Source organism: Thamnophis sirtalis, unplaced genomic scaffold (genome assembly GCF_051295495.1).
Source record: "Thamnophis sirtalis isolate CommonGarterSnake01/CBP01778 unplaced genomic scaffold, rThaSir2_p1.2 scaffold_11, whole genome shotgun sequence".
NCBI classification, from domain to species: domain Eukaryota; kingdom Metazoa; phylum Chordata; class Lepidosauria; order Squamata; family Natricidae; genus Thamnophis; species Thamnophis sirtalis.
The window spans coordinates 21,901,371-22,023,892 of NW_028261391.1; the positions used below are offsets into that span (position 1 = coordinate 21,901,371).

Consider the following 122,522-nt stretch of genomic DNA (forward strand, 5'->3'; position numbering starts at 1 on the left):
TAGGAAAAAAAAGAACTCGGGGGTTCTGGAACATTCAGTTTTGCTTAGATAACATTAAGGAGTTGACAATAATAGATCAGATAGGTGAATGCCAAATTGGTAGAGAGATGGAGAAGTAAAGGTGTGGGAGATGACAGTTCTAAAAAGAAACATAGACTATATCCCATTTTTATTTGATTTACTCACCAAAACAAATAAGCTCTTGAAGGATATCAATGTGGCCCAGGAGGACAGACAAAAATATTTTTTAATAAGAATATTTTATTGGGCTAGTAAGGGTGACCCTTGGTTGAAAGGCGTAACACTTTGGCACAAAACATTCAGGGCCATATGTATATTTTTAGTGGCAATTATAAATTGTCTGTACATGAGCATGTTCACACAGAAATCAGGAATGGACTTTAAAATGGGACCTAGTTTATAAACCTTGTTTATAGTATTTAATAATGAATGTTTTAATATATTTATTGGATTTTATTAAAATAAGGGTTGTATGCCATCCAGAGTCACTTTTGTGAAATAGATGATCATACAAATTTGGTTAGATGGATAGCCAGATAGATAGGATAGATAAATAGATATAAATGATAGATAGATGATAGATATAGCTACAGATAGTTATCTGATAGATAGATTATAGGATATGGATATGGATATAGGGGATGGATAGATTATAGGTAGGTAGGTACTAGGTAGGTAGGTAGGTAGGTAGGTAGGTAGGTAGCTAGATAGATAGCTAGCTAGCTAGCTAGCTAGCTAGATAGATAGATAGATATAGATAGATAGAGGTAATGGATAGACAGACAGACAGACAGATAGATAGATAGATAGGATAGATAAATAGGTATAGATGATAGATGATATATATAGCTACAGATAGATATCTGATAGATAGATGATGGATAGATTGTAGGTCGGTAGGTAGATAGAAAGATAGATAGGTGTAATAGATAGATAGAAAGACAACTATTGCATTCAGCCTATGTGGTCACTAGAAGTCCAGGACAACTTGATGGTGCATAATCAATCAATCGTATTCAAGATTTCGGCTATGTAAAAGTCTAACTAAAAAGTCTGATCCTTGCTACAGGATCAATTCAGAAGGCACTTACTGAAAATCATGTGTTCTGAATATACATAAAGAACTCTGAAAGAGAAGCCCACAGCAACCGCACAATGTGTTTCCTGAGTAGAAACAATACTGTGGTTGCAACCAGCAGATTTCCAACATAAAAAGAAATCCAACAAACTGAAAGGGTTATTGAGAGCATCCAGAAGACATAATTTATTCTGCGGGATAATTTGGGCATCTTCAGAAACACCACAGAGGTGCTAAATGTAGTTTCATTACAGATTCATCTTGGTTCTAGCATGGCTTTATTGAAATTAGTGACGTAAGTGGATGTTTATTTTTTTCAAACCAGATAAAAATCGATGAGGTAACCAGTTCAGTTGATTTCATGTCAGCTTTAATTTATTGTATCAACTTTGCTAGTTTAGCTTAATATATTGTGATAAGAGCTTCATTTTATAAAGTGTGCTCCTCCCCCCCCCAAAAAGTTGGTGTTTTCCTCTTGTGGTTCACAAATGTTTGGAAGAACGGAACTTGAGAAGAAACTTCAGTAGGTAATAGTGGAAAAGACCTGGGGAAGACACGGTGATTATAAACCAAGATTGCTTTCACCAAGCTTACTTTTGAGTTTATTAAGCTGCATATGTACTGAAACCTTTGGAAACCACTAGTGCATTTAAATTCACATGACTGAAAGAATACTTGGAAGATGATGAGAGAAAGCAGTTTGATCCCAAGAAATTTCAGCACAAGAGCTTAGGCTTAGGTTTAGGAACATGAGCTATGCAATATCAGTTTAGAGCCGTCTTTCTCAACCTCAGCAACTTAAAGATGTGTAGACATCAACACCCAGAATTCCCCAGCCAGACTGGGGAATTCTGGGAGTTGATATCTACACATCTTAAGATCCATGCTGGGCTTGTCTTCTGAAAAAGAGAAGGAGGAAATAGAGCTAGAGACATCTAGAAATACAGGTAGTTTTTAACAGGTAGACCACAACTGAGCCCAAAATTTGTGTTGTTAAGTGAGATATTTGTTAAATGACTCAGAACCATTTTGAAAAATCTTCAGGGTTGCCACAGCAACCCTGGAGCTGCTGAGGGAACATGAGTGGGGAGATAGTGATAACGGGGAATTGTAGCCAAAATAACATTCTTTCCTGTCGGAGCCAAGAACGTCCCCCACCAGGTGTTTGGAAGAAGTGGACCAAAGGCAGCAGGAGGAGGACTGTGACCTGATTGGACCATGTGATGCATGTATGACCTAGGGGCAAGACCTTTGGGTTTTGATTTGGGTGGGGAAAACCTCGGGTTCTTCAGAGTCAGATTTTCACGAGCTGTGCCAATAGGACGTTCCTAATAAATTGTGTTGAGGGGACTTCAGGCCTCAGAGTTTTGATTTCGTTGGGTCCATTACTTGGAACCCTGACACTAACCCAACTTCAACAGGATGAGAGGTGCCATAGGTGGGTAGAGGAGTGGCTTTTGGACGGCTAGTACAGGCTGTGCATGAGTGGGCAGTACAACAGTTGGAAGAAAAAAGAAGAAGGTCAGGCTATTAGAGGTTTGAGCAATATCCATTTTTTTTCAGTGCTGCCACAATTTCAGATCATCACTAAATGAATGGACATAAGATGAGAACAAGCTGTAGTGGGGTTGAATAGTATACATAGTTTTAGTATAGATGTTTTTCCTTCTTATAATTGTGGCACACTGAGCCAATATTCATTTATGCATCATGACCCCCAGTCTTACTGTTGCTACCTGCCAAATTTGTCACAAGGTAGGACACATTCAATGTTTGGAAAAATAATATTAAAACTTATGGCCAACAGAGTCTGCAAGATCAGATTCGGGTGAAACTACAGTATTTCACTACGGTATTTCAATCCCCACAGACCTCCCTTGGGAACTTAACTAAATACAGGTTTCCTCACTTGCCAATTGCAGTTGGGACTGGCACTTCCTTCAGTGAGCAAGTGAAACGTATCAAAAAGCTGAATCCAGAAAAAAAAGGTTGACAGTTGTATGAACTAGCCTTTTCCGGGTAAAGGGAAGAGAAACCAAAAGAGAATTTTTTTTCATCATTTAGGGATAATATATTTATAATGTGCTGTGGAGCATAACAATCATAGATTACCAGTATTTGAAAGAGGTTGCCCAATAACGTAATATTTGAATTCCCTGACATTTACGCCTGTTCATCTATAGCAGTGGCATGTTTTCCCCAATATTAATTTCTGTAGGTGTAGAGAGCAAAGGAACCTCTTCCCCTCTCACTTGTTTCAACTGCTTGGAGGAAGTGAGAAAGTTCCACTGGGCCCTACGAATTACTTGTTGTGGTTTTGACTCATATTTGCCTGTAAATTGCTGAACATGTGCCTCTACTTTCCTTTCATTTTCAAGAGAAATGAAAAGCTTAAAATTGCAGTTTCATTTTTCTTCTTTTAGCAACAAAACAAAGAATGTCATTTCAAGTAATGGCTTTACAACCAGAGTGGTGGTTAAGGTATTGTACTAACAGCAGTGAGACTTGGATTCTGGTTAAGTCATATAATTTCACTGGGTAGTTTTGGAAAGCTGTTCTCTCTCAGTCCAGCACAAGAGTTTAGGCTTAGGTTTAGGAACATAAGCTATGCAGTATCAGTTTAGAGGCGTCTTTGTCAGCCTCAGCAACTTAAAGATGTTTGGTCATCAATTTTCAGAATTCCCCAGGTTGGCTAAGGAATTCAGGGAATTGATGTCTACACATCTTAAGGTCCATGCTGGGCTTATCTTCTGAAAAAGAGGAGGAGGAAGTTGAGCTAGAGATATCTAGGGAATACAGGTAGTCCTCAACTTACGACCACAACTGAGCCCAAAATTTCTGTTGTTATGTGAGATATTTGTTAAGTGAATTTTGCCCCATTTTATGACCTTTCTTGCCTCAGTTGTTAAGTGAATCCCCGCAGTAGATAATTTAGTAACCCTCTTGTTAAGTGAAACTGCCTTCCCCATTGTCTTTGCTTATCAGAAGTTGGCCAAAAGTGATCACATGATCTTGGGACACAGCAATGGTCACTAATATGAACCAGCTGCCAAGTGTCTGAATTTTGACCACATGATTATGGGGGTGCTGGAAACGTCATAACTGAAAAAATAGTCATGTGACTTTTTTCAGTACCATTGTAACTTTGAATGGTCACTAAACAAACTGTTGTAAGTCGAGGAGGGTTGCTTCACAGAGTCGATTTTATAGGGACAAATAGGTGGAGGGAGCACCAAGATCATCAAGATGGCTTCATGCCTAAAACAGGATTAGAACTCACAGTGCCCTGATGATGTTACCTAGTTGGGGTAATGAAACGTCTGCAAGAAAACAAGCTCACAGAACACCAAGGACTCCTCATTTCAACCCTGAGCTACAAATATTTTCCTTTATTAGTACTCACAGTCTCTCAGTTTCTAGCCAGGTATACCAAACCTGGCTATACCCAACTGGTTCGCTTTTATATATGTTAACTTATTTATTCATTTTTCTTAGCTCCCTTCGGCTTACTCTGCCTTTCTCCTTTTTCTTGTCATCAAAACAGAAGTGTTATACTGTTCTGGTGAAAGTTCTCTCTTTGTATATGCACAGTTACAAAAGGGACAGAGCTTATGTTGTAATAGAGCAACTCTGCTTTCTTCATTTGCACCCTGTGTCTCTCCCATAGTGATGCTTCTTCCTGAAAGACTATTAGTATGAAGAGCATCTACATGGGTACCAGATTATTTTCTAAAACAAAAGATTGTAAAGTTCACCTTGCACATTGGACTATGCATTGAAGCTGTGCATACATACATACACACAGTCTCATATGACCTGCTATTTAATGATAAGATACTTGCTCAGGCCTGTCATCAGTTAAATAGCTTATTAACATCTTGAAAAAACATTCCTCCAAATAAAAGTGTTCTATTAATATTTGTTAAAAAAAATCAGTATACTTTATTAGCAGTAACAATGATGAACACATACCTTAAGCACAGGGGTGGGTTCCTGCCAGTTCTAACCTCTTCTATAGAAGAGGTTCCACAAATCTACAGTGCCGTTTAGAACTGATTCCTGCTCCTTCCCCCCGCCTGTCCACACATCATCAAGATAAAGAGCGAGAGGAGGGATTCTGGGAGTTGAAGTCCACAAGTCTTAAAGCTGTCAAGTTTGAACACCCTTGGGTTTTTTTCTAAAGGGTTAGCGGTGCAAGGGTCTTGTAACTTGACAGCTTTAAGACTTGTACACTTCAATGCCAGAGTTCCTGAGCCAACATGACTGGAGGAGGAATTCTGGGAGTTGAAGTCCACAAGTCTTAAAGCTGTCAAGTTTGAACACTGCTGGTTTTTTTTCTAAAGGGTTAAGGGTGCAAGGGTCTTGTAACTTGACAGCTTTAAGACTTGTGTGCTTCAAATGCCAGAGTTTCTGAGCCAACATTTTGGTTGCTAAGCAAGAACGTTGTTAAGTGAGTTGTATCACATTTTATAAGTTGGCCACGCCCACCCAGTCACATGACTGCCAAGCCACTCCCACTCGGTCACATGGCCAGCAAGCCACTCCCACAAAGCAGGCCACACCTACGGAAGAGGTTCTAGAAAAATTTGAAACCCACCACTGCTTAAACACATATATGACATATCTATATCGTGTCAGTTCTTAGATTTCTATAACCCTCTATCACTTATAATTCTCTCCCCTAAAAACACTGCTTGCAAAGTAAATAGACATTTAGTACCTGTGCTATTTGCTCGTACACAGAGAATGCACACATACGTATTCATTTTAGCCAACAACCAGACAGGACTCCCTTTGATTCAATGAAACTGTTGGGAAATATGAGCAAAATGCAAACTACATTGTTCAGTCACCTAAAAATGAAGGAAGCCCTGGGATTTTATTTGCAATTACACTTGCCACTGTGCAGACTATGATGCAATTTACTCATTTTGTCTGAATCATCAAGGCAATGTTGCTTGTGCTGCAAACACAGCTGCAGGCTGTGCTTATAAACGTTTCAATTTTAGCTCTCACACTTAATTTCAAAGCACTCTATAAACATAGTGGCTTTTTTAAAAACAAAAACACTGCTAAGATCAAAACGTTCTGTAAAAATTCATAAATTAAGCAGTGAATGAAGGACTGTTTATTTGTTTGCTCTAAAGTGAGATTGTTTCAATTATTTCTGTTAGAAGACTTCCCTTTGTAGTGCATCCAGATGATAATATCTCCATTCTCTTTGAATATTGAATATTATCAGTATCAGCATTTTTATATATGTTATCTGTTTTGGCGTCACTAATCCTTTATAAATAAATGTATCATCCAATTTTAATTACAAAATGTCTTGAGTATAGTATTTAAAGATCTCGGTTTCCTGTCCTGCATAGAAAAATGGGGGCTAATACATTAATAAAAGTCTTAACCTGAATGAAAATTTGAGGTATTTTAGATTTATAGCAGAATATGGCAAGTCATTCTGTTTATTCCTCTGAAACATGCTATTATGGAGCAAGACAGTATCCCTCCAATTTTGCAGATTCTTAGCCACTGTTGTTGATCTGTAGGGAAGTGTTACATTTCTAAGCCTAATTTGAATTTGGCATGCAAACATTCATTTTGCATTAAGATAATTCTCTTTGTGGATTAAAAATGAAATAATAATATGAAGCGTTAAGGGAAAGGAAATAGTTACAAAATGGCAATAAAAATAAATTTCTAACTGTAGAGTAATTGCTAAACACAGCAGTGCCTTCCTTCAAAACTCAAAAAAAGGGAGTCCATCGGTAATACAGAAAATGTGTAGTTTAGATTTTAACTATTTTAGGTTAATGTTTTCTCACCATGTTTTCTTGTAGATGTTTTATGCTAGGTAGCACCATCAGTACCCGAGGGGGGAAGTGAAATTTGATGCTGATTTAGATATAGCTGCTTGTGCTGTCAGTCTTGGTTAGAGCATGAGTTCTTCCTTATTAACTTCTTAATTAGGGTCTTGTTTTTTTTTCTTGATTGTTTATCTGATGCTGGCTTCCTACTTACCTGGGCAGTTGGCTATGACGGAAGATGAGCTCTGGGCTCTTTTCTCATCTTTCTTGGTTTATTAATTGCATCTTCTCAAAAATGTGTGGATGGGGTCTGTTGATGGTCATTTGTTTGAATGCCAATTTCCAGGGGAATTCTCTGGCATTTTGGGATTTGGCCTGATATAAAATTTCAACAGTTTCCCAGTGAAAAGTGTATTGAGTGCATTAACTTTAGGAATTTTCATTATGTCTTCTTGTCTGCCAGTTGGTGTTTGCAAACATGCTCTGCTAACCTTCTACTTTCTGTCCTATATCTATATAGTAGCTGTCAAAGAATGCTAGACTTACAGAATACAAAGCAACAACAACAACAACAACAACAACAAATCTCCTTGCAGACAGCAGAAGTGGGGGGAAAATCTTCATCAGTGTATTAACTGCTGTGTTGGATTTCTTTCAGATACAGTAGGCCTTTGTAACAGATTCACACTAGATGATAGCATCTAACAAATTGTAGCTGTTCTTGGAACCTGAACAAGGTTAATCCAGATGTGACTAGGATGGGAGACGTCTTGGAAATTCTACAGCTGTGGAGTTCTTGGTGCTCTTGATATAAAGATTCTATGGCAAGCTTCTGGATAAAATCGGCAATATTAACAACCATAGGCAATTCACTATGGACTGAAAATTTAGGAGCCTGGAGGGACTTTGAGAGAGTGGCAAGAATGACTAATACCACTAATTGATGGATATGTGGGTATCTTTCAACAGAATCAGGAAATGGAATGGCATTAGAAGGTATTCCCCTTAGTCGGGAATAGGAAAACATTTAACAATTAATAATTGCTCATAGTTACACAGGACTATCAAAGAGTTTCACCTAAAATGCTACTTGCTTAGAAAAGCCCTGAGACAATTAATAGAACTGAAATGTATCAACTCTGGGGATGTGTTGGATAGCTAAAGCAAGATTGTTTTTATTTCTAAACCAAAATATGATCTGGCAACCAGCCCCCCCCCCCCCCCCCCCGAGGTTGGTTATCCATGCCTCTTGTTCTTATGTGGGTGACAAGTCTTAAAAATTCTACCTCATAATTAGCATGGTACATGCAGTTTGGGTTTTGTGGTGTCAAGTTCCTGATATTCTTGATTCCACTGGTGGCGCAGTGGTGAGAATGCAAAATTGCAGGCTAACTCTGCCCACAGTCTGGAGTTCAATCCTGACAGGCTGAAGGTTGACTCAGCCTTTCATCCTCCCAAGCTCCATAAAATGAGGACCCAGATTGTTGTAGGGGCAATATGCTGTTGTTTGTAAACCACTCCGAATGTTCTGTAAAACACTATGGAGTGGTATACAAGTCTAAGTATTATTGCTATTGCTATGAATACCAGCAGAAAGTTTAGGAATCAAAAATCGGTCACAGGAAAAACACCCCAATAAGCTCATCTTATAGCACTAAATAGAGAAATCACTGGCCAAGCACTAATATTACTTGTGGGTATGTTAAATTACAAAAACATTTTAGCATTAGGAAAGTGGACTAAAAACATGTTCCACAGAGCCATGATAGAAACAACTCAGCATTTGGAGCATTTGGCTCATCAGATATTTACCTTTGGGATTGGCTGACATCTTGGCTTCCTAATTTTGGCTGACTAAAGTCTTCATTTTTGCTTCTAGTTTTCCTTGTATGCTTCAGGATAGTTTAGCTGCTGCTGTATCCAAAGTTTACCCTTTATAACTGCCAGTTGAAGTACTCTGCTTCAAAAGCCAAATGGTATTGAACTCTTTCACTGTTAACCATGATCCAAATGACTTTTTGGCCTTTCAACAACCATCACAACGAGAGCTATGACTCCATGCAAATCAAGTCTGAAAGGAGGGAGGATGATAAAATAGCCTATTTAGCTAAATTTAAGACAGGATGTTTCTTCAAATTTGATGCAGCCAGCTTGTGAGAAGAGAAAAGGACTAAGACACTAATCTCAGGGAAACAACAACAAATTCTAAATTAGAATTCTAAAAGGGTGATAGGTAGTAAAAATACATGAAAGTAAAATTGCGAGGAAATTGTTAGACTAAAAGAACACGGAATCTGAGAAAGCTGTCAGGATAATGAGATACTTTCCATGGGATAGAGGTAAATAGAAAACAAGGTAATTGCAGATCTCTATAGTGGGAACTATAGAGTAATGGAGGGAGCAGAAAGACAATAAAATATCTGAGAACCAATGATTTTTGACTGTATATTCCCTTAAGCAGACATGCTTTATAAGAATTGTACAAAGGGAACTTTCTTTGAAATGGGCAACATACTTAGTTTGGAATCTATTCTTAAGCGTCAATTATTCTGTATAGAATAAAGCTTTGCAAACATTTATACATCTGGTGTAATTTCAATTGGGTGAAGCACACCAGGCTAAGAACCCTCAACCTTTCTGGGACAATACTCTGAACTTGATTGTTTGCTTGCATTACCCAGCTAGGTAAAAATCAGTGATAATGGGATTTGCCTCCTGTTTATATATAGTAGTTTATCCAGATTGTGTTGGTAGGGAAGTTGTTTTCTTCTTGGTAGTTTCTAGATTAGTACATTATATTTTCTGCTTCATTGTCTTGTGTTCATCTTTGCATATCTGGGTGTTGGCTGCTAGAGTGGATGTTTTGTTTGCTTCTTAGATTTATCTTTTGAGGTGTGTAAATGTGGTTTCAACACACACTCACACTGATGATGTGGAATAATGAACATCTGCAAGGAAACAACCAAACTCAGATAGCACCAAAGACTCCACAGTTCAGCCTTGGATTACAGACATTCTTATATTGGAAATTTTAGAACTGTTAGCGAGTTTTGGAAGAAAGAAATAGCAAAACATTTCTGCCACACTGGCTCCAAAGTCACAAAAACCATCACTATCACCATTTTAATCTTTTTAAAGAAAAAATGCAGTGGGACAGCCCAAAGACCATGCTACTATCTAAACGAGGGGAAAGGTTTTTTCTTTAAACTAACAATATTTTATTGCTTTTATTCTTTTTATTTATTTAACCATTCTATTCCTGCTGAAGAAAATTAAATACCTTAAATAAATTAAGGTTTTATAAAATTAATACTTTATTGCCTTTACTATTTTTTACATATTTAGTTGTTTGCTAGACATTTTGACCATTCTTATTCCTGCTGGAGAAAATTAAATAGCTATAATATCCTGAATATCTTGGAATTGAATCTAATCATCTTTACCAATGAAAGCAGTGAAATATTAACACGTATATGCTGAACAATAAGTAAAATCAAGAGAAATAATGATAAAAATCCTGTCTATTTATTCTTCAGTTATTAAAAATCCCAAACTGGAATTTAGAAACAGAACTTGAAAAGAATCCTTTCTGTCTTCTTCAGGAATAAAATAATCTGAATGAATTCCTGCCTTCACTATCTCCTTCTGAAGAGTCTGGTTGCTCTTCAACAGATTAATTTTCAAAAAGGGATGAGCAAGAAAAGAAATTACAACAGACTTTATGGCTAGGCAATCCTTATTGACTGTACAAGTAGTAATATCTATCTCTCGAATATTGAACATCTATAAAACAAAGTGTGAGCTTTGTAATAACAGCTTTTGAAATTTTTGTGCAGAGTGATGCAGATAAGTTAGCAGCTCTCACATAAGCTCAAAACATTAGTGCTAAGAAAAAGTCAATAGGCCATGATTAGTGAGGGAAAACAAATTAGTGGAGCAAAACAAATCAAGATAGGTAAGATGATGATCAAATACAGAGAGAGACTTTCCCTCATACTCTTAAACACAACCACATTATTTACGCTACTCAAATTGTCTTACACATTGTACAGTGGATGCTGACTCACTGGAAAAGTTGTTGTTCTACCTCATCCTTCCAACAATTAGTGTGAATCTTTCTATCAGATCATTTAGGCATATTCTAATTTTGTGCAGCAGGCAAAACAGGATTATTATCACCATTTAGTCTGTAGTGATTCAAAATCTCCCAGGTATTCTTACTTTTCAATCATATCTACCTCCATCTTTACTAACTGCTACTAAGGAGTGCTCCTCTGTGCTTAAGGATGATTAATTATAATTTTTTTTCCTGCAGAATTGTTGGGGACAGGGAGATGCAGATTTAAGATACATTTGGATGTTATATTGAATCACGAATTCAATTAGTTCTAGCTTGAGTCCCAAAGCTCAAATTTAGCATTCCTAAATTTAATAATTCTAATCCAGAAATTTTAGTTGTCTCCAATTTCAGAATATGAAGTAGCCAAAGTGAGCACTGGGGCCTCCTTACACAACCAGTCATTTCAATGCATTCTGCTCTTTCTTTTATTCGTCTCTTCTCCCTTCATCTATCTTTTGTTAAACTATTCTTTCCATTGGTTTTGAGTCTTACAAACATGCTTATGTTATGTGTGCTGCTTGTCTAACAACTCTGGACTTGATCCTTCTCTTTATTCTATCTTCTCCCAGGGTCTTTTTCCTGTATCTGAAGTTCTTGAAAGAATAGTTCTTTCTTCTATCTTCACTTTTCTGCCAAAAATCTTATAGATCTAATTCAAACAGATTTTTATGCAAGATACTCTGTGGGGTTATTGAAGTAGGCCTGCCTTCTGAGACTTACCAAGTGTAGCTTCCTTACAAATGGGACTTGCAGCATGCCTCTTTTGCCAGATCTGATATGGCAGATGTAATTGGGGAGAGTGTTGTCTCAAATAATCTGAACTCCATGCCATGAAAGATTTTAAAAGTCAAAACCAGCACTTTGAATTGCATCTGGAAGCAAATTGGCAAGCATTGCAGCTCATCGATCAGAGGTGTAACATGTATTCTTCTAGAGGCATGCATAACTGCCTATGTGGCTGCATTTTGCACAGGCTGCAGCTTCTAGATTCTCTTTAAGGACACCCCATGTAAAAGCACACTAAGAAGTGACTTACGCACATCCCTCTGACTAGGAATGTGTGCAATTGGTGTACCACATGAAGTGGTGTAAAAGCCTTCCTAGCTGTAATTGCCACCTGATTTTTTAGTAGGAGTTATGAGATGAGGAAGGTTCAATATTGCACTGAGGTATGTCTGAGGCAGTGCCAACCCATCCAGCACCAAAGATGGCAGCGTCCTTAAACTGGCAGGTCCCAAAACTCAAAACCTGTCTTGACATTGCTCAGCTGAAACCTGTTGTTCCTCATCCAGACCCTAACAGCTTCCAGACACTAGGAGAAGACACTCACAACTTAACTTATAGTGCCAGGGGCAGAGATATATTACTGCCAACCCAGATATGTAGTCAAGAATCTCTGACAGAGTTTGCTGTGCAGCAGGGAGGTGTGTAAAAATAAGATTCTACATTTAGGCAAGAAAAACAAAATGCACAGGTACAGTATATGTGGTACCTTGCTCAACTGTGAGAGGGATCTTGGAATCCTAGTGGACAACCATTTAAATATGAGCCAGCAGCGTACAGCAGCTGCCAAAAAAGACAACACAGTTCTTGGCTGCATAAACAGAGGGATAGAATCAAGATCAGTGTTAATACCACGTTATAATGTCTTGGTAAGGCCACACTTGGAATACTGCATTCAGTTTTGGTCTCCACAATGTAAAAAATATGTGGAGACTCTAGAAAGAGTGCAGAGAAGAGCAACAAAGATGATTAGGGGACTGGAGGCTAAAACATATGAAGAACAGTTGCAGGAACTGGGTATGTCTAGTTTAATGAAAAGAAGGATTAGGGGAGACATGATAGCAGTGTTCCAATATCTCAGGGACTGCCACAAAGAAGAGGGGGTCAAGCTACTCTCCAAAGCACCTGAGGGTAGAACAAGAAGCAATGGGTGGAAACTAATCAAGGAGAGAAGCAACTTAGAACTGAGGAGAAATTTCCTCACAGTTAGAACAATTAATCAGTGGAAAAACTTACCTCCAGAAGTTGTGAATGCTCCAACACTGGAAGTTTTCAAGATGATGTTGGACAACCATTTGTCTGAAATGGTATCGGTTTTCCTGTCTAGGCAGCGGGTTGGACTAGAAGACCTCCAATGTCCCTTCCAACTCTGTTATTCTATTCTAGTGTGATGGAATGTAGTCTGGTTTTCCAGGAAAGATGGGCTGCTTTCCAGAAGACAGAGGCATGGAATTTGTAAAGTTTGGTAAGCTAAACCAAAGGAAAATGGCTAAAATGGCTCTGCCCCAGCTATTCCTAGAATACCTCTATAGTTCTGCAAATAGTTGGTTTAGTTTAGCAAGTTGTGTATAAGTAAAGACAATTGAGGGCAAAAGAAGAAGGGGATGACAGAAAATGACGTGGCTGGATGGAGTCACCAAAGCAGTTGGCCTGAGCTTAAATGGACTCCAGAGGATGGTAGAGGACAGGAAGACCTGGAGGAACGTTGTTCGTGGGGTCGCAATGGGTCGGACACGACTTTGCAACCAACAACAACAAAAGACAATAAGGAGACTACTCATAAGAAATCCCATGTGCCATTTTTGGTGCTTGGGGCTGACATCACCTTTGCCAAACTAAAGCAACTATTTGCATAACTACAGATATACCCTGGGAATAGCTAGGCATAAGCCATTTTAACTCTCTTCCTGCCGACCAAGCTTTCCAAGCTAAACCGTCTCTTTGCCCTCTAGGAAGCAGCTCCCCCCTCTTGGGAATCCAGATTACATTCCACTACAGGCTGATATAAACAGCAACAATCTCTCAACTGATCCCTAGAGCCTAACAGAGTCTCACATCTGGTGACCTGCAGAGCAGTATCCATGGGGATCCTGAATGACTATTGCCACACCCTCACTCCTACTCTGGGGTTTTAAAGCAACCTGAACATATCTTTGAAAGGGCTACTTTTCTTCCCGAGCTCAGCTAGATCTCAGTAATGCCTGCCAGGCCCTTGACAACTAGATTGGAGATGAGGGAGGTTTATTACAGTACAATCTGGCATTTGAAAGCAGAAATTGAGCCTCTGAAGGTTTGCTGGCTGGATATGGGCTGAGACGAGAAAGCTGGCCTGCAAAACTGGTGTAAGACAATAGTTCTACATTCCTCGAGAGTGCTTCACTCTTTGTCTCCCACCGAATCTCCCGATGCCAGTTACCAATCATCATACATGGCTCTCCCCTATTGGATGAAAGACAGTACCATTCTCCAATCCACGGCATCCAGTTCCAGAAGTTGGAGAGCTTTCACTGTCCTCTAATACATTCATCTCTGGGAGAAGAAGACGACATCCTGAAGGGCTTATGAATTGTCAGCACCACCCAGCAAACCATCTTCTCTTCCACTTGCAAGCACACTCACAACACTCATATACATAAGGATCTGTCCTTTATTGATCTCACCAGTTGGTTAAGGGATCTCTTCTATTCACACCCAGGTAACCAATCCTTTCTTCTGGCTCTTAACCAGAGCAGAGAGAACAGGCTATAGGGAAACTCACAGTCCAACAATCATAGGCATTAGCCAGTAGATGGAATCCAGAAAAACATCCTTGCCTCCATAAAAATCCTCAGGGATGTCCAGCAAGGAAAAAGCTGTCTGAGTCTGCAGGGAGAGAGGTATCTGTAGCAGAAAAACTACACAACATAAACCCACCGCAAAGTCTGCGAACAAGCAGCGAATGTGGCAACTAGCAAGATATAACGAAAAGCAGAAAAGCAACTGAGATAAATTGTGGAGTAGTTCTGTAATTATGGAAGTATAAATGTGTAATTGTAATGGCTGAATACACAATTAAGACTTTTATATTTCAGAAAACTAATGAACATCTTTCAACAGCTCAACACTTCAAATTCTTTTTTTTCCCCTTTGCATTTCATTTTGATTTTTCCCGTTTTTTCTTCTGTTTTTGTTTTGTTTTTTTCAGTTAAGTTTGTTTGCTTTATGCATACAATATTTCCTTATTGTTATGTATTAGTAACCAGTGCTATCAGTTGTAATGTCTTATAAAGCTCTATAAATAATTTATAAAAGCTGCCCTATCAAGTGTGCTATTGAGCCATAAATTCAAAATTTCTTTATTTATTTATTAATTAGACTTAGACTTTCAGCCCTCTCTAAGCGGTTTACAAATTTTTTAGCAAATTGAGTCAGCAACTTGCCCCCACAGTCTGGGTCCTCATTTCACCTCGGAAGGATGGAAGGCTGAGTCGACCTGGAGCCGGTGAGATTTGAACCGCTGAACTGCAGATCACAGTTAAGCAGCAATATTACTTTAATTATTCAACTTACAAGATCTTTTTTGCTAAGTTTAAACCTAACAATTTGCCTACCACATCGTGGTGTGGAGACAATAACTTGGTCCTTAACACCAATAAGACCAAGGAGCTTATAATGGACTATAGAAGGAATAGATTAGACATTCAACCCTTGGTTATCAATGAGATTAAGTGGAGCAAATGACTAGTTTTTAAGTTTCTGGGTGTTATCATAAAAGAGGACCTGGCCTGGGGCGCTCACATTGCAGCACTGGTCAAGAGGGCCCAGCAGAGATTATACTACCTGAGACTTCTCAGGAAAACAACAACTGAATGAAAAACTGCTGGTGACCTATCACTTCACCATAGAGAATATTTTAACTTACTGCACCTGTGTATGGTTTGTCAATTGCACAGTGGCAGATAGGACAGCTCTCCAGAGGGTTAATGTCATTGCCCAGAGGATCATTGGTAGCCTTCTTCCCTCTTTGGAAGAGCTTTATAGCTCCTGCTGCCTTAAGAAAATTTAAAGCATTCTTAAAGATCCATTTCATCCCCGGCACCCCTTTTTTTTAACTATTATCATCTGGCAGATGGTACAGGATAATAAAAACAAGGACAAATAGGCAGAAAAACAGCTTCTATCCCAAATCAGTAACTATACTGAATTCTATTATATAGTGCAATATTAAAGTAATATCGGGGGTTTTCAATTCAAGTGTATAGAATATGAAGGATGTTTGTGTGTGTGTTTTTTTTTAATGCATAATGAACACCGAAGACGGCATTTAATTTTGTTGTAAAAGGTGCAAACTAAACTAAACTAAAACCATTGTGTGTGCCCAATGAATGCAGAGTAACAAAATGCAAATATTTAAAATGATAACTGCACAGACATTTTTTTGGGGGTAATGAAAATAATATGATGAAATATGTACCATTTAAGTCATCACATTGTTCCCACTAATGAACAAGAAGGCATCGTATGAAAGAAATTTTAGTTTTTATTTTACATATTTATACATAAAACTTTTAAGGTAACTCTTTCAACCCAACTGCATGTTAAATAGCACATCTAAAAATTAACTTTCGGTAGTCAACATTCACAAAATGTTGAAAACTGAGTAATGTAATATATATATATATTACATATTACTGAAAGCTACAAGTTCACTACGAGGCAGGCATGTATGTTTTTTTCTTTTACTTGTATAGCACCTTCAAATTACAGTCTCATTTGTTTAAAACTACGGTGAAATGATAAAAAGTAGTCAATGGTAAAATACTGTTTTAACTTAAAAGTCTCTAAATAAACAAAAATAAAAGTTAAACTATCCTCCTCCTTCTTTTCATGTTTGCAATGTTTATAAGTATTGTACATTTTGTTCTACAGTAAGATTATTGAAATGTCCAATATTTAGTGGCACAAGTAAAAAAAAACCTAAACCAACAGCAAATAAATTTAAAAAAAAAGCAATTAGGCCAGTCACTGGACATAAAGCTTCAGATAGCAGGGAGCAATTCACCAAGCACTCTTGTGCATCCACCATTGTTTTGAGGAGGGATTCGTGCAGGGTTCCTAGTGCTTGGCAGATTGTGCCCAGAATCAATGGCTAACACTGATTTTCTTGTGTGCCAGGTGTGGAACATCAGTGCTTGTACAACAACAGAAGCAAATAAGTTCAAGTCTGTTTTTTTAGCTGGATGGCGTCCCATTTTATTTTGTTGGCATTTTCTCAGTCATGTGCTTCTGCTGACTTTCAGCATGTCTGGAGAGAAATGGAGAAAGCTATGTTATTGCGTAGAATCACAACAAGAAATACCCCCCCCCCCACTTTTAAGGTAAAACCTCCACCCAGAAGAATCATCTTGGGATAGGAAAGACAAAGAAGTTAGTTTAGTCTTATATTTATAAATTTAATACATTTATAATATAAGACTACTGATTACTTTAAAATGTGTGTGTGTTGACGCACATTTTATTTTAGAAGGGTAAAGAGAAAACAAGTTTTTACTTTCTTCCTCCGGAGATTAATCTTGTTAAGATTCATAGTCTGGAACATCCCTTCATAGTCTAGAACAGTGTTTCTCAACCTTGGCAACTTGAAGATGTCTGGACTTCAACTCCCAGAATTCCCCCCAGCGAATGCTGGCTGAAGTCCAGACATCTTGAAGTTGAAGTCCAGACATCTTGAAGTCCAGACATCTTCAAGTTGCCAAGGTTGAGAAACACTGGTCTAGAACAAAAGTGGGGACTCATTGCCCTTTGTGAACTTCAACTCCTCAGCCAGCCATGATGTGTGTAAAGGTTCTGACTAACAAACCCAAGTAAAGAAGAACTCTGAGGCCAAGCACTTCCTCAAATAACTTCTTTATTGGGTAAATAATATCAACACACTTGAAGGAAAGCCAACTCTTGAGTTTTCCCATGCTTACAGTATAGTTAAAATCAGTAATGAGTCCTTCGCCCCAGTGTCATTAGTCACATTGGCCAATTAGGTTGGCGGGCTTCTCAGGTATTTGTCTCCTCCTTCCTCCATTGCCCAGGAGATGACCTTTGTTTCTCACAAGAAAGCTCTATGTTGTATCTAGTAATATATTTCAAACTCCTCCTCCCTCCCATACAATGTGGCAACTTTGAACCAGTAAAATGGCTTCTGCCAGGTTCAGTTTGGTGTTGACGTTGAGCCAACTATGCTGCTGGCTCGGGAATTCTGGACTTAAAATACACAAGTCATAAAAGGTAAAAGGGCCATGGTTCCTGTTGGGAATATACTCCTAGTGCCAATATCTATCTATCTGGTCGTCGTTGCTTTAAATGAGTGGATGTACTTAACACTGTAATTAACTTTACTATAAGAAGGCGTCAAGAGAGCTCACTCTCACTCTCTCTGCTTGTCCTATGCTTGATGACTGGAATGTGAACTGCGACTGTAAGCTATTATTTGTTCTTTGAATTGTGTTTGGACTAATATCTACTATCTACTATGACTGCCTGTGAAGCAATTTATCAGTAGTAAAGCTACTTGTTTTTACTAGCAGTGTCTGAAACTCTATTCATGTGTTTCTACTAGCAACATTCTTTCTCTCTAGCTGCAACATTTCGCTGCACTACTTTCTGTCTCCCAACCGAGATACCCTAACATTTCCCCACCCCCTGATCTAAAAGAATACCACTGCTAAACCAAATGCAATAAAACCACCAATAATGTGTAGAAGAACACGCGAAAGAAACAAGCATAGAGTAGCACAGTAATAACCTGCCTGAAAGAAACCGGGGAAATCCATATTAAAATTCTTTCCTCTTCAATCTTTCTGACTTCTCTCAGCTTAGGGTTCACAGAGGGTAGATAGGAGAGATAACACCAAGGTGTTGTCTCGGATTTCACTTGTCCTTGATGTACTTTGCGTTACATCTGCCAAATTAAAACTCATCCCAACTGCCCTTCCTCTCCAAGAAGATGAGAACATAGAACTGCTTTCTTGGGACTTGCATAATCTTTGTCATCACAAAAAGGGTAGGAATCATTTTTTTAAACTTTTGGTTTCTTTTGTCTAAACCAATTTAAGAGCTGCTTTGGTGCTGTATGAGCACGTTGGACCATTTCATACTTTATTTCATCTATGAGGCAACTCTCTCGACCTTTTATCCCATCAGTGATAAAATCCAAAGCAAATACTGGGTCCTTTTCTTCCTCACTAACAATAGCCTACTTATGGTACTTGTCAAAATTACCAGCACGGTAGTAATAGTGGCTGTTCCACAATTTTTTCCCTCCAATAAATACATTTATGGCAGAAATAATGTTAGGCCTGGTACTTTTTGCTGCCAAGGAAGCGACTACCAGGAAATACACAGAAATTGTGGGTGTACAGCCTGGCTCCCAAACATTTTGTACAAGAGAGCATAAACATCAGCACTTTTTCCTCAACAACAGGGGAGAACAATTTGTGGCTCCAGAGCTGTACCTATCCTCAGATAATTTCAGGGGTTTTCTCTAGAGGAGTGATGTCAAATCGAGGCCTCCTGGGCTGGGTGCATCGTGCACAGGGAAAATTCCGCGAAGGGAAAAAGCATTGTGAAACGTCACATGACGGCAACACGATGAGGCGGGTTTGACACCCGTGTTCTATAGTTATTCAAAGTTTGGATTTTGTCGTCATTTTGAATATAAAATAAAAATTAATTCATGGGAATTATTGCGCTAACCATAGTTTCTTTCTTTACTAGCCCCTCTTTCCCTTTCATGATTGAACAAATGTTAGAATACTTTCACTGAAAGAGACACAAAAAGAAAAAAAAATCTATAAAAATAATTATTAAGTCTGATGTTGGCTGGAGAATTCTGGGAGTTTAAGTCTACACTCCTTAAAGTTTAGGGAACATTGTTTTAGAGCTTTAACTGTCTGGAAAATTCTTACACCATATTGGAAAACATACAACTGTAGCTTAAGGCTGCATTTTGCACTCTTTTTTAAGGAGTAGCTCCCCAATAATCAAGATTGCCCCAAGCCAAATATTTAGAAATTGTGTCAGGAAGCATCCTCCTACCATAATTGAACTGATACTCCTTATCACAGCTACATCTTACTCATTTGATTATTTTGGAAATGTAGCTGATAAGAAAAATGTATTTTCTATCATCTGTCTACATCCACCCACCTCCATGCTTTGGAAATCCAGAATGTTTTGTTATCGGTTTGGGAAGTGTGTTCAAAGATACCGATGATAAAACTGTATTGCGTATATATTGCTTAAAAATGTATGAGTAATATACATTTTGTATGCTAGTACTGGCAATAACGTATCCTGATTTGATCTCAAAATATGTCATGAATCAGGGATTCACACTCCTATGCTGCTGGATTGTAGTTATGGGCATAGCCATAAGGGAAGCCAAACATTTGGGAATAGTGTCAAGAGGCATACTATTAGACATACTTGTGCAGATGTACTCCTTATTGCAGTCACATTTTGCTCATGTTGGAGGGAGGACAGATAAGAAACATACATTACAGGTAGTGCTTTAGGTCAAGGGGTGTCAAACTGGATTTCTTCAAGGGCCGGATCAGCACTATAGTTCTCCGCGGGTGGGGGGGGGACAGGATGGACACCTTCTGCAACACTCTGCCGGCCAAAACAGGGCATGGGGATGCCCGTGCCCTGTTTTGGCTGGCAGAGTTTTGCAGGAGGCTTTTCAGGCTACAAGGCCCCCCCCCAGCCCCCGTTTTGATTGCCAGAAGCACTGCAAGCCAGTCCTTTGCTATTTTCAGGCCGGTCCCATGGGCCAGATTTAAGCACCCTGCGACCCAGATCCACCCCAAGGACCTTGAGTGTGACACCCCTGCTTTAGGTAGAACAGTAATGGAATCTGCCTATCACAATCGTAACTTGTGCCAATTGTAAAGTGAGTTGGTCATATGACCAACTTGACTTTATGACCCTTTTTGTGATGGTGGTGACGAAGTGAATGACTGCAGCTGTAAAGGAAATGGATGAATTGCCATGGGCACAGTTTTGCTAAAAACCAGAAGTAAACTTTGGCAAAACTATCATAAAATGTGATCATATGACTGCAGGAAATGGTCATAAATGCAGTCCAGTTGCCAAATGCCAAAAATGCAGTCGGGGGGAGTGACCATGGTTCCCACAACCATCAGAACTTCAAATCCAAGTCAGAAGTACTCTGCTAAGTAACCAGTTGTTAATTTAGCACTACCTGTATTCATAGCTTTATCTAAGATTTTGATATATTGTTGAGTTTGGATGTTTTCACATCTTTTTCAGCTAATTTTTAGGAAACAATTTGCAAGATTAAATCAAATTGGACAATTATTTTCATATTTATTTATTAAAATATTGCAGCTGCCAAAAACATCAGGAAAAGGTCTCTTCCACTCCCTATTATCTAATCATTTTAAGTGACACTTAAACACTAGATTAAGTGTTCCAGCTCACAAATCTGATGCTTTAATAACTTGTGGCCTAATAATGTTAGCTTCCCTGACCTGCTTAGTCAACCAGTACCTTGATAGGCACCTATGTTTCTAAGTCTTAAATGTGGTTTTTTCCCCAAAGGACAACTGAACTTTCTTGGTGTTTTCTCTGAAAATGTTTTGCTTCTCATCTAAGAAGCATCTTCAATTGAACTGAAGATGAGGCTTCTTCAGTTGAAGAGAAGAAGCTTCTTGGCTGAGAAACAAAACATTTGCAAAGAAAATACCAAGAAAGTCCAGTTGCCTTTTAGAAAAATCACCTTTGGGATAACCATGGCCTGGATGAATTGAGAATCTGCATGGACTCTGCTTCTAAGCTTCCAGTTTTGCCATACTGAGTTTCTATAAGAGCAGAGTTAAGCAATTGTGAATAAATATCTCTCCTGCAAACTTCCAGATTCAACAGGGAGTAATAGATGCTACTAGAGTATAGACCAGTGTTGATGAACTGTTTAGGCACCGAGTGCCCAAAGTGTGCATGTGCATCCAAACAGCAAGGTGCGGGTGCATGCATGCCTGTGGCCCACACATGGGTGCGCGTACCATGCATGCACAGCAGAGACCTGAAACCAGCTGGCTGGTGTGGCAGAGACCTGAAACAGAGTTGGGGTGGCTGTGCGTGTGCCCACAAAGAGGGCTCTGTGTGCCATCTCTGGCACATGTGCCATATGTTCACCACCACTGGTATAGATGTAGATGTCTATATAAATGCTCCTGTATCATTTTTATCCATAATCTTTGAATAGGTTACACTTTCAGGTCCAAACAAGACAAGAGAAAAAGGCGTCATTATAAAGTTATATAGTCTTTGTCTTAATTTACATAGTAGCAATTGCCATCTAAATTTTAACTCTCTAATGGGAAGTTGCTTTTTTTCCAGAAGCTATAAGGAATAAAAGGGCAATTCTATTGAGATTGTAACAAGGAAATAGTTAAACAACTCTTTCCATGCAGCTATTCTTTTAAAAGTAAAATCTTAGAACTTGATATTTGCTACAAACCATTAAAATATTTCCAGTGATATGCTTAATGTCTGTCCAGTTTTGTCCTTTGTAGCCACATGTGTTTTTATCGCTGAGCAAAAATGCATTTCCTAATTTTGTCCATAGAGGGCATGCAATTATTTCTGTAGGTGCTATCCATTCCCTTTCTTACTATGTATCTGACTCTTTCTTCAACTTCAGGAAAACCCATAATGGAGAATGCATAACTATTATAATAAAAACTATAAACATGTTAATGAAAATACTCAATTTTGAAACAGTGCAGTCTAATCTTTCCAGAAGCCTATGGATGAGGACCATTCAATGATTAAGTGCTGCAAAAATTGCCGAGAGAATATGATGTGTACTCACCGTATTTTACCGATAAGGCTCAAAAAGACATGAAACATTAATATGCTTCAGTCGTTCATCTCTAACCTGGCATTCTTCTGGTTATATTTCTATTATGATTCTCAGATATCCTGACTATGCATATTAGGAGAGCTGCAGTTTCAACAACTTTGAAGGACACTTCAAAAATTGGTAAAAACTAGCTTAGATATTTCATTGCCTATAAAATGTGCCCTTGCAAGTATTGACTGAGTTCAGATGGATTCAACTTCATAATGAATGTCTTGATGAATCGAAATAAATCTATATTTCATTTTTTTTTCAATATTCACAATTAAAACACATCAGCCCAAAGTTTTGAGAACTTTGGAAATTATATATTTGAAAAGCATTTGGGTTAAAATAGGATGCGTCTATCTTCACAATTTGAAATGATTTTTCACTCCTTCAGATCTTTATGAAACTTAAGGTTCAAAACTTCCTAAGTTCTCAGGCTACTATGTATAAAATTATTGGCTAGAAATATTGGAAAGGGCGGTGTGTGTGTGTGTTTGAGAGAACAAGGGCTGATCTAAATGCATTTGTCAAATTAGTAATCTCTAAATCACTCCTAAATTGTTATAAATTAAGATTGTTTACAATCTAAACATTGGATCCATCAAAAAGATTGTGTGGTTGAATAATCAATGTCATGACATCATAAATAAGCACTGAAGATACTGTGTGAATTTCATGGAATTTTGAAGATGTTAGATCAGTGGTAGAACACACATTACATGGAAGAAAGTTAAAAGAAAGGCAGACTAGCATATTTTGCTGTGAAATTACTAGAGACTTTCTTAATGAGACAATCTGGGAAACATGAAAGTAATTGGAGCAAAGGACAACAAAGGGTTTACAAAAGGGGAAAAGAAGGTGAATATTGCATGAGGAAGGGACGGATTAGAGAGATCTGGATAAACAGAGCTTTTCATTATATTTTACCTTGTCTGTAGCAATGGTGCTAAATTATCATGGCATTGATAGGGGGCCACACTGTAAGAGAAATATTTCAGAAAAAAAAAACAGTTGGGTTTGCTTTGGCTCAGAGTTAAGTCTTGGTTTATAGATGATTAATTCTTCTTTTTTAGAATTAAAATCTATTAAAAGTTGAGGTGAAAAATTCAGCCAGAGCAAAATTAATCAATTTCAAGTCATTGTATGCATCTATTGGCAAAAAACTATTAATTAATCACAGAAACGCAAGATGTATTTTGAATAATATAATTTGTAAACTTCCCTAACATATCTACAGCACCACCCCCCCCCAAAAAATTATATCCTCTATTTATTTGATTCGTTGATAAATACATGTTGGTGCTATTACTTGAGCTTTCCTCTTTAATCAACTCAGAAGGGGGGGGGGAGATAAAGCTACATTCAGAAACTTAACGCCATTGATCTTCCAGGCTATTTTGATTGATTTTGCTCCCTCAAGTCAAAAAGTACAAAGTCATTTTCTATGGCCAACCATGGTTCCATTCTTTAAATAATTAACAGAAGCCTTCTGGTTGGATGTAAAATTCATTAGTAAATATATGTCAACTAGCCCATGAAGCAAGAAGTAGGAAACAACGGAACTACATGACCTTTTTAAAAAGATGATTTAGGGTTCATCCTCAAGTCCTGTTACCTATGGCATAGATGACCCACTGTTTTTGGAGTTATGCCCTCATAAGGCAGCCTACGTGTTATTCCCAACTTAATGCAAAAGGATCTAAATCAGGGCTGTCAAACTGGATTTCTTTGAGGGGCAGATCAGCATTGTAATTCTCTGTGGGCCAATGGGGGGGAGGGGAGAAGGAGACGGGACAGATGCCTCCTGCAGCACTCTGCCGGCCAAAGTAGGACATGGAGGGGATGCCCCTGAATGGTCTCCTGTAGCACTTTACCAGCCAAAACATGGTGGAGGGGAGGTCTCTGTGTGGCCTGTTTTTGGCTGGCAGAGTGTTGCAGGAGGCTGTGGAGGCCAAAAATGGCCTGCGGGGGGGCGAGGGGATGCATGTAGCCCGTTCTGGCCAGCAGAGGCACCGCAGGCCAGTCCTTTGATATATTTCTGGTTGCCACCGATCACAGCTATTGACTGAAAGCACTGCTCTCTCTTGCAGCACTTATTCCTTTGGTATATTTGGGATATACTGGGGTGAAATTCACAAAGAGTTTTCAGTTTCTTCTTTGGGCCCAAGCAAAAGGAAGCTCAGAAAACTGGTGTCCAAAAATAGCCCAGCTGACTGACTGAAAAGGTAGACGATGAACCTCAGATAAAGTGGATGGAGCTCTTTTTGGTATGTGTAACCATAGCTTGTGTAAATTGCTTCACACTGCACTCCTCTTTTGCTCTATTGACCTGGCAGCCAAGACACTCAAAAACCATGATTAGAAACAGCCTGGGTTTTAAGTTCTGGCTTTTTAAAGCAGTTCTTCAGAACTTTACACAGTTCCTAGGCACATGGATTGTTAAAGGGAAGACTTGCTTCTGCAAATCTGAGTCACACTGGATGACTCTGACTCATCACTTCAGCTAACCAAGAGGCAGCTAAAGCCTTCATCCTAGGCACCCACTATACTTCCTCGAGCCTGTCTTCCACATCTCCAGGAGAGTGACTGGGGAAGCCCTGGAGAAGCTGGTTGGGAGGAGACGCAATGTTAAGGGATCCTTCTAATTGCTGCTCATAAACCACAAACCCATAAATAACTCGTAAATCCATAAATAACTAAATAACTTATAAATAACATAAATAACTCATAAATCCACAAACCCCCATAATTTTAACTTAAGACTGTCCACTCTTGACCTCACCCCATTCCTAAGAGGTCTGTAAGGGATGTGCATAAGCGCACCAGCGTGTCTACCATCCCTGTCCTGTTGTCTCCATTTATTTGTACTCATATTTATGTTTATACTTATACCTGTTATTTTTTATATCTTTGACAAACTAAATAAAAATAAATAAATAAAATTGTCTCGTGATAAAAATGGAATAACTTGATAACTTGCAATCCCCAATATTGCACAGATTAGAGTTTAACAGTCCAGGCAGCAGAAGTATAACACACTTTTCTAACAACTCGAGAATGCATATTAATGCAACTGTGATAAAGAGCCCTTAGCAAGATGCAGCAAAGTTAGTGGGGGGAAAAAACAATAGCTTTTTTGAGAAAAGGATGTGGAAGAAGAATAAACCAACAACATTTGGCATTCTAGTTAAGATGAACATCTCAAAACAGACTCTAAATAAAGAAGTGGCTATACCTGCGCTGGAAGCAATTCTCTGACAACTTTTACTATTTCCCTGGCAACAAGATCTTCCCAAAGCAAAGGAGAGACAGAAACTGACAGAACTATCACACTAGAAGCAACTAGAGGAAATACAAAGTGTTGGATTCTAAATGACAAATTGATTCAATGATTCAAGAAGCTCCATTAATAACCAGATAGGGAAATCTAAATCACAGACAATTGTTTGATCGGCAAAATCATCTTCTGATTTTAAAGGACAAAGCCACCCGCATAAAATCAACACAAAATCAAGTACTAGTCTGGTTAAAAGTAAAGTAGCAAAATGAACCAACCAACCCAGAATCAAAAACCCTACCAACAGTAATGACACTCTTTCCCAAACCAGATTAGTTTTCAATGTTCTAAACATTCATTCCAGGAGAAAAGAGGGCAGGTTATTTATCCAAACGCCATTTTCTATCCGAGGAGAAATGGCAGGAGGGTTTTTTTTTGTTGCGTGCTTCAGCCAAATTTGTTTGGTATGAACTGAAGGTTAAGCATTGCAGCTTAAAGAAAGAGGAGTTTTTTAAAAAAAAAAAATTAACCCCCTCCTCCCCTGGAAATTATTCCTTCCCATTTTATTTATTCAGCATCTGCCCTGAATAAGAATTCTGGAGAAATAAAGCCACTGCATGTTACTTTATGATATTGGTTTGTAAAATAAAATAGAAGCAAGGAGCCAAATAAGCATGACATGTGATAGCATCATGGTGCAGGGTTCATCATTTTGATGAAATCTTGGCTTGCTGTGAACGTCCCTGTTGTGTAGTCCTAAAAAATAAGCCATTTCAACCTGGGAACTCATAGGTCTTAGAGATTTTTTGTACATCTTTTGGGATATGATCCAAGCGTTGATGAGACAATAGTTTGAGGAATTCAGAACATTTCCTCCCACCCAAGGTAGCAGTGACAGGTCATTGCCCCATCAAATGGTTTTCATATAGGCCTTATCAACAGAACTTAATAGACAGTGATACTAACCTGGTCAAGTCTTCAATGTCTACCAGCATTGCATCCTGCTCTGTGTGCAATTCATCTCGAATAAGCAGCAGTTGCACCAATTCTTCATTCAAACCTGATTTTGAAAAAAAAGAAAGGGGGGGGGGAAATGGAATTTAATTAATTCTTTTCTAACATTTTGGATACTTTTAGCCACTGTGAGACAGACGTTTGATATCTCCTTCCAAAACAATATAATGGTTTCCATTAGTTTTTTGGCTTGCATATAAATTAGGAAGGATGTGAAGTCATGTTTCTAGGAATAGCAGGTAGCAAAATATTGAAATAATACTGTTGCAGGTCTCATGGGATAATCAAGGACAAATTTTAGAAGCCGCACAGGATCTTAAAATGTTAAGTTGACAGGCAGTCTATGGAACATCTGGCCTTTCCTCAACTGAACGAACTGATGGAAAATCCTCACGACTGGATGTCTAAGGGACTAAAGCTGCGTTTGCCATCAGCAGATTGCCAAGGCCAGAAGCTGCATTATCTAAGAGGTCATGCCCTCCAATTGTGTTGGGACTAAATGTCTTGTGTTTTAATGCCAACCCATCTGGAGCATCACATGATAGGAAAGACTGATGTAAGATGCAGCCCTGGCTCTACTGATACATGAAAGCAGCTATTGTTCTTACCATAACAGCTACTGATGTCATGTTAGAAGAAAACAACTAAAATGAATTCTTCACTCTCTAATTAGATAAAGGCCTCACAGTGTTTGTCAACCTGTTGTCCTCCATACGTATGTGTCAGGACTATAACTAATGTTGGCAAGTTGCAGCGTCACCAGGAGGTGAATGCTTGCTTGCTTGCTTGTTTATTTATTTATTTATTTGCTGCCCAGCCAAAACAATGTGTCTCTGGGTGGCATACCAGATAAAAACAAACAACGAAAGAAAGAAAACCATGTAGCACTAAAACATACAAAATTAAAACATACGCAACAAATTCTCCATGACAAATTGACCCATTCTTCAGGGTCAGAGTAGGAAATAAAAGTGACAGAAAGAACACAATGGCAAATCATTAATCCAACCCAAAAGCTCAATTTGACCCCAAATTGTCTTTTACTCCCAGAAAAACCCCCAAGCTCTTTCATACAGGACTGGAAAAAAAAACACAAATGTATTTCTAGCCTAGAATTCATGTTTTGTTTGGGGACACCTGCACTGTCTCCCATCATCCCATTAACTTGCATAATCTATTCTCCACTTTAGGTGAGAATATTAATCTCAATTTATTAATTGTCAGTTTATTCAGCTGGGGATGCTGAAGAACCCTGTGGAAGTCTATATGCAAATTACAAAATAACAATTAGCAATAGCAATAGCAGTTCGATTTATATACCGCTTCATAGGGCTTTCAGCCCTCTCTAAGCGGTTTACAGAGTCAGCATATTGCCCCCACAGTCTGGGTCCTCATTTTACCCACCTCGGAAGGATGGAAGGCTGAGTCAACCTTGAGCCGGTGAGATTGAACCGCCGAACTGCAGATAACAGTCAGCTGAAGTGGCCTGCAGTACTGCACTCTAACCACTGTGCCACCTCAGCTCTCAGGTTCTCAGGCTACTGGTAGACACATGGTGTCCAATCATAAGATATATTCTTATCTAGTACATCATTATAATCTTGCCATGGGGCCCATGGAACCTAATATACAGTACTTTGACCTTAAAATACTGTGAATAATAGTTAGACAAAGAAAAAAGGCAGAAGAAGTATTTTCCACTTACTTTCTATCTGTGAATGTAGATCATTGACTATCACTTGTAGTTGCCCAATTGTCATATCTCTCAGGTCTGTGGGTTTTAAACTTCTTTTCATCAAGCATTCACTTATATGAGGCATATGTGGCAGCTAAAAATAACATTAAAACATTTAAGGCATGTATTAGTTTGAGCAGCACACTCTTTGTTTGCAATAATCAACTTCCTATGTCAAAATAGTAGCAGTAACATTGATATTTTTAAAAATATTATATTAATGTGCCTTGGACAATGCACATGTATCCTTGACTTACAACATTCATCTAGTAACCATTCAAAGTTACAATGGCACTGAAGAAAATGATTTATGATTATTTTTCACACTTACAACCATTACATCTCCATAGCCACATGATCACAATTCAGGAGTTTGGCAACTGGCATGGGTTTATGAAGATTGAAATGTCCCGGGGTCATGTGATCAGCTTTTGGGCTTTCTAATAAGCCAAGTCAATGGGGAAGCCAGATTTACTTAATAACCGTGTGACTAACTTAACAACTGCAATGATTTAAATTACTTGTAGCAACTGTTGCAAGAAAGGTTGTAAAATGGGGCAAAACTCACTTAACAACTGTTTTGTTTAGCCACATAATTTTTGGGCTCAGTTGTGATAATAAGTCAAAGGACTACCTGTATAATTTCTTGATTCTTTACCAGTGTACAGAATATATAGTTTTATAGAATTCTTTATTGCCCAAGTGTGATTGGACATGTTAGGAATATAATCTAATGGTTGGGTTGGCAATATATAAATCATATAGCAATGCTGTACCTGTTTCTTTAAATCATACTGTAAAATGTGATTGGTTGCTATTTTCCTCAATTGGCTGTAAGAGGGAGCCAGAATGACTGTTAGCTCTCTGTTTTGTTAGATGCTGGGCTGATCTGATCTGAGTGTTTTGGAAGCTGGCTGTTAGAAAGTGCCGTGAGCTATTGTAAGTTTTGCAACTGCTAGCAAACTTTGAGTTCTGAACTGATTATATGATACTGGACTATGTTATTTGGATTATCCCTTAACTGAAAGACATTGATGACTGACTGTCTTATCCATGTATGACTTGGACTGTTTGATGGACTCTGATACCTCTATTTCCACGAAAGTAAAAGCCTATTTAAACTGCAGTGTCTCTGTATGCTGGTTTGTGTGTTCTCCAACACAACTCTCACAACGCTTCTCTGAACGCACTCGCTGTCCCCACGGGGAGCTTACCTAACAGGACACACAAAGAATTTGTCTCCAGTGCATAATAGAATAGAATAGGGTAACAGAATTGGAAGGGACCTTGGAGATCTTCTAATCCAACACCATGCTTAGGCAGGAAATCCTATGCCCTTGATGGCGAATCTATGGCATGCATGCTAAAACTGCATATTGATGCCATTCACACTTGCAGCAGAATCTTATGGTACTGTACTTAATGAACCATACAATTTTAGATTGGATAGGGAAGAGAATCCCTTCTATGAAACAGGAAAATGTAAAACATAAACATCCAATATGGCAAAACTGGCATGGGCAAGACAAGTTTGAAGGGTTGGAAAATGTTATCTTCATTATCCCCTTTGTCTCACCACTTTTGTTCGATACCTAAAAGGCCAGCATTACTACAAGTAGTCTTTGACTTACAATGTGTTGCTTAGCGAATTTTTCAAAGTTATCATGTACCCTGATAAAGAGACTTATGACCTGGATTTGAATGTCTGCTCCCTGTTACATGAATATCCCACATTTGCGGATATGTGCAGTGCCCCATGATCACCTGACGCAATGGGACCTCGGGTCTCAAACAGCTCAGACCACAAACAATTTGGGTGCCGACCGAAAAATCTGTTAAATGTTTCACTAATGTCACGAACACATCCTCGGGTGCCGAATAAACAGCCACAGCAATTTCCCCTTCCGTGCTGTTTGTTTTGTGTGCATGCATGCGCAGTCAGTCTTGCTTCTGGTCATGACCGAGTCGGGTGCCGACCGAAATCCTGGAAAGGATTACGGTCGGCACCCGAGGTCCCACTGTATTCTGATATATGAAATACAAGTGAAATGCAGATGGTTCTAGAATTACAACAGCAATTGGAACCAATATTTCCATTACTAAATTATGTAGTCATAAAACACAACATCATTTGACCATGCTGCTTAGCACTGGCAATCCTCATTGCCATTTTAAACTGAGGGTCGTGTATCATTAAGTGTGGGCTACTGAGGGAGCAGGAGAGATTTAACAGGAATAACTTGTAATCTTCTTTGCTGGGTTCCCCATTGGCTTTGCTTGTGGGAAACTGGCAGGGAAGGTTACAAATTGTGATCATATGACTACAGTGTGTGGCAACCATTGCACATGAAATCTGATTACTAGGAGCCCTGAATGTGATCACATGACTACAGGGAACTTGCAACATTGTGTACTGCTTGTAAATTCCTCCTATTCAGTGCTTTTGTAACTATGAATGGCTGCTGAACAAATGGCTGTAACTCGAAGAATAACCGTACGTTATTTTTTAAAACATATTCTAGGTCTACCAAAAACAACCCATGCACTTTAATTTATAAATGCTTCCCTCCACAAAGTGGGTAACCCCTAAAATGCAAGGAAATGAAAAGCATGACTTTTTATGGGATACATACAAGATCAGCTACTGGAGATTTTTTCCTATTCTGTTTTTCCACCTCTACTTGCATTTTGGCCATTGGCTTTGCCATCGCCAGAGCCATTTTGGCTTCGGCTTGAAGTTTCTTTTGTCTTGTGAGAAAATCCATATCATCCAAGGATTCAGATTCCTCCTCAGTAGTATCTCTGTCAGAATAGGAAGAGCTCTGCTTGCTCTAAAAAAACAAAGCAAATGTAAATCAACACGTCTCTTTCAAGATCCCACCTACTGATATAAAAAAAAGGGGATTGCCTCACTTTGTAATTACTCAATATATACACAAGCCATGAATTGATGTAGTTAATATAAGTGAGCAGCACTATTATATATGTGTTTATGTTCGTGTAAATGCACTAAGTTATCTTTGGCAAGAGGTAACAAGTCGTTTGAGTTTTTTTTATCTCTGCCATCTTTGTTCTGTTTTTGTTTAGGAATTGTTTATCTTCCTTTAAGATCTTTTCTTGTTCAAGGTGTTTAAAGTTTAACCATCTGTAAGCTGCCTACAGTTCTGGGAATCAGGCAGCACATAAATAAATGAATAGCTAGAACTACATTCTTCCATAGCATTCACATCATCTTATAATTCGTGATGGATTGCAGTGGGTAGGGCCACATCAGAGAAAATCAACAGGGCCAGGAAGTACATGGGAGTCACATCCAAAATGAAAGTCCCATGTTTTATTGAGAAATTTAATCATAAAGGAAAAGTATTGAATATTATTTAACATACTTAAATGTCAGTCAAATTTATCCAGCATATTGTACATCTCTATTCTAGCTTAGAGCAGAGTTCCCCAACATTTCTGGCTTTTTGGACTGGCGGTGAAGGAGGGGGGGAATGGTTTGTGGAAGTGGCCAGCAAACATGTGTACAGCTCGATTTGTGTCAGTGGCATGCATGCGTTTTTACTGCTCACGCAAATGGAGTGCACACATACACTCAACTGCTGCTCGTTCAAGTGAGGATATATGTGCGCTCGCTCTCAGCCTTTTTTGCGGCCCAGTTGCAAACCCCTCATGGCCCCTGGTTGGGGACCCCTGGCTTAGAGAGCTGTATAAGGCCTCTCTGTTGCCCATTACGGTTTCAAAACATTATTAGGACTGGATTATGGACAAACCAGGCCACTCAAGAGCAGCTGTCCTTGCCATGCATGTAATTTACAGTGAAAATTGATGCCACTAAAAATATATATTTGTTATCTTTTATACTGGTATTTCTCAATCTCTTTTAATATATGTAGACTTTTAACACCCAGAATTCTCTAGCAAGCAACTGTGGGAGTTGAAGCTCATATATCTTAAAAGACACTAAAGCCAAGCAACATGATTTTACATGCTCAAACTAAATATACCCCAATGCCTCGAATAAAGTCAGTTTGCCAAAAAAACATATTGCATTAAAAGTATATTAAAACAATGATGGAAGAAAGTGGTTTTCCCATCCCAACGTTTCTGAAGGATCTACAGGTACTTATCAGATCAACAGCAACACTCACCATAGGAGATAAAGGAGTATCTAGACTAGTTTCAGTCTTGCTGTCATCAGCATCACTATCTTTGTCACTTCCACTGTCATTGACAAAACAAATTTGTAAATTCATCCCACTCTGTAACCTTGAAAAGAAAGAGGAAAAGTGATAGCTATCATTTTCTGCAGGGATACGAGATGCATTTAATCACTGCAAAGTGGATTAAAAGTGGAGTTAAACAGGATTATTTCTAATCTTAAATGTTTATACTCAAAAGCTACATAATTACTGCTCATACATTTAAATAAAATCCAATTGAAGACTGATTAACTTATAAGAAATTGCTAAAAAGATTAGATTGGAACAATTATTAAGGAACAAATCTATAACAAAAGACTTTTAGTTCCAGATATTATTCCTTTTCCTGACATCTGTTATCAATGATTATTAAATCAAATCAAAACTTTATTACAGGCAAAGGCCAGCACAGGAAGGAAAAATACAGTTTCTAATTATAAAAGTTAAAAATTTAACAAATATAGAAACCATAAAAATGAATATATGTCTAACTAAATCTACTCATCATTATACAAAATTCAACTGATCAAATACACATTAAGACTGGTTTGAAATCTATAGTTTTAGTTGTAGATACTATATCTTTTCCCGATATCTAGCTGAATCAGTACAGTAGTTCTAGATTTATGGCCACAATGGAGCCGAGAATTTATGTTGCCATCAAGACATTTGTTAAATGAAGTTTTGCCCCATTTTATGACTTTTCTTTGTTGTTAAGTGAATCACTGCAGTTGTTAAGGTGAGTCCGGCTTTCCCACCGACTTTGCTTAACAGAAGGTTGCAACAGGTGGTCACAAGATCCTGGGATACTGCAGTAGTCATAAATAGGAGTCAATTGCCAAGCATTCTGAATTTTGATCACATGACCATGGGGACGCTGCTGAAGTCCTAAGTGTGAAAAAAAGGTCATGTCACATTTTTTTAGTGTTGTTGTAACTTGGAATGGTCATTAAGTGAACTGTTGTAAGTCGAGGACTATCTGTAGTTATAATACGGTGAAGTCAGCAATTGAAATGCAGGGAAAGAAGTTAGAATAAATGTCACCATGCTCTGTAAAATTATCATCTTGGATAGAGATGGGTATTGGACAGGCAACATTTGAACTTTTAAATTTTATCGTCGTCCACACACCATACTCTAAAAAGTAGGAAAAAGAAGTGAGCAAGACAGTGATTAAACTAAATATGAGTAGTTTCCCATGTATTAATATTTTTTTCATGTCATATTACAAAATGAATTTTCAGGATTCACTGATGTTTTACAGGATTAAGTATGTGTGTTTATCAAAAGGAAGAATGCTGACTTAAATACTTAGACATAAAAATAAGAGGAAAATATATTGCACAAATGTTTATAATTAGAAACATAGCTGCAATATAAAATAATGTGGGATTTCAAACAATGAGAAGACTAATCTGTTTGGTTTCAAGGGAAATCTGAAAAAAAATGATGAGTTGTAAAAAAACGTAAATGTTTATTTGTCAATAATCTACAATAATAATATAATTATTATAATCTGTTTTATAAACTGGGAAAAACTAATATGACATGTATAATTCTTAGTAGTCTGAGTGGTGTAATTCTAATATTAAGAGTTAAGCTTTTAAAGTCTGTTTACAGGTTAATTTAAAAACTGATTTTAATATCCCTTTGATTGTAAAGCACATTTCCTTTTAAAGGTTTCTTTTAAATCCTTTTAAAGATTTTAACTTGCAGCTTTACAATCAGCACTGAAATTGAAGTTCAACACATTTAGAGAGAAAAAGCAGGGAAGGGAAGTAAAATGCCAAAATCATGCCTTAAGCACCTCCAGGAAAACTAAAATAATTTACTAGATGACCATATCAAATACATCACCAGGCCATAGATAAGCTAAACCTGGAATGTTAAATAATTTTGACCCAAGGAAAGTAGAAATTACAATGGTGCTGAAAACTATTTACCTGTAGCAATAATAAAAAATACAATCGCTTCTTTTTTAGACACATACATAAATGCTTCAGCCAATTTAAACCATTCCTGAGATCAGCCACAAGATGGCCTGTAGTACTTTCTGCAATTTGCAGCATTGATTTATGATGCATGGAATCTACATTCATATTAAAGGATGTACATTTAAAATTCAACCATCAGACATCTATTTGTGTTTATAGAGGCACACAGGTTTAGCAGGTCTGCTAAAACACTATTAACTTGCATGTGAGGCAAAAATAAAGCAACATTTTTTTAAAAGACATATTTCAATACTCCATGGTGCTGGCCTACTACAAAACAATTGCTCCACAAAAGTGTTTTTTGTGGTCTTATCTTTCTGGATATCTGGACTTCTCTTCAGCCTTGTCACAATAAATCCTGAATTGTGTGATGTCAAGCCATAAAACAATTAAGTACAATTTACAGCCACAGATCCATAGGTTGCATAGAAAGGCATGCTTTTTCCAGGCAAACATGTAATATTCATGTAGGAATCATAATTTATAGGAAAATTATTCCAAATTTATTCTTTCATTAAGAACTTGAAATACGACAGACAATGAAAGTAATCACCAAGCAAAGACATAATAAGCATATGCTTTGATTTATATTGTTCCTTGATAGCTCCCCCCTCACCCCAAGATTTAATTTTGTATTACTCTTCATGCAAAAGGAGAGTAAAATATTACTTTCCATTTACTTTAATGCTTCTTTGGATGCATTATTAATATGTAATATATAATGAATAATTATATGCATATTTTTATGCTATGCCCTTTTCTGCTGAACAAGGTTTCCAATGGATATTAAATCTAAAATTTAAGCCTTAGGGCATAAATTACAGATACCCAGGAACTGTTTGTCCCTTTCTTCTAGCATTGTTTGTAAAGGGAAATACCATAGGCTAATTCGTAACTTTTTTTTGCGTGAGGCATAATATCCCTGACAAATGTGTAAGCACATTCTTAATTCCAGGTATGAAGTAAGGCAATTTAAGGACTTATCTGTAGTCCTAGTTACATTTACCTGGGAATAAACTCAAAGTTTAATAGCAATTAGTTTTGAATAAGTCCACCTCTTGAATCAGTCCTTGAAAAGCCTATGTAGTTTGACATTCTGCATAACACAGTCACTATCAGGAAATTCACAATGATGAAATGAGGTCGTGGTCCTCTCTCTGTTTTTTTTTCTTCCTAAAGCTGTGTTTCTGGAGGCACCATATCTTTTGGAGTATAAGACGCACCCAGGTTTTGAAGAGGCATTTTTTTTAAAAAAAAGTAGGTAGGTAGATATATATAGAGAGAGAGGGAAAGAAAGAGAGAGAAATACAGTAGGTAGGTAAGGACAGAGAGAGAGAGTAGTTAGGTCGATAGGTAGAGGGATAGAGAGAGAGAGAAATAGAGAGAGAAATACAGTAGATAGGTAGGGAGAGAGAGAGAGTGTAGGTAGATTGGTAGGTAGAAGGATAAAGAAAAATAGAGAGAATACAGTAGATAGGTAGGGGGAGAGAGAGTGTGAGAGAGTAGGTAGGTAGAGGGAGGAGAGAGAAATACAGTAGATAGGTAGGGAGAGAGAGAGAGTAGGTAGGTAGGTAGATGTTTCCAGGTGTATTTATCCATGTGTTGGAGAAGGAAATCGCTGACAACCTATAGCACCTAAAACTTTGTTTCTGCTGGCACAGCACTTGACCAATGTAATTCTCATCAATCCCTCTAACTAAACAGCTTTCTGAAAGGAAAAAAAAAGTTTTTGCACTCTGCAAACCTCCCCAAAATGGTCTGTTTTTCACAAAAACGGGCCTGTTTTTTTTTTTTTTAAAGGCATGAATAGTCTTGGGGAGGCTTGCAGAGGGCTTCTGGGCGGGGCGCCCCCCCCCAAACAAGCAAAAACGTTTTGTTTTGTTGTCAAAAAATTTCATGCATAGCCTTACGCAGGCTTATAGAGTGCTCCTGGGGGCTGGGGGACAAAATTGAGCAAAAACCATCCTGTTTTCCGCTCATTTCTGCTCTCCCCAGCCCCCAGGAGCTCTCTGAAAGCTTCCATAAGGCTATGCACGGCCAGTTTGGTGAAGGGGGCGGGCCTTCAGGAGGCAAAAAATGCTGTATTTGGTGTATAAGACACATCCAGATTTTCAGCCTCTTTTTAGAGGAAAAAAGATGTGTCTTATACTTACAGTACCGTATAAGTATATACTTATACTTATACGGTACTAGCAGGAGAAATAGCATTTGCAGATCTAGTCTCCATGTATTTTTCTAGTCCCCATTTAAAACTTACTTGGGGACATCATCAGCTCTAACTTTTACACTTCAATTAATTGTTCCATTATACTGCCAATTACAGAATATCTTGTCTGGCACTTTCATACCATGACATACAAGTGTTTTTTTGTAATAGCATAAAGCAGAACTGGGATTCTTGTCTATATTGTCCAACATCTTGCTACCTGAGCTTGTTTCAGAGGCAAGGAGACATGTCCCTCCCAAATAATTGTGCCTGAGTATTTAACATGGTTTATAATTTACTTATTAAAATATTTGTTTTCCATATGCTTTGAAACCTCTGCGTTATTAAAAAAATACCCATTAAAAACACAAATCAACAATAGCCTAAAAAGTAGAAAGACAGCAGAAAAAAAGTCATAAAATAGTCTTCCAAGCTATTTTTAATAATCTATTTTAAAAGAAAAGCAAGTAAATAAATAAATAACACAAGCACATTGTGGCACAATTATATGTAAAACATTGCAATCTAAAATGCTTTCTGCTTTTGCTAATTATATGAAGCTGCCAAATATAAAGGGTAAACATTTAGTAACAGAAAATTATAAAACAAAATATAATCATTGAATTACTTTTTGGTTTCTTGCTCTAGAGTGTCAAACTCAAGGTCCGTGGGCTGGATCCCGCTTGTGGGATGCTTAGATCTGGCCCACAGGGTCATCGTGGAAACAACAAAGAACCGGCCCGTGTGCCTCTACCAGCGAAAATGGAGCATGCCCCCCCCCGCATGTCCCCCAGCTCCATTTTCACTGACAGAAGGCTACAGGAGGCCATCCAGGCCAAAAGCTTCACCGCCGACCACCGTTTTGACTGGCAGACAGCTAGCATAACAAACTTAAACAAAACGAAGGGATAAATGTTTCCCCTTTCGCATTTGATCATGCAAAAAGGGACAGGAAAGGAGAAAGAGAAGGAAACAAGATTATAATGAGAGGGAGGAAGGGTCTGAGGAAAGTCCTACCTTAGCACTTGGCCACAACTGGTGCTCTCGACAAGAGTGATATCGTGCTGGCCATGTCTACCCTGGCCACACCCACCCCAGTTCCCCCCGAGGTCAAACATAACCCTGATGTTGCCCTGAATGAAATCGAGTTTGACACTCCTGCTCTAGAGGAATCCCTGAAACTTGGAGAAATCTAGTTTTAACTCTAGAAACATTCTAGCTTTCCTGGAATAGTAAGAGCCTATACAAGTTACCATCTGGTCCTGACTGATCCTTTGAATCTTTCTCAAGCAGATGCAACCTACTTAGATTTAGATGATGGGAACACAGCTCTTCGACAGTAGTGTCTGGGGAAGATTTCTTGCAACATTTTGTGGTAACAGAAAAAAAACACACACCCAAGAATTGTATCAAGGCTCCAGATTGCTATTTATGGGATTAGATTGAATTAAGTCCACCACAGTAGACAATCCTTGTAAATTCTTCACGTCCTGCATTATTATATCACAACCTAAATATCATTGATTACACAGCAAAGCAAATATATAATAATACAATGTCAAAAGCCTTGCGACCTACGTTGGGAGTTCAATTTATATCAGGACTTAATGTTCCGAATATTTTTAGAGCTTTAAATATTGCATGATTAATAAAATATGCTACTGACATTATTTTTAAAATATTTATATCTTGTCTCTCAACCTCAAAATGGCTTCTGGAAAAGAATAGAAAGGCATATATTTTCCAACACATATTAAAGAAAGTCAGACCCGATGTCTGGAAAACCTTCACATTTATCAAAGTGAAGACATAGATGACATTTGCACAGTTCCACAAATACCACCAGAAATGAAAGAAGTGGAAATGCTCAAAAAATGGAGCTCAAATACCTGATACGGATCGCTTCGCAAAGCCAACATTATGGATTTCTCAAAGCACAAGCTGAAGCTTTATGGTATGGACTCTACCATGCTTTAAACTCTTACGTGCTGAAATGTGTTAAAACGGGAAATGTGCCAAATACTCACCGAGAAGAAAGGCTTGGCTTGCCACTTTTACTACAACTTGTATAAATTCCTGGGCCATCATCAAAGAAACTTCCGAGTGCCAGTTTTTGCCTGATAGATTCTCTTTCATTTTTTTGCGCCTAAGGGGAAAAAATAGATAATCAAGCTACTGATAACAAACCACATTCCTCCTGCGCATTTTTAAAGTTCTATAACCATCAGAAGTCATAACTTATAATTTAAAATGAGAGACACCAGAGCTGTTGCAGACACAAAACACGCTTATTCCCACTGTATTTAGCAAATGCTGACTAAATGTAAAAGTATGTCTAAGTGTTCTACAGCTAGAAATGCGAAGGGACAGAAAAAAGTGGAAAATATTCATTTTTCATTCATTGGGGGTTCTTCAGCCCCCCCACCATTTTTTTAAAATGAAAAAAGTTAGGAAAGAGTAAAAAAAAATCCCTGAAGTAAATATTTTATTTTAGAATAATGAAGGCAGTAAAAGGCGATGTTTAGATTTCACTCTCTTTTGTTGTCCCAAAATGTTTTATCATTACTTGTAATAGTAATGGTACTTGTATCTGTTCTATGTAACTCACTGAACATCTTTTTGTGTCTGGGCTGATCGTATCAATAAGCAATTGGTCATAAGTCAAGAACTACCTGTATACCATTGGTGTATATTAACAATTCATGTCCAACTCCACTGATTGTTATATGCAAGGCAGGACTTATTTCAAAAATTTCCCTTGCACTGTATCAAAAGCCTTTTCTGCATTCAACAAAATCACCACTGATTTTAACATATAGGCAGAATATTAATTAACAATCTAATATAAAAAAGTACTCCTCATCCAGAGATGGGTTTATTCTGGTTTGGCCTGGATCAGGCAAACTGGTAGTAGTGACAGTGGGAGGCTCCGCCCATCCACCTGGATGCTTCTGCGTATGCGTAGAAAAGCACCCAAACCAGTAGTAAAAAAATTGGCAACCGACCACTGTTCTCATCTCTTTATAAAATGATCTTGGTTAGGATGGATTATACCATATGTAATCTACATGCTAGCATCACCGTCACGATAAGCTTACATACTCAGAAATAACCTCACCCGCTTTGAAAATTACTATTACAATTAACTGGGGGGGAAAAATGGAAAAAACACATTTTAAAAGGTTTTATTATGGACCTCCAGAAAATAACTCAACATATGTCTTATAATGCTCAATGAGATACTAATCTGTATTAAGAGCTTTCCCAATTTACATTAGTGTCATCTATGATTTCTTCATGACATAAACGCACAGCTTAATACAGGGAACAATTATGCATAATTTTAGGAAAAGCTACATTATGAAATATATTACTTTACTCCTAAATTTTTGTTTGATTAATATACCATTAGCAATAGCAATAGCAGTTAGACTTATATACCGCTTCATAGGGCTTTCAGCCCTTTCTAAGCGGTTTATAGAGTCACAGTCTGGGTCCTCATTTTACCCACCTTGGAAGGATGGAAGGCTGAGTCAACCCTGAGCCGGTGAGATTTGAACCGCTGAACTGCAGATAGCAGTCAGCTGAAGTGGCCTGCAGTACTGCACTCTACCCATTGCACCACCTCGGCTCTGCGCCACCATTATAATTATAGTTAACAAAAATCTTAAAAACCCAGTTTAAAGCACTGATGACATTCTCTAGTTGAGTAATGAATGTCTGTAAGCTCAGAGAACTCCAAGCACTAAACAGTTCAACCCTGAGATACATATATGCAAAATGAGGGAGCCCTTCTCCCTCCATCTCTTTTGTTTTAAACTGCTTCTTTGCTGCTGGTTTTTTGCAAGTGTTTTAAGTGCATTTTGGAGGACCACTGTAGGTACAAATGGGGAATTTACAGCAAAAAAAAAAAGTTCAGGATCCCATTCCAGAGAAGAATACAGAGTATAGAATAACAGAGTTGGAAGGGACCCTGGACGTTTTCTAATCTGAACTCTTGCCCAAACAGTAGACCTATACCATTCCAAATAAATGGCTGTCCAATATCTTCTTTAAAACCGCCTCCAATGTTAGAACAATCATAACTTCTGAAGGCAAGCCATTCCACTAATTAATTGTTCTCACTGTCAGAAAATTTCTTCTTAGCTTAAATTGGATTTCTTGTTGACAAGTTTCCATCCATCATTTCTTGTCAGATGCTTTGGAGAATACGTTGTCCTCCTCTTTTTGTGACATTAGTAATATATTAGTTCTCTGTATAGCCCAATGTACTTTCCTACTTAGCCTTTAGACCAGGTAAGCGAAAGTAAGTCCTGTGCTCAGCCGAAGGGTAGGGGCCGGCAGGTGGGATGATGTGGGTGGGGCAGTCTCGTGGTCATGCACGGATCAGATTAATGGCTTCGGCGGGCCGTAATTTGAAGACCCCTGCTTTAGAGAAATGCTGTGACTGCAGGACTCACAAAATCACTCACATTCTCCTTGCCAAATTAATATTTGGGATACATTTTCATTATAAAATAAATGAACCTAAGTATTATTTGAATAGAAAGAGACAAAAATTATCTTTGAACAGAAAGCAAAGGGAAGCTGTTGGTCAACACACAGCATTCTAAACAGCTGAAAAGGTGCAGGAACTTTGATTTATACTTAGAGATAAAGCTCAAAGATAGAATAGAATGACTGCAATCATACATCAATAATAAAATGGCAAGCTTTTAGACCATTGTGACTAAAAGTGCCCCAAATGGCATCACTTTCAAACCTCTGACAATAGTTTAGCGATGGTCAAAGTGTGGTATCTAAACACAGGATTCTATTTTATAGAATCCTGCAAGCCACAAAGTATAAAGAAATTAAGAAGCGAAATAAACTTATTAAAAAAACCCTGTCAGAATATTCATGAACTGTAATAGGACATAGTAACAGGTCAGCCATTGGGGGACTGGCTGGAATAGGACATGGTAACAAGGTCAGCCAAGGTATTTGTATGGCAACTGGGTCACCCAATGGGAACTATTTGGTGACTGAGACTCATGCCAGATGGCATGGAGCCTGGGCGGGGTTATCTATGTAGCTCTGAGTCTGTGCAAGAGAACTAATCTAGTCTGCTCTCTGAATTGAAACTGGAAACCAATCCCTCCTGTGCCTTGTGCTTATTTGTAACTGCTACCACGTTGGAAGAATCTGCGTTGGTATTGTACATTTATTCATGTGTTATTATATATAAAGAATGAATCCTGCTGAGTCAGTTATCTGTGTGTGTCTGACAAACCCTACTGAAAGTAGCCTCCTCTTCCGCCTGTCAAACTGGTGATGAATGAACTGGAAACCATACCTCTCCTATTGCTGATAGGACCAAAATACAAACATGGACCAAAACGGTCCTATAATGTGTGGTTTATCATCTCAAATGAAAAGATGAAAGGTATCACAGATGAGCAAGATCTCTGGTAGGGAGCTGAGTTTGAATCCCTTCTTTCATCAACATTTAGATTCTTAAACTTGTTTATTACCACACCCCACCTCTGCATCATATCTCAGGCAATTACAGCAAGATCTATTTTGCTTGGCAATTCTGAGCAGCAAACCCTTAGCAACACTCATTAGTCATGTTGCTACAGTAAAGTACATGATTAACTGAAATCTATTCCTCGTCACTTCTGAGAAATATCTGCAGAGAACATCGTACATCTGGCACATACTGTAGCTTTTCTGTCTCAAAAGGTGTAGAGGCAAACAAAGTGCAACATGAGGGAAAAAATCAATGGTTTTAAAAGCACATTTGCTGAACGTAATAAGCTGGTGTATTCATTTTCACTTCACCATGCTGCTACAAAGGTAAAAGAAACCTCAGAGGTCTCTTTCATTTGATGTTTTTTTCCCATCCAATATTCTGCCATCTGTTTTTTTTATAGTAAACTGAATTTATGAAGACCGGAAGATTTTCATGCTATAAGAATGTACAACATTAGCAAAAATGGCCCAACAGTGCTTTTTCAGGAGGCAAATGGACTTTCTTGTTTTTCTTTTCTTTTGAAGATGTTTCACTTCTCATCCAAGAAGCTTCTTTAGCTCTGACAAGATAGTGGGGAATGGAAGGATTTTAGCTGTACAAGACTTTAGACTTTTAGCTGTACAATTTGGAATGAACACCCTTTGAATGGTGTAAGAATAGGAATGGATTTCCAGAGGAAAAACCGTAGACCACAGGAACCAGGAGCACCACTCAGGTGACCCTGAGGACACAGATAAACCTCCAAGTGCTTCAATGACTCGCTAAAAGGATGCAGATTACCAGCTGTCTGCAAGGAATGATAAATCCTTCCATTCCCCACTATCCTGTCAGAGCTGAAGAAGCTTCTTGGATGAGAAGCAAAATATCTTCAAAAGAAAAAAAAACAAAGTCCAAGTTGCCTCCTGAAAAAGCACCTTGGGGACAACCATGACCTGGATGACTGAGAATCTCTTCACTTATAAAGCCCTTCATGGTATTGGATCTGGATACTTGAGAGACTGCCTGCTGCCAATTACCTCCCACAGACCCATTAGATCTCACAGGGTTGGCCTCCTCCGGGTTCCATCTACTAGCCAATGCCATCTGGCTACTACCCGGGGGAGGGCCTTCTCTGTGGCAGCTCCGGCCCTTTGGAATGAGCTCCCCGCAGGGATTCGGACCCTCGCCTCTCTCCAGGCCTTCCGAAAAGCTGTCAAAACCTCGCTTTGCCGGCAGGCCTGGGGGTGATGAGTTCCCTCCCCTCTCGACTTGTATGGTTGTGTGACTCTTGCTTATTTTAATTATTTGTATTTCGTTTTTATGTTTCCCTTTTCCCTCTTTTGAATTGTTCGCCGCCCTGAGTCCTCCCGGAGAAGGGCGGCATATAAATAATAAAATTCAATTCAATTCAATTCAATTCAATTCAATTCAAAGATCATTAGCAAAAATATATCTAAATATAACATCAATTTCTTATACATTTATTATTAAAATTATTACTAGCATGTTTGTTTCCTTTAAAATATTTGTCTGCCTTCTTAAAAATGACAGAGAAGGACATATAAATTTTCTTGACATTTCAGAAAACCATTAAAATAATTGCTTTTTATTAAACTGGTTCCTTTAAAATGGTTATTGGTTGGTTTAAAAGCTGCTTAATGTATTTTTTATCTTGCTGTAATATATTTTATATATTACTGTTCTTGGATTTGTTGATGATGAAAAGTGGCATAAATGCTTTTAAAATATAAAGGGACAAATTAAATATTAAAGCAATGTACAGTAAACGCAAACAGAACCACCACACATTCAAAATGGTATCTAACAAGACGGAAGAAATTAGGATCATTAACATATTTATAAAATGGGAGGCAATTAAATGTGAGGACCAGTCATAAAAGATATTTGGTTGTAACAAATATCCACAAGCAGAAGATGAAAGAGCTATTAGAAAATAATTTTACATATAATTTTAAAAAGAAATGCATATGTATTTATGGCTCAACAATTGTTAATTTTAGTACTGAATCCACTATGTTTTTCCAATACTGTACAGTATAAAGCAACTGTTATATGTGCATATCAGATATTTGGTAATTATAATAGGGATTTTGGCAGCAAGATCACAGTTCAGTAACCCAGGCCAAATGACTTCAAACAACTTAAATGCCACCCATTATATCACAATTACAAGTCTGCTGGTAATTATTTATACATTGTAAAGTTGTTTCATGGGTCATTTATCTACTTTTTAAAGTGTAGATATTTTAATTCCTAGAAGTTTGAGAATGGATTTTAATCTTCAAACGCCTCAATGGTTCCTTTGCTATAATGGACTAACCAGATGCCAAATAATTATAGTGTAAGTTTTTAGACTCATAGATAAAGCCAATATAATAACTAAAGAGGAAGAACTGTCAACAATGCACTCTATCTATGGCCAGCGTACTCTATTTACAAACTCGATATTTGCATACATGGGATCCTTAAGACCTTTTCCATAATATTAGACTGTGGTTAACATGGAAGCCAAGAAAGGACAGTTGTATGTGTGAAAGTGGCTTTCCTATAAACGTAGGGGCTGGAATTAAAAGGGGTTTTAACATGATCCATGGCCAATATAATAGAACTCAAGTTTTATCAGCTGGGATCTTTATCATGATACAATAGCAGTGTTATCTGTCTTACCGTAATCTGCTACAGGTCCATTTATTTTCTTTCATTTATAAAATATAGGTTGTCATTATATTTCAAATTCTAGAACCAACCAGATAAAGTTCGAACATCTCTTTAATTAAAATTGCATATCAAACACAAGCCACAGATTACTGATTTAGTGGAAGTGCAAAATATGCTTTGCTATGAAAGGCATGAAGCTAAGGAAGAAGGGAAAATGTCAACTGAGCATGGAATTACATTTTAATTGGACCAAGGGCTTGCCCATAGCAACCCCATTGTTTATGAGTCAGGTCTGAATCTATCTATAAAGTCATTCATTATTTAATGCCTACATAGTCATTCATTTTGGACAGCTTCCAATCCGAGATCTGTAAAAATAATAACTGCTCAGTCACATCAGATCAACTAAGAGGGTAAGGGAAGCCTCTGTGGAAGACTCATGTAGCCTTAAGACATCCATCTTCAAAGTCTATATATTATTAACATATTTGCATGTTCCCCTATAATAAAAATATATTTATAAATATAAATATGGTGAGAATCAAGTTGCTGGCAGTCAGCAGAATTAAACTGCAATACTGCATTAAAACCCCTGTGCCACCATGGCTCTTAAAAGGTTTAGAGTATAGTTTAAACCACATTTAAGATGCTTTAGTCTGATTTCCTTCTTTTCTTAAGTTACCAAGAAAATATGTGCTTCCCCTATATGTGAGTTTTTCTCCTTACCGATTCTATTTTCAGGGCAGTTTCAATGATTGGTGGATTTTGCCATCCTTTCTCCTCCTATTTGGCATCACCCACTGGCAAGAAAAATAGCCACAAATCATTGTCTGGAAATGTGGTAAAGAAGGCTAGGGGCAGTTTAGATGTTTCCTCTGGGACTCTTTCAGAATGTTTTTTAAAAGTTCAACCTGAATTTTTAATCTATTTATTTTTGTGCCAGAATATCAATGTAGATCTCCTGGAAAACAAAGAAGATAAAATATTCAAAGGTTCTTGCATAAATAATGCTGATAAGACCTCCTCTAATTCTTTCTCTCATTTTTTTTAAAAAAAGGCAAAATGTATGCGCAAAGGAATACGAATATGAATGATGGGTTCTGAAATACTTGTAATGTAGGATAGAACAGTTCAGAATTGAAGACGTTTCTTGGATGAGAACCAAAACATCTTCAAGGAAAAAAAAAACCAGATGCCCCTTGAAAAAGCACCTTTGGGACAATCATGTCCAGGATCACTGAGAATCTCCACAGCTGTTCTTTGTCCAACTGACAGTTCCTTGCTATTGGATTTAGATTTGCCATGAAGTTCTATTGGAAGGAGGAAGAAAACATTTTCCCCAAATCTGGAAGCTAAGATGTGTCTAAGCTGCCTCTTATATAGATTGGAAACGAGATGGAAGCAACATCCTGTAGACGCCCCTCAGAAACAACTAGTAAGGCATCTTCACTTGTTCCATTTCTTCTCTCCTCTTTCACTGCTCACATGCAGCATTTTTTATGTGTAGCTTCTAATTTCCAAAAAGTTTCTATGTATAAGAGGTTTTGCTGATTTTATTAAATATATTGTAAACGTCGCCATCCATGACTCATGTTTCGTGCTTTCAGGAATATTAGAATATGTTTTATAATTTCCTCAATATCCTTAGGGTGTCTTAAAAATATGATCAAAATAAAAAAGATACTTTTGTGTTAGTTCTTTCCTCCTGAATCAGGGCTGAACTCCTGACATCGCATCCAAGAAATAGTTTTATCAGTTTTCCTGGAAGCTGCCAGGAATACTGATCATTTTATCATATTTCAAGAAAAAAAATAGCTGCTTCATATTTACAAAAAATATATACTTTTAGGCATACCCTGCCTCAGATCAGGAAGTAATTCCCCATATCCCAGCAGTGTATCTAGTCTGTCCTCTAATTATATCATTTTCTATCAATCTATTCTGACTTTTTGAACTCTGAGTAGGTTTGGTAATCTAATTTTTACAGATCTGACAGAATATGAAGTCAAAATAACATGACTAATAGATGAGGAAAACTCCAAACATTTATGGCTATTATTTCCAATAATGTTTCTTGATACACTTCAAACAAAATTTCCTGGCTAAGTTTTATTGCTGCTTTTTGCCATGTTTCAGAAATTCTGCTGACTCATTGCTATCATTTTGTCTGAGCTGTTAAGGAAAGCCTGATCTCCACAAAAGCTAGTAGGTTCATTTATTGATAGTTCACTAAGCAGCAATAATAGATGAGAAGATAATTTTACCAAGGCTTTTAAAGTATGCTTTATTCCATACATTACCAATAAATGAGTCTTATGTATTAATAGAAAATATTCCTAGTGAGTTATATACAGTTTTTATGCAGAGCATGGAAATATGTCATCATTTATACGAACCTGATTCTTATTGGGATCTCTCCCCTCACTCCCAAGTGGTTTTGGCATTTTGTGAATGTTTGCATAGTCACATCTCCAAATGCTCTACACCAGTCTGGCATTTACAGCATATGGCTGTAATATTATCAGTCCACAGAATTTAGATCAAGGAAAATTGCACGGAATATATCGTACATAATCTGTAATTCAATAGCATTTACATGTTCTTTATTTAAAAACAAATGAACAAAGCAAACAATTAGAGTGCCTTTTAAGACCTTAGGGAATATAGAATCCATTTAACAAACTTGGAAATCTTTCAAAAGTCTAGACTCCAACTGTATCAGTTTGGAGATTTTTTTTTTAAAGAAAGCAACCCTTTCTGGTATCACAATTAGAATACACCACTGCTGGTTTATATATGGGAAAAAGTGATCCTAATATTATAAATGAACGTCCAGAGGAAGTCTTATAGTTCATGAAATGAGTAATTCACCTGGGCAAGAATTTCATATCATTCCAATTATCAGTCTTCTTGGATTGTAGGGTGTTGCCAGTGCTGTAATAGGATATGTTAGGACTTCCTGAATTCTAATTATGTACATCATCTGAAGCTATACCCTTTCTAAGGATGGACAATATGCTCAATCCGATTTTAAATTGTAGTTCTATTGCCTGAAACATTTGGATTGCATTTGCTACTTGCAGTTTTATCTTTTGTTATCTATTTACTTTATAAACAATTCTGGAATACACAAAAGCTTGCATCTACTTTTGTGCCATTTTATATGGCTTAATAAAGATATAATACATAGTTGAAGTTGAATCAACTTTCTTAAAAAGTCACTCATCAAGTTATTTTGTATGTTCGTTTTGATTTAGTTTTCCATTAAACCAGTCAAATTTATGTGGTGTCTAAGAGTAAAAAAAAATAACTTGATGGCACAACATCATAAAACCAAACACTCTTTAAAATACAATTTTTTAAGTTACTTCAAGAATAACAAAAGGCATTCCCTGGAAATCAACTTTTCAAGCCAACAAAGATAGTAAGTAAGTAAGTAAGTAAGTAAGTAAGTAAGTAAGTAAGTAAGTATATACATACAAAGATACATACATAGATACATACATAGATACATATACATACACACAGACACACACACAGTAAATATGTTTAAAAACTTGGAGCAGATATGCAAGAAACAATTGCTGAACAACAACAACAAAAACTAACTTTTTGCTCTCTAACCACGAGGAGGATAAGCTTGTATTTGTAGTTTGAAGTGAAGACCACAGCCATGTAAGTAAAGTTATTTTTAAGTGTGCCTGTTATTACCAAGCATAGAAAATTACTATATTTAAAGTTCTATATCACAGCTGGTATCTTCTTTTTTCCACCAAGACATGCCAGTATATCAGTTTATAGAAGTCTCTTGTACTCTAGCAAACTCAATCCCATTCAGTTTCAACAAATTATATTATCTTAAAAGTAGGGAGAGTAAAGGAAAGAAGATAAGTTTCCTCTGCAAGTCTTAAATATGCATCAATCAAAGCAATCTTCAAATGCACTGTGGATTTTTCTTTTTTTAGCAGACTGAAATCTATAGCAAACTACCCTTAACAGCTAATCTTAATCCAGGCTGGATGCAACTAGCTATTATGTAGTTTAACCAAGATTCTGAACTCAGTAAACTTCTAACCAGACAATAAAAGGCATTCTGTGGCAAAATAAAGAGACACTGTGAGGAAAAATAATCTGTGTTTTGCAGGCTTCAAGGATGCTATACAAATGGCTCGCTTGCCCCAGCCGTTTGGCGCAAGGCTTTCATTTGTTTCTTTTCTGCAAAAATGGAACCATTGTGCCAAGACAAAAGAGCTCTTTCCCTCTCTTACCTTTTTATAATTCTCCTCCATATCCAATCTAGATATTTCAGTGACAACGTCATCCATTCCATCACTGTCAAAATACATTCCTTACTGCTTGAAGACCAAAAGAGTTAAAAAGAAAATAACATTCTCCTTCACCATATCTGGACCCACAGCTTCTTTTTCACAGCTTGCTCTTCAAACTGTCCTAGGTCAGTGGCATATTTAAAACAACAACAAAAAAAGAGACGAGGAATTTCAGATGTCGTCTTCATTAGAAGAACTTCCTGATGTATTTCTCTTCACCTCAATGGAAGAACAGCTTCCATTCTCCAAAAGAAGGTCTCACAGTTAATGATGCTGAAAGCAGTCTTAGTTGTTGCTATCACGCACACCTCTGAACTATGATGTTAGAATCCACTCCAAAGCAGCCTTCCTTTTGCCTAATAAAGGCAAAGCTGCTTCTTTTAAACTGCAACCAGCTTCTCTGCTCTTGGAACAGGGAAAGCAGCAATCTTCCTCCAGTCCCTGGTAGTTCAGGATAAAAATAGATGGAGGCCTGCCTAGCAGACTACACCAGAGCAGAGGGAGGAAGGGGAGGGAGAAACAAAAGCCCAAATCATAACCTCCTATTTTAAAAAGGTATAAAAATCAAAGATACAGGGAGCTTAGTCATAACCAGAGAACCACAGGATGCACGCATTTGTAACTGAATTGCAAAAATCATAAAAGAGATTTAGACCTGCAGACGGTTCTTAAACCTCCTCCCCCCAAACTATCATTTATTAAAATTAGTGGTATTGTTTACTGCCATTTCTGAGACAGAAAATAAATAAATAGTGTAGTAAGTGCAAAAATAATTTTAGACGAGTTTAACTTCAGAGGTACACAAAACTGTGGTCCTACTCAGTGGTTTGGCATACCCCTACTAGTGACTCAACCATATTAAGTGTGTAAAAACACTGCCCCGTCCCTATCCTAAAAATACACCTACGTATCAGAAGCAGCTTAAGGAACTGTCCCCTCCACTGTGGAAAATCAGCCTGCTGTTTTTCATGTTCTGAAGCATAGGACAGCCATTGAGAAGCAGAGTATTGTAGTTGCTTTATGTTCAGGAGTGCTGAGGCTTATCTCCCAGTTGTTTGTTTTTTTTAGTTGCCTGAAATGTTCTTATCTAGAAAAAATTCTTGTTTACCTCCTCAGACAGTGGCCAGTTATTAGATCCTGCCTTTATTTTTTAGATCTCAAGGTGACGTATGTAATACTCCCTCCTCCAATGTTTCCACAACAAGGTGGTGAGGTGGAGTGGGCAGAGGGAGAGCAATCAGTCTGAAGTCAGCTTCCATGCCTAAGGCAAGTTTTCTGCACTAATGAAGCTGCTTCTTTGTTCTCCTTTGATTCTTTTCCTTTTCCCCTGTTTTGAAAGCCCACTTTTGATGGGTAGCTATGACTGATGATAATCTTAGAAAATTACTAGCATAAAAGAACTATCTATTCTATTTTTTACTGTTGCCTTTGTTACATTTGTGTTGCATTTGTGCTGATAAATAAATAGATAAAGGGAGACTAGTATAGATCTATTTCAAGCTATTTAGCTCTCATCAGCTAGCTATACCCTTACTGGGATTTGAACCTGTGCTGTATTACATATTAAGCAGTTGTGTTAACCACTAAGCCACAAGGTTCTCCTCCTTTATCAGTTGAGCCAGGGAAGTAGGTATGTATTTAGTGTCACAACCCCTGGTATGCCCAAATATGGGAGGAAGCAGACTGCTTCCATTCTCTGTCTATCGGCTCGTCACAAGAGACCATCATGACAGAAAGCCATCAAATTTGCCTCTCCAACTAACAGAAAATTTTCTACTGCAGAAGGTACTCCTCGACTTACAACCACAACTGAGCTCATCATTTCTGTTGCTATGTGATTTTTTTTGCCCCATTTTCAGACCTTTCTTGCCACAGTTGTTAAGTGAATCACTGCAGTTGTTTAGCTAGCAACACAGTTGTTAAGTGAATCTGGCTTCCCTATCGACTTTACATATCAGAAGATTAGAAAAGGTGATCACATGACCTCAGGGCACTGCAAGCGACATAAATATGAGTCAGTTGCCAAGAATCTGAATTTGGATCATGTGACCATGGGGATGCTGCAATGCCTATATTTCTTAGACAATCTCCCCTCTAGATCTAGAGTAGGAGTTTCCAACCTTGGCAACAAGTCCACAAGTCTTAAAATTGCCAAGGTTGGAGACCACTGTTCTAGGGTAAAAGTCCTTGGTTCAGGGAGTTGTTCAAAATATTTTTTCCCCTAAAGTAGTAGTGAAAGAGAGATTTCTGAAATTCAGCTGCACCCTGGAAACATTAATGTTTGATCGCAAAGAACAATCAATTCACAGAGACAAAAGTCCTCTGGAATGAACAGGTGCCAGTTCCTGCAGTGCTTGGGATTTTCTTTAGTCTGCTTGAGCAAACATTTTGGATATGTTTTGACATTCTACACAGCCTCTCCAAGTGGACATCTGGAGTTGGTTTGGCTTCCCCACAAAACTTTGAGGCATCCCACTTTGATGTACTGCTGTTAGTTAATTTCATAATAGTAGCTCTTTATTTCCCTTTTGATCTTGTGCAAACTTAACTTTAAAATACCCTTAAGATTCCAAAACAGAAGATAACCAAAGCAGAACTGCCTGTGAGAGAAACTCTGTTTCAAATTAAGTATCATTCTCAAAATGTGAGCGAATTACATTACACCAGCATGAAGAATCTGGGTAAAGTGATGTGGGTCAAGTCACCTTGAGACAAATTTAGTTGTTAGCTTTTAAAAAATCATTTTATAGACTTGGGCAGCCCTTGACCTAGAGGCCACATGGGACCTATTAGCAGCCCCCCCTTTTTAAAAAAAGGGGTGCTAAAACAATTGCCAACAACACTGAACTATCAAATTCACTGCAAATTGAGGGGCACAATTATAACTGTGACTTCTCATGCTGATAAAATTTCAGGAGATGGTCATATTAACAGCTGCAAGCTTTTCCATTATTAGTGAAAATACCTGCTTTGTTGATGGATCACAGGAAATTGTTAGAAAGAAGGTTAAAAAAGGGTCACTGTTCTAACTGGGAAATCACCCATTTTCTCAAATTCTTGTAACCCTATCTCTTTCATCCCAATAAATCAGTCAAAATCAATTACTACAAAAGAATTACTTTTTGATTGAGGCAACTGCCAAAAAGCACAAGAATTTTCAATGCTTTTCTGTTACAATAAGTAATAGGATATTATTTAAAAAGTTATCTACACCTAACAATAAACAAGTGCCATTTATGATTCAAATTATCGGTACACTTTTGTCACTTAATGTTTGAGAGAGATGTCTCAACAACCTTGACAACTATTTAATTGAGGAAGGCCCTTTCATGCTGTTATCTTTTATTGGAAGAGTAGGGAGACTTATCACAGCTTACACATGAGATACTATAAGAGTATTTTGCTTCAAACCAGGGTTGGAAATGGGATTCCAGATACTGCAAAGCCACCATATCCAGAACCTATAATCAGCAGTGAAAGTTCAGCTACTTCTGAATAACATTATTCTAAAGAACATTATTCTTCACCATTTGCTATGAGATGTTTCCTTAGACAGTTTACACAAATAGACATTAGTTCTTTTCCAAGTTATTATTGTTCAGCTATGTTGGCAGAACTTCTAGTTGGAAATTATAGTCCAAACACATCTATGGTATCAGTTGGCAAATGTAGTTTCAATGATGGATATTTAGACATCCTCCTTGTTCTATGAAGGCTTTTACTGTCATTGAATAATTATGATTGCAATTGGATATACAGTAAGCTGCATTTAATATATTACTGGATTTAGCTCAAGGCCAACTTAGTTTCTGGCATGACTGAATTGAAATTCAGAAAAGTTTCCATCCATTTTGGATTGTCTGTAGACTGATGTTTTGCTTGAAGTCAACTCAAACTTGTTTCTTTAAGAAGCTATTTCTATTGCCCGTGGTTTAAAATCTACCTTTTCCAAAGAAAACATAGTTAAGATTAGTGACAGAAAATTAGGATCAACAAAATGCTATGATCCATTTGTTCAAAACCTCCCTGGCTCGTCCTTCTGTTACACTTAGAGCAGTGGTCCCCAACCTTTTTATCGCCGCGGACCAGTCAGCCTTTGATAATTTTACCGTGGCCCGCTGAGCGCGCGCAGGGGTGGGGGGGCGTTGTTCGCGTCGACACATTGATTGTTTATATATCAGATTGTTTTGATTAAACAACTTTTATTTTATTGTATTTAAACATGCCTTACAAAATAAAATACAATTACATAAATATAAAGTGCAAGGCTACGCTACTAGCGCTGTCTACGCTAGCCCTACGTAGCTGCGCAGGCGCTCTTAGGTTTTTTTCAGGAATCGGCCAGCGCTGAAGCGCTGAAAAGGAATGAGAAGGGCGGCGCTGGACACAGGGGGGCGGTGGGCCGCTGGTGACGTCAGAGTGCCACCAGCGGTCCAGTAACACCCCTTGTGCCAGTTAGCCCTAAATTGCATACAGAAAGAAACTATGGCCCCCAGCCGCTGCAGCGATCATGGCCCCCGGCCGCTGCGCGGTCCAGTGCCAAGTACTCCACGGCCCGGCACCGGTCCGCGGACCGGGGGTTGGGGATCACTGACTTAGAGGAACGGATGAAATGATCAAGTCAAATAATTACCAAGGCATATGCCTGTAAATGGTTAGTCATGATTTTCAGAAAATTTGAATATAATGTTCCTGGTATTTAATCTGCTAGACCTAATAAGTCACAAGAGAAAATATACAGAATAATAATGGAAAAAAATAAAGAAAAAAAGAGGATATGATTTTAGTATTTTCTAAGTTCCAATGCAGTTGAGATTTCAAATATGCAAATATTGCTTTAGATATCTACTTATATATATATTTAGACCTTCCATTGCAATGGGTAAAACTATTTTTAGTTTTACTAAAAATAGTAAAACTAATTCAGACCTTCCATTGCAATGGGTAAAACTGTTAAATAATGTGGATGACCCACTTAGTAAAATAAAATTAATTGTGCTATGAATTCTATGTACAAGAATATCAGTAAAACTACTGTTAATATTTCCCTTTTAATCTATTAAATACACAAAAAATATTTAATCCTACAATACATTTACATCAATTCTAAAAGACTTAAAACCTCTAGTATGTACTATTCAAAAGTTTAAAAGAAGAAGACATGCATTAGTATGCCGGGCAAGCTAAATTCAATTATTTTTCTTATAGGCTTCTGTGTAATTACTTTTCTGCACATAGGAATTATGTTAATATGCTTTACTTTTTTATGGTTCCCATCTTCACAGCTGACTCAGTCATTTCCTAGTGTTACTAAAATTAATTCTTCCCTTTTCCTGTTCAATTACCAGGCAAACAAAAGACAAATCTTCTCATTTTGTGAAATAAATCTATTCATTTACGAAGGTGGAGATTTAAAAATTTTATTTGCTAAGAATGTTAAAATACTGTATGAAGAAATCTTCCCAAGGTACTGCTGACAACTTAAAAAAAATATCATAAACTTTTTTGCATTTAAGCAATGTAACAATAGGAGAAAAATGTGTATTTTTCTGTGAGAACAATGTGTGATAATTGGATATCCTTGCATCACAAATGAACTTCTATGCCTACAAACAACATACTGTAGATCAGGGGTGTGGCTAGTGAGTGATAGACCCAGCCCATGGGCTGGAGTTTGACAGCGTTGACATAGATAGCAAAATTTAAAAATAAAGACAATTCTTTAGAAATATTTTCCAGTGAATTTTACCCTTTTCCAGGGTACTTTAAGATGTCCAATCTTCCATCTCACAAAACACTTTCATTCCAAATTATATCCTCAATAACATTCTGATCCAACCCAATAGCTTTCTAGACTGCTATGACCTACTCAATTCATTTTGGAAATTGGGTATATAATGAGGACATGGCACATTTGGAAGCAATTCCTTTATTTTTGGAGTATAACAAAAACTTCAGCTTTTAAATTTTTTCATATCTGCTGTTTAAATGCAAAGAAACCTTCTGATATTGAAAAATATCAATAATGTGACCCACATTTTACTGTGAAATGCCAAGCTGGATAGAAGTTTCTTTTTAAGTGTTTCATTTATTGTCCTTCCTAGATTCATTAAATTTTGTGATGTAAATCATGTTTCTTATTGTCACAGATTGTCCCAAGTCTTTCTTGATCACACTAATCAGAGCTTCCTGTTTATCATCTTTTACATTTTTACCCAGTGATGTAGAGTACTCCTATCAACATGCTCCTTTCTATAAGCAACTTGCATTTATCAATGAACTGCTAGCGGAAGTGACTTCAGCACAATAAAAAAAAAAGATCAATCATGGCATGTTTCTTAAAGCAGACTTAAGACTGTAAGCTTTCCAGAGTTACCATGAGGTAAGATGGGCAGCCAATACATTTTATAAACAAACAAAAAATAAATAAATAAAGTAACAACATATTTTCTTACAGAAAGTTCCCACTAGCAAAACAGAAAAAAAACAGGTGTTAAAGAACATGTAATACTGCGTCTCCTCAAAAATAAGACAGGGTCTTATTTTCTTTTGACCCCCAAAATAAGTGCTTGGCCTTATTTTCGGGGAGGTCTTATTATTTTTGAGGTGCAGAAGGCAGCGAGAGTGGTTACCTTATGGCTGCTGCTGTGTTGCAATATTTTTGGGGAGGGCTTATTTTAACGCATCTGCTCAAAAGCCCGATTGGGTTTATAATCCGAGGAGGTCTTATTTTCAGGGAAACAGGGTAGCTAGTGCTTTCTATTGGCTTTATTAATTTTTATTCAATCCTTGTAAACCCATTTCAATAGTGAGAATTGGTGCATGGTTTGTTCATATTAAAAAAACAGCCTTCATGTATCCTGCTCATTTTTGATCTGTTTGGTTTACATTAGGGAAACATTTGTAAGTGGCTTCAATGAAGCATTTCCTGCTAAAATATCAGGGGAATCCTTCAAGTATGTAGATAATATATTTTGCTTCAAAGCCTCATTGGTGCTCAAAGCTTATTACTTCCAAACATCTTTGAACAAAGTCTCTCACCAAAGTTTTCTCAATAAATTTGGTTAATTTACGAGAATGAAGACTAGGAATATATAGCCTACTTTGACAATGGAGAGAATTAAATTAATTCCTTCCTTCCTTCCTTCCTTCCTTCCTTCCTTCCTTCCTTCCTTCCTTCCTTCCTTCCTTCCTTGACATAATATTAAAAATATTTAAACACCCGGAATTTAAAATGAATGAAAACAAAATACTACATTGGCAACAAGGCCATAAATGATCAGGACTCGGTTTAAAATACCAAGATATCTATATTTGAGAATAATCCTGTGAATGTTTATGTGTGTGAAAACCCAAACTGATAAATTTCAAAATTATCTTCAGTGTAACACTGGGGCATTCCTACATATCATCAGTCATACACTAATGGATTCTGAATCTATTGTGACAATGTAACAGATTGGAGAACAGCCATGAAAATGTCAGAGGAGATAAGAATGGTAAAAATTCATGCTAGCAATTGTTAGAAAGCACCATTCTAAGAAAATATTCAGTGCAATAGCAATTTCTTAGAAAATTTCATTTTTGATACCTTGATCATTATCATCACTGGGCTTCTTTGAATCTAATCCAATTTCTCTGAATCCTTCTTAACGTGTGAATTCAGATTGGGAACCCATCTGAGATGAGATTTAACCAAATAGACTGAAACGAGAGTTATATTTTTGTTGATGCAGTCTAGAATTGAATGTTGATTTTAGGGTCATCTAAAACTAGTGGCTCAATTTAACCCATTTCTTTTCTAGCGCCTACAATTTTGAAACTTTGGACCCAGGTTTACACATTGGGCAAGCTGTCATGCAGTTTGGTGTGGATGTGCATAAATTCAATCTAGGCTTTCTAGTTTACAGGAGATCAGGATTAAAATAGTAGAGTGGGTATTAGAAATCTTTTGGAGTACTTTCATAGTTGGGAGCAGAATCATAATGCATACGACAACAACTTTCACTCACCCCTCCCCTTGTACAGTTTAGGAAGGGAATGTTTGTTTATAAACAACCAGTGTTAATAACCCGGAGTTGCCCAGGTATTTATTTATAGGGGAAAATGTCAGGACCAAATGTAATTTCTAATGTTGGATTTTCCCCCTTACCAGACGGAGCCCCCTTGTAGAGTACTGAGAAGCCATTAGCATGGCAACTCCACTGCACTGTACAGTAGAAGCCATTTACGATAATACAGTAGAAGCCATTTTAAGGCACAACAGGCTGTATTGTAACAGAACACACACCCTGAGTGGTGTTAGGGGTATCTTATCCCCATAGTATTTGTTTCCAGAGAGTAAGTCATCTGTGTACCAAGTTTGGTTGAAATTGCTCGAGACAATCCAGAGTTATGCTGGAACACACACACACAAAGCGCCATATATATACATACACCCATATACATACTATGAAGATGTATAGGTTATGTAGGTCTTATCTTCCAGTGTTTGGCTGTTTCCTGTTGAAACTGGATAGAGGTCAGAGATGACTTGCAATGTACTTGTTGCCTATCTCTGGGTTAATGTAAAGAATGAACTCACCTAATTTGCTCATATGTGTCCAGGCTTGTTCAATTTGTTTCCTTCTAGATTTGTTAGAATGTAATTGTCATAATTCATTAGGCATCACTCATAGACCATAATAATATCACTAATAGTATAGTGATTTTGCAAACTGACTTGCAAACTGGTCCGGAAATCTAGATTCTTTATTGATAGATAAATTTGTACTAGAAGTGATGTATCAGTACACAGAGCCTCTAAATATCTAGTTCTGATAAAACACATATTCAAAATTCAAGGAGTGCAAAAGCAACAGTTCTAAACAAAAAAATATTACATTTTAAATATGAAAGGACATAAATATCTTCATTTTATTTATCCATTTTAAAGATTTTTTTTTATCTTGCTTTCATTCGTTTTTATAAATAACTCAAAGTGGTGAACATATCTAATGGTCCTTTCTCCTCCTTTTTATTTATTTATGCACTGATATTGATCTCTTCTCTCTGCTTGCCAAAAGCAGACAAACTGAAACAAAAATTCAACAGTTGACGTTGAAGTGTTCATTTCCAGCAAATACATCTTGGAGCTACGGTACCTACACGACTGGTTCTAATGTTCAAAAGAATAACTCAAATCTATTCTACTACACGTACTAGGTATGTTTGAAGCATTGCTTTCCTGTTGGTTTAGCCTAGTACTAGTATTTCCTCTTTTCATGGTTGTATGAATCTCTGGTTAGAGAAGCTATATGGGGTCTGTGAAGGCATTTTGAACATTGCAAGTATTTCATAGATGCTCATACAAAATGGCTTCCCTGGGGTGGAGGTGGTTGTTTGCAAAATGAGTGCCATGGTAATCAGACTGACGTAAGACATGTACCAGAAGTAAAATGACTAAGTTCTGCTCTCCAATATCCATTGTAGCCCTGTGCTTCCCTTATCTTTTTTTCCCCTGGAAAAGCAGACATCAAAGAAAAACACTGGGTTGCAGCCATCTACCATTTTTTATTTTATTCTTTTTCATTCCAAGAATGCTGAGGGGGCTTCTGTGCAACGAGAACAATCTTGTAAACAAAGTGGAGATGGCTTTGTTTTTCTGTCTTTAATTTCCTATTCTTTAAAAAAAAATCCCAAAGAAAGCCACGAATCCTTGCTTATAAATCAGAATTTGCGTAAGCAATTCATTTGTAGACTTTTTTTCCCCCCTCTCTGTCTGAAGAGGGAGAATTTTCAATGAAAAAAATAACCTAGGCTAATGCTTTACAAGCCAATAGCAAGATTCAGATTCAAAGCTGGTTTACTAAACCTGGCTTGTTTAAACAGCATAAAAAGTCATCTCAGCTGTGAACCTCATACAGAATTCCCTCATTTCTAGTTTTTTTTTTGTCGATTTGGCACTCAGAAAAGGGCAAAACTGAAGAAAATAGGTGATAACATTAGATTCTTCACTTGTGGCTATTAAGCCACAATTCATGGATTATGATGATAAAAGGAGGGAAATCAAAGTGTGGAAATGTTCTTAGTGATTTTTGGTTCTACATCAAAAATAAATGAAGATTTTAATGTTTGATTACCTTGTCTTTAAAAAGGATGGCACATCATATTTTAATAGGTAGGTGACTCAATGCAATGAGAAAGATGATGCAAACAAGGCATTTATTATCTACCCACAGATGACAGTGATTTTAAGATTTTCCTTCCCTCCATGAAAGCAGCAGCTTTTTACTGCTTGCATTGTGGGAATCTCATCATGTTATTTTTTGACTGGACTCTAGAGTCTAGATTCTGTATCCCGGTTGGGTTAAAATACAAATTAACATATATTTTCTGTTTTTTCCCTTTGCTTAACAATGGTGTGGCACCCTCTCTTTGTTTTTAAAGTAATTTGTTTATTACAAAGATTTTATCTGTCAACCTGCAATTTGTAATCCATACAAAATTCATCATGCCAGGCACCCAGAGTTTAAATACCAAACTATAGAAAAATCTGCTCACTCGAGTATCTCTGATGCTGCTCAGAGTACTTTCTGCTAATCAAACTTGCTAAAGAACTGAGTTCTTTTTCAAAAGAGATAAAAGATGACCTTTAACACCAACCAGAATTCAAAGTATGGCTCTATAAGAATTCTTTGTGACACAGGTGGGGCATTTATTAAAAATTAAAAAGCCAGTTGTTGTTTATCCCTACGCTGTCCTTAGATAGCATTACCTTCTTGGATTTTCATCTAAATTATTATATACGGGGACGAATCCTTTAAAATAAAGTATAATGTCAGGTTTGTCCTATATCAACTTTTCTTCTATAGTTGCCCATTTGTCTAAATAAACTGAAAACATAAAATGCATTTTAAAGAAGAGAGAGTAGCACTATATAAACTAATATGTCTACTAAAAACCCATTGAAATATTCCATTGCAAAGAAAACATAGGAAAATGCTGATTAGAAATGAGAACACATTGGAGTTGGTTTAGTGTTTTATATTGCTTCGATGATAAGATTTCTCACACCACTGATTCTTGATACCACCTTTCAATTACACAGTGTCTAAACACAATACAGCTCAATAACTCCTATTGGAGTCTTGAAAGGTCCCTGTACAAAAAGATATAAAATGGTAGAATATTATTTGTCAAAACTGCATGCTATCTACATTTTATGTTTTATTTTCGAAGTGCTATAATGCTCACAGGAAAACCAGTGGTAATATTCTTTAGAAAAGAAAAGCGACTTCTTTCTCCTGAGGTCAGTAGTAACTAAGAAGTAAATGTAAGCACTATAATCAAAACACAGCATCTTGATTTTAAAGATAAATGACAATAAATGTTTGATGCAGCTTATCGGCATATTTCTTGCTAGTTTAAAACACACATATGCTGATGCTACTGACAAGCTAAGGAGAGCTGGAATTCATAACTCCTATAATAGATATACTTTAACAATATTCATTTTTCGCCAGTTAACCATTTTCTCAAAATATCCTCAACGCAACCAGTAACAGCCTCTCTTATACGGAATAAACTGAAAACTATCAGTTTTTCAATCGTAATGAAATGCAATTAGGAAGCAGAACTAATTATTATTTTGTCCAGAGTTGTTTTCCTTCGCTCTAAGCAGGCACATAGATACAGATTTAGCAACAGATACTTAACAACCGACTACCTTAAAGAAATATATGGATTATTTTCTTCCCTGCTCATCATACCCTCTAGCAGCTGCACTGAGAAGAGAAAAAAATACAAGCTTTAAAAAAAAGCTACCCAGTTTTGCAGAAGCTGAAAAGAAGCAACTTGCTGCATTGGAAAAAAAAAAAGGGGAGGCCTCTTCTCTATTTCTTCCGATGGAAGATTAGGGGAAAAAAGAGATCCTTTTCCTTACCTGATAAGAACAGTTTTCCTGGTGTACCATCTCAGTGCATCATCCAGAAAAGCAGATTGAAGAGCCGAGACTGCAGTTTACCGAAGCTGCAAACTGAAAACCCTGCTGGGTCTAAAGAAGAGGACGGCTTTCTACAGAGAGAGAGAGAGAGGCTTCCTGCAGATTAAAATGGATGCTGCTTCTGGTGTTTCAACCTGCGCAATGGCACTGCCTTTGCTAGCAAGAAGCAGTAGAGCACAGCAGTTCCTCTCAGGGAACCAGCAACAAGGCTTAATAATAGGTAGCCAAGGCTGTTCTGAGGGGAAAGGAAGGGGGAGAGCAGCTCGCGCGTTGCTAGCACAATCAGCCAATTATATTATAGGCACAAAGAAAAAGATTGGCGTGACGCAAGTGTGATCTTTTGGTGCTCTATGAAGGCAGTTCACAGTGGAGATATTCTAGTCCTCATTAAAAAGGAAAAGGGAAAGGGGAAAAAAAGAGGCAAAGTTAAGCACTGCCACAAAGGTCTAATCCTATCTTTCCTGCAGTCATTTTTCTTGACGAGTAGACTTTAAGTCAAACATGAAGGTGTAACTTTTACATCCTAAGAACTTTTTAAAAGTCAGCCATCATAATACCAAAACATTGCTTTGATTTGGATTTTTTTTTTAATATACCGAAAATGAAATGTTAAAATCGGGGGGGGGAAAAAAGATGGGATCTTTTTCCTTCGGCAGAACAACCACGCAAATCACTAAAATCAGATTTAACGGTTGGGAGATGGTTAATTACTAGTTTCTAAAATGATGCAAACTAAAGGGAAATCCTTTTTGAAAAAAGGCTTGAGGCCACTGCAGGATGAATGGCTATTGATCTACTTCTGTGTACTGTTGAGGTGTCTTTACCCAACAGAGAGATGCCTTGAAATGTCAGACAACCTCCCACGTGCACAGATTAGATAGGAAAAAAACACACAATCTGCTTACAACACTGAGTTTGAGGACAACTTTCCCATTTTAGAGGTTCCTCTAAGAGAAACCAAAAAACAGGTTATCCCAGTGAAACAAATTAGAATTTATTCTCATTGATGCTTTATGGTGTCAATTACCGGTAAGTAATATTGCCATCCCCAAATCAGCCCTTATTTATTAATGTGTTTTATATCCCTACTTTTATAAAGGAGTTCAAGACCCCATACATAATGTGCCATCCTGCTATTTTCCCCACACCAACACCCTGCCTTGAACTGAGTAGGAGTGATTGGCCTAAAATCATCCAATGACTCTCTGTGGAGAATGGTGATGAACAAGGCCAACCAGAATATTTTCTGGTATTTTTTTCTTTAGCCCTGAATGCTAAATGGGGGAAAAAAGTTAAATTGTTTGTTTGCTAAGATTAATATACATTCAAAGGAGCTTTGCACACATCCATGTCCATTCAATTACTCTAAGAGTAAAATAAATAGATTGTTTCTCTAAATAAGACGGGGATCAAACTATTTTCCAAAGGACCAAAAGGCAAGACAAGAAATAGATGAAAACTAACCAGAGAGAAAAGCAGACTCGAACTAAGGAGGAATGTCCTAACGTTTTTTTTCTTGTCTAGCCTAATATATATCCCTCCCTCCCTCCCCCCTCCCCCCGAACCCCCCTCCTCCCCCCCCCGACTTCCCAGAACCCGTACATGGTATGGATTTCTAACAAACACAGTCTAAAATCTATTGAGAAAAAAAGAAATAAAGAAATTAATAACATTCTACATTGACCTTAGCTTCTTCTTGCTGAACTAACTTTAAACAATTTAAATCATTTCTGATCTTAAGCATGGAATTTCTTGGTCCCGTATTTATTTTGTATATAGTCAATCCATTTTTTCCAATCTTGTTTATATCTCTCATTTGAGTGATCTTTAAGATATGCCGATATTTTAGCCATCTCGGCTAAGTTTGTAACTTTCAATGTCCATTCTTGAGTTGTAGGCAAGTCTTCCTTCTTCCAGTATTGTGCCACCAGCAGTCTTGCTGCCGTTATTAGGTGCAGAATCAAGTTAGTCTCTACCACTGTAAAGTCAGTACATATGCCTAGTAAAAATAACTGAGGAAAAAATATGGAACGCTTCACGAATTTGCGTGTCATCCTTGCGCAGAGGCCATGCTAATCTTCTCTGTATCGTTCAATTTTAGTATATGTGCTGCCAAAGCGAGCACTAAGGAATGTCCTAACGTTGACAGCAATCAACCAATGGAGAAGCTTGCCATCCAGAGTTTTCCAGGTCTACTTTGGAACATGTCAGAGCTTATCTTCTGCAACTTAAAAACATTTTGGAAACATCCTTTAGGTTTGTCCTTTACTTGCTTTTTCTAAGGATTTTTTTTAAAAAAATGAAATGTATTTATAAAATGTAAGCTATTAGATGGAAAAAAGAAAGAGATTTAAAAACAATCCAATTTACTAACCTACAGTTTATTTCTCTGCATTCCTTATTTTTTAACACAAAACAGCAACGGGAGCATTCTCAGGCCAGATAGAATGGACTAGAAAGAGAAGCAGGAATTGGCTTTTACAGAGTCATGAAGCTGGTATGGAGATTAAGTTAAATTTAAGCACTACAGATATTAGCACACAACTCTCTGGTTAGCACACTGCTCTAATATAAGCAGAGACTGAAAGTCCTAGTTTCCATTTCTTGATTAACCAGGCGACTTCCTCACGTCTCTCCTCCCACTAGTTAACAAGCAGAAAACTAAACACAGGTTTTCTTACTCACAATACCAATCCCAATGGCTTCTTTTCATCAGAGACAGTGTATTCATTTCATGTGCAGAGATGATACCTTTGTGTCATCATCTGGCAAAACAATCCCTCAGTGGCAGTGATGCTGTGAGATCAGCTGCTTGTCCTGGGAGAGTTAACAGGTGAGGTAGTCCTTGACTCAGAGATCTGGATTAATTCATAGATATGACAGCCCAAATGGCAGCTGATAAGTGCCCTAAAGGGAGTTGGATAATCCATCATTTCATTCTGCTGGTCCACTGGACAGTTCTTCCCCATGAGCTGTGGCAGGTTCTGAACACAAGTTATAGCAAGAATATTGTATGCAGTTTAGTCGCAACATCTGAACAGGGACATAGTAGAAGTAGAGAAGATTCGGAGGAAGGCAACTAAGATGATCAAGAGGCTGGAACAGCTTCCCTGTGAGAAAAGGTTGTGACATTGGGGCCGTTGGATGACGTGGACAAGGAGAAGCTGTTTTCCTAAATGAACTGAAGAATCAGGAAATATTCTTTTACTTACCATATAATCAAACTTTGGAATTTGCTACCATGACATATGGTGCTGCCTACTGGCTTGGCTGTTTTCAAAAATCAATACGATCAATTCATGGACGTCATGGTAATCAATGGCTAATTAACCTTGATGACTGCATGATTGCCTATGAAGGCCATATGCTCATAAACTAGTGGGCCTCCTTATGCTATTGGCTAGCCACTGTGAGAACAGACTGCGGGAATAGATAGGCCAGGGTACTATATGATCTTTAGTTAAGAATAGTGTTAAGCTTCAAAAACAGCACAACAATAGCTAAAAAGCAGCCCAACAAATCCTATCAATGGGGAGTAGGGGTAACAGACATAAAGTCCACCAGCTTTACTAACCAAGCTGAAGATTGGTTAGATACATGCTGGTATGCAAGGAGAGCTTGGTTTCAAAGGACTAGTTCATCTCTGCTCCAAAGAAATCTCAATACTGCCTTGGATGACCAGAGAGGAAGAAGCAGGCCATCATTAGCCTAAAAGAGACAACAAGTGCTAGCATGAAGCAATTCCCTAGCAGTCCACTGAGAGCATCTTCAACACAACTAATGGTTGAGTGTACTGAATTGTACTCAATTCTACTGTGACTTGCTGGCTGCTTAACAGGAAATCACTGCTTTAGGACAGCCAAAGACAACTTCAGGCTGATAGCTGAGGGAGGCATGGGCAGCTGATTTGATGAACAGCTGATGTGAAAGTTATATGCATGCACAACAATGTCACCTAGTGCAAGTATTGCCTGTGCATGTACACATAGCTGGGAACAGCTATGTGGCAGCCTTCCAAATGCCATTATAATGCTTTGGCATATGCTAACACACTTTGTGAACTATCTCAGTGTGAACTTTATTGTTTTAGTATAAAATCAAAATAGTTTTTCACAATTTCCTACAAACACATTCTGGTTAAGGGGTGGGCGACGAGAATTGACATCCATCGTATCTTGAACTTTTTAAAGGTTATTTTAAGGACTGTAAAGAGCCAAGAAAAACGGCATGGCGTGAGAAATAAGAATTTTCTAGTTGATTGTGTATGTTTCCTTTTTTCTTTTTCTCCTGCCAAAACTCAAAGGAAATTCTGCTTCTGATATTCACAGCGTGATTTTTGGAAGCTTTAGAACTTGAGGGGAAAAAAAGAATGGGGGAATAGGAATTTAGTGGGGCTGGTAAAATGGACTTACAAAATGCAACTTCTAACATGTTTCAGTGTCGTAGATATATACTTGTTTCTGAAGGTGAAGAGTCTGAACTTGTGGGTTGGTTTCCGTTACCAGGCTAGGTAACATCTTCAGCAGAGTTTAGGGGATGTCAGTGTCCATGTTCTTCTGCTTATAAGAGCTTCAAGGTGTGGGTATGTCAAGTGAGGGTCTTGTGATGGGTCTTGTGATGTGTGATGCAATTCTGCACTTGTAATATCAACATGGATTTATTAAAAATAATCTTTTCAAACTAGTATTCTGTCATTCTTTTTTTTTTTTTAAAGAAAATCAATTACCAGTAATACATTGTGGGAACATTAAAGTCACAGATGATTTGAGCAAATATCTGACAGTTGCATGGAACAGATAATAAACAAACCAACACACACCAAGAGTGCCCATCAATGGTTTATCATTAAAGTGGCTGAAATGGTAGCTGAAATGGTCTTGGAACTCCCAGTTACAATGACTGGGAAAGGGATGGAAGCAGTGGTGGGATTCAAATTTTATTACCGGTTCTGTAGGCGTGGCTTGGTGGGTATGGCAGGGAAAGGTTACTGCAAAAACCCCATTCCCAGCCCACTCTGGGGCCAGTCAGAGGTGGCATTTGTCAGTTCTCCGAACTACTCAAAATTTCCGCTACTGGTTCTCCAGAACCTGTCACATCCTGCTGAATTTCACCCCTGGATGGAAGGGACATCAATGAAATCTGCAGATAACGCAAACTGTATTAGCTAATGTTATGTAAGACAAAGCATTCAAAATTATACTAAAAATTAAGAAGCAAGCTGAAAATAAAGAGAGGAACCTATAAGTTTCCTATTTAGGAAAACTACAATGAAAGAATAAAGTACGGGATAGGGAATATATTATATGATAATAGTATCTGTGAGAAAACTTTTGGAACAATAGTTTAATTACAAGCTGTTTACGAGGTGAAATTATGATTTGACTGTTAAAAAGACAAGTTAGTTTTGGGATGCATAAGTATATTATAAGGGAAGGACCACCTGCTCAACTTAATGATTTGGAAAATAATATTTGTGAATAAATTATAAAAATATCTGCAAGGAAAAGCACTTGGCTTTGGGACATTAAATCGATTAAAGAAACAAATATCAAATTCTGGGAGAAAAAACATGTTCAAGTGATAGAAATCAATCCGTATTCTCTGTCCTAACTGTTATACCAGCATAAGGTTACTGTATACCTTATCAGTTGGACTCAAGACCCTGGAAGCACTGTCACATGAATGGGTTTAGTGTCATAAATTCTTTGCTTGATTCTTAGATAGGTAGGCAGACCTCCAGAAAGGGATAGAAAAGTCGTTAAAATACTGCACAGGTAATCCAGGTTGGGATTTTATCTTTGGAATTGATAAAAATGTTTGACATATACAGTACATAACTGTCACACTATTCCCCTTCAGAGTAAGCATCATTTTACAGAGTGAAGAAGGAATAAGTGACAGTAAACCCAAGAAGGTAAAGGTTCCCCTCGCACATATGTGCTAGTTGTTCCCGACTCTAGGGGGCGGTGCTCATCTCTGTTTCAAAGCCGAAGAGCCAGTGCTGTCCAAAGACATCTCCATGGTCCTGTATCTGGCATGACTAAACTCTGAAGGCACATTGGAATGCTGTTACCTTCCCACCAATGGTGGTTTCTATTTTTCTACTTGCATTTTACATGCTTTTGAACTGCTAGGTTGGCAGAAGCTGAGACAAGTAATGGGAGCTCAGTCTGTTACACGGTGCTAGGGATTCGAACCGCCGAATTGCCGACCTTTCTGATCGACAAGCTCAGCGACTTACTGAGCCACTGCATTCCTTTTAAAAAGGTAAAGACTGGTTTTTAAAAAGGAAACACTGCGAAAAGTAGTTTGTAGTAATATTATAAACTGTCTCTTTTTATCATTGCAAATCAATCTTGCTTCCACCAAGTTCATAGACGATTTCAAGTACTGACTATTGTTCTTTAAACATCTCTTTTGATCTCTTTTTTTCAGTTTCACATCATCTGCATTTCTCATTTTTCTCTTCTTCTCAACCCATTCATTCTTCATTTTTTTTTACAAATTATATTACTGTAATTATTTTTATTATTATTTTAATTAACTCAACCAAGATTGTAACTTGAATATTTTCCAACTAAAGGAATACATTTATTCTAAAGAAATAAAAAGGTGTATGATTATGATTTTTATTAGGATTGTAAATATTTCTGCAACTTTGTCTATGTTTTTATTTTTAACAAATTCTTTTTATGCATAATCTATCATATTAATTTGTATCTTTGTGTCACATATCTCATAAACAATTCAAATAAAACAACTCCTTTCTTCGCAAATTATTGTTATATTAATAGCTAACATGACTCAGAGCTATTTCACACTGCACAAATTTTCAGGGCGGTGGCCTGACATTTGTCAGGTACACCTTTGGTGTAAAACAACAAAAGAACAGCCCATTTAAAATCTGATTCTTTTTAAGATGGGCTAACTGGCCTTTCTGCAGATCCTTTTTGCAAGGATCATAAAATACTTGCATATAGAACCTATAATTCTCAATGAAATGTAGCATCCTTATTAGGCAAAACTCTCCCACCCTTGTAAATATTTTTTTAAAAAACAGAATAAGTGGCTATGAATAAAACTCTGTGATGGCTATTCAAAAAATGTTAGCCTATGATGAACCCAGAAAAATAAACTATTTCATTAGAATTAGAAGTTTTCATGCAACACCAAAACATTTGTTTGTTCTTATTTCTGTCCAATTCTACGGTACCTATATCTCTGTGTCTATCTTCCTCATCCTTTCATATTATGTTCTCCAAGATTCAAGAGTACATTTTGAGAGCTTTTCTTCTGTGGCCTTTACAAAGAAAAATATATGATGACTAAATAAATATTCCAGATGGAAGATCCAATCTTAGTACTAATGGTGATTGAAGGGAGACAAATTACTACCTTGGAAATATTCAATAAAAGGTTGATAGGAAGCTGTAAGAAAAGTTATTTTGGTCTAAAGTTATTTTGGTCTAAATCTTTTCTCTAATTGGATAATATAACTTACAGGCATTAAAACTGTTCTGGACTTTGAACAGTTTTAAAATACTACAATTATTTATTGTGCAAACTGACTAGAAAAAGTATAAACCTGTGTTCAGTAATTCCTAAGTGAGCTCTGAGAAGCTAACATAGCCCCTGCCTTCCATTTAATTAAAAAATAAGTGTTTTAAAAACTAAATAGGGAAACACAAGCTATTTCCAATTCTCTGGTGTAAGTGGACAATTTATTGTACATAAAGCAGAACCTAGGGTTGGTGCTTACAAGAAAGGATTGACACAATGACAACTGGGAAAATAATCCTTTGGTTAAGGAAAGTCTCCCTGGATTGAAATTTCACTCCTGATTGCAACAAGGGCACACATCCATGTTGCTAATAATATGCAAGAAGCAATTAAACTAAACAGTAACAGAGTTGGAAGGGACCTTGGAGGTCATCGAGTCCAACCGCCTGCTCACGCAGGAGACCTGTACTACGGATTCGAACCGCTGAACTGCTGACCTTTCTCATTGATAAGCTCAGTGTCTTAGCCACTGAACCACTTTCTTCTGGAAGATCGTTTTCAACTTTCCAATCTAGTCTCAGGGATTTTCTGGTGGTCTCTCATCCAAATATTCACTACCTAAATCTCTGCTTAATTTTCAGATTAGCCAAAGGCAACTAGATGTTTCCACCTGCTGTGATAACATATCGCTGCTACAAAATGTTTCTCTTACTCCAGTGGGCAGAGGGAATTACCTTAAGGGACAGTATCAAGAAAATGTTCAGATCAAAGAGGACTGGATTTTGGGTAGGAATATAACCTGAACAAAGATCTCAGACAAGACTTTTCCTAGTTCTTATGTAGATAAAAGAAAGGAAAAAGGCATCCAAACTTGTAATGTTTTGTTACTATAGCTTTACAATAATAATAGTACTGACTGGATTCAGAAGTGGTATTCAGCTGGTTCGGACCAGTTCAAGAGAACCAGTAGCTTCAACAATCAACGGACACCGCCCACCCGATCCCACCCTATCGTGTCCTTTATTTTCTGCTTTCTAGCTCATCTCAATCATGCATCACAGCTGATTCCCCCCCCCCACTGTTCTACTTACCGTTGCTGACTTGGAAGGTAAGCAGCTGAGCTTCTAAATGCTCCATTTTCAGTGCTGCATGCAAGCCAGTGGTGGATTCCTACCAGTTCAGCCCAGTTTGGCCAAACTGGTAGTGGTATGGTGGCCTGGAACCAGCAGTGACCTAGGCCTGCCACACCCCAGAACCGGTTCCCCGGTCTCTTCACCCCTTGCTGGCATGTTTCTGCGCATGCACAGAACAGTTTTCAGTCAACTGCAAAACACCCTCTCAGCGAACCGGTTGTTAAACCAGCAGTATCCCACCACTGATTGGATTCCTAATCTCAACTACCTTGAAGTGCTGACACATTGTTTTGATAATGACTATCTGATTCATCAATATAATTGTCTCTCCATACTTAATAGTTCATAGAAAGATAGCAAATAAAATCATGGCTAAAACAAGATATCAACAAGTAACTATCTTCATTTATCTAAGGGCTACAGGCTACCATCTAGTGGTCAATCTGTACCTACAATTATTTATAGCATTTCTCTTCCTTTGAGATGATGCTTTTGAGCACAGATAATGCAAAGGTAGCGAAATATAATAAGTAAAGGATGCTGCTGTATTCTATTATTTTAGCATCTGTCCAGTTTGGACAGCATTCTCCAGTTAACAGAACTGTCAATCATAAATCATGCCCTTACCTCTTTCTTCCCCTCCTCTGGATATCCCAAAATCCCAATATAATTTTATACAATATAAAATTTATTAAGAAAAAATTATTTAAGAAAGTCCTTGGCTTATGATCAGTAGCTTAGCAAGCATTTGGAGTTCTGATACGGTCTCATGATCATATTTTGTACATGGCAATCAGCTGCCTTTACAGCTGTTGCAGTGTCCCACAGCCATTGAACATGTTTTATAATTTTTTTTCCTTCCAGTTTTTAATAAAAATGCCCATTGCGGACCATAAGTTTGTTTAACAACTGCAGTATTCACTTTACACCTATCACGTTCACTGAACATGAATTAGTGAACGCAAGTGTCGTAAAATCAGGCCAGTCATAGGGGTGTCTCAACATACAACCATCATGACATAAAGTGGAAATTCCAGACCTCAATATAGTTGAAAATGAAGGACTATTCATATGTTCAATAGAACTATTCAGATAATTGAGAGCCAAATAATGTAGGAAATTTACTAAATAAAGCTAGTCAAAAACATGCAAAAAAGTCAAACCTTCACCTATGAGTCAAATAAATTTCGGATGGTTTCTACAAAATGAAGATAATCATTGAGAAAGTCTTGTCTATTGATGCCAGACTGGCTTCAGATTGTAAGGTATAGCTGGATTTCTGTAGTCTTTTATGTACTTTTAAGAGCAGTGGTGGCGCAGACATTAGAATGCAGTATTGCAGGATAATTCTGCCGACTGCTAGCAGTTTGATTCTCTTCTTGAGTCAGCCTTCCATCCTTCTGAGGTGGGTAAATGGGGCCCCAGATCGTTGGGGGTAATATGATAATCTCTGTAAACCCCTTAAAGTGGGCTGTAAAGCACTATGAAGTGGTATATAAGTCTAAATATAGCTATTGCTGCTTTATATACTTAGCATTTGAGTCATTTAAGTCCACTGCCAGCACCTTGAAGTACACTTTTGATCTTTCAGACTCAGTTAAATCCCCAGTGCCACTTTTTGGATTAATCATAGCTCTCAAAGGATCACCAACAGCAGTTTTTGTAGTCAGCATTATAATATGCTAATAGGTGGCAAGGCATTCTGGGACACTTCAGGGTACTCCAAAAATGTTTGCAGTTGATAGATCTTCCAAGCATGAGGAAATGTTCTGCATGCCATAGTGATTACATGAATTGAATTAAGGAGCATACAGATGAGCATATGTACATATAGAAGAATCTCTATATAAATACATGTACGTGTGTGTGCACACCCAAAATAGGAAATTGTCAAACACAACTGCATGATAAAGTGCTTAGGAAGTCAGCCTTCCTTAAAAAGAGGTCAAAATATTCTTATCTCTTCCTTCTTTTTGTGATGAGTACAAATAAAACCTTTCCAGTGCTTAAATTCCTACATGTTTTGAATTCAACAAGCTGGTTGAAATGTTCCACTGTCTGGAGGCTCATTGTTACACCCTATCCTGGTATTTCAGGAATTTCTATGACTTTTAACTCTAATCCTTTAAGCTACTGAAAGGAAAAAAAGAAAGCTGCAGCTTGAATGAATGTGACTAACACACATCTACTATTAAATGCCTGTAGAAACATTTTTTACACAAAGTCAATCTTAAGTGAAATTAGTTCCCTTTAAATATTTTCCAGGTAGAAATAGTAAAGCATGTGCCATGTTATCAGAAATTATCTTCCATAACTATGAAATAAAAACAAGATGAGACAGATGCTAAAACCCAAGGCCTGACATAAGCAATAATTTATTACAATAATTTATTTTTAAAAAGGCTGACTTTCTGGCTTTTAAAAATATCATATGAATAACTGGAAAAAATGTCTAGTAACTTGAATGGGTACATGTATTTGGGATAAAAAAATATTGGTATCAGTTCAATTATTGTAATTTCAGATCATAATAAAACAAATAATAAGCAAACCAAACAATCACAAAGCTTTCTTTGACTAAGTTTGATTTCTGATGACTTCATGGAGAATCTATGCAATTTGTTTGGCAGCAATGACGGAGGTTTTCCATTGCGTTCCGTCTACAGCCTTAGTATTCTAGGTGTTTTCCAAGTCTTTGGAATTCCCTCAAGTTGGATTCTGTTCAATTTCCAATTTAAGCTAAAATCTGCCATGTGGCCTCACCTGCTGCCAAGATAAATTTTAAATACGCTTGTGCAAAATATTCTACCTTGGTAGATAAAACATTCCAAGGAACCGTGGAACATTCCTCTCTTCAACTGGAGAAAGCTCATTTTTGAGGTAGTGGGAGTTAGGGTTAGTTTTTCCTAGCTGGGATGATCTCTAAAACACCAGAGCAAAAATAAAACAGAGTCCTTCTGTTGCAGGAGTGTCAAACTCAAAGCTTGCGTGCTCAGATCTGGCACGTAGGGCTGCCTTGGAAACAATGAAGGACCGGCCTGTGGTGCCTCTGCCAGTGGAAACAGAGCTTGGGAGGGATGCGTGCGGCCCTGGTGAGCTCCGTGCACACTGGCAGAGGGGTTTCAGGAGGCCATCACAGCTGAAATGGAGCTCAGGAGCCCATTTTGTCTGGCAGAACACTTGGGCCACCACAGGCGCCCGACATGAGTGACGTCCATTTGCCACGCCCACCCTGGCCCCTCAGGTCAAATACAACCCAGATGCAGCTCTCAATGAAACTGAGTTTGACACCCCTGTTCTATTGCCTTAACAAAGAATGGATATCATGGGGTATTTCACACTCCAAATGGCCACTAGCTATACAATTATATAACTTAATGAATGCATCTCCAAGTTAAATTTGCTGATTTTTTTTCCTTTTCTATTCCTTTCCATTTAAATCTCTTTTTTTTTTTTGCCATTATTAACTGCCTTAAGGGTTTAGATTGACATGCACATTACAATATGAACTCTCCCCAAATGTACCCGATGTTCAATTCAAAATATTTCTAATCAGGATAGAAATTCTGGTAGATGCGATTACAAATGCCTGAAGGGCATGGATGGTGCAGGATGTATATAAATGTGCAATATGTATATCAATGTGACCCAGGTTTCAAACTGATAAGGCAGAATATTATTAATCAGAGGCTCTAGGTACTTTTTAATCCAATGGTAAGCCTTACCATTTTGCACATATTTTTCAGGCATGTAACTCCTAATATTTGAGCTCATAAAGATCTGACAATAATGGTATTACTCTAAGAGCTCCATACTAAAGCAATAGCAATAGCAGTTAGACTTATATACTGCTTCATAGGGCTTTCAGCCCTCTCTAAGCAGTTTACAGAGTCAGCATATTGCCCCCAACAACAATCCGGGTCCTCATTTTACCCACCTCGGAAGGATGGAAGGCTGAGTCAACCCTGAGCCGGTGAGATTTGAACAGCCGAACTGCAGAACTGCAATCAGCTGAAGTAGCCTGCAGTGCTGCATTTAAACACTGTGCCACCTCGGCTCTATGAAATGTCTACTAGATCTTATTATAAATATCTACTTGATGGCATTTAACTTAACCACAATTAATTCCATGAGTAAAATCTAAGTTCCTTTCTTATTATATGCACATGAGGCATAGTAATGTATTAGTCATGGCTAGTTATTTCTTACTTACAAGAATGATACAACACATTCCTATGCATTCCTGTTTGTTATTAGCCATACTTTTGGAATAAACTCTTTTTGGAATATTAGTTGTGCCAATATATGTTCAAGCCTTTCTGAGTCACAGTTAAGATTAGAAAAATGATGTAATGTTATATGTATTAAATGCACATATTAACTGGAATGGAATCAAGGATGTGAGATGGGCAGCCATAGAAATTGAATAAACAAACAAATGAAATCAAGAAGCCAAGGTGGCGCAGTGGTTAAATGCAGCACTGCAGGCTACTGCTAGATCAGCAGTTCAGCGGTTCAAATCTCACCGGCTCAGGGTTGACTCAGCCTTCCATCCTTCCGAGGTGGGTAAAATGAGGACCCAGATTGTTGGGGGCAATATGCTGACTCTCTGTAAACCGCTTAGAGAGGGCTGAAAGCCCTATGAAGCGGTATATAAGTCTACTGCTATTGCTATTGCTATCTCTTGTCCATATAGATTTAAAAAAAAACTACAAAGAGGAATTTTGCAGCGTATTTGTTGTTTGTCTGCCAACTAAATTTATATGAACCATTAAGCAATCCATACTTATCCATAGTTTATCCTAATAAACATAAATGTTTCGAATGCATAGTTTATTCACTATCATACTTTATAGGGAAAAATATTGTTTCAAGACTGTATCAAATCATGCAACAAGTGATATTCCAGTGTGGAAGACAACATGTTTTCTTATTTGCTTTATTCCCCTGCTACCAAAATTGCATGCTTCCAAAAATATTCCCCTGACGAGCTCTCTATAGGTCAATACTCTGTGCTCTTTTTAAAATAAGATGGTTTCTTTATTAGTCTATTATGTTTACTTCCATTTGATGGATAAAGGGGAAAAATGCAATACATGTAATCCTCAACTTACAACAGTTCATTTAGTGACCAAAGTTACAATGCAGCAGTGAAATTCTCTGAAGTCTGCTACCGGTTTGGTGAGTCTGCTACCGAGAAAGCACTTTGGGCGCATGTGCGCCTGAGGCGCGCCCGCAGAGTGCTAAAAAAGGAGCAGTTTGAAGCCTTCCGAGTCTGCAAAGGTAAGTAGAACAGCGGGGGTGGGGGAAATCTGTTGTGCCATGTGATTTAGATTAACTAGAAAGCAGGAGATCAGATGATTCCAGTTAATATAAATCGTGCATCACAGCTGATCATGCCCAGCTGATCGTTGGGATATGTGGTTGCAATATGTATCCTAACTTTGCAAATAATGTCAAATATCCAATAAACTTTGCCATAGATTGATTCGACTCACTCCACGGCTGATTCAAAAATCATAAATTATTTCTATGAAATAGACCCTATAGATACAATACAATGGATGGATGACTTTATCTTTATTTACTGTCAACATTGTTTCAGTTTCTGGAGCACTTTGTTAATAAGAAATATTTTTCATGTGAATAAATCACTAAGGTTTTTCACTCCCCCATTTTCTGAGTCAAAAATCCCAAATGCCATTCATCTCCAAAAAGGTCTGTCTTTCCTTAGCAAATGCAATTTGCATCTGCATGAATTCAGTCAGTCTAAGAGCCTATAAATCTTATGAAAGACCTTTAAAGTGTTAAGCAATTTCACACACCTTTATTGCTCTATTTTTCTCCGCTACTTGCTTATGTGGGTCAGGAATAAAAGTAGATTTTAGTTCTTTAGCACAAGTCACTGCTCGCCCTCAAATTGGTAGGGTGGGGGATCCTTGCCTGCTCTGTATTATCAATTTAAGACTTATGATTTACTAATACCAAACAGTAACATAAACAAAATAGAATAATATTTTAATTTTAACAATAAAATAGTAAAAAAAAAAAAAAAGGATGGTGGAGAACAATTATCATATGTTCAGGCCATCACAGTTGTTTTTTGTGTGATGGACAGCCTTTTAATGGATGGATAGATGGATAAATATTACAGTTCAAATCAAATATTTTATTCAGTCCTACATTTATACATAAGGAAAACAAAGCACTATTGAAAAACCTCTTCATGCATCATTATGAGAAGGCTTTGTAGAAAAATGGGCACCATGCCCAAAGTTGCTTGTCAGTGCCCAGTATATGCAAATAAAATTCTGATCTTTTCTCAGCTCATCAGTTTGCTCAAAACTATTGCTTAATCGGTGAAAGCAGTTTAATTGAAATTAATTAGAATTTTTCAATATAGTGGAAAAGGGCCGATTCTGTGAATTTGTGATGCTTCTGTGATCAATTACAAATTACCAGTGTATTCTGTAAATGTAATGACTGGGTCTATGAAAAAGTTTGCTCTGAATAAATTTAAATACATACATACTTTCACTATGCGACCGGCCCTGATATTGGGCTCCTGTGATAGAATGTAGAATGTTTACCCGCAGAAGCAAAGAAACCGGGAGGGGAGCTCTCCAAAGGCAGAGACAGCACATTCCAGAGAGAAGCCTAAATTAAGAGATTGTGGAGTCCTGAGTTAGATGGAAGAGGAGGAAAGAGATTCAACATAGCCACATCCTAGAATCTCCCAGGATATACCTATCACGGTAGAAGGTTATAGCTTGAGTCTGGTAAGATTTTCTCCACTAAGGTAAAGTTTCCCTTCACACATGTGTTAGCCATTCCTGACTCCAGGGAGCGGCGCTCATCTCCATTTCAAAGCCAAAGAGCTAGCGCTGTCCGAAGATGTCTCTGTGGTCATGTGGCCGAAGGCGCACGCAACGCTGTTACCTTCCCACCAAAGGTGGTTCCTATTTTTCTACTTGCATTTTTGCATGCTTTCAAACTGCTAGGTTGGCAGAAGCTGGGACAAGTAACAGGAGTTCACTCTGTTACATGGCGCTAGGGATTCGAACTACCAAACTGCCGACCTTTTTGATCGACAAGCTTAGTGTCTGAGCCACTGCGTCCCACTAGCTGTAAGGACATAAAGGATTTGACTCGATTGGATTTGTGTGCTCTTTAGGGTTGGCCTGCCACCTTCCTTTTATTTTACTCAAAGTAATGTGATCTGCAGTTTCTTCACACTTCTTTTTGCTTGCTTGAACATGATCTGGCGCCTTCAGCCTGAAAGTCTGCCCACCCCCCCATTGATGGCTTGGGTTCCCTGTCCTTAAGATCAAAATCCATATAAATGCATATGGTATATATAATGTTAAACAGGAAAGCTTTCAGCAACAAAGCAATATAAAAATGTAATCAATAAAATAAATTTGGAACAATTTGTGCCAATCCATACATAGGTCTATCCATGGATTTACCTGTGGGCAGGACTTGTGTTTATTGTAACGGTACAGTCCTTCCCTGGTCCTGGGGCAGTGCTCATCAGCGTTTCTTAGCCAAGGGAGCCAGCATTGTCAGAAGACCCTTCTGTGGTCATGTGGCCAGCATGAATATATGCCAAGGCACACAGAACACTGTTACCTTCCCACCAAAATGGTACTTATTTATCTACTTGCATTCTCATGCTTTCAAACTGCTAAATTGGCAGGAGCTGGGGCAAGTCAAGGGAGCTCACCCCGTCCCACAGTGCTTCGAATGGCACTGAAAAAAGTGACTTATGACCGTTTTCACACTTGCAATCCTTGGAGCATCCGCACAGTCAGGTGATCAAAATTTGGATGCCCCAGGATCATGTGATCACCTTTTGCGACTTTGTGACAAGCAAAGTCAATAGGGGAGCTAGATTACTTAACAACCAAGTTACTAGTTTAACAACTGCAGTGATTCACTTAACAACTGTGGTAAGAAAGGTAATAAAATAGAGGACAACCCACTTAACAGCTGTCAACAGAAATTTTGGGCTCTGCTGTAAAGTCAAGGACTACCTATACTGATACACTATATTGCCAAAAGTATTCGCTCACCTGCCTTTACTCGCATATGAACTTACTGTAAGTGACATCCCATTCCTAATCCATAGGATTCAATATGTCGTCGGTCCATCCTTTGCAACTATAACAGCTTCAACTCTTCTGGGAAGGCTGTCCACAAGGTATAGGAGTGTGTTCATGCGAATTTTTGACCAGTCTTCCAGAAGCGCATTTGTGAGGTCACACACTGATGTTGGACGGGTTTACGTGGCTACAACTTGGTGGCTGAGTTACTTTCATTCCCAAACACTTCCACGTTCTTATAATACAGCTGACAGTTGACTGTGGAATATTTAGGAGCGAGGAAATTTCACGACTGGATTTGTTACACAGATGGCATCCTATCACAGTTCCACGCTAGAATTCACTGAGCTCCTGAGAGCGACCCATTCTTTCACAAATGTTTGTAAAAACAGTCTGCATGCCTAGGTACTTGATTTTATACACCTGTAGCCATGGAAGTGACTAGAACACCTGATTCTGATTATTTGGATGGGTGAGCGAATACTTTTGGTAATATAGTGTATTTTCATATACAGCTTTATATATCACAGAATAACTTTCTAAAATTCAGGAGAAAAAAAAAGATAATCACAGCTTCAATTAAATCCTCAGTTGCTTTCTTTTGGGTTTCTACTCTGTAGAGAGAAAATGAGACTGAGAGACAGTGATTTATTTAAGCATCTCATTTCCCGCTTTAGCTGATACAACTCAGACGGAGACTTATGCCAGGAATTAGAAAACGCCATTCAGCCTTGGACAGTCTGATTCCACTGTTCCCCCCCGTCCCTACTTTCATATTCAATGATAACAATAAGAATCGCAGCAAGTCTTGGGGCAGTTTTTATTAACACAAAGTGGAAGGTCCCAATCTCTAGTCATTTTGCCAACAAGTCTAGTTCCCCATCAAATCTTTTCTGAATGTTGGTAAAGAAAATATTGTGACAGCGTGGGAGAAATTTTTGCACTGGGGCAAAAGATGAAGCAGTCTTTAACTGCGGGCTTTGAATCATCTATATCAGCATCTATACTACCTTTTATAGGTAATCCCCAATGTACAACCACAATGGAGCCTGAAATTTCTGTTGTTCGGTGAGACATTTGTTAAGTGAGTTTCGGCCCATTCTACAACATTTTTTTGCCACAGTTGTTAAGTGAATCTCTGCAGTTGGTAAGTTAGTAACCCAGTGGCTAACGGAATCTGGTTTCCCCCTTGACTTTGCTTGTCAGAAGGTCACAAAAGGTGATCACAAAGGTGATCTTGGCTCATAACAACGGTCATAAATATGAACCAGTTGCCAACCATCTGAATTTTGATTATGACTGTGGGAAGGCTGCAAAGGTTGTAACTGAAAAACAGTTATCTGTCACTTTTTTCAGTGCCATTGTAACAGAGGTGAAATGCTACGGGTTCGGACCAAACCAGTAGCAAAAAATGCTGTTGGTTTGCGTGAACCGGTATTTCTGTGAGGCTTTGTTTTCATACAGTATAGAAAACTAATTCTATTATGGTGAGATTTTGAACTTCTTCAATTTAGGATCAAATCCTGCCTTTAGTTCAGCACGTGAGCAAGTAGAATCTTTGGAATTGACTGCAAAGAAAATATTGGTTTTTTTTCTAGATACACATAGTTCAGAACTTATATCAGGATTCTATGGACACCAGGCATACAGTATGTGCCAAGGCATCTAAGCCATTACAGACTATAAGGTAGCTCCATTGTGCTGTAAAGGATGACATGGTCTTTTAAAATTAGTTGAACACATTTTTGGGAAGATGCGAGGCATCAAATGCCCTGAGAAGAAAGCTGTGCCCTATCCTGATGATATCCTCTGGAGGATATTGCAGAAAGTTAACATTCGGAAAGCAGCAGGCCCAGGCGCGTTCTTAGGGAGTGTGCAATGAGTTGGCTTGTGTTCTTACAGATATTTTCAATCCCTCATTGCAGCAAGCAGTGGTTCCATCTTGTTTTAAAACTGCCATTATTTTGACAGTGCCAAAAAAAAGTCTTCACTCATGGGTCTTAATGATTATCGTCTGGTTGCACTTATGTCCATCATTATGCAATGTCTTGAAAGGCTGATAAAGGACTTTATTGTATCCAGCCTCTCTCCAATTTGCTTACCGCCAAATTGTTCCATTGAGGATGCTATTTCTTTATACTAAAATTAGTTCTTGTACTCAAAAGACAATGTTATATGCTAAAATATCTTTTGGTGAATAGAGATCATTCTTTAAAATCCTTTTGGTAAACAGATAGCACTTTTTTTTATCCTTCGAAAATAGTATTTATTTATAACTCCACATTCAAACTTGCTTCTAACTGATTTATTGTTTTGGAAAAATAGATACTGTAAATAGATACTGTAGACAGATATATAGATAAAATAGTCTTTCTATTGACTGTTTACTACTTTATTTTTTATTTTCAACCAAACCTAACAATTCTGGTCTCTATCCTTCTAATAACATGATTGTTGCTGTTCTTTCTTACAAGTAATTGAGCCCAGAATTACTGTTGTGAGCTGTGCTGGCCACTAAGAGGATCATCATGTAACTTTCCAACCCTTTTTGATGCAATTGTTAAGTGAATGCAGTGAACATAAATGGAATTCCACAGTTATTAAGCGAAAGCTGCAGTTGCTAAGCAAAATCATTGTAACCTGAATGTAAATGCCTGTTTCTGGCAAAAATCACCATAATTCATGGCCATGTGTCCGCAGAATACTGTAAATGATTGTAAATGTGGATCGGTTGCTAAGCACTCAAAATATGATCATGTGATCATTGGGGAGTGGTGATCATTGAAATTCTGAATCTAGGTCACAGGAACCTTTTTTGAATCTGTTACAACTTCAGTCACTAAACAACCAGTTCAATTAAGGACTACCTCTATATTCGCATGATACTGTCTACTGGCTTAAGATGGAATCCCATCCATTTCCCATCCAATTTCCCTTGTACATATTAAATCTACAAAGTAGATAAGGAAAGAAAAGGGGGAAACTAGAACAGGGGTGTCAAACTGGATTTCATTGAAGGCCACATCAGGGATGTGTTTGACCTCGGGGGCGAGGTGGGCGTGGCCAGGATGAGTGTGGCTAGCTAGACGTCACTCATGTTGGAAGCATCTGTGGTGGCCCGAGCACTCTGCCAGCAAGCTTCCTTTTCGGCTGCGACAGCCTCCTGCAACCATCTGCCAGTGAAAATGGAGCTTGTGAGGGCTGGTCCTTCTTGGTTTCCAGGGTGGCTCTGCGGGCCAGATCTAAGCACCCTGTGGGTTGGATCTGGGCCCCGGGCCTTGAGTTTGACATCCCTGAACTAGAGAATAACTTTTCTTCTTTTGGGGAAGTGGGCAGATTAAGCAGGTAAAATAATGTATGTACTTAACTAACTAAGTAACTTGCATGTATTCACACACAGCAACAGAATCCCTTTCCCCAGTCAACTCTATTTCCCTAAACCTTTAGCTATAGAGAAACATTGATATTGTCCACTAAAGGCAGTTTTCTGTCACTGGATGGAAAAGTCATGAAAACAAATTAGATTAGCAAACATATGCAAATTATGAAATCTAAAAGAACATCTTCACAATATCACATAATTATGTAGTGTGAAATGGCTTTTGCAGTCATATTCATGTTGCTATATAAGACAGGCTCACATGTCTGGCAGAATGAAACCAAACACAGCCAGGATCACCTATAAGATCAAAGGATGTAATGCAGTTTTAATCACTAGAGGTCCCTATGACACAGTGTTAGAAAAACAGTGCTCAAACAGCAGGAAAGAAACAAACAGATCTTAAACTGCTCGGTTCCCCAGATACTGATGCATCCTTATATAAGAATAATAGTATTACAAGAAGGCATTTGACTCTCTGCCACATGGTTGAACAATTAAATGTCAAGAAATAACAGAAGTCGGCAGAAACATCAGAAGCTTTGTGTAAACATCAATGGCACTATGGAAGACACAACTGCTGACCAATGGTGATAGACTTTCAGAGGCTACAATATCAAAAGAGGAATCTTTCAATGAGACTCGGTATTGCCACTACAGCTTTTCTGTCAACAATACTGAACAAGTTAGATCCTGGCTTTTGTTGTTGTTAGTTGCGAAGTTGTGTCAGACCCATTGTGACCCATAGACAACGTTCCTCCAGGCCTTCCTGTCCTCTACCATTCTCTGCAGTCCATTTAAGCTCACGCTTACTGCTTCGGTGACTCCATCCATCCACCTCATTTTCTGTCATCCCCTTTTTCTTTTGCTCTCAATCTTTCCCAACATTAGGCTCTTCTTCAGTGAATCCTTCCTTCTCATTAGGTGGCCAAAGTATTTGAGTTTCCTCTTCAGGATCTGGCCTTCTAAAGAGCAGTCAGGGTTGATCTCCTCTAGGGCTGACAGATCCTGGCTGTCAAATATCAAAAATGCCTGCCAGGCTATGACGTCTTCTTTACCTAAAAGTTGTATGGAAAACCACCATCTGAAACAGAATCACTGCTATACACTGTCCATATATGCAGCCAAGATACTGCAACGGAGTTGACAAATGTGCCACTCTCACCATCAACAGGGGAAAGATAGCGAAAACTGGGGGAATCTTGATAGTCTATGGAAATAACTTCAAGAGTCTGGATAAAGAAAATCACCACAAATGCCTGGACATCCTTCAAGCTGACAGCATTAAGCACATGGTGTCAAGAAGAGGGTTAGAAGTGAATACATCATGAGAGTGAAGAAGATTTTAAATTTAAAGTCCAAACTCAGGGGTGGGAATACCATCAAGGCAATTAATACTAAGGCAATTCCAGTCATTAGATATATAGCTGGAAGAGTGGACTGGACTCAAGTAGAATTAAAAGCCCTGGATAGGAAGACCAGAAAAATAATGGCAATGAATCATGCACTTCATCCACGCAGTAACATTGACAGACTCTATTTATCAAGGAATATAGGTGGGTGTGGAATGCTGCAAGTACACCAGACAGCTGAAGAAGGAGAAAAAGGCAGTGGAAGAATATCTAAAGGACAGTGAAAAGGATAAACTGAAGCTAGTATACCATAAAGGCTTACTGAATACTGAAAGAGGCCAAACTGGCATCCAAGAAAGACCAAATGAAGAACACAAAAGAGACATGGTGAGATTAAAGTATGACATGGCCAACACACCCACCCACCCACCCACCCAAAGCAGATGATAACAAGACCAGCAATGGCTAAGAGTATCAAAGTTGAAGAAAGAGACACTGGAGTTAATTCTGGCTGTGTAATTCTGCATAAGGCCAAGTCTTAAGAACAAATATCGTGTTTCCCCGAAAATAAGACAGGGTATTATTTTCTTTTGACCCCCAAAATAAGTACTTGGGCTTATTTTTGGGGAGGTCTTATTATTTTTGAGGTGCAGGATGTGGCGAGTGTGGTCACCTCATGGCTGCTGCTGTGTTGCAATATTTTCAGGGAGGGCTTATTTTGGGGGGAGGGCTTATTTTAGTGCATGCACTCAAAAGCCCAATTGGGCTTATTATCCAGGAAGTTCTTATTTTTGGGGAAACAGGGTACATACAAAGCCACTTGAACATCATTGGCATTGGCTAAAATCATCCTCAGTCAATTGCAAAAGGCAGCTTTACCTAGAACAGTTTACATCCTGAGACAATACCTTTAACACCATGAAAACCGTATCTGTCTTAGGAAGAACTCAGTATGAAACTGAAAATACTGTATCTGTCTCACAGCGTGTCCAACTATAATAATTTAATAAACATGTATGCCTCCAGGCTTAAAATTCTGGGGAGTTCACAATAATCTAAGAAATCATAATAAAGTTGGTAAAATAATAAAAGACAATGATAAAAGATGGCAAGCTCGGCGAAGCAAGGGATCTCACTTTTTCACACCAAAGGCCTGGGTGAAGAGCCAGGTCTTCACTGCTCCTCTAAACATTTAATAACACACTATTTTTAAATGGCTATGTTGATCAGTAAAATTTACTCTGACATGAACATATGTAGGATTACAGCCTGAAAGATTGTATGTGGAGGATTATAAGCCTAGAAGGCTTGTATATACTTCAAAAATAAACCTTTGTCTTCCAGCTGAAAAGCTTCATTTTAACATTTTGGTAGCAGTCAACAGCCCTATTAAAGTGAAAAGCTGTATTAAATTGTATTTAAAGTTCAGCAGCCATCTGTTTTTCCAATCTCTTCTATTTAATCATATTGTCAACTTTTAATGTATTTGACTAAGAGAGGTGACATAATCACATCCTCATGTTGGACAAATAACATTAAAATAAAATGTTTAGGTTTGCATATAAAATTTTAAGCAATTAAGAAATTAAGGGGTCTGGACAACTTTATTTTATGAAAAGGTTCTCTGTATCCTGGGATTTGGGAAAGGGAACAGTAGATATTTCTTTTATAACATTACAAACTCCAGGGAGAACAGATATGGAAATGTCAAGAATTTGGGAAGCAGAGCAAGAAAAACCTATTTTGGGTACGTACTAAACTTTGCCACTATAAAGCTTAGGATAGGGATATGTGTGTGTGTGTGTGTGTGTGTGTGTGTGTGTGTGTGCGCCTCTAGAAAGCTTAGGATACTTATGTATCTATATTTCGAATATAGAAAATTAACAAAATAAAACTCTAGTACAACAGAAAATGTGATGATTTGACTATAAAAAGGCATGGTAAAATCAAAACAAACCAACAGCCCTAAATGGTCTTATTTTAGATTTTACATTTACACAGTGCTCATACCGGTTACTCTCCAAGTCTCAATTTAATACATTCAACATAGAATTCTCATTAAATAAAAAAAACATATTTCAACTGAATTTTTAATAATGCACTAAAAGCACTTTTACTCTCGGTAGACCAGAAGCACAACTGAAACAAGACATTTTGTATGCAGAAATGGAGGGGGCTTTTGATGGGGGTCCTCTTTATGGCTAGACTAGTTACACTTTTTTCGTCACTCAGCTATGGCATTGTTCTAACTTGCTGCTTTTCCACATTATGTAAAGAATTCCATGCGTATAAAGCTATTGTGGCTACTAAGGTTATTTACTAAAATAAGCAGCACTTATCCCATTTTACACAAGTTACTTTTCTTCATGCAATAATTCTTTTTTTCCAACTACTCTTGAGCTTGTGCAATAGCCTGTGCCTTCACTGGTAGTTTGTTGCCCATCAAAGGAACTTCAATTTTGGTTAGTCCTAACAAGAATCAATGTTGTGCCATAAGCTCTGCCCTTTCCTGATTAGGATGCATGAAGAAAAAAGGTGGAAATGGCAAAATTATCATATTTTTCATAGTATAAGACGCATCATCCCCCCCCAAAGAGGGTGAAAATCTGGGTGCATCTTATACACTAAGTACAGCATTTTTGGCCTCCCACAACCCCGCCCCTTTCACAAAAATGGATGTGCATAGGCTTTAGGAAACCTGCAAAGTGCTCCTGGGGGCTGGGGAGGGCAAAAACGAGCATAAAATGGGCCATTTTTTGCCTGTCTTTGCTCCCCCCCAGCTCCCAGGAGCACTTTATAAGCCTCCCAAAGCATATGCATTCCCACCCTCTTTTTTTTGCAAAAAATGGCCCGTTGTCACAGAAGCGGGCTGTTTTTTGCTCAGTTTTGCCCCCCCCAGCCTCTAGGAGCACTTTGCAGGCCTCTCAAACTCTCTGCATGCCCCATTTTTCACAAAAAACAAGGCATGCAGAGGGTTTGGGAGTCCTGTAGAGTGCAAAAATTATTTTTTTTAAATTTACCTCTTCAAAATCTTGGTGCGTCTTATACTCCGGTGCGTCTTATAGTCCGGAAAATACGGTATATCATTCTGAAGTCCCATAGATACCGTTAGCCAGCATAATTCAAAGCAAGAGGTTGTGAGGCCTGTAATCGCAAACATCTGGATGTCACCAACTCCTACAAGCCAAGAATGCTTAGAAAAATAAGTACCAAGACCCATTTTGCAAAAAAATAACACAAATTACTTTCTTGAGTAAGATGCCAGGGGCAATGTCCTCAGATGTAGTGGGTTATTTGGTGCCTTTTAGACACTCTTCTGGTCTAGATCTAAGGTGAACAGAACATTAGTCATGGCAGGTCAGCTAGGCTAGAGGGAGTATTCCTGTTGTTGTAGGAGCTGAAACCGATTAATAAGCTGGAGAGAACTGGACACATATTCTAGTTGTCTCACATCAAAATACCATGTAAAAATGTGAACATGTAAGGCAAAAGAGAATTTAAACACTGCTGCATCAATATCTAAGGTTTTGAATACTTTGCTCAACTATGGGCAATTGGCTGTTGCATTGCAGGTTATATTCTGGCCTGAAATGTTTTTTACTCTAGCCTACCTGTGTCTGAAAGTTTTCTGCCAGGACAAGTCAAATCCTGTGTAAGAGGTTAAAAGTCTGGAAAGTTATGATTGCTCTCAAATCTTAACATGATTTGGAGGACTGCAGTATGGGGAGTCACACTCTCTTCTGAATAATTTGTTTTTGTAAGTGATGTTGGGGACTTCGTTGCTGTGATCCTTCAAGTTTCTGTTTTATTTCTGATAAGAGTTTTAACATTCCTACTGAATCATCTATTCTGGCTGGGTGTTGTTGCTTAGAAGACCCCAGGTGCTTTATTATTTCTTTATCTTATTGTAAATCAGTACCACTAATAGAGTGATGGGCATTTTAGGCCAACATCAGCTGGGCTTCCAACCATAGGAACCACTAGCTAGAGAGACTCTTAGTGTTATCCAGCAGAAATGTTCTTTGAATTGGACACCCAAATGTAGGTAATTCTCAGGCATTACAATTCAACAAAGCAATCATTATTATTACCACTACGATTATCATATTGAGAGTCAAAAATGTCTCAAGAAAAACTCTACTTTTTAAAGCATGTATCTATATATTATATTTCTTTTGCCAAGGGCTAAGGCTAATCATACCTTTCACTGACGGCTGAATAAAGAATATTTCAAATAAGTATATAAGCTATCCAGATAAAAAATGTTGCAGAATAATTTAAGGCTTGATTTTCAACATCCACCATCTTGCTGACAGCAATATGGGTATCAATTACATGCAACAATCCCATGGAAACAGACTAGATATTCAGATCATTTAAAATTTACAACAGAAATTCAGTCTTTTGTGGAGAGATGAGATGAGCCTGTGTCCACTGATTTAAATTAGGTATGCCTCACTGGAAGAGACTGTGAATAGGAAGGTAGTCTTGGAGGAGGCCTATTTGAACTACACACAATTCACATACAAATGAAATAACTCTAATCTGTTTACCAATTGGCATTTATCGGGGAAGTCAGAAGTGAGTCCTGAAGTATACATTTGTATACATTTATGGTGTATACAACCACCCTTAAGAGAATGTTTAGAGATGCTTATTCAAGACACAAGTACAATTGCCAATTCCAAATGCTCCCCAAACGGAATACTGCTTCCAGATCAGATGCATTTATCTCAATAGGCAGATAAAGATTAGAGTCGCACCATACAATATCTCAGCTCACACAATACGCTGTGTGAATAAGGAAACTGGTTTTCTAACCACACATTTATTTATACGGACAAGCGTGTAGAAGCTGCAGCTCAATTCCTCAGTCATGATAGTTTATGCCTTTTAATAAATTTTGTTAGCCTAAAAAGATGCAGCAGACTTCTGAGTTTTTCCCCACCATAGACTAGTATAGTTCTCTTTCTGTAGGCAACTGGTTTACCTTTCTCCTACACCTCTTTATTAGTGGTGGGATTAAATTTTTTTACTACTGGTTCTGTGGGCTTGCCTTGGTGGGCATGGTGGGCGTGGCTTGGTGGGCGTGGCAGGGGAAAGATACTGTAACATCTCCATTCCCTCCCCACTCCAGGGGAAGGATACTGCAAAATCCCCATTTCCTCCCAATCATCTGGGACTCATGAGGCAGAGAATAGATGCGGCGGGGCCAGTCACAGGTGGTATTTACCTGTTCCCCAAACTGCTCAAAATTTCCACTACCGGTTCTCCAGAACTGGTCAGAACCTGCTGAATACTACCTGTGCTCTTTATAGTAACTCAAATTCCTTCAATAATTCAATATTATTAAATATATCAATTGTAGTTTCTAATACAGCAAATATTGATAGATATTATAACCCATATAAATCAAAGATCCTCAATCATTTGTAAGAATTAAAGGGGTCCTGAGACCAAAATATTTGAGAACCATTGCCTTAATGCATGTAACAAATGTGACTGTAATCTATGAATTAATTCTATGTAATATTATGAAGAGCCAAAACATTATATGGCAACAGTAACCTTGTGGGGACGGGGGGACCAAGAAGTGGAATTTGCTGGTGTAGTCTATTAGGAAAACAAATGATTACAGGCAATTTATATATTTGTTCCTTTGCAATAAATAAATAAATAAGAGAACATGTTATTTCAGTTACATGTTGGCTTCCCAAACTTATAACAGTTGGCTTGGCAATTAAGAAAAGCTAAATCCTTACTAGGCCATGTTTATTATGGTCTTTGTCCAGTGTTACATTCACAATCTCCAGAAATTGGAATTTTTACATATTTGTAAAATTGATATTGGAATAAAATAGCAGCGGAAGTAAAATATTTGCCACACTACAAGTTAGTGATCAAAGTTTTAAAATTATTAGAACAGTTCACATATAAAGTTAATGACACAAAACGTTACTAATCTCTATACTATTCCAATTTCTAGGAAGAACAGTTCGTAATAGGCTCATTTAACTATAGCAGTTCCATGACTATGATGCCAAATATTATGGAATACAATATATACTTAAAACATACTATATTTAAATATATGGCCAGAGAACACTATTAAAGTGATGTGATCCATGAGAGTTATTTAACTACTCTCTTCTCTGCTTCAAATAATTACTTGGAAATGTTTTGTTTATAATTTAATATTTAAAACTGAGAATGTACATGTCCTAATTATAGAAGAAAATCAGTCTATTAATACATATGCACAACTGTTTTTAAAATAAAAGCTTGCAATGCTCTCATGAAAATCACTTAAAAATAGTGCTCCTAAAAGATTGTCACAATTGACTTCCCACATTATCCAAAAAAAGATAAAAGCTGCTTAAATTGCCAATAATACCACAAAAATACCACTTGTTTTTTTTGTTTTTGTTTTGGAAGAAGCAGGATGGAAAGAGTATTGACACTTTTGAATCTTAGAAAAGAGTCCCAATAATATACCATGAGAGCCAAGAAAACAAACAAATTGATCACCAAAAAAATAAAGCTAGCCAAGAAGCAGAGATGTTGAGACTTAAATTATCATATTTTTGATGCATTACATCAGGGGTCTCTAACTCCTGGTCCATGGACTGGCATTGGGGTGTGGCATGCCAGAAACCAGGCAGTGGAAACAAGCAAAACCCCATCCATGGGATACATCCAGTATGCGAAACCAAGTTCCCCCCAGTCCGTAGAAAAACCCTTCTCCACGGAACTGGTCCCTGGTGCCCAAAAGGTTGGAAGCTGCTGCATCACATGGGGACCTAAATCTCCTGAGAAGTTTATAAAGATGGGAAAGCAGACAAGAAAGACAAGTGGACAACCAGGAGCAAGATACATGGAATGGATTACTGCATACTATGGGTGTAGTTCAGAGGTGGGTTCCTACCAGTTCGCACCTATTCGGTAGAACTGGTTCATCAAATCTACCGAACTGGTTAGAAGAGGTTCCACCAGTGGACCCGGAAAGCAGGCACACCTACAGAAGAGGTTCCAAAATTTTTTGAAACCCACCGCTGGTCCTTGGATATGATTATTCTACACTATCATGGTCATATTTATAAAACTCAGTGCTTCTGTGAAAGGTAAGGATGACTACTGCGTTTGTGGTGCAATCAGAACATTGCATGTGTTGAAGTTGTTTTAATGCAAACCAAAGATGCCTTTTACAAAACAAGTTTACATCATATTCTTATGCATGCCAATGCTGTGTGTGAGGTAATTTAAGGTGGTTCTGACAAGTGTCGTCGGCATCTTCATATCCGGTCACATGGGTGGCAAGCCACTCCCATCTGGTCACATGGGCAGCAAGCCACTCCCACAAAGGAGGCCACACCCACAGAGTAGGTTCGAACAATTTTTGAAACCCACCACTGGTGTAGCTGGAAGTTCTGAAAGGCCAGACTGGGAACAGATCATCCTGAAAAAGGTCTTTCTGTGTGGTTGGCTAAAAGTTGACACCAACTTAATGGTACATAATCATTTTTTAAAAATGTAGTACAAATTGCTCCAAATTTAAAAAAATAATTATTATAGTTGTATTTTTTTAAGATACCAATGTTTGAAATTGTTTTGCAGAAAATGCAAGGCCCTATAGGTGAAGCTGGGCAGCAGGGACAAGCTAGGTATGATTGTTGTTGTTAGTTGCAAAGTCATGTCCGACCCATCGCAACCCCATGGACAACTTTCATCCAGGCTCTACCATCCCACGGAGTCCAAGCTCACCCCTACTGCTTTGGTTACTCAATCCAGCCACCTCATTCTCTGTTGTCCCCTTCTTCTTTTGCCCTCAATCTTTCCCAGCATCAGGCTCTTCTCTAGTGAGTCCTTCCTTCTCATTAGGTGGCCAAAGTTTTTAAGTTTCATCTACAGGATCTGGCCTTCTAAAGAGCAGTCAGGGTTGATTTCCTCTAGGACTGACTGGTTTGATCGCCTTGCAGTCCAAGGGACTCACAGGAGTCTTCTATTGTACTTCTACTCTTCTCCCCAACTGAATGGTGCCATCCCTACCTAAACTATTTTGATGACACTGCTACCTGGTGATGGGATTCAAGCATCAGAGCACTGTCTTTAATTGTCTAGTTAAAAAAACGATTCTTTTCAAGAACTGATCTTTTTATCAGGTATAGTTACAGAAAGTAGATGAAGGAAAGATGTGGGGAGGGGGGGGTAAGGGAACGTCTTGATATTGTCTCAATCTTCAAATACTTTTAACCAGAAGCTCCTAATTATTTTAACAATCCTAAATATATCCTTATATATTGTTTAATATTTGCAAAAAAGGATGAGAATTTGCCTTCAGAGACAATATATTTTGCAAGCATACACAAAGATTATTTGTTTCTTAAATTCATAAACCAAGTAGCATTAACATATGGATGAAGGAAGTGCTATCAGAAGAAATGAAACAAGTGAGAAATATGACCATATGGCAGGTTTAATATTGATGGGGTCCCATCTATTTTGATCATTTCTTTTCTACATTCAATTCTATGGATTTCTTAAATTAGCAGGAAAAAAGCACAAAGAAACGTTCCATGAAATGTGGCTTTCACTGAGATATAAATATGGCTTTCACTGTGCAGGGCCTTACCAATTCAGACAGCAAATGGAGATTGATAAGAATCAATGCTGTTTCACAAAGAGGAATTGACCAACTAATAAATTCAAGCAGGTCAGAAACAAAGCTAGATCAATACATTGTTTTCCTATGTAGGAAAACATTTTTGGTTTTTAGGTAGAATAACTTTCTTACAACCCAGGTTAAGTTCAGCAGTCAAGCAAGAGATAGTCTTAAAAAGAACAACATTAACATTTCTTTGAATATTTCAACAACTGCCTGGGCCATCTCCTTTCATGTAGTCAGCATGAAAAAAGCTTACTGGAATCCACGGACACTACAGATATAATATGGAATGCTATTGTTAGGAGATAATATTTAGGGTGACCAGTTCAAAGACTTTTAAGGCCTTTGTGCAATTCTTTAGAAACTGTTTATCAGAGACATTAGTAGGATCAGCATGTAAGATAGTCTTCTATAATCTATTTTGCCCTAAGGTGGACAATCTGCTTTGGCTTCATTAGAGAACTATAACAGTCAACCCAACACAACCATTTTTATAATTCCAATGTAGTATTCTTATAGTCTTTATTTTTTCAAGATAATCTAATTATCTTATTCTTTGTCAATAAGCCTTTCCTACATTTTTAACAGTAATTGTTGTTGACAATTTGGCAGTGATAATTAAGGCATTGGGATGCAACATCAGAACAATTTACTACAATCTAGACTATAACCCCAATCCAAAAATGAAAAAAATATCGATTGAAGTAACTGACTTGCCTTAAAGTGTCTTAGCCTTATTGCACTAACAAAGCTTGTCTCTTCCTTTTCTTCTTTCTTGCTATAATTAGACATTAAGATAATGACAAATTAACTGACAAGGACAATGTACTGTCTGCCCACTAATTTTTTTAATATTTACTTTGTGAAACAATTGTGTATGACAATGTGTTCTTCCTGAACAACAAATGTTTATACTCCATTCAATTTGAAGACATAAATACTATATATTAAAAATAATTTCAAAACTGCTCATTTAGGTTGGAACATCTGTTCTAGCCAACAAAATATGTATTCACTTCCCCTCCCCCTGAATTGACCCCCCCCAATTGACCCCCCCCCCAAAAAAACCCTATAGCAGCAGTCCCCAACCATTACGGCTTAGTGGCCCAGTGGATAGGGAGAGGGCAACCGGCCCACCAATTGTGCAAGTTGAGTGTTCTGACCTAGGCTCCCCCAGCAGCATGAAGCCAAGTCCTCATCCCAATAAACCCCTTTTATTTAATTTACAGTGAATTCCTCTCCAGCAAAGTCTTGGCCCACAGTCTTTCAAGATAGTTCACAATTACCAACCTTTATCAGGCTTGGAGAGTGGCCAGGCCGATATCTTCCAGACGCCGCAATACTCAGCAAGAATGCAGGAATAAACTAATTGTCTCCTGCAAACACCCTTCCCCTTTCGCTCCGATTTTATTCCCTATGGGAGGGGCCATTCACCGGTCACCTTTGCCTTACTCCCAAGTGGACTCTTATTCCTTAGCTGTTCCCTTTGTCTGGCAACTCTGCACATGTGCCCACTGGGAACAGGCTCCAGCTGTTCGTTCATCTGCCTCACTGATATCTGACTCCAAAGGCAGCTGGTAACTGTCAGATAGCGCTGGCCCCTTCTCTGCCTCCGATACAGAGCACTCGTCAGAGCCTTCCCCAGACTCAGGACTGGCCCATGTTCACTGTTCGAATCTGCTGCCAGCTTCTCTGGCTGCTGGCGGGCCACAACATTGAGCTACATGCACATGCACTGGCCCGCCCCTTGTGCGGGCCAGTTCTGAATGGGCCCTGGCCTGGTAATGAGCCTCAGATCCAGGCTTGGGGACCCTTGCCCTATAGGCTGATTTTTCTCACAATAGCAGAAAGAAAACAAAAGCATGTTGCCAGGGTTAGAGTGGTTCACTTATACATTTAAAATGTAAACTTAAGGATTCACTCTTGATTTATACTGAAACTCCTTAGAAGGGGAAAAAAACTTCTGTAGCTGAAGGTGGGCCATGCTGCTTTTCAACCTGTAATATTTATTTTATCACTCTGTGTTAGGCACCTTATGGACATGGGGCATGGTAAATTGTATTTATTATTTATGAGCTTTGTCAGCAGCAGTTAACCTGTATGCTCTGGATATGCAATTACTCCCAGTACAAGAGCAGCCTGGCATTTCAATGTTGATTGCTACACACAGAAAAAGCTTCATGCTTTGCTGAGCCTACATTTTCATTAAACTTCCCCCAGTTTACAAATGATTGTTTAAAGGGCTGGGGGTTTGGTATGTTGGCAGGTGTTGAGCACATTATAACACTGCCACAAGACTAAAAGTTACTACTTTGCTTTTGTACCAAATGTTTCGTATCACCATAAAAACCATAGTTTTATATTGCAGATGCTGGTTGAAAACACTATAAATCCTAATCATGTTAGGCTTTGTCCACTTGGACTTTTAATGTGCCAAGCAGATGGTTAATTGTGGCAAGTTTACAGAGCCTTCAGATGACAATTTTTGTTTCATTAATGGCCAATATTTTACCTCCCTTTTGTTTATTTTTGTAAATGACTGAAGACAATTCTCAGAAAGCGACAACGAAGCTGTGTTTTAACAGTGTGGACGGAGAGATGGCTTCTCCTTCAATAACTCATTCAACTTCTCCCACAACTGAACACACTTGGTGATATTTGCACAAAGGTGCACATTTCTAGAACCTCAGCTTCATCCATCCACCCATCCATTCAAATTGTGCATGCAGGCTGCCTGTGAGATTGCTCATAACACCTGTGAATGGCGGACAGGGGAGGAGAAAACCAAAAGGAGAAACAAGACACTAAGCAAAGTATGACAAAACCTAGGAAGATAAACATTGCATATAGTGTCTGCCCACTTTTTTATGGATAAAGGTCACAGACTAAGACAATCTGTTATTATTTATAGAGTTGATCTTGTACAGGAGTGTCAAACTCGTAGCCCATGGGCCATATGTGTCATTCGCTGCCCCCCCCCCCCGGTTTAGCAAAGGCGGAAAAAGTCATGATATGTCAAGTGACAACAACTGATGCCGCGAGTTTGACCCTCCTGATCACTAACTCCAGAACAAATTTAGGCATCTCATAATACAGTAAACAGCACAAAAATAAAGTTTTAGAAAACAAATTTCATCTAAGAATTTTTGGAGTGTTGGTGCCATTCACTAGAAAGTGGTCTATCTATATTTTTAATCAATTTGGATATAGGAAAAGGTTCCCCTTGCACATATGTGCTAGTCATTCCTGAGTCTAGGGGACGGTGCTCATCTCTGTTACAAAGCCGAAGAGCCAGCACTGTCCAAAGGTAGGTAGCATGACTAAACGCCAAAGGCGCACGGAACGCTGTTACCTTCCCACCAAAGGTGATCCCTATTTTTCTACTTGCATTTTTATATGTTTTCGAACTGCTAGGTTGGCAGAATCTGGGACAAGCAATGGGAGCTCACTACGCAGCGCTAGGGATTCGAACTGCTGAACTGGCGACCTTTCTGATTGACAAGCTCAGTGTCTTAGCCCCTGAGCCACCATGTCCCTTAAATCTGGAATAAGAGGACTTTAATAATGTGTTTGTTCAGAAAGCAACCCATGATTCCAAGATTTATTCCCAACAGATGTTAAGCACATACTTAAGTAGTATCAGGTAGATCTTAGTAATCATGACTGTCCGAGTAGTACATCTCAAACTATACTCTGTAAATATGTTAGCAAATTCTTTTATCAATGCAGTTAATGCTTATTTATCCAGATTGAAGAAGAAGTTTCTATTATCTTACATTGTAATATATACTGATTCTGCTGTATCACAAATTTTGAGCCTTTATACAAAGTACAAAACAGAATACAATTTGAATAAATAAATAAATAGGAGTTTAAATCAAGCTTAAATTCATGCTTGAATAGATTCACTTACTTATATTTAGTTTAATGTAAAACAGAACTATCTTTCCATCAGTTATTTTAACAACGAGCCTAACAATTTCTCTATATGAAAGCGTATTTAAGACTTTTAGTGTAGATACAATTCAAATCTTGTCAAATCATTTGTCTATACATAATGTTTCACTATATACTATATTAAATTGTCACTTACCCAACGAAGATGAAATGCAGGCAACTGATTTGCTGCCATATTGCTGAGTAGAATAAAGTATCCTCACGTAGTCATGCTTACCCAATTGTACATGTTTAGACATTGTTGAACCTCATAGTTACTGACAGTAAAATGCCATCTGTAGTTGTATGAGCCAAAATTCTATGATGAATGCCTAAATTACTACATAAAACTCTGGCATGCAACCTATAGTTTCCAGAAATATGCACCTTATGAAAAACAAAACTTTGCCAGCCTCATTCAACCTTTGAACTGGGTGAAAACTGGCCAAAGTACACCAACATTTATTATACACAAGTACCATCAAATAAGATTATATCCTTAGACTAATAGCAACATTCATTTGTGCTGTCATTCAGGAGAAAAACCTATATTTGCAGTAGGAGTGAAATTAGGAGTCATTTTACTTTTAGTGCTCGTTTCAGTTAAAAAAAAAGGTGATTAAAAGTATATAAGTCTAAGGGCTATTGCAACTGACGAAGCAAGCATTTTTATTTTCATTCAATAGTTCAATTTTTGTAGGAAATCCAGTGTGCTGTTCCCCCTGCCCCACTTTCACGCTGTCCTTGCAAAGTTCTCAAGTAAAGCAAAGAATTGTGAATTCTCACTGAACCACATATGATTTACATTTCTATATACTTTTTTAAGGGACATGGTGGCTCAGTGGCTAAGACGCTGAGCTTGTTGATCAGAAAGGTTGGCAGTTCGGAGGTTTGAATCCCTAGTGCCGCATAATGGAGTGAGCTCCTGTTACTTGTCCCAGCATGTCCCAATCTAGCAGTCCGAAAGAACATAAAAATGCAAGTAGAAAAATGGGAACCACTTTGGTGGGAAGGTAACAGCGTTCCATGCATTTAATCATGCCGGCCACATGACCACAGAGATGTCTTCGGAGAGCACTGGCTCTTTGGCTTTGAAACGGAAATGAGAACCACCCCCTAGAGTCAGGAACGACTAGCACATATGTGCAAGGACAACCTTTACCTTATACTTTATTAAATATTAAATACTTTATTAAAAAGCCCAGTCTATCCTATAGATCTGGACAACTACCACTTCTAGACAAACATAGGGTGACCAGAAAGAACATGCCCAGGTAGTCCTCGACTTAGAACCACAGTTGAGCCCAAAATTTCTGTTTTTAAGTGAGTCATTTGTTAAATAAGTTTTGCCCCGTTTTTTACAACCTCTCTTACCACAGGTGCTAAGCAGTGGTGGGATTCAAATAATTTAACAACCGGTTCTCTGCCCTACTGATCATCTGGGTAGGTGGGGCTCGGTGGTCATGTGACTGGGTGGGCGTGGCCAACTCAAAGTCACTCAGGTCGATGGACACTTCGCCTTAGCTGTTACAATGTAATAAGGGTTAACTGGAGAGGCAGTTTCTGTAAGCAGATCAATAAAGATTAGGCTAGAAACAACACTAGAATGTTTCCTTCCTTCCTTCCTTATAGGATTAGCCCTGTAAAGTGGAAAAAAACAAAAGGAGATTTCTTCCAACAATCGGTTCTCTGAACTACTTAGAAAGTTACCAACCGGTTCTCCCGAATAGGTGCGAACTGGCTGAATCACACCACTGGTGCTAAGTGAATCATTGTAGTTGTTAAGTTAATAGCACAGTTATTAAGTGAATCTCGCTTCCCCATTGACTTTGCTTGTCAGAAGGGTACAAAAGGTGACTCCATGACTTTTGGACATTGCAATCGTCATAAATATGACTCATTTGCTAAGCATCTGAATTTTGATCACGAGACCACCGGGATGCTACAATGGCAGCAAGTGTGAAAAAGGGTCGTAAGTCACTTTTTTCAGTGCTTGAAACAGTCACTAAACCAGTGTTTCTCAACCTTGGCAACTTTAAGTCCTGTGGACTTCAACTCCCAGAATCCCCCAGCCAGCTCTGGGAGTTGAAGTCCATAGGACTTAAAGTCGCCAAGGTTGAGAAACACTGCACTAAATGAACTGCCATAAGTTGAGGCCTACTTGTAACTATATTCCCTACCTCCTGTAATTCACTCAACATATAATCAATAGGCTTGATATTCTATGAAAATGATAACTCTCCTCCACGGGAAAATGATGAGAAGATTGAAACTAAACCTATTAAAAGCTAATGTTGATTTTGTAAGAAATATTATCGGTGGTGAGAATATAAGGGGTGTATTTCCTATTCATAAAAAAAGATCTTATTATATCCACTGCTAAGCATAATAAATCATGCAGTGACACATTTGCTATTCTGTGTCATATAAGCTAAAACCTGGACTTGGCTGTAAAAAAGAAATAATGATAGCAGTTTTCTGCCACTGAATGCTATTAGTTTACATTTTGTTCCCAGGAAATGTTAGAAATAAAATTTCTTTTAAAAGGTTAGGGTTGAGGTAAGTGCTATAAATACTGGATGTGAGAAGTGACTGCCCTATCAATCATTGAATTGGAGCCAAGTAGGTCATTGAGTCCAACCACCTCCTTCAATCCATATCCAATGCAGCTACTATTTAAGCACATCCAGGAAAGGGCAATCCACCTGTTGAATTGTTTTACTGAGCAATCAATTGGATTCTGCCTTAAATCATTATTTTGTATGTTGCACTCTGGCTGATGAGAAACAACTGACCTACTTTCATATGAAATCCCTTCAGATATTTGAAGATTGTTATCATTTTCCCCACACTCTGCTCAAATCACTGTTTGCAAGACTTTATTTCTAGTGCCCTATTCAACCTCACTGTACTTCACTTGTTGTGGTATATCTTAAACCCAGATATGCCCAGAGCTGGAGACAACATTTGAAATCAGACACAATAATAAAGTTTAACTATTGCTTCCTGTGGTTTAGTAGCTATATTTCTGCTGATGCATTCTAAAATTACATCTGCTCTCTTTGACAAATAAATGAATCAGCAGTGTGAATTAGCAATCACCCACTTTAGCACATTTTTTTCACAAAGATTATTATATTTCATTATTTTCAGACCATTTTTTTCCCCAGACTGATTTGAATTTGTTTTTGTTGTGATCCCACTCAATATTTTGTCATCTGTGAATCTGGTAGGCTCCCACCTCTTGGTTCAAGTCATTAGTAAAAATACTGAAAAGTAGTTGACTCTGGAGTAAATTTAGTTGACTCTGGAGTAAATTTAGTTGACTCTGGAGTAAATCAGGGGTGTCAAACTCACGTCATTATGTGACATATCACAACTTTTCCCCTTCACTAAAATGGGGGTGGCCAGCACGTGATGCAACCGGACCACGGGCTGCGACTTTGACAGCCCTGAACTAAATGCTTTCCTCCTATTAGATAAAGAATTACCAAGGAACACTTGTGGAGTAGAATCGTTGAGCTAGCTATGTATCCATTTAATTGTCAAGCCATCCAGTCCACACTTAACTAGGTTATTATATAATACTGAATGAAAATTATATGCTGTTTACGGCATTCCCACAGTTTATAAAGGGAATTGCCCTATTAAAAAATAGATCAGTCCAATAAAACTTGTTTTTTTCCAAATTTGGGTTGACTCCTGCTATCTACTACATTGTTTTCAGGTGTTTATACAGTAATTGCTAAAAGGACCCAGACTGTGGGGGCAATATGCTGACTCTGTAAACCGCTTAGAGAGGGCTGAAAGCCCTATGAAGCGGTATATAAATCTAACTGCTAACTGCTATTGCTAACTGTCAGCAGTATCAATGACTGTGGTTTCCCCGTTTGAAAAAAAAAGTATTTTCCTTACTCAGTTACCTGGTACTCTACCTGTCCTTCAGGATTTCTAAAAGATAATATATAAATGTTTCAACCACAGCCCCAATAAGTTATTTCAGTATCCTGGGATGTAGTTATTTAGTCAGGAGACTAAATAGTCAAAGAAACACTATTATTGTGAATGTTAGATTTCAATTCTGCCTTTCCCAAATCTTCTTCTTTCTTCTATATATATGAAAACGTGTGTGTGTGTGTGTGTGTGTGTGTGTGTGTGTGTGTGTGTGTTGCAGCATAATTCTGGAATGCCTCGACCAATTTCAACCAAACTTGGTACACAGATGACTTACTTTCTGGAAACAAATACTGTGGGGGTAAGACATCACTGAAATCCCTCAGGGTGTGGGTTCTGTTAAGATACAGCCTGTTGCGCCTTAAAGTGGCTTCTACTGTACAGCTGTAAAATGGCTTCTATTGTATAGCACAGTGGAGTTGCCATAGTAACAACTTCACAGTATTCCACAAGACTCCCTCTGGTAAGGGGGAAAATCCAACAGTAGAAATTACGTTTGGACCGGACATTTCCCCCTATAAATAAATATCCAGGCAATGCTGGGTTATTGGCTAGTATCTGATATAATACAGCTAAATCCTTTTTGTATGCAATTCTATCATATATTGATTAAACGGTCTAGCTTTGAATATTTAAATAGAATATTTTCATATTTGTTCATTGAGAATGTAATTATGATGTGCTTTTTAATATTTTTGTCATACGCTAAATAGTTTATAGTTTATAGTTTATAGTTTTATTAGAATTTGTAGGCCGCCCTTTTCCCTGAGGGGACTCAGGGCGGCTCACATAAAACTGGGAAGGGGGGGATACAAACAACAAGATAGAGACATATAATAAAATGGTAGGCAACATACATTCATCATTCGGGAGGGGTAACTATCCTTATCCCCAGGCCTGACGGGCGAGCCAGTTCTTCAAGGCTGTGCGGAAGGCTTGGACGGTGGAGAGGGTACGAATCTCCACAGGGAGCTCGTTCCAAAGGGCCGGGGCTACTGCTGAGAAGGCCCTCCTCCTTGTGGTTGCCAGCCGACACTGGCTGGCCGATGGAATGCGGAGGAGGCCTAGTCTATGGGATCTTATTGGTCGCAGGGATGTAATTGGCAGAAGGCGGTCTCTCAAATATCCAGATCCACTGCCATGTAGGGCTTTATGGGTGATTAGTAGCACCTTGAAGCGCATCTGGAGATCGACAGGCAGGCAGCGCAGCTCGCGGAGGATAGGTGTTATGCGGGTGAATCGAGGTGCACCCGCGATCACTCGCGCGGCTGCGTTCTGCACTAGCTGAAGTCGCCGGATGCTCTTCAAGGGCAGCCCCATGTAGAGCACATTGCAGTATTCCAGCCTGGAGATCACAAGGGCCCGAGTGACTGTTGTGAGAGCCTCCCGATTCAGGTAGGGTCGCAACTGGCGCACCAGGCGAACCTGGGCGAATGCCCCCCTGGTCACAGCCGTTAGGTGGTGGTCGAATGACAGCTGCGGATCCAGGAGGACCCCCAAGTTGCGAACCCTCTCTGAGGGGTGTAAAGTTTGACCCCCCAGCCTGAGTGATGGAATATTAGTCAGATCTTTGGGAGGAAAACACAACAGCCACTCGGTCTTTTCTGGGTTGAGTACAAGCTTGTTAACCCTCATCCAGTCCATAACGGCCTCAAGACCCTGGCTCATCACATCTACCGCTTCATTGAGTTGGCACGGGGCGGACAGATACAATTGAGTATCGTCCGCATATTGATGGTATCTAATCCCGTGCCTGCGGATGATCTCTCCCAGCGGTTTCATGTAGATGTTGAATAGTAGGGGGGATAAGACCGAACCCTGAGGCACCCCATAATTTAGGGGCCTAGGGGACGATCTCTGCCCCCCCACTAACACCGACTGCGACCTGTCCGAGAGGTAGGAGGAGAACCACCGCAACACGGTGCCTCCCACTCCCACCTCCCGCAGTCGTCGCAGAAGGATACCATGGTCGATGGTATCGAAAGCCGCTGAGAGGTCAAGGAGGACCAGGATGGAGGGATGTCCTTCATCTCTGGCTCTCCAGAGATCATCAATCAATGCGACCAAAGCGGTTTCTGTGCTGTAACCGGGTCTGAAGCCTGACTGGAAGGGGTCTAGGTAGTTTGCTTCCTCCAAGGACCATTGGAGCTGGAAGGCCACCACCTTCTCAACAACCTTCCCCAAGAAGGGAAGGTTGGAGACAGGTCGATAGCTATTAAGGACAGCTGGATCCAAGGATGGTTTCTTCAGGAGGGGTCTCACCACCGCCGCTTTCAGTGCGGCGGGGAAGTTCCCCTCCTGAAGGGAGGCGGTCACAACCGCCTGGATCCAGCCTCGTGTCACCTCACTGCAGTTCGTGACCAGCCATGAGGGACACGGATCCAGAACACAGGTGGAGGTACTTACAGCTCTCATGGCCTTGTCCACATCCCCGGGGGTAACATCCTGAAACTCAACCCAGAGCTGTTCTACTTGGTCCCCCTGTGTCTCGGCTGGAACTGCGGGGGTGGAGTCCAAGTCCGACCGAAACCGAGCAATTTTGTCCGCTAAAAAAATCAACAAGTTCTTGAGTTATAACCGGTTATTTAGCAATTGTTCAAAGTTTTGACAGGACTGCCAAAAGCTACTTACAACTCAGATTTTGCAACTCTTTGCAGCATTCCCTGGTCACATGACCATAATTTATAACATTTTCTGCTGGTTTCTAGCAATAAATGTCCATTGTGGGCATTTAAAGCCATGTCATTTGCGTTATGAATGCCGGGTTCGCTTAATGTCGGCTGCAAGAGGTCATAAAAGTGGCTGCAGTCACATAGCATACCACTTAATAACCAGCATGATTTATAACCATTATTCTTGGCTCAAGTGCGGTAGTATCTGTATTTACTCTCTTGTGGGAGAACAGAGACCAAATACTATAGAACAGGGGTGTCAAACTGGCAGCCTGCAGAGTTGAATATGTCATGCGCAGGCCATGGCTACCCCAGCCCCAGTGAAGGGGAAAAACGTTGCAATATGTCCCATGATGGTAACGTGATGCCGCGAGTTTGCCATGCGTGCTATAGGACATATATGGCTCTTGCTGAAATGTTAAAATTCAGGTGCTTTGCAACAGGTTCATATTTATGACCATTGTTGGGATCCTCTTTTGCAACCTTTTGACAAGCAAAATTAATGGGGAAGCCAGATTCACTTAACAACCTTGTTACTTATCAATAACAACCGTGGCAAGAAAGGTGGTAAAATGGAGCGAAACTCATTTAACAAATGTCTCACTTAACAACAGAAATTTTGGGCTCAATTGTGGTCGTAAGTCAAGGATTACCTGTCCACCCCTGCATTAACCATACTATTATAGTTATCCAAAGTTTAGTTACATCGGGAAAAGGGAGGACAAGGCTTTGCAATGGTGACCAGCAGATAAGCAGCTTCCTTAAAATTCAGTACCAAGTATCACTTTTGTAAAAGTGAGGAAATCTGCCCTCCTCCATGTGTTTGCCCAACAAAAGGTGACACATAATAAATAATTCTTCGCCTAAATAAAAAAATAAACAGCCCACCTTTGCAGCAGCAATAAACAGATTCAGAGAATTGCTATCACTTTGAGCAAAACTAAGAATAATGTAGGCTCAAGTGTAGCCTTTCCTTTTTTGCCTATCATTTCTACTTTTGAGTTCAGCTCTGTTATTTCAAAACAAGTTTTATGCAGCATTGTTATCAGGCAAAACAAAGCAACTCCTGTAACCTCTGCTTATTAAATACCACATGCCTAAGCTGAGAGGAAAATATATAAAATCATTGATGTTCAGCCAAATAGGAAGGAATAAGTTGCATTTACGCTGTTGCCCAGTATCTCTTATTTGGCCTTTACCTTGCAATGTTAGGCAGAATTTTTTGGCAGGCAGAATTACTGCATCCAGCAGAATTTATCTCCTAATAAAACGTTCCCGACCATGTCAAAATGATAGCAACCAAGTACAGATCCAAGTACCGAAGCTAAGGCACATTTTTAAAATGTACCTGATTGAATTAATTCAATAGCAAAACTGTCCTCCATTTAGGATTTCTTTTTCTAGCAGGGGCTCAAGTTAAATTAATATGGCTTTAATGTTCATTAAGATGTCAGTATAGAGATTTGTTTCATTCACATTTAGTTTTGATCAGCCAGTGGACCTCTAGATACAAGGATCCTATTTAAAATCTTCTTCTGATCTTTTTTATGTGATTGTTATGCAAATGCCACGGTTGTAAAGTGAATGCTATAGTTGTTAAGTGAGTCAATGCATTACTATGGGTAGTTTTTGCTGAGAATCATCCAAAAAGGCTGATTTGGGGGATAAAACATTGTAAATCATGTCACATGATGCTGCAACCAGTTGTAGAGGTGAGCTAGTTGCCAAGGGCCCAAGACACAATCATGTGATCACAGAGAGGGATGGTATTTTGCTGTAATCAACACAACTATAGTTTTGTCATTTTCACCCCTGAATTTAAATGTTGTCATTGCTTGCACAAAAGCACTGTAGAATGAAATTTCATTCCCAGAACTAAAAAAATTAGATACGATCTTTGTGTCTAACACACCAAAATGGCCACAGGATAACAACAACAACTTTTTCCTCTGAGCTATCTATTTGCTCCTGGAGTTCCTCAGATTCTCACCCGATCACACCTTTTCTTTATCTTCCAAGTCAGATGAAGAGTCTTGCAGCAATCTTTTGCCCCTCTTAATGTTTTCTCTTCCTGAATTTCCTCCCACTTCTTCTCTGCCTCAAGCCGTTTTGCAAATATTTTTGGAAAGTTTCCAGCATTTCTTCTCACCTCAGCCCTGTATGAGTCTAGACATATTGCTCGGAAACACTTCAGGGATTTAAAATACCCATTTCAGCCTTCATGAATTCCTGTTTTTTGACAACTTCTGAATATCTAAGATGTTTCTGAAGTTGGCTGTGTTAACACAAGGCAAGGCATTCCAATTCTTACATTGTTGATTTAAAGCCATTCCTGTTCTATCAAATACTTTATGGGGTATATTTCACAATATTTTTGGACCAAACTTTATGGATTTGCATTGGTTAAAATTAAAGAAAAATTGTAGCATGTTGGAATCTTTAGAAATGGATGCAGGAGATCAATCCTTCTCAACTTACTTTCTTTTTATATAAATCCAGCTAACTGCACCCTTAAAGAACTGTACCCTTATAGAATTCCATGGTAGGAATTCTGTCCTACCATGACAGAAACTAACACAGCAATTTTTTTTTAGAGAAAATAGATATTTATACCTTTACATCCATTCTATTATTATAGTTTTTGATTATGACACATTTAAGTACCTAAAACATTGCAGTAATACTACTGACAATAATTTTTATTGCCATAACTCTAAAACACGAAGGGAATAAATTTATCACCAGAAAAAAATGTTATAAAAATTCAAACTTATTAGCAGAAAGCCTGTGGGGCCCTTTCACTGACTAGCACTTCATTCAAAAGGAAATCAAATCTCTCCTTATACAGGAATAACACAATATAATAAAATGTTTGTTTCAGTGAAAAGGAAATAAAATCTCTACTGCACTTGAGTAATAAGACTGCAAAGTGCATGTTGTTTTAATCAAAGAAAATCTGTGTGTGGCTTTAACATGAATGATTGACAAGTTGAACATGGTCTGCTCAATCCTGGTGCAGTACCATAACCTCTTTTGGTCCTCAATACGGAATTGAGATCATCAGAACTATAATACAAAGCATTCAGCGGACACCAAGTAGGTCTTCAAGAGACATATTTTTCAGCAATTCTAGTGCAAACTTCTGCCCAGTTTTCTTGCCAGCTGCAATCCAGCTGTGAAGGAATGTTGTCTGGATTCCAAGAAGGGAGAGGATGCATTTCAGAGGAGAAAGAGACATCAAAGTTTTGATAGTTGTGTGAGAGAAAGAGGAGGAAGTCAGCTCCTCCTTAATAGTTCCCAGGGTATGTTTTATAGTTGATAACCCAGCGTTGCAATGGTATTTATTTAGGGTGGAGGGGAATGTTCAGACCAACGTAATTTCTAATATTGGATTTCCCCCCTTAGCAGAGGGAGCCCCCTTGTGGAGTACTGTGAAGCCATTACTATGGCAACTCCACTGCGCTGTACAGTAGAAGCCATTTTATGGCAGTACAGTATATACCATTTTAAAGCACAATGGGCTGCATCTTAACAGAATACACACCCTGAGGGGTTTTAGTGGTGTCTTACTTACATATTTGTTTCCAGAGAGTAAGTCATCTCTGTACCAAGTTTGATTGAAATTGTTCCAGGCGTTCCTGAGTTATGCTGGAACATACACAAACACACAAACACAGACACAGCTCTCTCTATATCTATATCTATATCATCTTATCTATCTATCTATCTATCTATCTATCTATCTATCTATCTATCTATCTATCTATCTATCTATCTATCTATCTATTATTCATAGATTTTCATGGGTGTAGGTATGCTGGTCTTGTTGTATTCGGGTCTTTTCCCATGTAAGATTGAGATTGTCTTGGCAACGTTTCGGCGAGGACCCACTCGCCATCTTCAGGCTGGTATTTTTGGCTTTGTGCTTGTGCGAGAAAGGCGTGGTCAGAGCTGTCATCTTTCTATAAATCTTGGTGAGTGGGTGTGGAGTGCTGCCTTTGTTGCTATAAGTGGGTTGATTGGCTGTGTAGTTGCATCCTGTTTGGAAGATGGAGTTGATGTTTGTAGATTGGTCGGCTGTTTTGTACATCCTGTATGGCTGAGGTGCTGGCTGTGAGTCTGTTGTTCTTTTGTGTTATAATGACATGGGTGGTGGGTGGGGTTCATTTCTTGACTAGGGCTGGTTTCCAGATATCTGGTAGGCGGGAGGTATCGCCATGTTTATTCATGTTGTCGGGGTGTTTCTCTATTTTGATGGCTTCCATAATTATTTTCTTGTTGAAGTGTTCTGTTTTGGAGATCAATTTGGTTCCTTCAAAATCAATTTCATGTCCTGTTACTTTAAGGTGCTGGAAAAGGAAGGAAGTTTTTTCTTTTTTTCTGACTGCGTTCTTGTGTTCTGCGATGCGTGCATTTATTCTCCTATTAGTTTGTCCAATGTAAGTGGCAGGGCAGATTTTGCATGATATTTCGTAGACTCCTTGGTTTTCTAGCTGGATCTTATCTTTGGTGTTTCTTAAGATATTGGCCATTTTTTGGTCAGTGCTGAAGGCTGTCTTGATATTGTGCTTGTGGAGAATTTTGCTGATTTTATCTGTGGTGCCTTTGATGAAAGGAAGGAGGGTGATGCCGTTGTCCTGTTCTGTGTCTCAGTTCTTGGGGGGGAGTCTCCCTTTGGATTATGTTGGTAATTGCTTTTCTTTGGAACTTGTTGGAGATTAATATGTTTGTGAGAGTGTGCAATTTAGTTTTTAGGTGGTCTTTGTCGGCTAGACGTTTGGTTCTAGAGATGAGGGTATTGGGTACAGAGTTGATCTGTGCAGGGTGGTGATGGGATTGTGCATTTAAGTAATCAACCCACTCACAGCAACAAAGCTAGCACTCCACACACACCCACCAAGATTTATAGAAAGATGAGAGCTCCTTATTCGCACAAGCACGAAGCCGAAAACACCAGCCTGAAGATGGCGAGTGGGACCTTGCCGAAACGTTGCCAAGACAATCTCAATCTTACACGGGAAAAGACCTGAATACAGCAAAATTTCTATTTTTAGCTGAAGAACAATAAAGAAAACTGCCTCAACATGTCCTTGTTGGTTTTTGGAGCCTGACAAATGCTGCCACCAGAGCCACAAGGCCTCAGTGCACTTCACTAGCTTAGAAGTGAGCCATGTCATTCCCAAACTAATTCTATGTATCAGAGGGCTGGGGAAAAAAAAGAAACAACTCTTGCAGGTTTAAAAATGCATTTACTATAAAGTGAAACAAGCAAGTTGGAACTTCTCAAGGAAAAAAAAATGCACATTCCACAAATAGAACTCATTTCCTAAGGAAGTCTGACAAGAAAGCCACTTCTCTCTGTTCATTGAAGCATGCATTGCTATGTTTTTACTTAAGAAATTATATTTAACTTGTAAGTGCTGGTGTGATTTCTTTTTTAGCAAGCTAAGATTTTGTAACTTGAGCAAAAAATTTTAAGTAAACAATGAGTACAAATGTATCCAAGAAAGTACATATAAATAAATAAATATTACCCAAAGGATAAAATGAATATTGGCTTTGGTTGGGATTGATCTGAAACCAATCTTTCCTCTTTATATAAATTAGGGAGCTACTGGGCTTACCTTTATTTTCCTGTCCTCTAACAAGTTTCACTGTTCCTTCCTTCCTTTGGAACTAATATAGTTAGTCCCCAATTTACAACCAGTTACTTAGCAATTGTTCAAAATTACAACAGACTTACTGGGGGCCATTTCTGACCTAGATTGGAAGTTCTGATGATCGCCCTCCCAACACATAACCGAACTCCAAGATCTTGGCAACTGGGCCACATTTATAATTGTTTGTAGCATCCTGTGGTCATATGACTGAATTTTATGACAATTTGCTCAAGCCTGGCATTTACTTCCAAGCTGTGGAAGTAAATGCCAGGCTTTCAGCCAAGCTGTGCCCATAATGGACCACTGCTTTGCTTAATGACTATAGCGGCCACTTCATGATTGCAGGGACCACATAACAACCACTACAAAGATTTGGAAAACTATGTTGGTGATGGGTTTTATGACTGTCATGAGTTACGAATACAAGTGGCAGACTCCATTGCAATCCTAAAATGGGGACTGGATATGCATATTTCGGTTGGTTCATAAAACTCATAAAAATATAGAATAGAATAGAATAGAATAACAGAGTTGGAAGGGACCTTGGAGGTCTTCTAATCCAACCCCCTGCCTAGGCAGGAAACCCTACACCACTTCAGACAAATGGCTATCCAACATCTTCTTAAAGACTTCCAGTGTTGGTGCATTCACAACTTCTGGAGGCAAGCTGTTCCACTGATTAATTGTTCTGCCAGGAAATTTCTCTTCAGTTCTAAGTTGCTTCTCTCCTTGATTAGTTTCCACCCATTGCTTCTTGTTCTACCCTCAGGTGCTTTGGAGAATAGCTTGACTCCCTTTTCTTTGTGGCGACACCTGAGATATTGGAACACTGCTATCATGTCTCCCTAGTCCTTCTTTTCATTAAACTAGATATACCCAGTTCCGGCAACTATTCTTCATATATTTTAGCCTCCTGTCCCCTCTTTTTTACATCATGGTGACCAAAACTGAATGCAGTATTCCAAGTGTGGCCTTACCAAGGCATTATAAAGTGGTATGAACACTTCACATGATCTTGATTCTATCCCTCTGTTTATGCAGCCTAGAACTGTGTTGGCTTTTTTGGCAGCTGCTGCACACTGCTGACTCATATTTAAATGGTTGTCCACTAGGTTTCTAAGATCCCTCTCAAAGTTACTACTATTGAGCAAGGCACCTCATATAAACAATTATGTCTGCTCATCAATCAAGCACTTTCTTTTCCCCTCCTCCAAGGTTTTTAAATTACTATTGTTATATCAAGTTCACATATGCAAAAGAAAGAAAAATTATTACAGACTGATTTGCTAGGCAATATAACTTTTTCTCAAAGAAATATAAATATAGCTCAATGGTTAAAACATCTGCCTAAGAGGCAATAGAGCACAGGTTCGATTCCCAGCAAGGGTATGGCTAGCTGATGAGAGCTAAATAGCTTGAAATAGATCTATACTAGTCTCCCTTTATTTATTTATCAGCATAAATATAACAAATGTAACAAAAAAGGCAACAGTAAAAAATATTGGGTTTCTGTCTGGATGGTCTCTTGTGACGAGCCGAAGGACAGAGAGTGGAAGTGTGACCTTCCTCCCATATTTGGGCATACCAGGGGTTGTGACTTTAAATATATACCTTTCACCCTGGCCTGGCTGATAAGGAGTCGAGCTCTATAGCTCAATGGTTAACACATCTGCCTAAGAGGCAATAGAGCACAGGTTCGATTCCCAGCAAGGGTATGGCTAGCTGATGAGAGCTAAATAGCTTGAAATAGATCTATACTAGTCTCCCTTTATTTATTTATCAGCATATATATATATATATATATATATATATATATATATATATATATATATATATATATATATATATATATATATATATATATATATATATATATATATATATATATATATATATATATATATATATATATATATATATATATATATATATATATATCTATCTCCAGGCATCCAGTGACTGGCACTTTGGTGCACTGCATCTCTAGCTCAGCTTAAAAAGAGAGTTAGCCAGATTGCTACAAACACTGCATGTTAATTAGAGATGAAATGCAACTGAAGCATTTACAGATTTTGTTTACAAAAAATATTCTTATGAAAAGTTGTTTACAAGGCCTGGGCTCAGTAATTACAGTGATTGTGACTGATTATGGTACCAAAATATGAAGCAGCCACGCACAAATAACAAAATCAAAATTAAAGGTGTGAAATTTAAATGGAGCCATTTTTTCACCCCAATGTCAGTATAACATTTGTTAATTCAGGTTTGTGGAAATAAGTTGGAACAAATAAGAGGGTCTATAGATTTAGCAGATTGAGTACATTCAAAAAACTCTCTACCATGAGAGACCAACTAATGAAAACAGGAGAGAAATTACAAGTGTTCCATCACGACAGATCTGCCATTCATAAATTCCTCCTCCAGGTGATTTATGTGCTGCAGCTCAACAACATAAAAAAGAAAAAACACTTGTCATCCAGACTAGAGCCTGGGTGCTACATTTGTTGTAGAAAAAGCAGATTAAGTGGTAACAGGAATCTTCCAGCAGAAGCAACACAGCTGGAAAAAGTATCACATTAACATGTGTCCACCAAAGAACATAATAAGCATAACTGAAGATGTGATTTTCTGTTTGAGACCGTGGCTGGCGCTTCCTTTTATGATTTAACATTAGTCGATTTCCAAAAGGTCAAGTCTTATATAAAACCTTACATAAGTGCCCAGAACTTTATTACAATCCATCACCTGCAAAATGATCAAAGTATTCTTTTGAAGGATATTTTAAGCCTTTCAATGGATTCATATCCATTTATTTCTAATTCCTCTTGGCCAATACTCCAAAAGCCTTATTTTGCAAGGGAGGGTGGGTCTCATTTTAGTTTTGAACTGGGGATTTGTCAAAATTCAAATCATTGGGATGCCAGAGCCTCCCCTTGAGCACAATGGATCCCTCCATAAATGCAAACACACACTCGTGAGCTTAACAATAGAGGATTCAAGGACAAGGCAGAGATAGGTAACCTGCTGTGACTGCAAATCTAATCAAAAGGAGTATCTGCTATTTCAGAATCTGGGAATGTAACCATGTGTACAGTGTATGTCATCTCCAGTGTTTAAAACCCTCATTATTTATTTATTACCTTTATAAGCTGCCTGACTTGTTCATGAGTATGGGTAGGATGCAATATGAAGCAACCGAAAAGAATAAAATACAAACAATGAAAAATGAACATGTGCAAACACAATAACAAAACCTGGCAAAGCAATCATCCCACAAAGGAGTCCGCCTAAGGCAGTGTTTCTCAACCTGTGGACTTCAAGTCATCAAGGTTGAGAAACACTGGCCTAAGGTCTGGAGACTCAGGTTTCGAAGGCTTGTTTAAATACGGCCAGGGTAGGGTCCAAATAGATCTATAAGATATTGTTTCATCCGCCTGTTTAATTGATGGCTCCCAGAGTATGCCGATTCTGCTAGATCATGATATGGACAGAAATTATAGACATTCCTTTAGATAATCAGACCCTATACCAGTGATGGCTCACCTTTTTCCGGACCGAGTGTCCAAAGCGTGTGCAAGAAAATTCACGCACAAGTGCCCGAACCTCAAAATGCAATGTGTGCGCATGCACCCCACCTTGGTGCATGTGCATGCGGGGGCCTGTGGGGCCATTCTCCCACACATGCTCCCCCAGCACTCTCTCCCCATGCCTGTGTGCACTCCCCACACCTGCGCCCCACCTTCTTGCTAGCGTGTACCCCCTGCACACACCCCTCCCCCACATGCACATGCAGTCCCCCTATGCCCCGCCCCCCATGCATGAGCAGCAGACATTCAATGACCAACTGGCCAGCGGGCGACGCGCACATGAGCTGAATTGGTGGAACAGTTCACATGCCCACAGGTAAGGCGCTACATGCCACCAGTTCGCCATCACGGCCCTATGCCATGAAATGCTTTATAAATTATAACCAGCACATTGAATTGTACCCAGAAGCTTACTAATAACTTACTGGTAACTAGTGCAGCCCATAAAACAGAGGTGTCACATAGTTAAGAATAACTATTAGGCTTCTGCATTTGGGATCACTCGGGATGTGCCTACAGCGCATTGAAATAGTCCAAATGACCAAAGTTAAATAACCATGTTAAAGTAGTTAAATAACCATGTTAAGGTCCTCCTTGTCCGAGTATAGGGGCAATTGGCACACTATGAATGCATTTGAATTTGTGTAAAAGTCTCCCTGGTCACAGCTGGAATGGGACAATTTGCCACAGCTAACTTGTCATGGCCAATTTGCCACAGCCAACTTACCATAGGACAACTCGCTGTGGGAAAATTCAAAACTTCAATTTAATTATTTGAAACAGTTAAACATTATTTGAATTTTCATCATTTCACGTAACATTTTGTCCCTCCCTTGGCATTCTTTCGTCAATGATTCTATTCCACTGATTCTTTGATATTAGTGCAACTCTCGTCCCATGGCAGGTTGTCCCGTGGCAAGTTGGCAATGGTGAATTATCTCATGGCGAGTTGGCTGTAGTAAGTTTTCATAGACCCGCCACACCTGCTCTTGGAGTAGCAGTTGTGACCCCCAAATCACACACCATCCTGAAGAGTGAAGTGCAACTGCCTTTAGTATTAAAGATTAAATATCTCCAGACCTGGATGGTTTAAGAGGCCTGAGCCTTTTCTATTCCAACTAGTTCCAGATACATCATATTAAACCATAAGTAGTTTTATATGTAGTTTTGGATTAGTATGTTCTGGGATCCAGCAATGTAGTTTGAATACCTTTGCTTAGCACTATGTGTTAAGTCAGTTCTGAGTTTCTTTAGCTTTGACAATATTAAAGAACCAAAACAAATAAATAAATAAGTTATTTCAGATGAAGTGTGAAATAGAGGCTAATCATTTAAGTACAGTGAATAATGGCAGTGCAATTCATTAGTCTTTTATTGATGCTACTGGGTGGAATACCAATAAGAAATATAAAAATCAAGCAATAAGTCAACATAACAGAGCTTGACAAGCAACCAAAAGGTACGGATAATAAACAGGCAGAACCAAATCTTATTTGGACTGTCATAAAGGATATAGCTGAAGAACAATGGGAAGTTACATATTAACAACATTGGTAATGGTTTCATCAGCATCTGTTTTAAACTGAGTTATTTCTGTGCATATTTATGAAAGTTTATTTTATGCTAGCATCACTGGACCCTCCAAAGTTTCCAGAAAAATATATACTTGAAATAGAGTCTATCTGAAAACTGAAAACTCCCTCCTGCTCCTTGAAAGGAGTACACTAGGATGCTAATGTTATCAGATTTATATACCACATTTCATTCAAGAACTCAAATGACGTATTTTGGCCAATGTATCGTAAGTGAAATACTCCAGGTTAAACATCAGAGTACACTACACTACACTGAATACACTACACAGTCTGTCAGATATAGCCTTAGTTTTAAGCAAGATTGAATGAAGATGAGGATATTTGGCCCAACAGTTTAGCAATATTCTCATGTTGCCCACTCCTGACTTAGAAAAACTTGGTGAACTTAGGCTAGCAATTAATTGTTAGTAGATACCACTGTGAATAACACTGTCTGCTGTGATGGGAATTGGCATTCAGCAAAACCTATTTTCCATCTTGACTCAATATTCGGCATTCATTATTTAGAAATATATGAACATAAAATTCAATTTGACTAAATCGGGGTGGGGGTGGGGGTGTCAAACTCACGACTCGTGAACTGGATGCATCACATGCTGGCCACATCCACCTGTTTTAGCGAAGGAAGAAAAGGTTGTGATACGTCACGTGATGTGTCATCAAGAGTTTGACACCCCTGGACTAAATAAAGGTAGTTCTCAACTTATGACCCTAATTGAACCTGGAATTACAGTTGTAAGTAGTGCAGGTTGTTAAGAGTTGGACAGTGGCCTAGAGGTGAAGACGACCGCCTCCCACTTGGAAGATTGAGAGTTCAATCCTAGACAGTGAAACATTTTTTTCTATCAGAGTGCAAAGAGAAAATATCTGCTGTGAACTCTGCATAGGCATCAGGAAGAGTATCCGGCCAGTAAATGCTAAACTCCAGTCAGTTGCACAGATAAAAAGGAATTACAGGCTCGCAAAAAGGAAAAAAAAAGTAGGTTGTTAAGGGATCATCACATGACTGACTCATTTTTACAACATTTATTTTTGGAAACGCTGCCAGTCATTCAGTAAACCCATTCTCCACTTTTCACCTGGTCCTTAGGGTCAAGAAGGAAAAAAGGTTTTCAAAGGAGAAACATTAATAAGAAACTGGACAATCCATGATCTGCTGAGTCATTGTTTCAGAAATTTTTCCTTAACTAAACTAATAATTGGAATGACTATGTGCAGGGAAAAAAAGCATTGAGAATGGGAGCTAGTTCCAACTTCCTGCCAGCTTCTGCATTTCCTTTGCTTGTGGGAAGCTGGCAATCATGCGTCCGCAGTTGATTGTGACAATGTGGTGACTCTGAAGAGGCCACAACTTTTCCAATATCACTGGTCTGAAGTTCCTTGAAATTTCAATCATATGGGTACTGGTTTTGAGTGGCATTCTTAAAGTTAGACCATTGGAGGTATCTTGATTCAAAAAGTGTTATCCTATGATGCACCATTTCATCTAATTTAAGGTTACAGTCAAGTAGACAGGAGAGTTTTAGTAGTATATTGATTCATTAAAGTCACATGAGAAGACCATCTGCAAGTTGTAAACTTCCAAAAAAAACCTACCTTGGGAAATCATTTAAACTTGGAAGTAAAATTATAGTCTTCAAGTCAAATTACCACATTTAATTTAATTTTATTAAGGGTGTTTGTAATTCATTGTGCAGTTCCACTGCATCATTTAAGTAAGTTTCTGAGTACCACATTTTGGAAAATATATTTACAGATTGTTTATAAAAAATAAAATACATTAATGCTTGTTGACAGGCAAAGCAGATTGAGTGAGATATAATTTAACTAGAGGTTTAGGAAACATGAATTGGGCATCTTCTCACAAATCATTACCAAACACCTGCTAAGCTGAAAGATCTGCAAAAATGAAAAAATAAAAACCAGGTATCTGTCTACAGAGCAGGCACCAAAAAGATTTTGATACCTAAAACAAGCTTCTTTGCTTTAGAGAACAATATCAGACTTCTGTCCCAGCAAGAAACAAAGCTGGACATTTCATCTATCTCTCTTGATTTCTTATCTACAGGAAAAATACTCCTTCTGAAATCACATATTGTCTCCAAAAGTACAGCATATTTAAAATGCAGTGTCATCAGCATCTCTGTTGAATATAACATTACTGAAGTTACAATGCTGGGATAATAGCACTTTATTATCAGACTTTGCATCTGATTTGTTTTACAAAGAAATTTTTAGACAATAAAAAAAAACCTTGCAAGAAAGCTTTCTCCCTTTAAATCTAGTGAAGATCATGTCTTCCATTTCTATTCAGTATTTATAGATAATGTGTTCTGGATGCAAAAAGAAAAGGGGAATTAAAACAGATTGCAATATGGAACAGCTCTTCACTGGTTCTGTCCATCAGGGAAGACACCATACAAAGTCTGCTTCCCTTTGCCCTTCTCTTGCTGGAAGCAGCAATGCCAATTATGCTGAAAAATGAAGTTACTTATCATGCCCTAAAGTCAAAGAGTGTTACACCCAATCTCTAAGAGCTTGAGGCTCTAGATTTTCAAGTCACAACCCAGGGCAAAAGTGATGCAATGTTAGCAAGAGCTATTAACTAGATTAAACAAGGCACATACATTTTTTTTTTTGCAGAACAAAGCACATGTTAAAAAAATAAACATTCTAAACTAACCAAGTCTGCAAGTTCTGCTGTACCTTTAGAAAGGAAGGGCAGAGAAACATGCCTTGGATAGCACAAACCCTTTCACTAGGGCAAATTCACAAGGAGACATGCACCAGCTGGCTAAGATTCCTGCTTATATTTCCCCCCCTCCTCCTCCCCTCTCTTAAGGCCACCCACATGTCTGGCTTTTCTGAATACAGCCAGGTGTTCTTCTGATAAGGAACAGGAAGTAGTTCAGGACAACCCTCCCAGCCCTATCTTCCCTTCCCCACAGAAAAGGTCACCCACCAAAGCCCCTAATCCTCAAGGCCAAGGCAGGCCAATCCACCAACTCCTTCCTTCTTGCAGAACAAAAGGGACAAGGGATCACCACTTGTCTCTTTCCTTTATAAATCTGAATCCAAGGGAGCCATTCTCCCACTCTACACACTACAATGCACACACGAGGTCCGGTTTCCTGCAAGCCCAAACACCAGGACGTATTTGGAGGGAGAAAAGGAAGCAACCAGCCATCCCAATCTAAGTAATCACAGCTGCCCTTTGGAAATTACCTTCTATGGGAAAAAAACATAATCATCCAATGCCCTCCCTCGCATGGGAAATGACTCACCCTCCGGTCTCCTTAAGTAGCTGCAATTCCACTAACATTAACACTTTAATTCTCATCTCTTGTTACTCTGAACGTGTAAAAAAAAAAGGAGCAAAGGGGGGGGGGGAGAGGAAAGAGACCCAACTTACAGAGGTGTAGTTGCTCTTCTGGCTCCGGAGCTCCTGTTCTTGGAACTGCAACCCCGCCAGGTGTTTCTCCAGTGCTTCCCAGTCCATAGTGGGCAGCTGAGGCTCCTGCTCTTTCAAGGCATCCCCTCCTAAGGAGTTCTCCACGGGGTGGAAGGAAAGCAAAGGACCTCCCTGCTGAGCTCTCTGGAGGCAGGGGGCTTTGCTGTAGCCCCCACCCCCTTTGTGTCCAGTCCGGTGGTGGCTGGACGGCACCATGTTGGCATTGTGCCTAAGGTCCAGCAGGTGACGGTGAGGCTGGAGAGGATGGGGAGGGGGGTTAGTGCTGGGAGCTGGGGGGGGCATGGTGGCAGTGGGGAGGGTGAGGCAGGTACTCCTCACCTCCACCAGCTCTTGGGTTAAACTCCTCCTGGTAGGGGTGGTTTTGGCACGGCAGCGGGCATAGTCCCCATCCTCCTTCCACACATCAATCACTTTCCTCTCGGTGGACTCCTGGAAGTCGTCGTCCTCCTCCTCCCCCTCTCTTCCTTCTTCTTCCTCCTCTTCCTCCTCTGAGTCCTCCAAAGCAGCCAAATCCAGGCTGGTAGGCGACGGGGAAGATTTGCATTCCGAGCAAGGAGTCACTTTGCTGGAACTGGACTCGGAGCTGGAGCGGCTGCTGCAGGGGTCGCTCCCTAGATCCATGCCATCCTGGAGAAGGGAAACGAGAGCGAGACCAAGAGCGTTAGAAGATGGACAGGGAGGGAGGGGAGGGAGGGGGGGCAGCGGGATGAGACAAGAGCAAGACAGACTTCTTTTTGTGCTCGGCGGCAGCTGCTTCCACCGCTCCAGAAGTCACCAGCCCCACCAGGCACAGTTCAGCACCAGGCGCTCCAGATGCTGCCGGGAGTCTTAATGGAAAGGGGGAGGGAAGGGAAAGGAAGGGCAGGGAAGGGGTGGGGGAGGCGCCCCCGTCACTTCCCAAAGTTTCCTTTTGCAAAGCCCTCACACACCCAGGCACGGGGACACTTTTCCAGGAAGGAGACGGGCAATCTCCCACGGGAGGAAGGGATGGATAGGTTGGCTCGCCTAGACACTCATCGGGCACAGTAGCCGCCCAGATGCTTCTGAGAACATCGCCCGGTGTTGGATCGGGGCAGGAAAACGGTGGAAGCGGCCGAGACGCCAACGCCAACCAAGCAGTTGCCCACCGCACCACCCGCAACCGGCACCGGAAACTTCCCGGCTCCTTTGCGTCCAGTTGCAAAGAAGAAGAAAAGAAAAGAAAAAAGCTGCGCCGGTAGCACTGAAAAGAAAAGGAAGCCGGGGCGGGGGGGGGGGTAGAGGAGGAGAGTGGAAGAGCCCGTCCCCACGTAAACGGCGTAAAAAAAAGGGGGGGTTAAAAGTCAATGAGAAAACATCGCCCCCTGCGGTATCGCCCGAGAGGAAGAGAGAGAGAGAGCGATCATTGCCGGAGAAACTGCACGCTTAAGGCAAAGGCAAGGAAGGGAAGGAGAGAGGGAGGGAGGGAGGTGCGCCGGGGTTGGCGGGTCGGTTTAATTGCTCTCCTCCCTTCCTGCAAATTCCAGAAGGCCGCACGTTGTCGCCCCGCTGGGCCCCACCCTTGTCTCAGCGCCGGCATGTGGAGACACACAGTAACGAGTTGTGTTGTGTGTCTAGGGAGGCGCGGTGGACGGGCATTTTCATAGCCTGCAGGATGAAATAACGATTGAAGAAAAGAAAAAAAAACCCCACCCTCTCTTTGTATCCTAGGTCAATGTCCTTTTTCCCCTGTGGTTTTTTTTTCCTATCATGAAAATCAATAGTCCAGGAAGTGTCTGTGGCAGAAACGAACAGACCCTGAACAAATCTTTGGGTTATATACTTCAAGTGGTTTTGTTGGGACACCTGGATTGAAAATTGAAAAATGCAAAGTTCAGTATCCACCTGAGCTTTCTGGCAGAAAAAACCTTGCTTTCCTTCTCTTCACCCAAAGGCTTTCCCTGGTCAAGCCTCCAGTGACTTCTTTATTTTGTTTTTAAAGTTCTTAAAAACTTTGGCATTAAAGAAAGGCCACCTCTGAACGTACTGTTAGAAGTTAAAACCCACCCCTCTCCTAGAGAAATGAAATATTTTAGGAAATATTAAAAAGGCAGAATATTTCCCCTAAAAAGAGAAGTAGAAACTCAAGAGAGGCAGAAGCTCAGCTGCCGACACCTTTGTGAATGAACCATTAAGGCTTGAGCCAGTCTACTCTACATAACAAAGGTAGGATTAACCCACTATGGATCTCACCACATGGCGCCTGGGAAGAAGCAATGCTCAACCAAACTTGGACTTAAAACACAGCCTACAGAGTTGCCCCTGCATGGCCACATGACAGTCTGCCAACCAATCAGAATACAAGCTCAGGTTTAAAGCCCAGAGAGGACATAAAACCAGGGATTTTCAGCATCTCTGCCCTTTTTTTTTCTTTGCCCAACCCTCTTGAAGCATGTGATCCCCCTTTTCTGTCAGGAAATGAAGCTATGTGATCCTGTCAATCGTTAAACCATCTTTTCCAAACTGCCTCCATGTTTCCAGTGTCTTTTTCCCCACTTGGAACTGAACCCAGATGGATATTTCTTCTAACAATACGCAGAGTGCTTTCTTTTCCTGGCCTTTGAGCAGCTGCCAATCTGAGGCAGGGTGGTTTTTTTTTATTACTTTGGGAGATTGACATGGTTAAAGAAGACCTAGATGAAGAGTGTGATAACAAGGAAATCCTGTTGTGCATTTATTTGCACCTTCCTTTCAAGCACAGGAAAACTCTGAAAGAGCAGTGGGAACTTTTCGGCTTTTGGAGAGAAACTCCCCAAAAAAGAGGGCTACAATTAAATTGTTTCTCTTTTCCTTGCTCCATCCTCAGAAGAAAATAAATGGCAATCTTTGAGTCCCTTCCATAAAGTGACAGCTGTTTCTTACAGATGGTCTTTATTTTGAACTCAGAAAGCAAGTTTCTCCCCTGATTCTCACTAATATGGTTAATATTAGCACTTAAAGCATTGCAGCTGTATACAGAAGAGAGGCTAGCTATGGGTTGGAAATCCATGATATTGTGAATTTAAACTAACTTCTTGGCACTCAGTATAAGATTGGGAGACCTGGCTCCCTGCCCAGACTTTTGGCAAAGGTGAATAAAGATTTGTTTCTTCCTCATTCCCATCCACCTTTTTGCGTGTTTGCCATCTTTTATTCTTTTAATGTCAAAATTTGTTTTATTTAATGCATTTATTTGCGAGCTGCCCAAAGTCCTTGGGAGTTGGATGGCAAACAAATTTTAACAACGACAGAAACACCCCCACTTATGAAAAGAATGCTACTATGAAGACAAATGATCTGACTTAGGCTAGTGGTAGTATCTGAAATAGGGTATCCTGCTTAAGTAAGAGTTGGACTAGAACAGTAATGGGCTGTTTCTGGCCCAAGTGCCCAAAGTGTGCATGATTTTGCATCCCAAAATGCAATGTGTGCACAGCCCCCTTCCACATGCTCCATACCCCACATGTGTGCATGCCCCCCGCACACGGCCCATGCATGCACAGCAGAGACCCAACAACCAACTGGCCGGTGGGAGCGCGCACGCATGCGCAGTGAAGCTGAACTAGAGCGATAGCTCCCGTGCCCACAGAGAGGGCATTGCATGCCACCTATGATGGCATACGATAGGTTCGCCATCACGGGACTAGAAGATCTCCAACCCCTTACTCAAGCAGGAAACCCGATATAACCAAATAGCCTAAATCAGATCATTTGACTTCATTGTAACTTATTCACTTCCAACTCTGTTATTTTGTAATTCTATAGCAGGGGTGTTAAACTCACTGTCAGGCCTGCAGTCATATTCCTTTTAGGATCTTTGGCCTGCCACACTCTCTCTCATTTTACTATGCTGTCTCATTAGTGGGGTAATTGGGAGGGGGAATAGTAAGGAGTAGAACTGTAGAATGCGTTGTTGTCAAAATAAAACATTCCTTTCTAGAAACCCAAGGTCATTCTTTGTCTCCGCACCTCTGCACCTGACCGGAACTAGATGGGTGAAAATGCCAGCGTGGAAGAGGAAGATTGTACCATGTGATGGACTTGTGGGTTTGGGGACAAGATCATGAACTTTCAATTGGGTGGGAACCCCAGGAAGCTTTCAGATTCGGGTTTTCCACATATTGTACCAACATGTCTCTCTTATTAAATTGGAACTTTGATGAAAGCGATGCCTTGGACTCTGATTTAATTCTGGATGATATTTGCAACGTTGACACATCACGGTGGTGTCACATGAACAACAACAGTTCACTTAGTGACTGTTCAAAGTTACAACGACACTGAAAAAAAGTGATTTATGACCATTTTTCACAGTTACAGCCTTTGTAGCATTCCCATGATCACGTGATCAAAATTCAGATGCTTGCCAACCGATTCATATTTATGACGGTTGCAGTGTCCCAAGGTCATGTGATCATCTCTTGTGAGAAGCAAAGTCAATAGGCAGGCGAAATTCACTTAACAACCGGGTTACTAACTTATCAGTGATTCACTTAACAATTGTGGCAAGAAAGGTCATAAAATGGGCAAAACTCACTTAAAAATATCTCACTTAGCAGCAGAAATTTTAGGCTCAGTTGCAGCCATAAGTCAAGGACTACCTGTACCACTGCCTTCCATGTGTATCTCAGATCATTGTATATAGCACAATCTTGTGCCTGTTTACTCAGAAGTAAGTGCCAAAGTGTTCCATACTTGCTTTTAAAGTATGGTAGTCCATACTTTAAGGACAGGTAATCCTCAACCGGGACCAGAATTTTCATTCCCATTCCATTCCAATGTTTGTTAAGTGAGATACTTCCAATTTTATGATCTTTATTGCAATGGTTATTAAGTGTATCACTGCCATTGTTAAGTGATTCTTGTGGTTGTTAAACAAATTGAGCTTTTCCTCCCCACTGACTTTGCTTGTTGGAAACTGGCTGGGAAGATAGCAAATGGAGATCACATGACCCTGGGATGGGCAGCTTCTGTAAATGCAGGTAGTCCTTGACTTACAACAGTTCATTTAGTGACAAACATTACAACGACACTGAAAAAAGTGAACTTATGATTGTTTTTCACACATAACCCCATAGTCACGTGGTCAAAATCCAGCTGCTTGGCAAGTGGTTCATATTTATGACGGTTGTAGTGTCCCGGAGTCACATGATCCCCTTTTGCGACCTTCTGAGAAGCAAAGTCAAGGGAGAATCCGGATTCACTTAACAACCATGTTATTAACTTAACAACTGCAATGATTCACTTAACAATGGTGGCAAGAAAAGTCATAAAATGGGGCAAACTCACTTAACAAATTTGTCACGTAGCAGCATAAATTTTACACTCAGTTGTGGTCTTAAGTTGAGAACTGCCTGTACATGCCAATTGCCAGATGCCTGAATTTTGATCATGTGACGATGGGGATGCTTGGATGGCTATAAGTGTGAGGACCAGTTTTAAGTCACTTTTTCAGTGCAATTTTTCATAATTTTGAATGGTCGCTAAACAAATGGTTGCAAGATGAGGACCAGCCATATGTGATTACAAGACTGGCTCAAATAATGAGTAACTTTTGCTTTAATTAAAAAAATATACATCTTAGGATACACAAGCCCTCTTTCAGAGGCATTCATCTTTCATTGTTAAGATTTCAATTCTAAAACGCTAATACAGATTATTTTGATTTATATAGATCAATTTTTAGTATATACATCCAGAGCTTTAGCCATCCTGCCAGCTTTTTAAAAAATGCCCAACTATGCAATATGCAAAACACCTGCAGATAAATTAACACTCATAGAAGTAAAATAAATTCTGCAAACAAGTCACAGTTGGGGGGGGGGAAACCCAACTTTCTCTGAAATAATAGTAGTAAAAGAGAAAAAAAAAGTATATCCCTGAAACTTTTTACT

General features: G+C 38.7%; 1 protein-coding gene and 1 non-coding gene across 4 annotated transcripts; both read right to left on the reverse strand.

Moving 5' to 3' along the window:
* Positions 1-16,447: 16,447 nt before the first annotated feature.
* SCHIP1 (schwannomin interacting protein 1) lies at positions 16,448-117,759 on the reverse strand. 3 transcript variants are annotated; one of them, XM_087725312.1, is made up of 9 exons: positions 117,561-117,759; positions 116,572-117,258; positions 39,168-39,286; positions 32,890-33,007; positions 31,372-31,569; positions 28,709-28,832; positions 26,956-27,049; positions 23,640-23,690; positions 16,448-17,093 (listed from the first exon to the last, which is right to left on the reverse strand). In XM_087725312.1, exons 2-9 carry the CDS (start codon positions 117,250-117,252, stop codon positions 17,042-17,044), a joined length of 1,437 nt encoding a protein of 478 aa, XP_087581438.1. In that variant the 5' UTR covers positions 117,253-117,258; positions 117,561-117,759; the 3' UTR covers positions 16,448-17,041. The 3 variants fall into 3 exon arrangements, with proteins under 3 accessions (XP_087581438.1, XP_087581439.1, XP_087581440.1); XM_087725313.1 differs by lacking the exons at positions 23,640-23,690; positions 117,561-117,759 and having other exon boundaries at positions 16,449-17,093; XM_087725314.1 differs by lacking the exons at positions 23,640-23,690; positions 116,572-117,258; positions 117,561-117,759 and adding an exon at positions 49,582-50,102 and having other exon boundaries at positions 16,459-17,093.
* LOC148043555 (U6 spliceosomal RNA) lies at positions 63,644-63,749 on the reverse strand. The gene has a single exon (XR_015698139.1). It is a non-coding gene; the product is annotated as a U6 spliceosomal RNA (small nuclear RNA).
* Positions 117,760-122,522: the final 4,763 nt, after the last annotated feature.

Excerpts from the sequence above, each read along its gene's own strand:
- SCHIP1 (XM_087725312.1), bottom strand. The coding sequence starts at position 117,252 with ATGGATCTAGGGAGCGACCCCTGCAGCAGCCGCTCCAGCTCCGAGTCC. Across the intron at positions 39,287-116,571 it reads AGAAGAGCAACTACACCTCT|GCGCAAAAAAATGAAAGAGA; the intron begins GTAAGTTGGGTC and ends TTTTCCCCTTAG. Across the intron at positions 17,094-23,639 it reads GCACCATTGCTACAGACAAG|ACATGCTGAAAGTCAGCAGA; the intron begins GTAAAATATAAT and ends ATTTCTCTCCAG.